Source organism: Terrapene carolina, unplaced genomic scaffold (genome assembly GCF_002925995.2).
Source record: "Terrapene carolina triunguis isolate 2854851 unplaced genomic scaffold, T_m_triunguis-2.0 Scaffold231, whole genome shotgun sequence".
Taxonomy (NCBI): Eukaryota; Metazoa; Chordata; order Testudines; family Emydidae; genus Terrapene; species Terrapene triunguis.
This window is the reverse complement of record NW_020664582.1, coordinates 10,948,914-11,093,092: the sequence shown is the minus strand read 5'-3', so window position 1 is coordinate 11,093,092 and position 144,179 is coordinate 10,948,914. Positions and strand designations below refer to the sequence as shown.

The window sequence follows — 144,179 nt, the reverse complement described above, 5'->3', positions numbered from 1 at the left end:
TCCATTCTGGCAAGGGTCTGGCACTGGGGAATCAGTTTGTTTTTCACTAGGGGCGGAAAGAAGGAATATAATGAAGTCTCTATCCCTAACCAGCACAATGAGAGAGGTACTTTTGGCAAAAGTGGTTCAGCATCCAAGCCAAATATCCTGCTGAATATGTCAGCCAGGTGCACATGTCAGCTGCACAACTTTCCATAACTTCTTTGTGAGGGAAGCCAGCACATGGCTTCTATGGCTTTGGGGGGCACTCTGAATTTTGAGTGTTTTTCACCATGGTTGATTACAAGAATATTAACCATTGATAGCAAGGTCTGTAGGAATACAGGACATGTCATTAGCAGCAGTATTATTAATGCAGTCGATAGAAGAAGTCTCTTGTGGTCTCTCCATCAATGCAGCTAAGCTCATTCAGGCAAATTTTGGGCGGAACGACACTGCAGCCTCGCTGCTGTCAGTGGGAGTAAATCAGTGTAGAATTTGGCCCATTATTTATACGATGAGTGCACAATTTGAGCGAAACAATATTCCGGTTTTGTAAAAGTCAATTCACAGCCCAATTTTGGAAGCAATCACTACCTAGCATAGCATTGACTGCTTTGAGCAATCCCTTTGGTTTCACAATAGTAAGCACTATGCTTGGTGGTGTTTGCAGAATCAAGCCTTTAGCTTGCTGTGTGATTAACATTAATGGGGGATTTCAATCACCCTTCAAAATTAGGAGTGCCAGGGCTTCTCAAGAAGAAGGAAGGTCTTATGGTTAAGGCACTGAATCGACATGTCAGATGTGAGTTTCTTTCTCAGTGCTGCCACAGACTTCCTTTGTGACTTAGAGATGTTGTGAGGATAAATGTGCCCTAGAAAAGCCTGTAAATTCATAATAAATACCCCCTCCACTATTCTGAGACACCCTAAAGCATTCACAGTTGATTTGTGCAGAAAGGTGAGTAGGAGCCAGATCCTTAAGCCCACTCAAGTCAATGGGAGTCTTTCCATTGAGTTCAGTGAGCTTTGGATCAGGTCCTAAGACAACATAATAAGGGCAAATTTAGTACCTGCCTGATGACAAAGATGTGCAAGGTAATGATGATAACCCCAGCTATGGGGTATACCCATTATGACTACCATACTAAATAACCTCCTATAATATTTGGAAGTACACACTTGTTTGAGCATGTACATATCTCCAGAGGTCAATCTTAAAGCACATGTTTAGTTTGTTTGTTCTTGTTGCACAGGCCCAGAATATTGCCCATGCTTAGCATTCCTGAGATTTGATCAATCATCAGTAGAACAAATTGCACCTGTGGATGTGTTCGACTCTGACGGTAATAATACCTTCCTTTAGGTGGGCAGGATGTGTTTTTTATCTGTAGGCACTTCAGCTCATCGGGGTGAAGTGGACCTGAAAACATTCTGGCTGTTTAAGACTCTAGCAAAATTGCAAATCCTATAATTGCATGTTCATGTCCTTGTTACCTGAAATCCTGCAAGAGGCATTTCTGAGCCAGAACAAGGCTAAATATTTATTAATGATATTCTTATGTCAGGTGACACTTTTGTCTAACTGTAACTGACAGTGGAATGCTAGTAGCTGTTCTGAAATAAATGCAATACACATAACAACAGCAGAACCCATCTACCATGCTGAGATAAATAATCCATCTGTAATCCTGATGAAAGTATCCTTCAAAATATTGTTACATTTGCTATCTTTACTGACAATTCACAATTAGAACTGTGCTATTCAATTTGTCAACAGGGTTGGGTTTTTTCTCTGGCTACAAAATGCCGTTAAGGAATCACTCACAACATGTGCAGTTAGATAACAAATTGGCGCTCGCTTTATCATTTTTGCCAGTTGCTTGTGCTTTGGCAGTTTCACTTTTCTCCCTGTATAGGGCAAATAGGCTCCAAATAAGTTTCATGAAACCAAGGATAGGTCTACACTTCAGCAACACAGCTTAGTGTAGACACTTCCTACATCAGCTAAAGGAGTTTTTCCATCAGTATAGTTAATCCACCTCTTCTTGCCCAGAAGAATTCTGCCATTGACCTAGCCTCGACTACACAGGGGGGTAAGTCAACCTGACTACATTGCACAGGGAGTGAAAATCTTCCACAGCTTGGAGCAATGTAGCTAGGTGGAGTTAATTTTTAAGTGTAGACAAGGCCTAAGACTCCACTTACAGCAATCAGAGTGAGGGAACTTTAATTATCCTCACAGATTAGGTTTGTCCAAGTCCAACAGTAAGCAACAGAGACCTGCAGAGAAGAATCAAGTGTTCATTATCTCCTCTTCCTCATCTCAGTACTCAAAGTGCCATCAATAAAGCAGTCCATATAAGCCTATGTAGGAGGAAAACACAAATTCATCAGCATATGATCTTTCACCCATTCTTAACTAGTCACATTACATGTGAATTCATGGTCTTGAGATGAATACATTAGTGCTTTCAGTAATCCACCCAGAACAATGCATTTGAATACACCACACTACCTTAAACTCTAAATAGGGAGTAATCCTAAACCACTCAATGGAATTGAGCCTTTCCAACTTTCCTGATGCTACGCTTTTCAGAACACGTCTCAAACATTATAAAGAGCTATGGCAAAACTGTAGCCTTCAGAAGACTGCAGTGCTATTACTGATTTCAGTGGGAGCCACACTTGTGTATCTCACAGTAGAACTTAGCGCTTTCGTGTGCTGGGGAAAGTATGAGTCCACTTTGGGCTGGTTTACACTGGGGGGGAGGAGGGGATTGATCTAAGATACGCAACTTCAGCTACGAGAATAGCATAGCTGAAGTCGACGTATCTTAGATCGATTTACCTCAGGTCCTCACGGCGCGGGATCGACGGCCGCGGCTCCCCCGTCGACTCCGCTTCCGCCTCTCGCTCTGGTGGAGTTCTGGAGTCGATGGGGAGCGCATTCAGGGATCGATTACTACCCGCCGATATTGTGTATCTACTACCCGATCCGGCGGGTAGTGAAGACGTACCCTTTGGGACACAACAACCTAGTAGTTCCCTACACTGCTCTATAGAAAGCAGCAGGTGGGATTCTCAGTCATTCGTTCCCCATCACAGTTGTGGAGGGAGGGAGTGGTGGGGAAGTGCTGCTCTCCTGGCAGAAGGGGCTCAGTACCCCTGCGCGTGAGCAGCAGAGGAAGTGCTTATAGATCAGCGCTCTACTTGCACTGCCTGAGATCACTCTCACCCTTATAGTTGGACGTAGGCTCTAAGAGAGCTGCATGCAACTGAAACGATTTAGCCTGAGAATCACTGTTTTAAGTGAAAACAAATGATGCACAAACAGCCTAATAAACCGAGTGCAGTACCAATATTTTACAGCTCTACGAGGCAGGCAATGACCCAGACAGTTTGATTAATAGGGTTCTTCCCTTTCTTAGAAGTTCTTTGCTGTATTCAACATTTGGCTGCACAGTTTGGTGAAAAATCAATAAAATAGACTCACTCTGTCGCTGTAACTCCAATGCTAACTTCTTCACTCAGGGCCCAATCTAAAACCTGCTGAAGCCGATGGAATGATTCCCATTGACTTCCATGAGCTTTGGATCAAGCCATCTCTCAAGGCACTTAATAGAATCTTCTAAGATTTTTTTTCAAAAGACAGACCTTATTAAAAAGAACAAGCTGTTTCAAACCAGTCTGCCTTCTCTTGCAGGATATAAACACTTGAAAACCCACAGCAAAATTCTGATCTCATTTGCATTGATGTAAAACTGGAATTGACATCAGTGGCGTTCATCTGGAGTTTTACTGGTGTAACTTACATCAGAACCTGGCCCCCTTGAGTACAAGAAGGCGGTAAAGGTATAAGTAAATGAGGGCATTATTTGTGTTTGGCAAGACCTACTATAGTTTAAATGGAACCTAACACATTTCTAGTCATACTATGATCTTTTAAGTAGAAAGATTATTCCTTTGATTCTTCCAGTGAAGGACACAACATGGTATCATCAAGCACTCATATACTGCACTTATCATTGTGGTGTGACAACCTGAATAGAATAGAAATCTGAAGTACTGTGTGAAACTCTTTAGATCTTGTCATATGAGGCCATACAAAGGTAAATGTCTCATTTAATGCCAATAGAACGTGCACTTATAAGAGACCAAGGTAAAAGTAGTTGTGGCCCTACTGAACAATTCTAGAACTGGCCCAAGAATGGCAGCATAGGGCATTTGAAAGATACCTTATAACTGTAACTTTGTCAATCATCTGAACTCTTTTGTTCCCCCTTCTGAATAGTAGATAAGACATTTCAGGGTCTTTGATATCCATCTTAGATCAGTTCTGGAGGAAAAAGAAAATTTAGGATTGTTAATTAACTTTGTTAAAACACCTGCAGTTACTCATCCCATCGGGACAGTTACGATGCCCTTTCAGGAGTACATTGTACTTTGTTGTTAACATGTACCTTACATAATAGCCAAAGTGCAATGCAATTAACTCCTTCCCCTGCTGAAATTTAAACCAGCAATTGTTTTTATAATTTACTTAGCAAAGCATCAGGCACCTTTGCTCAGAGAACTTTCCAGCTCTGTTCAAAATATGCCTGATTTAGCTTTATGGACAAGATAAAACAATATCAGTTGCTACATTTAATTGTTTAGTACTGAATGTTGTCTAGGGCCCAATTTTCATTTAGATTAGGCCCCTTTACAGTGCTACAGCAACATAAAGGGGCCTTAAAGGGGATGTAAGAGTAATTTACATCCATTTTAAGGCTCCTTTACGCTGCTGGAGCTTTACACTATCTTAGTGAAAAAGTGAATGAGGCTCCTAATTAGGCCTATTTTAAAATCTGTCGTGGGCCATATTCTCAGCGGGTGTAACTAGTGTAGACTCAATGATCTTGATGGAGCTGCTAGCTAAGGAACTGGCCCAGTATCTTCTGCTGACCTCAGAGTACAAAGCACCCAGCTGATCTGCAGCTCCTCGTTAACTCACTTCTAACTGAAACAGACTGATATCTCTGTATGTTCAGACTCGTACTGTTGGCAGTCACGTCAAGCCACTGACTTGAACTAGTGCAGCCAGGAAGAGTATCTGCATGGCACCATGTTTCCTCTTCTTTAGCATCCAAACTATTTTTCTTAAATCCCTAACTATCCCTCCAAAATGTATTCAAGTTTCAGAAAATGTGGAATTGTCTTCCACACACATGTGCAATCCTTATTTCCAAACAAAACCCTGAGTCTGAGTGTGACTATTGTGTATCTATAAAGCATGATAAAACACAAATGGAGGCAACACAAATTCATGTTCCCCTAAATTTTCCTTTTCCATAGGCATGCTGGTAGTTTATACGGACAGATAATCCAACAAAAGACTCCCATCGCTCACACTGAAAGAGTTAATTTCTGTGACCCAAATATGGAGACCCATTTTAAACTTGCTGGAAATTGCTTTTTAATCCTAGCTCTCGAGGATTTCCTTTGAAACCATCTGCTGTGCACCCTGGGTACTCTATTTCTGCATGCAGAATTACTACACTATAGACCTTCTTTTGTGTACCCAATACTTTTCGGCACATTCCTGAAATAAAAGCCATAGTTTTAGTATTTTAATTTTTGTTTTCTGACTTCAAGCACAGATTAAAGAACAATTGTAAAGGTCAGAAACCATTATAAATGTATATCAAGAGCAAATAGAACCACAATTCTTTTCCCTTTGCAGTATTTTGAAATAAATCTGAAAATATAGATATATACTCATACTCCAAGTCAGCAAAGCCTCCTTATTTATGAAAGCTTTTACTTCTCATTGGAAAGTGCTTCCTTCTCTCTGGAGTCAATGTGACACAAGCACATGCCTAATTTTAATTTTAATATTAATTTTAATAGGGATGGACTTAGTGCTTTTCTGAATCAGGGTCATAGTTTGGATGTTGGAAGGTAACACTAAAATGCATCAAAACTAGAGCTTGGTACATATAATAAAATAAAATGTTTGCAGCTACTCACTTGAATTTTTAAATGATTTATTTTCAGACCCAGTGTGAACTTTTTGCATTTGCTTCCCGGGAACATTTTTTCTGCTGAGTTTTACTGGTGCAAATATTGGCAGAGAGTGAATTTTAATGTCACACTTACAAATACATTCAGGGGAAACAGAATTCTAAACTGTCATGTGCAAGTGCTTGTTTCAGAAATGTTTAATCGCAGCAAACCAATACCATGGTTTTTATCTGACCAATCACAGCTAACCGAAAAAGTAGGAATAGCTAAGACTCACAGAGGACTGTTTTCAAGCAGTCAATTGGATCAATCCATAGAGTTCAACAAGAACAACAACAAAAATTGAATGCTTTCAGCAGTAAGTATGTTTGAGGAAATTGCAGTCTGTCTGCGAGCATTCTGAGAGCAGAGAAGGATGTGAATTATTTGCTTTGTTCTAATCATATAAGGTGCACTTAACTTCTATGAAGAGGACCAGCTTAAGGCCTATGCACCCCTTATGTCTCATGTGAGACTGAGGCCAGATCCTCAAAAGTATTTAGGCAGCTAAATCCCACTGATTTCAATGGGCATTGGGTGCCTAAATACCTCTGAGGATGTGGGCCCTCTGCATAGGAATGTATATCACCCACCATGTTCATTTTTGTAAACAATAATCACCTGGCAAGCAGTGTAGGTGGATAGGAATATAGAAACTTTAATCTCCAACCAAAATATTCAGTTGCCTAAATGAAGACAGAATTCCATATTCTTTGATGCATTATTCCAGCACATGAGCAATCAGTGTTGGAAATGATTAATATACAGGAGAGATCTACACATGCAGATGTTAGAAGAATGTGAGGGGGGGAAAAACCCAAGCAAATCATTTTATTTCAGCAATAACAGATGTTGGAGCATCATCCTGCAGCCATGTAACTTTTAATACAAAATGGCTTTCAGAGTGAGGGGGTGGGGAGTGGAATCAATGCCAAATTACCCATTTATTTCAGCATTTTCATTTTAATGAGATCGTGTATCGTTTTGTCTTTACAGTTGTCCTTCGCTAATAATCCTCTGAAATGAGGTTTGTCTTAAGCATCAGTGAAAGAGAATCAGCTGTTTTAAAATGTATTTTTCCCCCTCCTATGTCTGTCCCTAGTACGTTCTACAGCAGAGACAAATTCTGCTCTCACTTGCACCAGTGTAAATCCAGAGTAATGCCACCGAAACCTCTGGAGTTTTTCTGGATTTATACTGGCTTAGTTGAGCAGATTCCGGCCCTGTTACCTTTCCTTAAAGTTGTTGGCCGACGCGTACCCTACTACACTGAAGATCATTGCTCTGATACCAGGGCCTGGGTCAGCCTCTGAAAGTCCCCAGGATACAGGGATCACAGACATAGCTTAAAGCCACCTCTGCACCCTGCTCCATTCCTGTGCTCAGCTCAGGAATGGATTCACGGAGGTCTGTCTGCACTAGAAACTATTGCCAGCATAGTAATTTTGTTTGGCGGGGACGGGGATGATTTTGTTTTTTACCACACTTTAATACCAGCAAAACCCTAGTGTAGGCAAGGCAAGAGAGTGCTTTTGTTGGTATAACTTATTTCACGTGGGGAACCAGTATAAACGGCACCAGCAAAAACACCATCTGCACTAGGAGGGTTTTCCCAGTATAGCTATAATGACAAACCCTTTCTAGTGTAGGCCAGGCTTCAGAATCAGGGCCTATGTCTCTTCACTGAGATATGAACGATCTTACATGCCCTGATTTCAGCTCAACACAGTGGAAATTGCAGGGTCTCTTTGTGACGTTACGCCCCATCTTCTTCATAGAAATATGGTTATGGCCCAATAGAATATGGATCAGGCCCTGAGGTGGTATTAGCTAAACAAGTAAGAGGAATATTTAAAATTGGGATCATATCCTCAGCTGGTGTAAACATAGCTTCACTGATAATCTGGCCCATGGGCTTTATAGTCACAATAAGGATGGGAAGTTGACACTGAAGTCAACAGAATAACTCCAGATATAGCTGAGATAAGGCGCAGGGTTTCCAACCTGTCTGTTGGCTTTGCATTACCTGTACTCAGTCCTGGGCCTTGTGTATACTAGGGATTTGCCATGATTACATTAGGACAGCCACACTGATGCAAACCCCTAGCGTAGACATGTTATTCACACCGGCGCTGCTTACCCTGGTTTCAAGCAAGAGGAAGCTCCTCTGATACAAACAGTGGCTTTACCCATCTGCACTAGGGGTTTACCAGTGCAGCTACTGCAGTGTCTGGAATGGGCAAAGTGTAGACAAAGTCCTACTCAGGACTAGCCCTAGCCCTGTCTTTTCTATTCCATCTCTCTGGGGTCTCTGAGGTACATTGATGAGCTAACCAGGAGTGAAAGGGGATTTACTGAGGACCAGAAGCATGCATTTTAGTCATTATGGATGCCTTTTCGTCTATATCTTTTAGCCATAAAATGTTTAGAAATTTTGTATCAATGAACTACTGTATATCTTTATGAGCCGCTCTTTGATATATTTTAAAGTCCATTGAAGTATGGTTAGAAATCATTTTTCTCTTCTCCATTCATGAAGTGTCTGCAAAAACATGAGCTAAAAGCAATATCCAGCCCAGGGGAAAAGAGGTATTGTCTACCTTTCTGAAGTTCCCTCCATTATACAGATATAACTCTCTCTCTCTCTCTCTCTCTCTATATATATATATAACAATATATATATTTATAGTAACAGAGTTCACCCCTGGAAAGTGGGATGCTTGCTAGGGAAAAGTGGGACATTGAGCAGCTGTGAGAAACCACATCCACAGTCATTTGTTTTAGTCGGATGGAGGAGGGGAGCATTCACACACACTGTCTGCACACTGATGCTGCACAAATAAGTGCAGGAGAGTTGCACTAGCAGTAATTTTGCAATGATTCTGACTTATACTACATTGAATCCAATCAAAGTATACAGCAGAAGCTTTGTGTCATTGATTTCCCTCACCCCCCCCCCTGACCCCCACATTTGAGAAATAACCACTGCTAGAAGGTCAAAGAACCTGAACAGTTTCTTCTGACCCCTGTTTCTATCATCTGACCTAGTCTAGGTTCCTCATTAGCTCTTGAAGAATCCAATACGCCCTGCCTTACCCTGTCTCTCTACCCTTCTCCTTCTGTCTTTGTACATTCAGCTGCAGATCCCAGGAGCTCTTGGCAACATTTCTGTTGGCCTCCTGGGCGGAATCTACTTTGGTTTTCTCTCTGCACTGTGCGTCCTTGTGTACATTCTTTATGCACTTCACAGCACGAGAGATTTAAATTCAGTGGTGAGTGAGGCTGCAAGAGCAGCTTGGCATATCAATAGGGTCTGAAAATATATGGGACAAGGTTGTGAGAAGAGACTTGCTGTAAGGTAGGGCCAGAAGGGGCAACTTAGGAATTGCAGGTTAAGAAGGATACGTCGAAAGTGAAAAAACACTGCCATCTTGGTGAGTTGAGGGGGAAGGGGGAGAGAGATGGAAATGGCATTACAGAAGCTCAAATTAAGGTTTAGTTGGAGGGATGTATGAAGGTTCAAGCCATTATTTTCTTGTGATCTGGTTAATCTGACCCTGGTTCTAGATCTAGTCAATTTTTATCTGACTAATGGATACAATGGAGAGCATGTTTAGCCACTCTTGATAGCAAATATGCAGTGACATAGCCTGGTTGGTTTGTTGTTGACAATGCTACTATAATCTATAATACAAATATTACTATGTGGGGAGCTATCTATTTGCATGTATACGACTGAAGATTTAAATAACATTTATGGTATATACAAATAATCACCCAGTCCAATGCCTATTACAGTCAATGGGAGTCTGTTCTCTTCAGTGGGCATTGGATTGGAGCCCAGGTGAAGGGCTGGGCGTTCATAACTCTAACTGACTCACTCAAGATCAGGCCAACTATAGGTTGTCTTGAACAATTATATTGTGTTCTGGTATTTTTCCCTCCAACCTAAAATGTCTGAGACTATTTATTTTTAACTACTTAATTTTATTAGTACTGGCTCTTTAATGTTTCATTTCCCATTTTTATTAACTATTTAAAAGTATAAATTCTATGCTTAGTTAGTTCTTATGCCAATAAGCTCTCCTTAAACATTCATACTTAAAACTAATGCCCTATGGAAAAGTGTATGGAAGCCTAAGGGTTAATCTTCCTTTGCCAAGAGTGGAAAACTTTAGCCTGCAGTTTTCACCTTGAGAGACAGACAAGTTTTTCCTGTCTGAGGCTTTCATAAGGGCATTTGAGGTAAAGGATCAATGCATTAACAGGTGGGTGTGGAACATGACATTTTTCTTAAATGTGCTTTTCAACATTTGTCCTTTTGTAGAGCAGGCGCCTTAATGGGGACAAATGGAGTGGAGGAAAATCAGAAAAATGCAAATGAGGTGCTTATTTTAGTCTAATCAATCTCCGTAAGGCTCTCATATCTTACCAAGCATGTGTTTAGGAGGATAATTATTATAATTGATTAATGCAAAAAGCTTATTTCTACCCTGCATGCAGCATTTAGAGAGCTTTGCAGCCACTCCCTCTGAGCCACATGGTTCAAAGGTAGTAAAAGCGTTTCCAGACAAAATTTCAGATTATTTCATCCTAAACTGTATCCTTCAAAAAAATCTAAAAAACCTGCTTTCCACATAAACCTCACATTTGCAGGTACCACTCAGATAATTGCATGTATGGGCAAGTCCTTGGGGGAGCCTATATTTCATAGCACTTGCGTGCCAAGCTGTGGAATGTTAGCCTTTAATGTGTACTGCGCTCTGGAACTTCGCAAAAATTTCTAAAACTTAAGATGTGTTAATAATAAATGGTACTCTCATAGCTCCTTCAGACTGGTAGGGTCTACCTGAGGAGCCAGTGTGCAAACACTGAGTAGTTTGGGGCTCACTCTCTGTTATGCAGTTGGCGAATATTGTGCCCCAATTCTGCTCACACTAGATTAGATACACCGCTTAATCATACCATAAAAATTATCACTGGCACATTGAAGCCAACAAAACTGGTATGGTTACTGTCCTAGCCAACGTTCCTCCACCTAACATATAGCGTCAGAATGCAGCCAACAAACTGATCATCATGATAGAGCAAATGCCACTCTTGCCACTGTTCACTGATATATGGGATGCACCCTTCCATCAACTGCGTAGCAAAAATTCCATCTGGACAGTGCTGCAAACTTTCCAGCCAGCTGATAATATCTACAGCACAGGCAGACAGAATGGGAGAGAGCCTCTGCCACTACCAGGAACTCCTACATCATCATCAGGTTGGATGAATGGCTGCTTGGCTTTAGGCTCCCCAGCCACCTCTGGAGCCAGCTTAACAGGTTCACATGTGGTGTGGTTCGCTGCGCCAAGCCCGACCATGCCTGGGGCATCCAGGGCTGCCCACTGTGTATCTGTGGTGCTGTGGAAGATGCTCTACATGTGTTGGACGGTTGCTGTTTCCATGTTGGGCTTCCTGGAGAGCTTCTCAAGCTGAACACTGCTGACTCAGAGGCCATTGATTGGCTCATTTAGCTTTTATTTTACCTTGCCCCTTCTCTCTCTCTCTCTCTCTCTAATCTTCTATCAAAGGGTCTGAAAGCTCTTAATCACTAATGCAATAAGGCTCACAACAAGCCTATGAACTAGGTAAATATTGTTAACTAGATAAGTATTCCCCATTTTACATATGGGGAAACCAAGGCAGAGAGGTTCAGTAACTTGCCCATGGTCACAGAGTAGGTCTGTAGCAGAACTAGTAATAGAACTGATCTCCTTACCTCCAGTGCTTTAGTTACCAGATCTTGCTTCCCCTCCTTTACCGTGGAATATTTTAAAGTGATGCATACTCTCACCCAGGCTGCAGCACTGTGGAGAATGCATGCAAGTCCACCGATTCACCATTGCAGCCAAACCAAGATGATCCTTTCTCCCACCCTTCCATGCCTCATCCTAAATCTTTTAAGCTCTTGCCCCATGCTGCAACAGGTACAAAAGTTCCCTTCAATTGCAAAAATATCTGTGCAATCCAGCTGGTGGTAATGTACTTCTAATCAGGAACTTGCTCCATTGCACTAACACCCTTTGCTGTCTCTGAGGTAGGGTTAACATCAGGGAAGACATGACCAAGAGAGTTAATCCTGATCTGCTTAATAGGCTAGAATGACAATTTTCAGAACATCAACCTCTGAAGGAGATCATTTTGTGGATTGTTGAACTTTCCAAAACGTTGGGTTCCATAATAACTATTAAGTCCATGTGACTCGAGTGGCTCTGAAATGGAATTGAATAGGATTCCTGGTTCCTTTTCAAAACAAAGACCTTTTGACATCATTTTAGACTGTTCAGTGCCTGTCATGTTTCTTTTCGCTTTGGGGCAGATTTTCAGCAGTGGCTAAAGGATTTAGGAGCCTAAATCTAATGTTTAATTTTGACCCATCACCTCTGCAGGCTGTAACCACTACTCGGGCCACATCGACACACATGTCAGCAGCTCTTACCCCAGCCAGCTCAGGGCATGTGCACAAATAGTAGCCAGAACTGTATAATGTGCTTAGTTGACTTACATCTACACAAAGAAGTAGTTAGTTACATGATAGCGAAGCTCTTATACGGTAACTGGCTATTGCTTCCTCTTCATGCTGCTTTTCTCCCTTGTTTCTCCAGAAGACTAAATGGCTTCTCAAATATGATGGAATACGAAGCTACAGCTGCTGGCTGCTGAACTATATCTATCCAACAATGTTAGCCACAGTCTAACCTTTCTCTTTGCATGGCTCCCTCCTCGTTAGCTCCAGAGGCAGATTCTGAGATCACATCACAGCAATCTAGAGAGCCTTAAAATTCCACATTCCCTGCAGGGCAAGTTCCATGGACTAATATTAATCCTATGGGGGAAAAGACAAGACCCTCCCCTTCAGGATACACAACATGGGATTTTAAGGCAGCAGGACTCTATCTATATCTAAGGCATCTGGTACCATCATGGTGGCATCAGGCACTCAGACACTGCAGTGATGGGGGACATAAAAGCACTTAGATCTATGCATCAGCTAAGAGCCCAGCTGCTGTGAGTTCTGGGAGCTCTCTTGTTCCTCTGGATGACACATAGTTCCCTTTTGGCTTTAGTATTGTTAGAAATCTGCTTAGCTATAAGAATAAGATCCTTCATAAATTGTTTATGAGATCTGTGGGCAAAGACATTTAACATCCCAAAAGGGGCTGTTTGAAGCAAGCACCTGGTTCTGTATGTGTGTGTATAAATCTCCACATTTCCCATCTTTTAATATGCTGCCATGCATGCAGTTTCTTTCAAAAACAGAGTCCTTGGTGTTTACAGAAACATCATTCTTACAACTGACTGATCCTTCAATGCTGCAGAGATGAATGATGTATAAGTAATTGATGTGAATCTCCAGAAGGGAGTATCGCTGTTAGTTATCCTGATATGAGAAATTCAGGCCTAAAGGATAAATTATAACCACAAGATGAACTAGAGAAAAGCTTCTACTAGGTAGCTCATTTATCTAGCCAAGGTAGCTCTTAAAGGGACACTATCAAGCTAAGAATCACACTTCTTAAAATTTCCATACTGTGTTATCAGTACAACCTGAAATTTCTTTCTACCATTAATGCTGATTATTTATACAACGTACACAATAAATATACATAGGTCGGTACAGCTGGTTGAAAATTTGTTAACATTTCATGGAAGATTTCAAAATTGCAAGTTGTTTCCACTTTTTTCAAAAGTTTTCCCAACGTTTTTATAGATGTTGTTATAAAAAAATGTTATCAATGTTTATCAGCGTTTTTTGTTGAATGAAATGGGGATTTTCAGTAAATGAAAAATATGGATAATGTTCTGGATAAAGTTTCAATTAAAAATGTCATGGACATTTTCACAAAAAATGAAAATTTTTGAAAATGTCAATTATTTTTGTGGCATTTTTCTTTTTTTCCCTTCTTTTTCTTTTTTTTAAAAAGGCCATTTTATGATGAAAAAACTGCTTCAAGAATTTCATCCCTCTTGACAGGTCAGTTTCATTTTTGTTTCCAGCCAGTTTCACTTTCCAATTATTATTCAAGTGAATGCAAGAACAAAGATGATCTATGTATTTCCGGATCTGCAAAAGTTTTATTCACACGTTGGGCAGAGGTTCAGCTCTGTTCGTCTTTCAGATGTATTGGGCTTTCCTATTCCTATACACATTACTCTCAACTCCTTTAGCCAGGTAGGTATCTTCGCTGTATTATAGCCATTTTTTACTGCTTTATGAAGAATAGGGGCTCTGGGGAAATTGGGACAGCCAGGAAAGCGCCCCCCTTCCCCCCCAGAAGACTGTTGAATACAACTTCTAGATTTACACTGCAAAACATAATCTCTTTCTTTCACCCTTACAACAAGCCTTAGGGGGAGGGACGGTTGCTTTCATCCCATTTTCTGAATCATTTTAAAGTGTTAACGTACTGTAGCTAATACACTGGAGAGGGAATTGCATAATGGCTCTTTGAGCTCAATCATACTTCAAACCAACTTTTGACATCTTCTGTTTCAGGACCCAATTCAGCAAGATGCTTAACCTTACTGAATCAGGGCCTAATAGAGGGCCTTTCAGCAGAGCTGCAAGGGAGGGTAAGACTAATGCCTTCAAGAGAAATAGACTGATACTGCCAGTACCCGGCCCACAAATAATTCAAAACCTTGGGAAAGCACTTTTGTCTGAAGCATGCTGTGCTCCGATACCAAAAGGCATGACATAAATACCTAGATAGATGGCTGATTTATAGTAGAATGATCTGTCTACAACTTCTGCAGCCCCTGTATATGTGACTTAAATACCTTATTTTCCCTCGTAGACAGCATAACACAAGTTTATTTGCTAAAGGGAAACAAACAGCTGCCTTCAAATATAGAAATATTTAAAGTGATTTGTTTGTGAAGTACCATTTCATCTGGCCTTTTGTAATCCAAATGAATGCCCCTCAGATTTAGGAAACAAATCACGGGCATATGTTCTCTGAAAAGACAGCAGATGTTTTAACCAAAATAATGCACATGTACCTGCTCCTAGGTTCTCCTAGCAAGTCTAAACACTGACAGGGATTCTCCCGAGGCCATCAGGAAATCAAACACCCAGAGGTGGCTGCTTATTCAGGTGGAAAAATATCAGCAAGGGCTCTTAAACTAACAGAATTCTCCATGTACTCTGTAATGATTGATGTCTGTCTAACCACAGAAACAGATCTTCAAACCACTTGAACAAGTAATTCCCAGGTCACATGTAAATGATAACCATTTCCCAACTTCCATCCTCCCTTTATCTTTTCTGATCAAACAGACTTGGATTGAGGGAGCAAATGGATTAGATGACACAAAAGCTCAGCGGTGGAATTAAGTAAGTGACTATGCTCGTGTTCAGGATTAACCAAAATAAAATGGCAAGGTGCAAAGTGTCTGATTTAGTGTCATATACACTTGTCTCTAGTGATAAACCTCACAACCTTCAGCTGCATGCCTCACAATGCACCCAGCATGTGTGTATAAGAACATGGTAACAAAATAACTGTGCCATACAGTGTTAATTATACAATCCATTGCTAATGTACATATGTGAAAGAAAACAAGAGGATCAACAGCACCCATGAGTAAGTGACAGTTCAGTGAACTCTGATCCCAGTGTTTGATGGGTTGAGAGAACTAGACTCCTATAGCCTTTACTTATACAAGTATCAGTTGAGCTTGTTGCCTGAATGAGCTTGCAATATGAGGCCCTAAGAGAATATAATACCATTCTTGTCTACTTACAGGCAAGGGACACAAAACACTCGTGACCAGATCCTCATCTGGGATAAATCAGTATAGCTCTGCTGACTTCAAAGGAGGTATGCTGATTTATAACCTCCGAAAATCTGGCCCTGTGCTATTTTCAGCTAAAGTACTTTAGCTCACACAGGAGAGCATGGCCACAAAGAACTAGCGATATTTTTAAGTAATAAAACACAAGAGGAAGTACGACTGTTTGGAGTTATTCCATGCTTTAGGTGCACTGTGAGGTACAAAGCTGAAGGTCAAGTGAGTTGAACTTGCCTGAGAACAGCAACAAATTCCTAGAAACTGGGTGGAGAGATTTCTGTTGTTGAACTGATATTGCCATGAAAAAATAAAACAAAGAAGGAAAGGTTTTTTTAGCTGCACATTTAATATAGATTACTCACTTGGGATTGGGGACTCAACATTCCACTAGGGAATAGGAATCCCGTCACAGTCACTTAACAATCTCTAGCTGTTTCCCACCTGTAATATAGGGTTTATTGTGCTTTGAGATCTATAGATGAAAAGTGCTCTATAAATCCTACATATTATTAACTATGGTGTCGGTTCAAATTGCCTGTAATCTGAAACCACTCTCTCACATCCTGTAAATTCAGGAATCCAATGAAGCATTTGCACTGATAAACTCAAGAGGTGCAAGTACCGTCTCATGATTAGTAATTGCTGGCAATGGCAGTAGTAACTTAGTCAGTTTTTCCTGTGGCAAAGTATGTTGTTTTTCCAGGGTATCAGCACAGTAATTCAGTGCCTCTCTGAGTCTGCCCACGCATTCATTTGTATTTTGTATAGCGCTCCCTTGTAAGAGAAAAATCCCTGGTTCTAAAGTGAGCGGGATAAAGCCATATCATGCAGGACATTTTGGCTTGTGCTCAGGAGTTCAAGGCAGTTTTTATAATATGCTGCTATTGTTTGTGGCATGCAGGCGCTATATTCCCATGGCCTAGAGCAGGGGTAGGCAACCTATGGCATGCGTGCCAAAGGCGACACGCGAGCTGATTTTCAGTGGCGCTCACACTGCCCGGGTCCTGGCCACCAGTCCGGGGGGCTCTGCATTTTAATTTAATTTTAAATGAAGCTTCTTAAACATTTTAAAAACCTTATTTACTTTACATACAACAATAGTTTAGTTATATATTATAATCTTATAGACTTATAGAAAGAGATCTTCTAAAAACGTTAAAATGTATGACTGGCACGTGAAACCTTAAATCAGAGTGAATAAATGAAGAATCGGCACACCACTTCTGAAAGGTTGCCGACCCCTGGCCAAGAGGTACTTCCAAGAATACAGACTGCTGGGTCACCGTGGTGGTACAAGGTAGTGTTGGTTTTAGGAGGAATGTGCTTACAAGCATGGGCATTTACTGTGCATAGAGAGATTTCTGGCTTGTTTAATGATACATCTTGTCATTTCTGCCTAATGGGCCTTGTTATGTGTGCCTAATGGTTACATTAAAATGTGCAAACACAGCTCCTTACCAATATTATGTCAAGAATAATCTAATTACTACAAATGATGCATCTGGGTATGCATAAACGTAGTTGTTGATTTAAATGTTTTCCCCCACCTCTCCCTTGATATAACAAACTATATTTATGTGTTGAACCTGCCTGAAGGCCTTCCTCATTGTCAGTCAAACCTATTTCAAAATGAAGTTGACACAAGAAAACTTCAGAAGTGCTATTTTGGGTGCCATTCTGAGTTGGGCGTAACAGAAATACTTTCTCTTGTTATTCCTGTCTAACGCAGAAAAGCATAGGGCCTGATTCTGATCTCACTTATCCTGGCGTAAATCAAGAGCAGCGCCAATGAAATTAGTGATGTAATGCAAGTTAGATCAGATTATTTCTCTGTAGCAACAGGGGGGGGGGTGAAGTTCATGAACAGAGCAATAACAGGAAGTGAAAAAGTTGACACTTATTTTTAGGCCTGATTCCACAAACACTTATGCACATGTGTAACTTTATTCACATGATTAGTCCGACTGAGTTTAATAGGGCTACTCCTATAAGAAGAGTTACTCCTACATAAGTATCTGTAGGATCAGGCCCTAGTTTGCATTATATTTTATTTCTCTTTATTCAGTTCTCTTGTATTGCTTTGTCTGCTACTATTTTTTCTTAATTCTATTTGCAGTTCTCTTTTCTAGCAAATTGCTTAGTTTGGCTTTATGTGCAGGAAAAAAAGACTTCTCAGGAGGGGGTGAGGACATAATTCAAAAACTGTTAAAGGAAATGTTATTAGCAAGAAGATTAAGTCTGTATTTTAGGATAAAGGTTTTGAATTAATGAAGGAAACTGAAACTAAAAGGAAACTGAATAATCTATTTTCTTTTTCCAAGCCAAAATGTAATAAAGATAACATCATATTTAGTAAAAACTAAATTTCTTATGTAAAATGGTTCCAGTATAATGATCTAAGGTGTCAGTAACAGAGCTGAGAAAACTTCCTTTTATAAAAACATGGGTCCAGTTCTTCAGCTGATAAGTAGGCGTTGAGGACAATGAAGCTATACTGATTGACACTAGTTGAAGATCTGGCCTATGAGTTTTAATTTGACAGTGCCCCTTTATAATACACATTAGCAACCAGAGTCTGCTTTCAGTTACACTGGTGTAAATCCAGAGTAACTATGGAGTTACTGTACTTCATAGTTACATTAGTACAACTGAGCACAATTCCGCCTTAAGTATCTGACAAAGCTGCTATGGAAAGAACTTAATTGAGTTTATTAACCATCGTGTAGCTCATTCACACAGGCCCATCATAGTCTTTGGAGAGAATGTCAATTTTCTTGCTGCATCGGTGCCTTTGCTGGCATAGCTTCGGAGGGAGTTCATTTGCTGTCCCAACATGAAAATTGAGTGAGAGCATTTGCTAGGAGAAGGATGAAAGGAAACACTGGTGATGAAGAACAGTGGGGGGAGGTGGACGGGCATTTTTGGTGCAAAGAAATGTTGAACAGAGCAAATTGCAGAACTGTGTCACCTTATCCATAAATACCCCAGGGGAAGATGTGGTGGTTTGTAGTGAGAAGTGGAGAAAAGGGAGAAGGGAATCCAGGCAGAATGAGCACGGAGTAATCCTATCATCTGGATCAGACTCTCAATGAGTGTAGATCATCAGCATAGTTCCACTGACTTCAGTGAGATTATGCATGTGCTTAAGGTTATGCCCATTCTTAACTACCTTGTTGAACTGGGGCCTTAGTGACTCTACAACCTTCTACCGCCTCATAGTTAAAAGAGTTTTCTTTTAGCTCACATAGCAGAGGCCTGTGCTTTTGGTGCTGAAGGTCCTGGATTTGATCCTCCCTCACATGCATGATGATCATGTAATCCTGCAAGCTCATATACATGGGTGGATGGATCTCTGTGCCTACATGAAGCCTCACTGATTTACGCGTGTCTTCATTCTTGAAATGTGCCTTTATTACTAGCTCCAAAACAACATCACCACACAAACCTTCCTACTCAAGCTGTTTAGGGTATAGGGAAATACTCAATTTCCCCCCTCCCTCAATTTTATTAATAGAGGCACTGATTTGCTTCTAATTTTGTAGGGGAAAAAAAAGGTTTGAGATGAAGCCTCAACTAATTAATTCTTCATGAAAAAAGGCCTTTTAATATGAATGGAGATGCTTTAATTCTGTAGCCTTTTTGTATTTTCTCTGTGTATTAAATATATTTACTGTCTTCTGTATGTTAGGAACCATGCACCTAATTAGAGCAGGATGTTTATTTGAAAAAAAATCTGATTAGCATATATTAACATAACACTGCATTTATGACATCTTAATGGCATCAGTAGGATTTATGAATAAAATATAACCCGGGCATTTACATTTCTCAGTGTTCTGTTGCTGGCTGTAGAGTTGTGTATTGGGGTGTGTGTGGGCTTGTAAACACCCACATGGTAAATTATCAATAGTCCAGCTCAGACTCCCTTTGTACAGATTCTTCTGTTTGACTGATCCACAAGTATCCTATTATGCTTTGTTCCTTGAGAAATATTACATAATTTTTTGCATTAATGGGTCAAAAGAAGGGATATACACAAGGGCTAAAGGGTATTTATGCACATAACTGCTTTCAGCTATGAAGTCAAAAGAGAGGCTTTCTAATATTGAAATTTCTGTTCTCATTAGTCCCAGCAGTATATGAATATTACCGTATGCCCAGAACTGGCCCATGTATTATACACAATACAGGATAATGCCACCCATTGTATAGGGTTTTTAATGAAGGAAGGCAATTGTGAATAACATTTTGAAGACGCTCCAAGTGCTATCTGGGCCTGATATCCACACAGTCCTCCTAAATTTAACTTTGTGCAGAGTTAGGGCAAGATGCTGCCAAAAGGATTCCACCTGTGCAAAGTGAGTGGCAAATTTAAGGCAGTGGAGAATGAGGTCCATGGAACTCCGCATGTTGATCTGACATGCTACCTTTTCACAAAGGAACTGGGCTGTATTCTGTGCAACTAATGCGCAACTAACTTTGCCAGGCGCCATGAAGTTTTTAGAGGGTTTAGGCAAGTAGATCTCAAGTGCCAGTGTTCAGTGTTGGATACACAAACAGTATACTTGCTACCACTTTATAGCACCGTTAGTGTGAACAAAATAGCAACAGACAGATGCATGTCCCCATGAATAACTGGCTTCACCAGTAAAAGATTAGAATTGATCTGTCATGTGTCATCAACAACAGTCACCAATCAGATATCACCATGCATCACTGAGAACAACAGATTAGTTTCAGTCAATCCGGGCTTTGGCATGGTCTCATGCTGTCTCTACCTGCACCCTCCAAACTAATGAGGGTTAGATTCTGCAAACAGCTTTACTGACATCAGGAGGACTACTCATGAAATAAGGTGCTATTCAGCATGAGGAAAGTTGCACAGTCTGGCCCTGGATGGTTGGAACAGTGAAAAGAAAAGCTGTGAAGCACACACAATAGTATGTGACAGCTTGATTCTGCACCCTACACTAAGTAGGGCTTACTAACACATGCTGTAAGTGCTACTCATTGTGAATAAAGGGTAGCTGCATTAAGTTCAGAATGAGGAAACTAAGGGTATCTTAGAAGTGACGAGCATCTTGTTTATTTTTTCTGTACATCTTATATTCCCTTGAATGGTTCAGTAGAAAAGTTTTACGTATTTCACCGTCACTTGATCTCTGAATGTTTCTGCCCATTTTTTAAAAAAGAAACTGACTGTTTAAATGGTATCTTGCAAGGGCTGTCAAGCAATTTTTAAACAATAATTCATTCCTCTCATGTGCTCATGGTCTTTTTAAATATACAGCAGCAGACTCTCCTGGTGATAGTTCTTTTGGTTTATGCTACAACATACTTTGATTTTTTTTCTTTTTCTTGCAGCTTCCAGAGCAGGTGTGGCATTCTGCAAAAAAGACGATCAAGTGAAAGCATGAAGGGGAATCTTGTCCCCTTCTCTGAGTGTGTCTGGGATGTCAAAAAAGCACCAGGACTGGTTAAGGTTCGGCTGCACAGGAGAATACAATATGGGGAACCCAAAGAGGGGGTTTGCAGACCCTGCATGCCAGCCAGATATACTTGTTAAGGGGCTCCTTCCAAGCTGTCATCTGCCAGAACTGGATGTGGATACCTCAGATAAATGCATCCCTTCAAACACTATCTCTCATCAGCCCTCCACTTGATTGATGAGTAAAAACTGGCCCTCAATCTCATTTAAACAAACAGTAAGGGCATGTGAGACATACTATTCATAACAGTAATAGATAACACTTCAATGGTGCTTTTCGGTCATTAGATTCAAAGCACACAATGATCAGGTACCATTAAACATCTTTATCTCCATTCTACAGGTGGGGGCAGAGTGATTTGTAGTGTTTTGGCCAAGGTCACATAGCAAGTCAGTGGTGACAGAGCCAGAACTGGAACCCAGTTCTCCTACCTCCCGCACTTGTGTCCTGTTTACCGGAGCACACTCGCAATGCAGATGAATACACCTATAGTTTAAGCTTGTGTGTGCCCATGAGCAGACTTGGAATGCAGATGCATTGGAGGACAACAGCTTTTGCTATACACTACAGAGGGCTTTGCAAGATTAAGGTCATAATGGAAGGCACGATCCTTGGCTTTATAGTGTAGTAATGATTGCCATTAGTTATGATAATTAGTTTTCTTTTTTAAAAAAGGAACAATAATTTTTTTCAGATATTGACATACAGTACTGTCAATAGTACATTTTAGGCCAAGTATTTTATGTAAATAAAATAAAAAGTAACACAATTCACTAAGGACCAGATTCAGTGGAAAGTCTCCTATTAACTGGAATGGGCTTGGGATCACATATAAATACATATAAATGACAAACTACACTGTCAACATTTGCTATGTGATCTTGTACCACACACCACTGCTCCGTCACATTTATTAGTGTTCTTTTTGCTTTTGATGACCCATGTATTGTATTTCTAAATTTAATCAATAATGCAAAAGTGTTCATCTCAGGATGTTGTTTAGACCAGTGGTTCTCAACCTTTCCAGACTACTGTACCCCTTTCAGGAATGTTATTTGTCTTGCGTACCCCCAAGTTTCACCTAATTTAAAAACTACTTGCTTACAAAATCAGACATAAAAAATACAAAAGAGTCAGAGCACACTATTACTGAAAAATTGCTTATGTTCTCATTTTTGCCATATAATTAAAAAATAAATCAATTGGAATATAAATATTGTACTTGCATTTCAGTGTATAGTATATAGAGTCAGTACAATAAGTTACTGTCTGTATGAAATGTTAGTTTGTACTGACTTCGCTAATGCTTTTTATGTAGCCTGTTGTAAAACTAGGCCAATACCTACATGAGCTGATGTACCCACTGGAAGATCTGTGAGTAACCCTAGGGGTACACATACCCCTGATTGAGAACCACTGGGTTACACCACTCTAGAATGTGTGAGGTTAATCTTTTCTTGACAGATAGTAATTTTGTAATGAGCTTTAGATCAGTGTCTTGTTATACTATAATGTTGAGTCCAACAAAATCTTCCCTTGCTCTAGCTGGTGTTTCCGTAATTATTTCCAGTGCTGTTGCTTTGTAAGAACAACATATTGTCGCAGCTATTATGAAAAACAAATGCAATGTTTCACAGTAATTCCTAATTATATCTCATTTACTGATTTTTATAGTAAATCCAGAAAGCAATGATTCAGAATTCTGAAGTCAAACTCAGTTGGTAAGACAAGCTATAATATGTACATATGTGTGTACACACACACAATCTTAATACAATGTATTCATTAGTAACCAAATTATCCAGATGTGACCACTAATTCTGAAGCCTCATCTTGAGGTATGCTGGGTCTAATTTTCAGAAGTGCTTAGCGGTTGTAGTCAATGATAGCTACGAGTGCTCAGCACCTCTATAAATCCGGCCGTATTTATTTCAAATTGGACATCCATAATTAGTGGTCACGTCCCGTCCCCCCCCCAAAAAAATCCTGGCTTAGGTTTATATACATTAAACTGAGGCAAAGATATGTTAAAGCCCTGATTTTAAAGTTAAACAGGATTAGGGTTAGAGGTTAATAAACATTTTTCTGGTTGGACCATAACCCCTGCCATCCCCTGCAGGGGGCACTTGCTTAACATAGAGGTCCATATTCACCTCATGGTGCTTGTGCATTACCATTCCAGTCTTGCCAATGCTTCAGAACCTATGTAACTTTGTTCACATGATTTTGACAGGATTACTCACACGTGTAAAGTAACAAGTGCTTAGATGGTTTGCAGAATCAGGACTAAAGTAAGTAAAAATATGAGGTACAAACAAATGCAATGGAGAGTTTGTAAATCTGTTAGAATAATGAATAAATCATAATAAAATGTGGAACAAAAATTAAGATCTTTGAATGACAGATGCAATAGAAGTATTTTTATTAATTAGAAATACACTGCGGACGTGCAAGGATATTTCAGGACCACAGCTTACTTTACGAACCTCGCAAAGCAGACAAACACTGCTAGCTCTAGCAGACATAAACCGCTACTAACTACGCTTTCAAATCCCAGGAGCAGGTTTATTTTCAACACAGGTACAGAATACCACACCGAAGTGATCAACTGAAATGTAACAGACGGATGATTTGGCTACAGGTAGCACAAACAAAGAATGTATACAAACTAAGGCAAATCACCTCTTTGTCAGAGAATAGCTTGAAACAGGACTATTCCTAATACTTATCTAAAAGACCTTTTTGCTGTTTCTGTATACAAGGAGCAAAACACAGGTATTGTGCTCAAGATACTGGACACAAGTCACAAGTAATTTACAGTGGGAAACTGCAGTATCTAATTCATCCTGGGTCCCGGAGAAGATGCTGAAAGGAATGCAGCCCTAATATGCGACTGATGCCTCAAGAAAGTACACAAGATAATCTGTATGAATATCATATGGTGCTTCCCTGAGGTTATTTGGCAACCTGTGTGCTTCTGAGAAAGTGGTAACAGCTGCCTTGAGTAGCACTGATAGGAATGAGTGGAGCTGATTCAGATCTCTTCAGTAGCACAGTACCTGAAGGAGCCAGACTCTGCCAGTGGAAACAGCTTAACATCTTCACAGGCAACTTTCAAACACACTCTCAACTTTGAAAGCCAGAACTGTGCCAATCAACTGTGCCAATCAATAAGTACATTACAGGAGTTTCAGATTATGTTGGGACAATTTTTGCTGTTTCTAATCAGCAGCAAGCCAGTTTATGATTCACTTACAGATCAGGGGCAAGAGCAAGAAAAATGAGCTCTTGTTCTTTCTCTCCATCTTCTCCAGCATTTGTGATTTCCAATTTGTGAGGTTCGCAACATATTTAGTAAATACTCGGCTGCAAATTCATCCTTGCTGTAACTTCATTGATCCACTGTTCTGGGACATATGTGACCCATCTAATCTAACGGTGGCCCAGTTCTGAAAACATTTATGTAGGTGCATTGACTTCAATGGAACTACAAATGTACATTAAATTACACAAGTGTTTGTAGGGGTAGAGCCTGAATTTCCATACAGCAAGGTCTATCTTAGGCATCTGCAAAGCACTTGTGATTGTAGTATGTAGGTGCTTGCCTGTGAACAACCACCAAAATATCACATCTTATTTGCCGTTTGCTCTCAGTCAGAGAATTACACTAGGGAGGTTAGGTCCAAACTGGATTTTTCCCCTTTAAAAATATTTCTTCCATGCAATCTTCAAAAAGTGTTGTCATCATGGAGGGGCAAAGGGTATTTTAACAAGATCACGCTGCACCATTTTGGCGGGTTTTGTTTGTTCGTTTTTTGTTTTAATTCCTTGCAGGTAGTTTTTTCTCCGGGAGTGATCTATGTGTGCTAAACTCAAATTGGTGCACACACTGTTTGCCCTGTTGGTTGCTTCTATGCCTTAGATTCCTGCATTTCTCCAGAGGATGGTGTTTGCCTGCTTCCCTATTTAGCATCCCAGTGCAAGACACTTAGGGGTGAAGCTCTGTATTCTGAACCACATTCATGGCTCCCACTGACTTCAATGAGAGCTGTGAGCAGGCATCAAAAGACACAAAATGCAAACAAAACCTGATATTAAATCTTCTCTCTTTCGATGTACAATAATGAGGTTTGCTCATTAGTGGATCATGACACTAAGAAAAATTCCACCAAATGTTGGTGGATTGTTTGCAAAACCGGGCAATACTCTACATACAAATTTTCGCTGCCAATGTTTGTAAAATGTAATTGACATATCTAGTTTTACCAAAAATTCTTCATCTCTTCTACCAATATGTCAAACAAGATGCTAACAGTATTTAGAAGCCTATTCTTATCAGAATTTGGTTGATATAACTATTTTGAAGCTTTCAAGAAAGTACGTACTACTGAGTCTTCCTGGTACTGTGATGAGATTACACATGATGTGATCTTAGCTTCTTCTGTACTATTATAAAAACAGCACAATGATTTGGCTGTTGCCTTTTTAACAGAAGTTGGAATAATAAGAGATAGGGCTTGTATCCACAGGGAATTTGACCGGCAGTCTAATTATACCACTATAGTTCTGCCGGTCAATTTCCCTATGTAGATACGTTCCCAGTGTCATCTGGGGAGGAGTAAGAAGGGCTGTCAACTTGCTCACACTTGAGGGTGACACCTGCAAATTCACTCTGTCAGTCATTCTTCCTCTGACACTGAATTGCTACCCTGCCTGTCTAATTTAAATATATTTTAAAAAACTCTCTCTCACCATTTAGTAATTTTTTATGCATTTCCCATAACAATACTTTGGTTAGAGTCTAAGGACAATGAGTTGTAGAAAATTAAAGCTGCCTCCCAGATTTGAGCAGTATTTTCAAACTTACTCATGCATATATGGAATGTATCTTTACTTTGTGTCTGCCTCTTTTGGCTCATACACGTTGCATTTCCTAATACGATTTGGGAGAAACATTTTGAATTATTGGACTTCACTCCCTACAGGAATCACCACCTTAAAAATAAATTAATCAAGGATGTGATGTACAAAAATATACTTGCCTTATTAATTGTGAAGAGTGACATTTATTTTAACTTTGGATAGGACTGCTGAGTATGCTAGTAAATATTCAGTAGTAGATGTAATAATATAAGATTTCACTACAGTATCCGTTACTAAACCCGGGTCTACACTTCAGACATATATCAGTCTAGCTAAATTGCTCACGGGTGTGAAAAATCCACATCCCCTGAGCGACATAGTTATACCGAGGTAACCCTGTATAGACAGCACTGTGTGAATGGGAGAGCTTCTTCCATCAACACAGCTATTGCCTCAGGGGGAGGTGGATTAACTCTGTTGAGAAGGGAGAGAAGAATCCCGTTGTTTTGGAGGGAGGCGGAGGTCGCCGGTTTTAGAAGCAAGGTTCTTTATTGTCCATATCTGGCTCCGCTTCCGAGCAGGGTCATGACACCCAGGCCCAAGAGATCAGATCATCTCTGACGCTGCAGGGTCTCCCCCATCTCCCTTTGGTCCGAGTCAGTTTCACGTGCTGGTTTTCACACCCGAACAGATTATTGCCCCTCAAGCAGGGATCCATTTAAAACCAACCCCCACCTTTAAAAAAACAAACAAACCCACAAACGTATTTCTGTCAGTTGGGCTGGGCCAACGGTTCTTTTGTTGGCAGTTTACTTTGTTGGGGGGGGGGGAGGAAGCAGAGGGGGTTTAAGGCTCCCCTGGCCTAGATCCTTGATTCAACAGGCTCGGGCGGGGCAAGCCGGATGCTGCCCTGAGGCGATGCACTAACGCCAGCCACCCTGAGGCAAAGAGGGCCACGCCTGCAGGGGAACTGGCGGGCCAGCGTGAGGGGGACTGGGGGTAACACGGCGCCCTGCACCTACGCCTGGACCATGCCCCGAGGCCTGCCCGCGCCCCCAGGCCCAGCCCTCCCCCACGGAGCCTGGCAAGCAGTGGCTACCAGCCCCCGGTCATCTCAGGCTGACGGAAGTTCCTGCCCCTTTAGGCCCCTCCCGTGCCGCCCCAGCTACGAAATCGACCCCACTTGCCTCTCGTCTCTTGCCAGGCGCGTCCTTACCTCACCCCGCCCCCCCTCCGCTCGGATTGGCTGCTTCTCCTGCTCATCGCGTCCATCCCTGCCTCTGACTGGTCGTCTGGCCTCCGCGGAAGGTGGCACAAGCCGCTTCCTGATCCGTCACGGGAAACCTCCCCGTTACGATTTGAAGAACGACGGCTCCATCAGCACCCGTCACTCGTGAGAAGGGCTGTCCATCAACTTGAGTTCCCGCCTTCAAGCTCTATTGGCCCGGTGACCTTTTAGGGGGTGGGTTTTAGCTGCGGGGAGAGCCGGTTGGTCAGTTGGGAGAAACAGCGCTATGTGATTGGCCAGTAAGGTGAAGAAGGTGCGGCCATTCGAGGTGAGGGTTGTGTGAGGTGAGGGAATCTCGCGGGGTCTCGCCGGCACTTGGCGGGAAGGCGCGTGGTGATTGGATAGCAGGGCCAGGCAGGCGGGACTGAGTCTCGGAGTCTCTGCAGCGGCCGAAGCCTATGGGCTGGCTGAGCTCTGCTCTGCACGGTGATTGGCTAGGGGCGGCTCTCGCGGCGCCTGGTGGGCCGGGTCCGATTGGCTGCGGGCGGGTGTCGGGCACGCGCCCCGCATGGGTGGTGGGGAGGGGAGGCCGGGTGCGCGTGCCCGCCGCTCGCTCGCTGTGCGCTCCGCTCAGGGGCTCCGGGAGGAGGTGAGTCTCGGCAGCAGCGGCGGCGCCGGCGGGTCGGGCGGCCGAGGAGAAGGAGGCGGCGGCTGCCGGGGGGCGGAGCGGCGCCTTGCGGCGGGGGCCTGAGAACCCCCCTCCCTCCTCTCCTTCCCGCACACACTCTGCGGGAGACCCTCTCCCCTCCCCCCATCCCGGCTCCTGCTCCTTCCCCTCCCTGCCTGAGGGGGGGGGCTGCAGCCTCCGGGCTCCCCCCCACCCACGCCCCCCGCCCCGCACTGGGTCAGGCTGTCAGGGCCCCGGGGAGGCAGCCACAGAGGGGGCTGGGGCTCCTGCCGCCTCTCTGCCTCATCTCCCCCCGCTCGTTTTCTCCTCCCCCCTTTCTTCTCCTCTCATTGCCTTCCCCACTCCTTCATTTGTCACTTTTCCTCTCCCTTCTTCCATCCCTCCTCCGGTCTCACATCTTGATTTCAGCCCCCCCCCATTTATTTTATCCCCTTCTTTCCCTCCCCCTTCTGGTTCTCATCCCTTCTCTGGCTGCTCTGTGCGTGTGCACAGCGCGCTTCTCTGTCTTTCCAGGGAAAGTTGCAAGCCTCCAAGTTTTTAGTCTATTTCAGGGGGTGGGGGTATAAAAGAGGGAAGTGATGTAGGAGGCTTGGGGGGATCTCTGTGAAGGTTTTGACGTAGAGGATGTGGGAATGGAAGGGGTAGGCTTGTCAATACTCTCAAACTATTCCAGGGGGGTGACTTCAAATCCTTTCTCCGGGGGGGAGGGGGCGTGATCATTTTATTTCTAAAGACTGGCGCAAAAAGCCCCAACAACCCAAGGATGGAGTTTTAGTCGCCAACCACGGCAGAACTCTTGGGGGGGAAAGGGGGGTTTGGGGCGCACAGGCTCACGTGTACGTGAAAAGATTCGTCCGAGTATTTGGCTTGATGGAGATGTGAAGCTAGTTGAGCTCAATGCTTTTAAAGGTGGGCCGTGTATGATGAAACCTGACTTCTTTTAAAGTGTAGCAAATTTCATTTTTTATGGCCAAATGACAGCTTGACCCAGTTGTTATCCAGTCAAAGGGGCATTTTTTTGAATGTCTCTTTGTGGCACAACAGCCAACGCAAAAATGATGGCGGCTTACAATGGCGGTACGTCTGCAGCTGCAGCAAGTCACCACCACCACCATCATCACCACCTTCCTCACCTCCCCCCTCCTCACCTCCATCACCACCACCACCCTCAACATCACTTGCATCCAGGCTCTGCGGCTGCGGTACATCCCGTACAGCAGCATGCCTCTTCGGCAGCTGCGGCCGCCGCAGCTGCGGCCGCCGCTGCGGCCATGTTAAACCCAGGGCAGCAACAGCCATATTTCCCATCACCGGCACCGGGTCAGGCCCCTGGACCAGCTGCAGCGGCCCCTGCTCAGGTACAGGCTGCAGCAGCTGCTGCAGTTAAAGCGCACCATCATCAGCACTCACATCATCCACAACAGCAACTGGATATTGAGCCGGACAGACCTATTGGATATGGAGCCTTTGGTGTTGTCTGGTGAGTACAGAAAATAAACTCAGCTAATTTTTCCTTTTCATTATTTGCCGAATCATAACTCATTTTTGTCATTTGGGCCTGAATACAAGAAAGCTACTTACTTACAAATTGCTTTTAGTGATTCATATCTATTGTAGAAAGTTGGTTTCACTTGTTTTTGTGGGGCAACAATCTCGTACCATTAGGCCATGCCATAAGCCAAGTCAGTTTTTGGATGACACCATTATTTTGAGATAAATGCAACATATTTATACATACCTTAAAAACTTTATACTACGAGAATGAAATGGCATTTGTTTTCCTTAGAGGTGAACTCCACAGCTTTAAAACAAAATATAAATTTTAGATAACAATTGAGTAATAGAATATACTTTTAGACTTAAGAGTTTCAAATGGGAAATGTGAAAATTAATTTTTTCTTTAGACACCTGCTAAGATTTTAGTTGAGCATACTACATTTGCTCTACAGTAACACATTACAGACCACCTAAGACAGTGATCCCTGTACTTTGCACTTTCCTCATAAATGGGTATTTCTGTCTTACTGTAGCTCTGAATGTCCTGTCTTCTCCCCAGCCACTTATTTCAGTTGATCTTATTTTTGGAACTTAATCTCTTAAAATAGAATTTGTGACCAGTCCAACTTTAGCCTATTTAATTCCCCTTAGTCCTCCTTTCCAGGGTCACGGAAAGAAAACCAGCGTTTATTTTTCATTTTTATGATGTGTTGATTTTAAATCAACAAATTTACCACTGACTTGAAGATGCGTTAGAAACACGCAGTATGTCTGGGTTTTGTTTTTTGACAGAGCAGGCATATTGCAGCACACTTCCTGTATCACAGATATGAAGTCACAAGCATATAATTGTGGCGTAACTCCACAAAACTTCTCACTGTATTTGTTTAATATAACTTCTTGGTGTCATTTAAGGGACATCTGCCTTAGCAGCTTTCCTATAATTTCATTTTACTTAATTAAAAGTACTGCACCCTTTAAAGCTGTGATTGTCTTTGTATGCTGGTACATATTGCAGCTCCAGAGTGTTTTACAGTAGAAGTCTTTGAAAAACAAGACTTTATTCTTTTTTAAAGGTAGGTGATTGATAAACTATCCAGACAAATGTATTCATTACAAAATCATGTTTTTAAGAAGACAAAATTTGTGGCTTAAACTAGATAAGCCTTAAGGGGCTGAGTTAATATTTTAACCTGCATTTTTACTGTTTAAGAGAAAACTTTGAATTTTGAGATCTCCATACTGTAAATTAATGACATATTAATTTTTCAAAGTCAAGAGATGACACATGTTTATAAAGAGCCTGAATTACTGTATCCCTAGTGCAGGTGTTCTTGCCACTATTCAGTGTAACATGATTTAAATTTAAGATAACGAGAAAGAAGTCCACTGTAAAGATATATCCAAAGATTATTTCCACCTGTCCCTGTTTTTTATTACTCGAGATATATCTATGTCTATATTTGGGAATATACTTTCCTGTAGGCTTTGTTAATTTTGGCTACTATGTAAGATCACATCCTATTCTTTATCATTTGGTGCATACATACATTGCTACTGTATGGATTTCCTTAGATTTCTGTTTTGACTGTTCTGTTTGCAAACAAGCTGCAAAAAGAGACCTGCTTTTGTTATTTTAGTACTTTGTAAATATTTCATTTTGATGAAATAAAGATGCAGAGTAAATAGTAAAGTATTTCAGCATTAACAATGACAGCAAGAAAAAGGAAAATATGTTGTTGAAATAGCAGTTGACTGTGTGACTACAGTAGAATGATGGCCAAATGTTTCACTGGTATTAACTTAGCCCTGATCCATGCAGATGGAAGGGTCTCCCAGTGTGGCTTCAGTTGCAGAATTGTGATCTCATTATTTACCTCAAGATAAACTGTGAAATTTTTAATTAAAAATGGTTAAGATCACCATAGTGTGGCGCACAGGTATCATCCAGTATGGAACTTAGTATATTCCTATGCACTGAGCAATTAGTTATGTTTAAATTATATATTTGCAATTAGTTCCTGTTTTGCACATACAATTATCTCAGAATGTAGTATAAATATTTTGTTTCTGTGTGGTCTATTCTATGCATCTGATGAAGTGGGCTGTAGCCCACAAAAGCTTATGCTCAAATAAATGTGTTAGTCTCTAAGGTGCCACAAGTACTCCTGTTCTTTTTGAGATAATTCAGTGGTCCTTGCTCTGCTTTTGGCATTTGATGTTATCATCGCTTGCAGGTGAAATGCATCCAGAATTTAAGATTTAGCATGTAAGCAAATTGTGTTTTAAAATATAAGAATGCATTTATAATTTATGTTTATCTACATGAAATCACCTAAAATCATTAGATATGAAAAATGTAAGTTTGGTACCTGTGTAACCTGAGAGCTGTAATAAAACCTAAACTAATTTTATACAATGAATCTCTCTCTTCCTAAACACACAGTGGCACTAATTAATTGCTGAAAAAAGTAATGCATGTGATTTTGAAGGAAATTGGTATTACTTCTGCATGTAGATGAGATATTTGTAGAAGTAATCCTGCAATTTACCATTCAGATTTATCACTGAATAGTTAGTCAACTGGGACTTGATTTATCTTGGTGCTGAATGTAGCTAGTGAAATAAGTTATCAGTAGTGGACAGTTTTGTAAAGGTATTGAATTTCCTGTTAGCTGGCTGGTAAAGATTTTGTTTTGACAATTGAATTAATGTTTGTAATTAACAGTGCCTGTTAGGTTTTGTTTACATCCAAAGGTTTTAGTTTATTTGGCTGGTACTCTGATGTTTTGGTGCAGCCAGTGTGCTGTTGTACTTCACCACTCATGAGTTGTCAAAGCATCATGCTTCAGTGTTTTCCATACTATCTCATTCAGACTTGTACTGCTACTGTTGTCCATATACACAGATTATATCCTTGTTTATGTGGGCACCACTGCAGCATAATTTGAGTATCCTTGACAAATGTCATCTCCCTCAACTACAGGTAGATTCTGAAATAAGCTTAACTTAGCTGGTTTAGCCATAAGGAATCTCCAACAGACTGAATAGCCATAAATAAATCACTTTACTGTTCAGGGTCCAGTACATTTTAGTAAAGAATAAACAGGTACGTGCAGTAACTTAACCAAAGACTGGTACTTACGAAAAAAAAAGTTGTTAAAATCAGTGAAGGGTTTAAAAGTGCCTTAGCCAGGGACATCTGAAATTTGTTTAACTGAGGTCTCTGTTGTCAACTTGCCAATAGTCCAAGGACTATAATGTAACTTGCTTAAAACAGAGCAGTTTGCAGATGTCCTGGTCTTTAAAGGATCAGTGTAAACTCAAACTTACATTTGTTAAAAATTCTGCCTTATAAATCTTTATCCTTAGTGAAAGTTCTGTGTGTATTCCCTATTTGATCCTATATATGTTTTTTGGAAGACTCCTGCACATCCTTAGAATGTGCACATGCACAAGGAGCTGTCCTCCACGGGAGTGCTTCTGTGTTGCTAGGGAGACCTGCTGCCAGCTGGTGGGATTCCCCTACAAAGAAGGGGGCTGTGGCTCAGGGGCTTGGTATCAGAGAGGAAGAGAAAACGCTAGTGCCTGTAAAGCTTCCCCAGGATGGATGTAGAGAAGCTGAAGCAGCCACTGCAGAGCACCCCACTGCACCCTGGGCCAATGATGAGGGATGGATGCTGCCAGGGAGCCCCTTAGGAGAGCAAATGAGGAACTACTTGTGCTGCTCGTGGGAGTTGGATCTGTTTTTGCTGCCAGCGTGCTCCCACAATAGGAGGTGAAAGACATAAAGGGATTGGGAACACTTCATGGTGGTCAGGAGACACTATAGATGCTTATAGTTCCAGTAGTATCTGGAGCATCCCTCCCAGAAGGGTGAGGAACCAGTGCTGGAGAAGATCTTTTGGGAAACCTTCTTAAGTGATTTTGACAGTTTGCTTGCATATGTGGGGAGCCGGGGTTTGTGTGTGGGAGGGAGAACAGTGTTTTAGAAGGTGCTTACTACAGCTACTAATGTTAATACCTAGATCTTAAATAGTGCTTTTCATCTGTAGATCCCAAAGCACTTTTCAAAGGAAGGAGGTCAGTGTCATTATCCCCATTTTACAAATAAGGAAACTGAGGCATGGGGCTTTGAAGAGATTGGCCTAAAGTGACTGAGCAGGCCAGTAGTGGAGTTGGGTACTAAACTGAGGTCTCCTTAATTCCAGTCCAATGTCATATCCATGAGGATACAGCATCCTTACTTGTGGTCGATTTCCTAAGGTGTGTGGGAGAAATCCATTTAGTTTCTTAAAAGGTGATGGTAAGGGATTGCTTTTGGAGGGAAGTCCAAATTTAAAGTGGTGTCAATGTAATGCACAGAAAACGTACAAACTCTAAAAAGCTTAAAAACTTGATAGCTTAATTTACTAGCATTCACATTTTAAGTACATAGATTTGAACAGTGGCAACTACCACTTTGTATTTTTGTGTAGTTCATGGAAGAGGATGTATATGGCTTCCAGCTCATTGTATAATGTAATGTCCTCTCACTGGTGCATCTGAACTTCAGGCACTAGGATGTCAACATATATTTGTATACAAATTATGTGTATACAAATAAGCTATAAAACTGAAGACCAATCCAATTTTGAAGCGTCAAATTGAAATGAGTTTTAAAGTGTTCATTTTCTTCAAGTTGAAAAAAAAATCCTAAAGGTTAACACTGTCCCTTATGGCTTACCAAGTGGTCTGGTTCATATAAAGATGGGACTGTAGCTTGAAACTGTATTAAAGATAAGGACAGTCAGGAGATGCAGTTGCTCCCTGGCCCGTACTTAGATCTGAAATGGTTAAAGCAAATACTAAGTAGCTACTGAAAAAATGATTATTTGTAATTGATATTAAGTGGATAAAATGTGGGCCTGGAATTTGTTTCAAAGTGAGGTACATCATTGATATTAAATGCTCCAGCTATGAAGATGTTTCTTGAATCAACTGATAACCTTTTAATATTTTTGTGAAAGAGTTTTGTGTGCTGAGCAAGAGTACAGTACAGATTATTTGTTTTGGAAAAAATATGTTGGCGGGTATAGTAGAACAAACAATTGAGGCTGTACGTTCAGAATCCTATAAACAAGTGTAGGATAAACTCTCCTTTTGTGTCCAGGTGCTGATGGGAACCAGGATGCTGTTTTGCATTGGGTGTTAATGCAAATCCAAGCTATAAAAGCCTAGAGCGAGTTTAGTAAAGTATGGAAACTCAGCAGATAGTTGAATGATTAAAAAGCTTTCATTAAACAGCTTTCAAGAGGAGTTTTGTTATGTTTGCAGACATTAGCTTTTGTGGAGCCATTTTGTGTGAAGGTAATTTTCCAATGACACAAAGCTCACCTGTGAGAACCAGGAGACACATTTATAGTGGTGGTGTTTTTTTTTCCTGCTAGCAAACACTATGTTATCCATTCAGCAAATGAATCAGGAAGTGATTCTAACAATCAGAAAAATATTCCTGTGTTGACTGACATCTGGGAAGGCGGTTACTCACTTTGTTTTCAAATACTTCATCTGCAGCTTTGCAATAATCTAGAATGATTTTTCCAATATTGGCATAAAAGAAAACCTATCTGAAAGTTTTTCCTTGGAGTTTTAAATGCTAATGAGGCTGAGTAATACTTGAACCGCAAACAGGAAATGCTAGCTCAACTAGATATAGCCAGGTATCCGTAGGAGGCTATAGAAGTAGTAATCCATACTGATAACGTATTATCCATAGAGAAGGCCACTGCTGAAACTGTTGTAACAAAACAAAACACGCTAATTGAGCAAACCTGAGACAATTCCAAGGAGACTATTGAAAAAAGTACTAATATGACTAATGGTCTGGAGTTGGTCTTTGCCAAGTAAAGAATATAACTTAATTTTCTTCTTTTTTTCTGAAGAAAAATCCCCTATTCAAAATATGCCATAAAATATCAGTTTTGCCCAGTAAAACTCTCTCTCCTCATGATGGACTCTAGAACTCTGTTTAGGAGTGTATAAATAAAATGGAAAAAAGTGCGTGCGTGTGTAAATTAAAAAATGTTCCTGACCAAATGCTTGTTTACACCTGGAAAACTCAACTGCAGAAAAATGGGTATTACATTCAGCATTGCTGATAATTCTCTCTTCTAGATATCTATAAATGTCAGTTCATTCAACGAATTTATCTGGTTTGTCTAGAGCAATACCATAATCTGAAAATTTGATATACACGTTTCTGATAGAAAAGCATATTATCACAGTTACTGCTTCCATAGTTTGTCTTGCTGTGTGAAGATCTATTCAGAACACCCAGAAATATGAGATACTGAGGTTGGCGTTGACGTTGTAGTACAATTTCCTGACTTCTACTTTAATCTAATGTGTAGGTTTGAAATGTGACCACTAATTGTTCATCTAGGCAGAAACTCTGTATTAGTAGCAGGCTATCTTGAATGGATTGAAGACATTGGGTGGGACCACTTCAAACTTGAAAATTACATTAGAGATTTATCTGTGAAGCATTCCTGTACTTGTATCATGGTATAATAAATTCTTTTGTTGCCTGAGACATCTAATGCAGCTAATCATCATTTCTTAACTAAGATATTATGTCAGTTTCATATCATTGGTGCTTTGAGGAAACCATGACGAAGCCTGAGGCAAAGATGCAGTGCTGACAATGAGACCATGACAGAGCAGTGCATATATTGTACCGAACACTGACCACCACGCTTTAAGAATAAATGGGTATACATCCTTATATGGGTATGCTGGTATTGCTGAAAGGAGTGCTATATTTAAATAATTCAGGGTTGTGATTTTCAGAGTTGCTTGTTGGTTGTAAAGAAATACATCATGGTAGCATGATCTTATTCTTTAAATTTTATGTTGGGTAAATTGAGATGCTCCTTATGTATCAAAATTTCACTTCCCAACATTTGTGAAAAGAGAGAACCTATTGTAACATAGATATAATCTTTCCCTAGTGTTGCTGAATTAAATCAAATGTATGTACATGACATCTCTAAATATTTTTGTTTGTCATGAGGTGTTGTACAGGAAAAAATTTTCTTTCGGTATTGGCATAGTTCCTTATTATATCCACTTACTAGCTATGAAGAAACTATCTGGAAACTGGGTAACATATTAAGTAATAAAGTCTGAATTGTTGCCTTGCAAGATGGCATAAAAAACAAGGAATATGGACAATATATTTTTTTTCCTCTCAAAGGTGAGTGAGACTCTTTTCAGGGAAATCAGTTTGCAGTAAGTTATGCACAGGTCATTGTTTCATGACTAACTTCATATGCCATTTTGTTCTATTATACCATTTGCAAGTCTTTATATTGTTTGTATCCATATGTAAATGCATGTTGGCAATACAGCACATGATAGAATCCAATATTTGTTCTTTCAGCTCAGCTCTGCAAATGTTATAGCTGAACAGCTTGTAACTGGATTGGGAATCAAAATTAGGTTTTCACAAGATATTTATATTTCAGATGTGACTCCCCCCGTTCCCCGACTAATGCATTTTTTTTTTAGCTCTTAATTTGTTTTTACTTAGGAGTTTTAGGAGAGAATACACAAAAAACAGAATTTGAGTCAATTGTCCACTTTTAGAAGAAACAAAATGCATGAAGCATTTAGCAACAGACCAAGGCAGGGTGGTAAGAGTGAAGCAGAGTAACAAGCATTTGTGTGGCACATGCGTGTTGCCACCAGGCTATGTTGTGGGGTATGCTAGTTGCCTAATTTCTTTGGAGAACCATGGAACTGGGGGAGAGAAGAGAGTCAGAATTAATGCTCTCTGGAACCAGGGGCTGGGATGCGAGATGGGAGGAAGTTGTTGACATGTCTGATTCTGAGCTGGCTTGTGATTGTTATATCTGGGACTCATTTAGCCTTAATCCACTTGGGTAGGATTTTTAAAAACTTAATCCTATTTACCTGTGAGTCTGGGATATGAAATATGAGGTAGCATTTTGAGTTGTTTTCCATGAAAGACTGAATTTTTGTTGTTAAAATGAATATCTTAAATAAATAGAATTCTAAAATTGGAATATTTAGAAACCATTTCAGAAGGTGCTATGAGTCAAAATTAGCTTTAAATATATGTTAACTTTTTTTTGCGGGGGGTGGTGGAATCTTGAATGTTTGCTATGCTACGCAGAATGGTGTGTGTGTGGGAGGTGGTTGGGGGTGTGTGTTTGTGTGTTTTTGCAGGCTCATATATGGAAATATAGTCTCATCTGTTTTGAATTTCCAGGACTGCTTTTGAAGTTCTGCTTATCTGGCCTAGTATAAGATATTGAAAAGTAGCTTGCCCGTTAACTTTTTGGTTTTGAATTGGACAAGACATTGCTCCCAATTTTTGCGGTCGTGGTTTTGTTATCCAGGTGGTGTACATATTTGATCTTTCATTACTCAAAAGTTTAGAGTGTTGTCAACTGGCAAGCCCCTTTTGTAAAGAGAGCAACAAAGGTGGGTTTTTTTCCTGATTATTCCTGCTTGTCTTGGGGAGGGGAATGAACCCCTTTTCTGGGTTGGTATAGAGTATGTAGGACACCGTACAAACACTTTGCATGATCCAGATTCTTCAGTTTGTTTTTATGTAGGAAGATTAAAATGCTTTTATTAGTTTACCTGTGGAGTAGATCTATCTTCAGACAAACCAAGGTTCAGCGTTTCAGATTACATGGTTGCCATTACAACCCATTCCAATATTGTCAATCATCTCATAATCATTGTATTCCCTGTACAGTACTTAGTATAGGGAGTACTGAAGTAACTTTAATTATTTGCAAATTAGAGTTGTAAAGATTATGATGGAGACCCACTGCATGAGCTTAGGTGAAATGAACAAATTGTGCTTGTTTCAGTGTGTGACTCTGTATATGTATGAGAACATTCAGTGTACATTCGAATGTTGTGAAATTTAGTTTTCTAAATAAAAGTAGCTATTGCACATGAACCAAAGTAATAAGGTTGAGAATTTAAATGCAGAAATGTCAGAAAATCCAAAACTATATTATTCTTAGTTGTGGTAACATCAGTTTTGCATATACTAGACACAAGTTAACAACATATGCATTAGTAGCATGCTAAGTGACCCAGTTAAAGTAGTTGTGGGAACCTAATAATGCTGGATTTTATGACATGTGAACATTTAAATTATGAACTATAATGTTGAATAAACATGGGAATTTTAGTGACTGAATTTATAATAATCTAATTTGGGCTTTTGCAGTAATTAGGCCGCTATAATAGTGTTACGTGGATGTGCTTTATAGCTGCCATTTAAACAAAATGGTTCACTTTAACTTTTTTTGAGCGGTCTTGGTTTTGATATAAATGTAGTCTGCCAAAACAACAAACCTACCAAACCAAAACCTAGAGTGTCAAAAATGTTAAAACATGAAATCATGCTTTAAAGTACAGCTGGGCTGTAGGAATTACTGGTAGCAACTATGGAGCAAATAGTTATTGCAAAATTTGTTATTAAAAATACCAATAAAAACAAGGTGTAAGACTTGAGGTGAGATGGGAAAGAAAATACATGCAGGGAAAGGAATACAGGAGTTATACAATTATAGAACAGGGCTGTTATCTTAGTGGAAAGATTTTAATAATCAAGACAAAAATTCCATCAACTTTTTTTCTGTACTCTTTGCCACCATTAATATGTAGTGTGTGTTTGCTTGCAATGTTTAGATTTGATTTTTTTTGTAAATCCTAGGCCCTGTCTACATGTGCAGGGCGCAGCTGCATTGCGTCTGGTGAAGATGCTCTATGCCGATGGGAGAGAGCTCTCCCATTGGAATAATAAAACCACCTCCACAAGCAGCAGAAGCTATGTCTGCAGGAGAAGCTCTCCTGCCGACATAGTGCTGTCCACACCGGTGCTTGTGTCTGTGTAAATTGTCACTTGAGGGGGGAGGGGGGAAAAGTGTTATTCATTCCCTGAGCTACATAAGTTCTGCCAACATAAGCTATAGTGTAGATATCGCCCTAGTTTTTGTGCTTACAGATATGTCTATACTACAAAGACTATACTGGTATAGCTGCATTCCTATAGCTATGCTGGCATAACCCTGTAGTGTAGATGTAGCCTACACCAATGGAAGGTGCTTATGTCTGTGTGGATTTTTCACACCTCTGACCGATGTAGCTATGCTGACAAAATCCCCATTGTAGACACAGCTGTGTCACTGGAAGAGTGCTTCCGTTGCTGTAACTAATGTTCCTACACTAAGGGTATGTCTACACTGCACAGTTGTTGCCAAAACTTTTGTCTTTCGCGGGTACTTAAACACCCCTCACCCCCCCGCAAAAGACAAATGTTTTGCTGACGCAAGCGGCAGTGTGAACGCGGCTTTGTGGGCAGGAGCACTCTTTTTCTTTGCAAATCTGTGAAAGTACCTCACTACCTTTCTCCAGTGTTGAAGACATGAGAGGAAGTATTTGCTTAAGGATTAGCAACAGAAAAGAGAGGACTAAGGGGGGATCTGATAGAGGTCTATAAAATCATGACTGATGTGGAGAAAGTAAATAAGGAAGTGTTATTTACGCCTTCTGATAACACAAGAACTAGGGGTCACCAAATGAAATTAATAGGTAGCAGGTTTAAAACAAACAAAAGAAAGTATTTCTTCACACAACGCAGTCAACCTGTGGAACTTTTTGCTAGAGGCTGTTGTGAAGGTCAAGACTATAACAGGGTTCAAAAAAGAACTAGATAAATTCATGGAGGATAGGTCCATCAATGGCTATTAGCCAGGATGGGCAGGAATGGTGTCCCTAGCCTCTGTTTGCCAGAAGCTGGGAATGGGCGACGGGATGGATCACTTGATGATTACTTGTCCTGTTCATTCCCTCTGGGGCACCTGGTTTTTGGCCACTGTTGGAAGACAGGATACTGGGCTAGATGGACTTGTGGTCGACCCAGTATGGCCATTCTTATGAAATCTATCTGGTGAACTTTTGATTTTGTTTGTGAGCTTTTTAGAATATAGTACAGTATAGACAGCACACATTATGATTTAGTGTAACATCCCTTTAAGATTTTGTGTTTAAAAAAAAAAAAAGTCATTGTGATCTGATGCGATAGTAGCATCAGGTTCACTCTTCTGTGTTCCTCAGTACCAAATAATTCAGTTGTTAAACTCCTTTTCTGTAAATCAGCCATTGTTTCCCAAAGGGTAACTACTATTTGTACACATACGTGTGTGTGTGTGAGTATAATAAAACATTTACACGTGTGTATTGGAATACAATATTAAGTTTTGAATCCGCCTAAAATCTTTATAAGGACAGGGAACACTTAGTGAAAATTTCCTTAACTAAAATGTCATCCATTATTCAAAAAGTGTACACTTGACTGCAGAATTGATTTACAAGCACTAATTTAAGCCTTGTCTACCTCTAGAGGAAGTCATGCTATTTCTACCCTATCCCACAACGTGTCTACATAAAAAAGTGGTTCAGCTGATTGTTATGGTAACAACAATCATTGCAGTTTACCCCAGTATTGTGTTGGGAGTAAAGTCTCAATTGATTGAGGTTCAGTCAGTTAGAATGCCATTGTGGATGCGACACACTAGCACAGTTGGTGCACTGCCAACACTGAGAGCTGTCATCTTTGTCATCTCCCTTAGCTGTCAAATTTCCTTAGTGAGTGAAATTTTAGTGGCTTGGCTGAGAACCTGCCGAGATGAAGCTGATGGAATTAGTGGAGTGGGGGATCATGGTGAGGAAGCTGGGGAGGTAAGCTGGGAGGGGCTGAGAAACTGCAGAGTTGGAGAAAGGCATTTCTGGTCTGGTAATGGAGGTGGGGAGAAACATGGCTTGGGGGAATGTTTCTGGGGAGGGGGAAAGTGTGGGATGTGGCATGGGGACAGAGAAGGGAGGCTCGTTGGCTGAGGCAGCTGTCAGATCTTACAGTTGGCAAAGATGTCAGCTACCTCTCCTGAACCAGGGTAAGGCAACTCTACTTTGGATACAAGGACAAGCTTTACAGCACTTTAAGATGGCTAGTGTGGATGTGCTCAATTGTTTGTGTTTTAGTTAATTGTTCTGCAGACAACTGAGTGCTGAAGGTGTAGGTAAGACCTCATCTATGTAGTTCTAAAGTACATTGTTTAGTAGAGGCTGTAAGTCTTTTGCTTTACTGTGAGTCAAACTAGCTATTATACCCAATTTTGTAAAGTAGACCCCTGAGTGAGGCAATTGAAGTTTAAATGCAAGTGGCTTGTGACAAGCAGTGTAAATATGTATGTAAAGGATAGAAGTTTATGTGGTTAATGTTTTATTTATAGATAATAGTATTTTAACAATCACAGGCAGCCAGAAAGAAATCAGTGAAAGCAGTGGTGAAAAAGCATGGGTAATAGTTACAGGTGATGCATATCAAAGTAATTATGTGCAGTTCTAAATACAAGAGGATGGAAAAATTAATGTTTAGTAGAAAAGTGTATGATTGGTTCATTTAAAGTAACACTCCCAACAAATCTTAGGACATAGACGTATGTTGAAAAAGGGAAGAAAAAATAGCGGTCATTGCTTCTAAACATGTAGACAATCAAAGCTCTATGGCCAGGCCGTTCTGAGGGCAATGGGGAAGTGGGTGCACTCTTCTGCCTGCATAATAGCCACAGCTGCACTTCCAGGTGTCTGTTTCCCTTCTAGGAGATAAATCTTATCCAAAGCATGGTTTAAGACTACCTGTTTTTTTTTTAATGTCAAACTATTGCCTGCCAATCAGAGGCCCCCTCACTTATGCTTCATCACTTATGCTGTTAAATGTTTAGCCTGACTGTTCACTGTTCTTTGTGGGGAATTTTATTTGTAAATCTTTTCCCCTAAGGCAAGTCATGGTCCCTGCAAAAAGAAGCAGATCTCAGTAAGACTTCCCATATCTGTTCATGCTTGCCTACCTTTCTAAGCATCAATGAAGGATTTTTCCCATGTAGTCTATAATTTGCAAATATCTCTAATATTCACTACAAGAATTTATACTTTAGTCCTACAGTAGGATTCTCTGGTGTGGACTTTTACACCAGCAAGGAATTCTAATGAAGACTCTGGTTTGGAAGAGGTTAGCTAATGTGCTAGCTACCACATGTTAACAGTCTAGTATAGATAAAGCAGTGTGCTTTTAACACATGAAGAACTGATCAAGTTAAAACCTTTAACTTGACCAGTTAACATGTTTACAGCACACTGCCTTGTTAACTACCTAATACCTTTCAAATCTTAGACATGGGCTTGGAATTACCGTAATACCACGGTAGAAGTCTGTGCTGGCAGATCATGTGTTGGGTTGGGACCTTAATAGTTTTAAAGGGAAAAACAAACAAACTGACTAAAGGCAGGTCTGTATCTATAAAACTTCATTCTAGTCAACTGATTTTTTTGTTGTGATCTAAATATTTCTGAATTTGCTACTATTAAGTTAGACAACACATATTATTAAACAGAGAAACATTCACAAAACTGAACATTTTCCACTGAAACTTCTAACTTGTCTATGATCAAAAGTGCATTAATTTTGAAGTAGTTTCATGGGGGCGGGGGGAGGTCAAGTTAGTAATATCAGGATTTTTAAGGGGCTGGTACTTTTAATGAGTGGTGTAAATATTTTAGCTGTACATTGACCTCCATCTTAGTTTAGGCTGTCATCATATATCATTCTTCTTACTTGTGGGGGAATATACTTTTGCTATGATCTTTGGCTGGGAGTTATTGTTTTTATAAGAATTTTTTATTACAAATTCACTGTTTAATTTTATAACTACTTAATATGCATTTTTGTACTACTGTGTACATCTTAAATATGAAGTGAAACAGTAGACTGGAACAACTCTATCAGGGTAAATAAGCTATTTTACAAAAGATCAGAACAGCTGTGTTGGAGCTGGACAAACAAAGCTGGAGTTGGACAAACAAACTTTATTTCAGGTGGCTCAAGCTTCCATGAAAGAATTACGTTTTTGTACATGACTTGATAAGTTTGATTTTACAGGCTGTTAGAACAGCTTCAGCATTAAAGGAAGGCTAATGCTGTGTCTTTAGCAAATGCAATGTATGTGTATAATGGCTGAATTAAGGATAGACTTATGTCAGCCTTAACATTAAATGTCCTGCCTTTGGTCAGCTTGTGAACCCTCCACGTTACTGTATTAAGTTTTTTAAAGTGCTTAGTAAGAGGTCTGAAAACTAATGATAAAGGCAGTAAGCAGGATCACCAACATAAGAACATCCATACTGGGTCAGACCAAAGGTCCATCTAGCCTAGCATCCTGTCTTCCGACAGTAGCCAATGCCAGGTGCTCCAGAGGGAATGAACAGAACAGGTAATCATCAAGTGATCCATCCTCTGTCGCCCATTCCCAGCTTCTGGCAAACAGAGGCTAGGGATACCATCCCTGCCCATCCTGGCTAATAGCCATTGATGGACCTATCCTCCATTAATTTATCTAGTTCTTTTTTGACCCTGTTATAGTCTTGGCCTTCACAACATCCTCTAGCAAGGAGTTCCAAAGGTTGACTGTGCATTATGTGAAAAAATACTTTCTTTTGTTTGTTTTAAACCTGCTACCTATTAATTTCATTTGGTGACCCCTAGTTCTTGTGTTATCAGAAGGCATAAATAACACTTCCTTATTTATTCTCCACACCAGTCATGATTAGTACTCTCTTTTTGAAGCTGAAAAGTCCCAAGTCCTAGTAGTGGCTTTCTTTAAGGAGTAGACACCTAGAAGAAGTTTACAGAGTTGAAACATTGCATCTGAGACTTAAAGGTTTAATACTCTTTAAGCTGGTGTAGCTAACATTACACTGATCATAGCTTACTGAGTTTACAGAAGATACATGCTGATAAATAATTTTTTAGCATTTTACCATGTGGTATATTCTGATGGCATTAACAATGTAATTGAAAAGTATGTAATAAAAGTGTTCTTTTCTTATGAATTGTTGCAAATCCGTGTGGACATTACAACGTGTCATATAGGTTCAAATGGCATCTGGAATCTTTGGACATTAGAACATAGTTTTCCCATTCCCTTCCTTTCCTATATGTAAATAGGAAATATAAATATATGTAAAATTGAGCAAAGGATAAAAAGGGTTGGTCAGGGAAGGTGGTGTGTTCAGCCTCCTTGTCATTTTGGACTTGCATTATTTCTAGTTTTAATCCCTAACCTCTTCCATGTTACATCCTTGCTACATTACCCCGTACCACTAGGTAGTGAACTTAAAGTTCCCTTTCCCCTCCAAACAGTGTAGCCTGAGAATGGACTACATCTTTGATTTGGCAGCAGTAATGCTGAGGTTGCTCATGCAGTTGGCGAACAGTCAAGCAAGTGTTCTGGCTCTGATCTTAATTATTTGGTAGCATACTTCTTGAAAGCAGATAACATCTCCCACTTAGTTTGCGTAGTTTTTTTTTATTATTCCATGCCGTATAAATATTGGCAACTGTCTTTTAAAAAAGGCATCACTGGCTAATCCTAGTCTCTAGGAAGTAAAATGGCTATCATTTTATGGTTTTAAATGGATTCTCAGCTACTGACTAAAATTGTTAGGTGGCTCAATCTTTTCTATTTATTGTTGATAATCTCAGCATTTGTTTAGCGGAACCTATGTAATCCTGATTTTATTTTTAAAAGGAGATTATCTTCTGGAGATTCTCCTAAAAGTAGCAGCGGAGACACATGTGAAACAAGATCCAAATGTCAGACACCAGAAAGAGAGAGAGATGTGGAAGGATTTCTTTAACATAAAGTAAAGTTTTCTATAACGTTGGTTTCGTGATTAAATAATCTGTATAATAGAGACCAGCAGGTTTCAGTGGGATGCAGCTAAATTTGGTTCTAATAAAACAAGCTTTTATTTACTATATTTAAATTTGTGTCTTGGATTAGTGTATTCCTCATCCGGACTTCAGTGTAAAAGGTAGCTCTTATACTAAGGTAAATTTATTTGGAGCATTGTCTTCAGATAAGAAAGGAGCAAAGCACTGGACCTTTATCCTGCTTGCATCATTGGGGGGCAGAGATGGATCTATGAGAACTTCTCTGTCACCCCCCCAAGATGCTACTCCTGAATAATCTGTTACTTTTCTCTCCCTCTGCGGCTGCAGGCAGGAAGAACTTAGACTGCTGTAGAGCTTAGGTTCTTCTCTCCCCAAAACCAAAATGTTAATCTGGGACTAACGCTGTAATGGTAATTTAATATTCCCTTTCTTTGTTTGGAGCAACTCTCCCTTTGGTACCACCAGAGCTACCATTCCCCCTGTTTCTCCCCAACACAAACCCACCTTAGGTAGGGCTTAATATACTTCCAAAATTCTAAATATCTAGCTGGTTTAAATGGCATGTATTGGAACCATACAAAGCAAGGAATAGAGTTTTTCTATTAGTAGACATGGCTTGTTCCTTAAGGGCAATGGCCACATCCAGGGATGAGAGATCCTGCTTGTATGAAGAGATCTCTAAGGTAACATTTCCCATTTTCTCCCAATGAGACTTAAAAACCTCCTCAGATTTTCAGAAGGTTTGTAATTAATAAAATGAAGGATGGTTGCAGTTACAAGGTGAGCTGTCCCCTAGATCTCTTTTATCCCTCCTAAGTGCATCCCTGAGGTGATAGGACTGTCTTCCTGCACCTCTCTGAAAGGTTGAACCCCACTTTTCAACTACTGTGGGACTGGATCAGTAGGAGGCAGCACCCCCCATTTCCCAACCAAGTTAACATCATAGGTCCTTTTGGCAAGTGTAAGCCCTCTTCTTCTGGGAGCCCGTGACTGCAGCTGATTAAAGTGACTTTAAAAGAGCATCTTCAAAACAAAGCATTATTTATTCACCCAAAGATACATAGCATGCAGGGTTAAAACAAAAAAGACCTATACTCAAGGGATTTGTCTACACTGTAATGTTTAATTGCAAGTTTTTGTAAATTCCCCTTAGCGCAGTTACCTCCATCTCTGTGTTGGGAGAGACAGGCTACACTGACAACCTACCCAACCCCACTTCTTCTGTAGGCCAACATCTTTACGGTTTTATTATCCCCTTTGAGCCTAGAGTCAGGTCTGGGAAAAATAAACCTTACCAACTTAGCTGGAGCTAGGCTGGAGGTATTCCCCAAATAGTATCTTCCACATTGTTTCCTCAAAAACCCTTTGTCTTTTCTGTAGATTACCTTAACTTTGCTTTCCGGTTTGTTTTCCACCAACAGTCTCCTTTGATTTAACTCATTCCAGTCATGCAGGATAATATTAAACAGGTAACCTGTGGCACCTTGGATAGTCCTAAAAATAATACAGATCTCCTTCTTTCTCCACAAGGATATAAAGGTTAAAATGACTAGAATCCTTACCTGTGGAAGTTATTGCAACTGCCTTGAGGTATTGTGAGTGACCAATAGGTCTGTTTCTGCTGCCAGCACCGCAAACAAATACTATTTATTAATAGCGTCAGATACACGGACTTCTTAAAAATACTGACCATTTAGTTGCTTATTAGAAACTTAGTAGCCTGAACCAGACCCTCCATTCCATGTCCTATTCCCTTTTAGGGCAAGTCCTCCTGGGTGATTTTGAAGATTCTGTAGAGGTCAAAAAGTCAGTTGCACAAAAGCCACTTTCTAAAATGCATTTTATGTGAAGGGCTGCTATTTTCATGCTGCTGCAGAATAATATGCATTGTAAGTTACTTGAAGCTGGTTCTAGAAATGAATGGAGAACTGGGTATTTGGAGAAATATTCTTTATATTCTTAAGATGCTACAGTGAAGTAAAATACAGTAAATGCAAAAGGAAAAGCGATTTTCTGGTTATGAACATAGGAGTTTCAGATACCTATTTGTGTGATGTGCAAAATCAATGCAAGAATATATAGTAATTAGTATCTAAGGTAGCAGGTAGATAACAAACAGTTGTCTTGCATTTCTATTTTACTGGGTGATTTTTATGATTCAGAGTTTGAGAGAAGTAGACCTAGCAGACAGTGATTGTGAAGCCAGAAAGGATTTGTCTGTCTGAAAAGAAATAATTCCCGACAGCTTTTGTTAAGCAAATTCCAAAAAATGATATAGACAAATTTACTTTTGATACAAGGCTTGTAATATCTGAAAGATAAAATTAGGCTCACTTTTTTGCCTTGATGTTTTTTGTTTTGTTTTTTGTTTTTTTGTTCTGTGTCATGGGAGACATAGGGAAAGCAAATGGTAAGCATGGCAATACAAGAGGGGGAAAAACGTGAGTTGGAAGTGGAACTGGAAACTTTAGCAAAGAAAAGGCATTGCCATTTAAAGAACAATTTAATTGAATGAAATGGAGGAACAAAATTGATTGTTTATTGAAAAGCTGAAAAGTCTGAGCTAAAATTAGATTAAATAATTTTACATTGAAACTATCCCATGTGTGATAAATCTGAAGTAAAAAACACTCAGGTTCATGGTATTGGTAAAGCTTTTAACCAAAACTTACTGTTCTTGCAATCACTTAACTTGTTTTATCAAGTCATGACTACTGTTTTAATAGTGTGAATATATCCAGAATAGACAAGAAAATAAGTAAAAAGAGGTATCTTCGAAAATGATAGAACCTGCCGATGTTATTGTAACACAAGTTTCCTTCAGGTGATCATTCCAGGAACTTTAGTGTTAACAGCATTTAAGGGAAAACAAAAGTTAATTGTTTAAATTTTCTGTTGATTGGCTCCTGTTTCTGTGAATTCAGAGAACATATGAACTTCTTAAGATGTTCACGAACAAACATTAGCACAAGCAACTATAATGACCAAGCGTATTACATGTTTTTCTGTATTTAAATCTAAATACTGTATAAGCAAGCAGAAGAAGTTCTTCCAAAATAGATGTATGTATATTAGTCATACTATCACATCTTTGTAACTAGGCTCAAATTGCTGTAGAGAGAGATTCCAATGTAACATTCCCTGTAAATTTCATAAACCTTATGAACAGACGGAATTTATTTTGCCCCCACCTCTTAGTCACCATGACAAGTTAATCCAGGCTCTTCTGAGCTGCTGATGTGTTATCTTCTCTTGATCATTGTAAGGTTTGACACAATGAAACATATGTTGAAAGATTCAGTTTTAATTCTAGAAACTAAACATAAGTAGTTTCTTAACCTGCAAGATGCCAGTAATCAGTTGGGGGCGAGGGACGTATCCAAGTAGTGAGTTTGAATTATAGAACAAAATCAAAGGGGGAAGGGAAATGAATACCTACTGTAATATCCTCCATGAGGTTGTATTACATACAGTAGTTTGTAGGTACAATTATTCAAGTAGGTGAACTTTGTGAATTTATGACCATGCAAGGCAAGGAAGCATATTACTTTCTCCAAATGGATCCAGTCTACGTCTTGAACTAGTAGGTTTATAGAATATTTTATGCCACCAATCTTTGAGGCAGTATGAATAGCTCAAATTCCACATATTAGTAATGATTATGCATAACTAGTCTGATAGTGTGTGTGTATATATATAGTAAAGCAAATATTGTCTCTGCCATAGTTGGTATTGCTCAAAACAAGAAGTCAGTATATATTGTTACATACCTCAGTTTGTATTGAATCAGCCATGAAGTTCCATCTAAACATGAAACTGCTTTTTCTTTTAGAGATGAAGTGGACAGCAAAAATATTGTTGTGTTTTGCCTTCTTGATATATAAAAATGATCTTAAACGTACCCAAATATCTTTCTAATTGTTTTTTACATTTGAAAAGTCAGGAATAAGCAGGTCCTTGCATCCCACTCTTTGCTGGACCTTGACAGCTCTAGAGAGTCTAGAGGATCTGAATATTGAGTCACCCAAAACTGTAACCTGAATTGAAGCTCTCCTTCTGCCCTTACTGAAGGAGGAAGGGATTCTTATTCTCAGAATTGAAAACTTGGTCTGTGAATTTCTCAACTTCTTGAGGCAGCGTGATCTAATGGACAATACTAGACAGGGAGGCAGGAATTAAAGCTGTCCCGAAAACAATTTCCCCAAAAATGTTGAGGTTTTGAGATACATTTTTTGTTTGGCTTTGGAATGAAACTGGAACATTTAAAAAAAAAATTGAGCAGACAAAGAACACAACCACCTCAGAATAGCCAATAGTAAATTGTAACCTGTTGATTAGGGCACGAGCCTGGGATGTGGGAGACCAAGGTTCAAGTTCTGGTGTGTGTGTCTGTCCATCCATCCCAATCCTGGACCCAAGAAACTGTCTGGATGAAATCTGTGTTGAAACATGTACGTTTTCACAAAACATTTAGTTTTTGACCAAATGGATCTGAGACTGCAGACAGATTGTTCCAGTGCTTCTGCTGCTTTTCTCAGTTTTGCTAGGCAGTGGCAGCGTAAAATTGACCAGAGCCTTGTTAATTTCTCTGCTGCTACAAATCTTTGGCACTTACTAACCAGAGCCTGACACAAAGAATGAAAACTTCTAAACTGGTGTCTGGGGAGGCTATCCTGATAATGGTCTCAGCAGCTGGAGAGGAGCTGGGGGCTAGGCTTTTCAATAAAGCATTAGTCCTGATCCCCACTGGCAGGCTTCCTTCCTCTTCTTTTTTTGTAATTAAGCCGCTGAGTATTTTAGCTAATACATGCGTGAATTTTTCAAGCCCTGGTCAAATATAGTAAGCTAGAAATTGATACCTTTTTAACAAGAAATCAAAATAGAGAATGGTCCATTTCGGGGTAGTTGAAACTAAAGAAATAAGGACATTCTGAATGACGTTATCCTTTTCTGTGTATGTAAGTACTGGAAATACCTCTGGGCGGCACACTGTTTATTAGCGGAGAATAAACTGTACATCAACTTTTCAGTATTGCCTTCAGTATCTGCCCTTTTTATGCATGAAGTAACTGCTGTATATTTTAATCTCATGGGTTTTTGTATGGCTGGTGAGATCACCGTCTGATTCATCTGTTTCAGAAGTTGGTCATTTTAATTAATTTTTTGAGTTACTGAGTTCTACCTCAGTCTAAAAACTCTGTTGTTTAGGATAAATAACACCGCTTCTAAGAGTCTATAATTGGAACTTTCAACTTAGAATTTTAGTTTCCATTTCATGTTGCTGTTGACTGAGTTGTGTACACACATGGTTAGTTTCACTGATGCATTTTTGTGAGTATTAAAGTGTTTTGAATTTCAGTGAAATAAATTACACTTAAAATTCTATGTTCTGCAGTTAAATAGGCAATATGGTGTAAGAAATGCCTTTAAGTAAGAATGCTTATGTTTTAAAATATTGTACTAGCTTCAATAATTAAACAATGATGCTGTCTTCTTATAAAAGAAATGTAAACATTTGTGCCTACAGACAGGAGAAGTATATATATTTAATCATATCTTGTAAGTCCACAGTTAGGTATAAATCATAGGAAAATTAAGGTTTTTAAAAACCACTACGGAACTTGAAGTTTGAGGGAGAGGACAGCCATTAGCTGCTACTGTGCCTTGCGCCATGCAGTTCTTTAAAATATCATTCCATTAATCTAGTAAGAAGCACAAAAGTAAACAGCAATTTGACTCGACTCCCGTCAACAACATTCTATCATCACTTCCCTCTTGTTTTGTCTTCTCCGTCAAATTAACAGAATTGTTGATTTTTCTCCTCAAGGATGAAATATAGGAATTACGTATACATTTCTTACTAACCTGAATGCTATTTTCTTCCTTTTCCCATTTTCTTCCTCAGTTTCCCTTACTCCTTGTTTATTTTGTGTTCAATGTTAATCCTCTTCCTGTGTGTCTCTTATATACGTAACTTTTTTTTTTTACAAGAAAATAACTCTTCATTTGTGTTTTGTTCCCCCTCCCCTGCTGTGTTGTCTACTACCTTTACTTTTTCATAGTCTTTTCCTGCTACCTAACATCCTGAATTAGGAGCTTCAGTAGGCAGGATTCCTTCCTCTTTCCTTTCCACAAAGATAATAGATATTTTAGCTACTGAGAGGCAAGCTCCTGATCAAGCAGTCTAAAAAAGTTAAACTGGAGGAGAAGGAAGTCGGTATTCAAATCAACTTGATGCATAGTGTTGCTAGATTAAATTTCCATCAGTGGAATGTAAATGCTGTTAGATTTAACTATTGCACATTGTCCCAGAGATAGTCTTTTTAAAATCCAGACATTTAAAATGCTAAAATGTTTTGGAACTTCAGCTACTGATTACAGCAGCGTTGTAGAGAATACGAGAATTGATTGTGATAGATAAGCAATTCATTCCACCTGAAGATTGTACAGGAGATTTTTTTTTCAAAGCCCACAGTGTTTCAGTTACTGACTTCTGAATCAGTTGATCTGCAGTGTGTTATATTGTTAGAAGTGATGAAGAACTATATGTGTTACTTATCAGGCTGTCTGTCAGAGATAAAAATAGAGAGAATTGGAAAAATATTTGGTCCAAACTCTCTCTCAGCATATGTCATTCTATCCAGGATTTTATACATTACAACATCCTGCCTGTCTCTCTTAGGGTTTTTTGTAGTAACTGTCACCATAGTATCTATGCACTTCCTAAGCTACCTTCTGAATATAAAGAAGAATGCTCTTTTTGGAAGCTTTTTTGAAGCCTTTACAAAGAGATGAATAAGGAGCTAAATACTACTGAATGAAGACTAATACATCTGCTGAACAGCTGGTTTGTAGTTACTATATGCTTGTTCAACACTCACGTTTCGTTGTCTGTTTCTTGGCATTATGCAGGATGACTATACAGTTTTGGTCACCAACACAGCTTTATAAAACAATAAACCACTAAGGGATCTTGAATAGTGAATATTTCTAAAGCGAATATATGAAACCTCAAAATCGTAAGACAAAAGATAAGGAGACTGTCACCAAAGTGGTAATGACCCCAGCTGCTACAGCCAAAATAAAAAGCATCACTTGCAATTTAAATTATTCCTGGCTTGGAACAAATTTTAAATAACTGATTAATGTATGAGATGCAGAAAATGAATTTACTTTAGTAGAAGTGATAATTATTCAAACAACTATAAATAAAAACTTATCTGGTATGCTGTTTATTCCTCTTGGATGTGTCGGATTACTTCCCATTTTTTAGGTTATTTATTTAGTGACAATAAGTTTCCTGATGATACAGCATGCCATGAAAAAAATATTTTCTAGAGCTGGTGACAAGGGATCTGTGCAGATCATCCCTAGATGTATATTTTGTATAAAGAACAGCTTTTTGGAAATGAGAAGGCATTTTCCTTCACCTAAAAATAATTTTTTCTTTGCTTATGCTGAAATCAGTTTATAGTCCCAGAAATAAATGGAGAACGGGCTTGTTCATGAAGATATGATGGCTTTCTTAGATCTCTTCCCCCCCCCCCCCAAAAAAAAAAAGCGAGCGAGAGATTGCCAGGAGTGAACCAGAAGTGAAGTCCTCAGAATTTAATTTAAATTTTATAATTACTTCTTTAAGATGAAAATGACAAGCGGTTCCTGAAAAAAGAGTTTGTTTCCACTACTTACAACTCAAAATAATGTCCCGTCGCCCTTCCACGCTCTTTTTAGACTGTAGCTTCCAGATCCAGATAAATCTTTCAAAAAGGGCTGCCAAAAAGAAAAAAGTGAAAGTTGTGTATTTATTCTGAAATTACAAATTTGTATATAGTTTTTCATCTAAAATAGTTTTCAGTCTGTTTATATATGGCCCATGAGTAGATACCAAATTCATCATAATCTGTTTAAAATATCTACTGACTTTCTCTTTAAATTTAAAAGTGAACTACCAAGCTAAAATAGAAGTTGAGTTAGTTTCAGATTTTGGTGCTGAAAACTTCCACTGGGAAATCTCTTAGGTGGGACTTTGGTATTCAGCTAATAAACTTTATCAGACATTTATAGAATTCAAAATGACCTTGACACACTGGAGAACTGGTCTGAATTCATCAAGATGAAGTTCAATGAAATCAAGTGCAAAGTACTACATTTAGGAAGGCAATATCAAATGCACAACTGCTAGGAATAACTGCCTAGGTGGTAGTACTGCAGAAAAGGATCTGGGGGTTATAGCGGATCACAAATTGAAGATGAGTCAACAGTGTGATACAGCTGCGAAAAAGACTAATATCATTCTGGGCTGTATTAACAGGAGTGTTGCATGTGAGACACGGAAGGCAATTGTCCTGCTCTGCTTGGCATTGGTGAGGCCTCAGCTGGAATACTATGTCCAGTTCTGGGCACCACACTTCAGGAAAGATGTGGGCAAATTGGGGAGGGTCCAGAGGAGAGCAACAAAAACAATAAAAGGTTAAAAAACCTGACTTATGAAGAAAGGTTTAAAAAAAACTGGGCATGTTTAGTCTTGGGAAAAGAAGACTTAAGGGGAACCTGATAAGTCTTCAACTGTGTTGAGGGTTGTTTAAAATAGGAACAAACGAGTAGACTTTTAATACCTTTAATATACACAGATTGCATATTAGTGATGCTTCATAATTCACATCGTATAGAATTATGCCAATGATAGATTTTTTTTTTTCTTTTAATCAATTTGTCTTTTTTAAGGAATGGAGGGAAAAATGGGAACATAGACTTCCTAAATGGTGTAATAACTTGGTGTCACCAAGATTCATGCATGTAAATCAGGAGGTAAATGAAAATGCTGGAGCATAGCAGCTTGCCAGAAGAAGTTGCATAAATGGAGAAATATAAACTTGATTTGGAAATGGTTTCAGTTTTAAGCTTCCATGGAGTAAGGCAAATTAAACATTTTTAAAGGCATTAACCATGACAGTATCCCTTTAATTTCCTATCCTTTCTTGTAAGTTAGATACTCTGAATCAATTTTTGTTCAAGGAGACAGATTTCTTTCAGTAATCAGTTTTGCTTTTAGCTCTGATTTTTAAAGAATAAGTGATAATGGCACACATGCTTGAGGGGGTGATTAGAGTGCAACATTAAAAGGCTTTTTAGGACATCTACGGTTGAAAAAGGAGCTCTGGAGAGGTCTGCATTTGGCAGCTGAACAAGATGTGAATAAAGCTTACCTTTGAAGTATATCATGAAGAGCAAGTTGCTTAACCCCTTCGTGTGAAAAATGCCTTTTTGGTTTTAGAGAAGGCTAAACATGTGTGTTTTTAGATTCAGCTTAAAGTTAACCATTAAATGTATTAGCTTGCATTCAAACCTGTCTTCCCCAAACAGATCCTGTACCCTAAAATAGACTACCCATCAAGCAAACCTGTTAGAGAGACTTTTATATTTGGAACGAGTGAAACTTTGTCAGATGCTCATACGGTAGTATTCTATTAGGTATTTCCAAGCAATTTTATTGCCGTTTTTGAAAATAGAAATATTACATTTGCCATATAGTGGGCTGTCTGTCAGAAGAAACAGCCTTTGTTAAAGGAAATGGTTTTCTGTGCAGCCTTTTTAAACACATTGCTGGTGATCAAACAAAAATCCCAGGATACAAAATTCATTTTAGCTGCCTAAATTGCAGGAAAATATTTAGCTGGCAAAATACAGCTTTACAGGTCCCAGATGTCTAATTATAACTGTAAGACATTTTCTGCTTTTGTTTGCTAATACATTCATCCAGCTTTTATCAATTCACTTCTGTCTGCAAACAGGATATATAAAAAAAAAGGACACGACTTAAAAAAAAAAGGACAGACTATGATTCTGCAACTCTGTTTAATTTGTTGGGTGATCTGCAGTTGGATTGTGGACTCAAAATGAAGCAAGAAACTTCAAGTTGACCTTCAAAGTATAAGGACAAAAAGAGGGACATATTTTGTCACTAAAAGACAAAAGAACTTCTTGGGCTTAGATTATAAACAGTGCACATTTTACAGTTACGGTAAATGACAAAAGCTGAACCTTAATGGGCTGCTAAGGGAAAAATTTACATTTTTTAGCCAATAGAGTTGATAGAATATTTTAACTTAAAGCTGGGTACACTATAAAGTTCACATTATGTGTTTGTTTGATATCACTGTGCTTATTTTTTATTTTTTATTTCTGATTTTGAAAAGATAAATGTCTCATATAATGTGGTAGATACATCTATCAGTGCCACAACGAGAACAATTCTAGCTAGCACCAAGTGCAAAATTAGTGTATCTTCTATCTGTGACTTTTTTTATTAGGATAATTTTTTACAGAACCTCTCAAAACACACACACACTCTCTCTCTCTATCTCTCTCAAGTTACGTTCCTGTATCCATAGTTAGGCTTCTAAGTAAAAGACTAGATTTTTCAGAAGTACTGAACAGCCAGCAGTTGCCTCTGAGATAAATAGGCACATCTGCTTTAGAGAAGGCAGTGGGTCCCTGAAAATGGGTGAGAGTGTTGGAAGGTCAGAGCTGCACTTGGGGCAGAGAGATGGGTCCTGGACCTCGGGTAGGAGGGAGGAGCGGGACAAGAGGTTCCTAGCCACACTCCATACACAACTCGAATTCTCCTGTTAGCCCACCCGTTGGCACAGCACTAGGCTTCCCTCCGTTTCAAGTCTGTGGCACAGCCATGGTAGAATAGAGTTCTCTTTGGTTCTAGTCCATTGCCTTAACCACAGAACCACCCTTTCTCTTTGTGAAGGCCCCTGCTTCATTCACTGCAGTGATTCTATCCATGTGCAACTGTTTGATAGGCAAATTCAGTTGTGTCTTGCAGCACTTTGTTGAGATGGGGTTGAGGACCTACCAAGTTTTAGGCTGGTCCTACTTTTGAGATTGTAGAGAGGATATTTACAGAATATTGGCTTTAAACAGAAATTTAGCTACATCCTTAATATTCGGCTTCAGCTTCACCGTAATAGTCATTCTCCACCCTCACTTTCAAAATCTGATGCCCATTTATTTAGAAATCATGCTAAGTGTCTTCCTTTCAGTCCCTCAGGGAAACCCACAACTCTGTTCAGTCAAACAGAATTCTCTAAAATTTCCAATCTAATATATATTTTCTGGAAAGGCACCACATTTTAATTGTAATTGCATGCTCCTCTGATGGATGACAGGAACCAGGCTTCACATTTTTTTGGCACCTTTCTGCATTGTTCCTTTCAACTGTGACTTTCTCTGACTTGAAAAGAAATAAATAAGAATTTCTGCATTTCTTTTGAGAGGATTCACAAGAAGTTTATGGGCAACAACTTTTACAGAGGTTTGTAATAAGTTGAGGGTGAATTGTGTTTCAAGCCTGTCCGTTGAGAAATTCATAATGCAAATTTATTGTCACAAATTGAATCCAAGAGGTTGTAGTGAAGGTCTCCATTTCACATTGTTTTCTCCTAAAAAGTTTTAATGCTTAGCATGTCTTTTCTGAGTTTTTAAAGCAATGATGGTGGACTATCTGCTTTAGATAAAGGAGCCAGTGTTTTGGAGAAACAGCTATATGTTCCTTTTATTTTTGTCCCGTTTTGACGTTTCTGTAGTTATTGACACTCTCTGGGATTTTCCCAGTATTGTTGGAAGTGTTTTGAGAGCAAAATCAGTGAAGTGATAAGGTTTTCCCAGGAGACTTATGAAATGTGTGTACAAAGTTGTGTTGCCCTGTGACATGGCTGATAGGCAGTTGAATTTGCTTCCTTCTCCCTTATTGCATTTTATACTGTCTGCAAATACACAGTGAATACTGCAGACTTTTTATCACTTACTATTTAGTGATGTAATATTGTGTAAGTTATTTATAATGCACACTACAGTTTCCTTAGGAGAATTATCTTATAATAACTAGAATAACATTTGAAAGTTTAGATCAGAATTGAATTGCTTTGAGAAAAATATGACAAGTTATGAAATTTTAACTAATTGCATGTATGCCAGTTTATTAAAGCACCTACCAGGAAGTATTGAGAATGCTTTGTCTGGGTGTAATGATACTGTTGAATTATACCAATATCTTTAGATGTTATTGCTTGAAAAACAGGTTAATACCTGGCTAGAATATTTTGTCGAAAACTTAATTTTTCTTTAGACAAGTTTATTAAGTTATCCAAAGTTTAGTAATATATTCACCACAATCAGATTATAGTTCAGTCTTAAACATTCCAATATTTTATATTGAGAATACTCAAATACAGCAGTGCATTTTGTAAAGGTCTGTTTTGTCGTATTTAGTATTTCCGCACGGAACATGTTGCCTTGAAATCACTGCTTAAAATTCTTTGTTGCCGCTGTCCTGTAAATTGGAATTGCTAATGGGACTTGTTTCCATAGTCTGAGCAGGGTCTCCAGAGGATATAGCTTCCAAGGTTTTGTAAACACTGGAATTGTGCTTTCAGTCTGACAAGTTAATTCTCACTTTCTACACTCTAAGGATTTTTGATTAAAAACTTCGAGATGGGCTTTCTAAATAAACCAGCTAAACTTCATGAATATTTTGAGAACTTTATCAGAAATGTGTGCTGTGTTACAGAGTGATTTACTCTTACAGATTCTTTATTTCAGTATTTTAATTAAAATCTAGATTAGCTGGATGTTGAGTTGCTAACAAATAGATAAACACTCTTTCAGTGACCTTATAAGGAGTTTTAAAAATACTTTCACCTCTAGGTCATTATTCAGCATACATCCCAGGTTGATTGTGACTGAAAGTTTGTTTGTTTGTTTGTTTGTTTTTAACTAGTTGATGGCTGTTTGCAAAACATTGAATTAATTGCTGTTTCCAGACTAGTTCCTAGTAGACAGCTGTCTGTTTCAAAGTCCCCCATTACAATTGGCTGTTTTGGCAGTCTCGGTCCCACTATGTGGATCTGGATATTGTGGATATTGTTTTCAATAATTTGTCATACAGAGAAATGCAGAGGGCATCTGTTTAAAGATGGGATAGCTACGTTACTAAAAAGTGACATAGTATGGACAGCGAGGATGTAGCCCATAAATTAGTAGGTTCTTATGACATGCAGTCTAAGAAGCTAAGGACATGCTGTAATGAATTTGCCAAACCAATGGCAGTCATATTTGATAAATCATGAAGATCTGGGAAGATGCTAGAGAATTAGAAAAAGCAAAACAATGTAAGGCTTTGAGAGAGGATGAGTAGTTGTGGCAATGATCATCTGCAAATCTAAACTGTTATCCCTAGCAAAATAGGGATTGAGGAACTGTACTTGCAAAAGTTTGAAAACTGCATTACCAACCAAAGTTAACTCATTATTAAAGCATGCATCCGACGAAGTGGGTATTCCCCCACGAAAGACCATGCTCCAATACGTCTGTTAGTCTATAAGGTGCCACAGGACTCTCTGCTGCTTTTACAGATCCAGACTAACACGGCTACCCCTTTGATACTTGACATCATTATTAAAGAAATACTAGAGAAATCCCTGTTTGAGACTAGTGGTCTAAAAATGGTTATAGTTGAGCATTTTTGCTGTTTCAAACCCTTTTGCCAGTGAAGAGGAGTTATATTCAATTATTCAAGTGGCTTATTTATTCCAAACCCATCTGGATTCATTATGGAATTTTGCTAATTGCACACTTAAAACTGCAAAAATGCAAGTTTAGCTCTTAATAAAAGTTACTTGCATGCTTATATTTAAATTCCACAAACAAATTAGTTCACTAACTACTTGGCAGTCTTTAAAAACTGCACTTTTATGTACAATATAAAACTTTCCCAATCACTCAGACTAATAATTTTTTTGCAGGTCTAGTAAGCAAAAACAATTACATGAAAAATTGTACTTTCTGACTGATAACTTGTATGTTAATTTTCAGCTTGATTTTATTTTGCTTAAACCTTAAGGCTAAAGGTTCATGATGGAAATTATGATGTTCTGTAAAGTAGTTAAAAAGTTTTTTTGTTTTTTTTTATAACAAATCATTACCACCTAGCATGAGAACAGCTTTTATTACAGTAATTCTGAAGCTTGGGAAAATGCCGGATAGTGGCTAAAATTATTGGCCAGTTTGGTTAATAAATGTAGACTGCGAAGTATTGGCAGGGGTTCTGGCAAACAGATTGTAAACTGCCCTCTCTGGTATTATTCACCTTAAGCTAGTGGGCTTTAGTGAAAACAGGTTTTCTTTTATTGTGAGAGACTCGCTAAATATATAGTAAAATCCACTTATAATGAAATTGGATATAGTAAAACTGCATTTTGAGTGGAATAAAAATCCTGAATTGCTTTAGTACATTTCAGTTGGTTTTCACTCTGCTTTAGTTTTGTTCCACTATAAGGTCTTGGCTATCCTGGAAAAATGCATCATATTACGAGGTGTGTTCAGTTAAGTAACATGGTTTAACTAGCACAGAGTTACAGGATTTTGCCCTTGATGTGGACAAGGTTAATCATGACCAACCAGTTCTTTTAAACATCTTTCCACAGTAAGGACAGTATCATTAACCAACTTCAAATCATCCAGCTATGCACATAGCTGGCTCTGCTGCAAACACATTATTAGCTTTCCCTTATCCTCTCATCTCCATTGTTTTTTATTTTGTTATACCGACTTGTTGCATCTTGCCTTATATTTAACTCTCATTTTTCTGGGGCAGGCGTTATCTTGTACTCTATATTGTACAGCATCTAGCACAATGGAACTTCATTTCTGATTGGGGCTTTGAAGCATTACTGCAGTACAAGTAATAAATAGAATAAAAATCACCTGACAGCTATCAAATATGGCATTTCATTGTAGATATGCTTGTTCTGTGAAATTGTTTTTAAATCATACAATTAACCATATAAAGAATTCCAACAAATTGAAAGGCTAGAGTTATATACCATTATAAAAAATATGATGTGTAAAATTAAGACACACGCATAAATACATGCTGTGAGGAAGAGATGTGGTGGTTGCACTATTATTCAAATACCCTATACCTCCTAGATCTATTGGGCCCTTCCCTCAAATTGTCAGAGTGTTTTCTTGATCTTGTCTGGTTGCCTTTGCAGTTACTAATCTTGGATGTCTGTTTCATGCAGCTGAATTGAAGTCAAAGCCAGGTTTTACTTGATGGCCCTAGATGGATGGTGGGTAATGCCCCCTCCCTAGCTATCTCTTTCAATAATGCTCTTTTAACATATCTCCCAAAATAAAAGGATCTTTGTGTCATGCTGGCTTCTGATTTATCTTTTGACAGCCACCTCCTTGCTGTCTCCAGGATTTCATTTTATCTTCTTTGAAATATTGTCAGGTTGAGACCCTGGCTCAACAATAAAGACCTGGAAATCACTATACCTAATAACATATTATGTTTTCTTAAATGTATCTCCAAAGGGTACAACCTCTGTGGTGATACGTATCTTTTTAACACTGAAGCCTTTCACTTATTTTCTAGGCTAACATGCAAGAACTTCACTTACCTAGTACTACTTTTCCCTCAATGAATACTTCTAAGTCTTGTTATTAGAGCTGTGTGAATCTTTTGTTGTGAAACCACATGAAGTTCTGTAGTTTTGTGAGTTTTACATAAAATAGTGTAGCTCTGGTTTGTGAAAACTTTTGGGTCTGTGAACCTTTGTGATGCAGGGGAATGAGCATACTTCATAAAAGTTTTGAGTTCGTTAATTACGTGAGCTGAAACAGTTTTGTAAGTACCATCTTAGGGTCATCAACTAGCTGCCACCTCAGCATGGTCAGGCATGACAGCCATAATGCCATTTAAAAACATGTATTAAATGATTTTGTGCTTAACTGCGCTCTGGTTATATATTTTCCCAAAGCACAAAAAAGTAAGTGTCTTTATGTTTTACATTGAATTATGTCTGGGTGGGGAAAGAGTAGTAGTATTTTGCCTTTAGCAAAAAATCTCCAGCATGAGTTTCTTAACATCCGTAAAGTACATTGAGGTATTTTGATGAAAAGATGCTGTGTAACTGCAAAATATTAGATCTTGGTGAGGTAATCCTTGGGCCTACGTGCACAGTGCAAGCCCAGTAAAGTTTAGTACTTCAGTATAGGTACTATTTTTCATCTTATGTGTTCGTAAAGTAGTAGCATGGACAGAAACAATTATTACAACAAAGAGCTCATAACAGAGACAACCATCATGCAAAAACACCCAATATATCTCAGTCCTTGTTTACACCTGGAAATTGATCAGAATAGTGATTTCAGAATAACTGTTCTGAAGTGGCTGTTCTGGAATAGCTCCCCCTGTGGACACTCTATTTTGTAACAAAAGTGGCCTTATTCCAGAATAATTGTGCGATTCACAAAGCAGAGTAATTATTCTGGAATAAAATCACTTTTATTCTGAAATTTTGTGCCCACATGAGGGAGTTACTCCAGTATAGCTATGCCGGTCAGTTTCCCCTGTGTAGACTAGACCTTGGGAAAAGACTATCTCTGAGGGCCAAAAGCCAAATGCACAGAACAAAGTTTAGGGAGGTTGGGGCATCTTATTGTTTTCATAATTTTCCACCTTTTAGCCAGGCATTTCTGTCCTTGGTATTCCCAAAACTGAGAACTGCTAGATTTAAATTGAATTTATATTTAAAATCCCAATAATGTGTCCTCCACCTCAGTCAATGAAGTATCAGTGGTTAAGTGTACCTTCTCCTAGGCCAGTATCTCTGGCTATTGCATGAAGAGCCAGTCAAAGTTCCTTTAGTGCACCTCCCTGAACTCTACTTTAGGAGCCCTGTGTGTGGCATCAGCATTGGGCCCCGTTTTTCTCACTCATACAGGCCCCCACACTCATATATTGCATGATTTTGCAGCATCTACTTTTTCTTCATCAGCATCTATGCTATGGCTGCTTGAATCTGTTGATGTCAGCCTCTCACCACCCTGCTTGTGGTGACAGGCCTCCTTTTTAAGTTGGATATCTCCAAAGTGCTAGAGCTCTCCAGAAACGTCTGTTAGGGTAGTAAGACAGTTTCTAATGTAATGTGTAGATGACATTGTCTGACAACCAGGGTGAAGTGACCCCACACGAAAGACCATTCTCTGCAGTGGGATGAATTGGAGACCAGAATAAAGGCATTGCACCTGCTATCATATTCTCCTTCTCCTGTCATAGTTGTGGGTGGTATTTCCTTTTTTTTTTAAGACAATTAAAATAGTTATTTATGTCTGTATCCTTCAAAGTGCAATCTGCCAACTTCTAGAACTCTTAAACATCCAAACGTAGGGAGGAAAAACACTTTTAGAACTGTGCTATTATGTGAATGTGTGTGCTTCTGTGCCCAATCTGCAAAACCGGCAACAAAAATAAACCTACCTCACTCCTAAATACCACCCACAGCTGGCCACTTATAGATGGCCACCAGTCCTGTTTCTGATTGCAAATGAAGTGTAACTAGCACCATAGTTAGGGCATAGAGTTTAATCAAACTTGTCATTCCTAGTACTGTACCTCTGAATTCAGAGTGGCACTGGGGAGACAAGAAACTCAAGTGAAATTCAAGGGCTGTGAAGTTCAAAAACTGTGTAACCCAAAATCAACAAGGCTGATATATCTTTGATTTTTACCATAAAACTGACTTGTGTGTGCTCTGCATTTACCAACTGAACCGTCTACCTTCTGCTCAGAAAAGAAAAGCTGCAGCCCATTAAGACAAAGTATTTTATATGCATCTGTGAATGCGGGCAGTAATTGCCAGGAACCACTTGAGAAAGTGAATTCTTCAATTTGTGACTGTCAAATCAATAGAAATAGCTCCTCCAAGGATATGGTGAAGCAATCTACAACATTATATGTGCAATTCCTCACCCATGTCTCTTAATGTTGCTGGGACTGGTAAAATGACAGGATGCAATGTGTTCTTTTTTTTTTCTTTTTTTTACTAAATGTTCAGTTTATCAAATCAGAGCAGAACATAGTCCAATTTAATTTCCTAGTAACGTTTGAACAAAGAAATCGCTTGTAAAACTTTTGTATTTTTAGAATAACTTCTCAAGTGATATGTCACATCCTTCAGATATTCCCAGTGTTCAGTTAAATCTTATCAAACTGCTTGTAATAGTGGGTTAGTAAGCCTCATTATTCTTTAGTGTTCCTGCGGAAAGAGCAGCCCATATTGGGCCTAATGGCCTTTTCCTGTTTGTAAACTTTATGTACCTGATCATATCTTTTCCACTCTCTCCCTTCCTTACCCCCTTTCTATAGCCTCCTTCTGCCTTATCCCCCAGTCTAAGTGGTGATGGATTTTATTTGCATATTTCAAATAATCATGTTAGTAATTGAACTAAAAGCTTTTTATCCACCCTGAAAAAAGTGGTTTTGATGTATGCCAAACTGCGATCATCTCTTGTAACAAGATATACAATATGCAAAATGTCTTCATTGACCCTTGGCCAAAAAAAATGCTCAAGTCAGCAAAGAAGTTACTGAGCCACCCTGATAGTAAGAATCTTGTGTCACTGTCAAGAACATGCTGCAGTAATGTATTTATTTTGAAGTGATCCACACATTTCTTCCCCCCTCCTCCCCCCCAGTGTCTTGTTTGCTTGGAAATGGTACACCACATAGTTGTGGGTGAACAAGGGAAGCTCTTGGGTGCTTATTACATGCCTAAAACATTCAGGTTAAGTTGAGGCTTTCTGAAAGAGAGTTGCAATTGTTTAGAAAGTTTCTATTATCCGGTGTTTTGGACTAATCATCACTTTTACTTACCAAGTTTTTTGTAACGCTTCTTTCCATTCTGTATGTCTTAGGTAGGTGTTGCCTATAAAATATGTGTGAGAAGGTTACTTCCCTCTTAACTTTCACTTAACAGTTTTCCCACTCCACCCTGTGAGAACATTCTTTCACTATCTTGTTTCTGTATAATAATTGCAATTGAGTAGCCACAAACTTGTTTTTCTACCAGTTGAGACTCTAGAACAAAGTATACACATCGCTAAATGAGCTGGATTCAGAAAGGAGAAAGGGATTGCAGGCATAATCATTAGCCAAAGTGTTTGTCATAAACATGGTGGAAGGTCACTTGAGGCTTCAAAGGGTTAAATCCTTGAAAAGGATAGTTATCTGAACTAAGCCTTACCTCTGACAACATGACATACTTAAGGGTCTGGGTCATTAATCCTTTCTGCAGCTCCACAATTTATCTTAAAATTATATTTTCCAAAGCTTTTAGCCTATAAATCCTCCAGTCTGTAAACAAATATGTAAAATATTCCTGTTCCTCATAGACTGTATTTGTCAAGGCTTCATTTCATTCTGTGTTTGTAAACAACATGCGTAATAAACAAGGGAAGTTTTCATAGAGTAGGAAAGATAATTCAGTTGGTGGTACTCTGGAATGGGATTCAGGATACCTAAGTTTAGTTTCTGGCTCAGTCATAGACTTCCTATGGGATTTTAGGTAAATTATTGTAATCTGCCCTGTGCATCAGTTCCCCATCTGAACAGCTGTGATAATACTTCCCCACTTCACAAAGGTGTTGTGAGGATAAAAATTAATTGTGAAATGCTCAGATCCTGTGGTGATGAGGACTATATAAATATCTTCTAGATCGACTAGACTTTTTGTTTAGAAAAACATCCTGATTCTCCAATTTGCAACGTAAGTGACTGGTACTGTAGCAGAAGTGTCAGTTTCTAGCAGGACTTCCACTTTTTAAAATAAAATGACCTGTTTTTTACTATGGCTATTGGAATCTCTGATCGTATAGGAAAATCCTCATTTACCCTTAAGGTGAACATATTTTAAATTGGATCAAGGATGCTGCCATAAGTTTTCTGACACTCCTGGTAAATGTACTAGGATTTTCTAAAAGCAGTGTGCTTAAATAAACTTCATTACTTTTTTCATGCTAAATATAAAATGTTTGAGATTTGCAACATCAGTTTAAATTAAACCATGCACTTTTGGGAGAAGAAAATGAAAATAAGCCGTCATGTTTAGCAGTATGAATTAGGTTAAGGCAACGTCAAGCCAAGCTTGGGCTAATAACTTTTTGAAAAACAATCATTGAAGGAAAAGTGAGATAACTATAATATGAATGTCTAAAACATTGTTCCTAGTGTGTATTAGAATAAATGGCAGTTTTTTATGCTAGAAAAAAGCATACAGTATGTCTTTTGCCTATATTCTGTTTTAAATTAGTCAATCCCAGAAAGCCGCTTGAAGAAACCTTGTTACGGGACTATGATTTTTGGGTAATATACAATATTTTAAATGTACCAGTGAATAAATAAAGTAACTAAATGAACAAGAATGAAGACAAAATGGGTGGATTTTAAGAGAGGGCTTGAATTTCAGAAATAAGCATTTCTTTCATGGCAAGCAAATGGCTTGTTCCTCCAAGTTCAGATAAAGAATTGCAAAACTAATCTTTCTAAAAAGATGAACTTTCAACTCAGCTGAGGATGTCGAGCAAGCTCTTTCCCAGGCAGCTCATGGAACACTTTTTCCTCTAGCAACAAAGACACTGCCACTTGTAACACAAGATTCCCAATCTAAACTGTCCCTTAAACTCTCTAGCAGGTTCTCTTTAAACTCTACTTTTGTAAGTGTTAAGCTACCCAAAATCTCAATTTTAACTAATCTTTCATTACAAAAACTAGAGTATCAAACTATTGATCACCTGAGTAGATAACTGAACCTGATTCAGTTAAGTTTGGGTAGATGAATAGGTAACAGGATGCACTCTTTGAAATTTACCTTATGTTCTAGTTTTCATCAGGCTATTTGATTGACCATACTTAATGTCTGATAAATTGTATATTCCCCTTTGCACCATGTCATGTGTTATTCAGGGCCATTTCCAGAGCTAATATTGACTTTGGATTTCCTTATGGATGCAGTTTAGTTTAATATGTTGAGTCCAAGATGCATTGTGGTTGTAAAAAATTTTCATATGTAAAGTCTGTCAAGCTAAGTATTTAAAATTATAACAAGTCAAAATATTAATGTTTTAAATTGATCTGGCAATTTTTATCACAAAGTGCTATTGTTTCTCTCCTTAGAAATTTAGTTCTCTAAGTTTTTTGTGAACTTCAGTGCAAAGTTGAATCTGTAGCAACTTTCTTTATAGCTTTTGATTATTTGGCTTGGTCTAGCCTGCCAATATCTGAGAGATCTGCTGGATAACAAGACTTCTGTTAATACCCTGCAGTTTTCCACAATGGAATTTGCATACATTTTGGATCTGAAAAATTAATTGTCCTTCAAAGCTAACTTAGCTTAAGGAATGTGCTAGTACTGTATTCCGCTTGTGTTTGGTAGTATTCTGACTGCAGCATCTCAGGTCTTGTCCAAAAAGTTGTGTGGCCATAGTTACAGCTAGAGAGGCTTTCTTTTTATTTATTACAGCTCACTGTATGTGGGAGTCCTTATTGACTATTAAAATATAGAGGTACTGTACAGTTTAGTTTTAATCCAGGAGTTCTCAGGTCGAGTTGTGAGTTTTTACTGGCTCTTGGAAAATAAATGTACTTTACTGTTTAATCCAGGGACTCGTAAGTAGAGCTGTGTGGATAACTGATTTTTCGTTTCAGTTCCAAAAAATTGGGGGGGAAATTGTTTTGGGTCAACCAGTGGTCATTGGTTCTGAAGCTTCATCCACATGACTTCTTCCTAAATATGCTCATGAGTTGCTGTTGGTTATCATAATTTAAAAAAAATGTTTACCAATAAATTTGATCACTTGTTCAATTTTTGTCTTGTTGGTAAATACTGGGCACACTTTCTGTGGAAAGGAACTATGCTTTTCTTGTGTCAGAACATGAACGAAAGTCTTGGGTAGAGTTTCTAACTCTATTTTTCTCTCTGTGGACCGTTCCATTGAGTGCAGCTGGTCTTTGTCTCTTTCACCAGTGCTGCCTCAAAGTAAAGTCCTGCCATCTGCACTATAGACAGTAGCTATGCAATCCATGAAGACTTCGGCAACATTACCCCCACTATTCCCATCTGTTGAGTGCATGTCTGTTGAATGCATGTCAGACCTCTATCTGCTTCACGTGTGAATGCAAATCTTGATGAGGGCAGGTGGAAAAACAGTCCCCAAAAGAGTCATTCTGGAAATATTGTGCACATCTTGGAGGGGGTTACATTTTTTTAGTGCAGAAAAATAGATTTATATTGCACTGCCAATAGCTTTAAATTATGGGTTTAAAAACTTATTTTGTATTCCTCCTAGCATTTACAGAATTGACTTCTTTAATACACATTTGACACAAAGCTTATTTTGCTGAACTCTGACAATTTCTCATATAAAGTTTTTGCAAATGTTTGTATTCAGCATTTTTTCAGATTAAACATTCGATGGGACCTCTTTGAGATAGTCACTAAATATTTTAAAGAGAAATTGACTATATTTCAAGGTGACAATTTCCCCAAATGAGTTTAAAAGTGGTTTGCCTACTTTACCTGCACTTTAATAACTTTGCTTTTTTTTGGTGAGTTAGTAATCACTTTGCTATTCTTAAATATTTTCTCCCTTTGTTGATACGTGAAAGACCCTTTTTTCCTATACACCGCTCCATCTAACAGACAGACACAGATATGCACAATAAGTTGGCACTACCGAGAACAGTGAAATTGTTAAAATTAACAAACTGCTATCAAATGCATGATGTAAACAAACAATAGAGAAATAACTTTCTGTAACTTTTTGGGTATCTTAGGTGTTGCTTGTGACAATAGATGATGAAAAATAATTAGTTATTTTTAAGTTGGAGTCCCTTTGTAAATAGCTGAATCTGAACCAAATTAAGTTGGGGAGAAATTAACGCAGGTATTGTCACCAGGGAAGTTACTTTCATAAATTGATTACTTACTAGCAGCAAAGGTCAAGACACGCAACAGCCTTCTCAGCAAGGCTGGCAGGTTCTTCATGGGGAGTGGATGCTCCAGCCCTAAGGACCTCAGCCCTTGCCATCTCATGATAGCAGAGTACTATTGCACCTGTATGGAATTGATCAACACACACCAAACTTGTTGTCATGCAATTCAACAATTATCACAGGAGCACTCCGACTGACTCATCTTTCATGGCTTCCAGTTCTGCTCCTCCTTACATTAGAAGGGAGATTGCAGCTGGCAAGCTGCTTGAGAAGACATGTGCCAACCCAAGCTTGCCCTTGTTCAGAGACCGTTTTAGCCCACCAGCTACATGTCTTTCATCGCGACACTCACTGTGATCGAGGCTGCCACGCCAGCACGTGACAGTGGAGTCCCTGTGGTGGGAAGACGGGTGCTTAACATCAACCACCAATCAGTTCCTTGTCACAGATCCTATTGCTTGCCCGCCTGACTTTGACCTACCATGTCGTCAGTGGCTGTAGCCCACGAAAGCTTATGCTCTAATAAATTTGTTAGTCTCTAAGGTGCCACAAGTACTCCTGTTCTTCATGTCGTCAGTGGCCCTTCTTAACCAATTCCGGACTGGGCAATGCCTCTGTACAGCCAACCAGCACTGTTGGGGTCTTGGAGGCAATCCACACTGCAGCTGCAGCGAAGATCAAATGGTGATGCCCATTGTCAAGAAGTGCCCGCTAACCAAATTCAGCAGTGGGCTCCGAGAGCTCCACTTGGCTACTGAGAACACTCTTGTTTGGCTCGGCGAATACGCAAATGCAAAATAAATAAATAAGCGGGAATAATAAGGGGAGAGAATAGCTCAATAAACTTGTGTTGTCTTTCATAATAAATTCATTTTACAAAATATACAGCATTGTATGCTATTATTATTAGATACATAGAGGTTGAGAGTTTGTGGAAGGTAACTGAGTCACATTAACAAGCTGTGTACAAATGTTTTTACAATGGAGCAGATTATGAACCTCTCAGTGTCAATACTGAGTACTTACTCATACGACTAGTTCCAGTAAGATTAGCAGAATGACGTGAATAAAAATTGACTAGTGTAAGTAAGGAATTTACAATATGTCTGTAAATAGCTTGAGCCAAACATTTTGCCCTAAATGTGTAAACTATTGGTATTACAGATGTATTTTTCCTTTAATATGTACAATATAATATGAAATCCTAAAGATGGTGCAAGTAAGATGCATTGTTTTTAATTCTCATAGTAATATCTAGAATTAAATAGTTATTAAAGACCTGGTTACATATAAACTAGACCTTCATGAACTCACTGTGAGGCTGTATTTACCTATTTAATTTTTTTCCAATACTGACATCATTTTTCTTAGGTTATTTTTAGTTTAAATCCTCTTAGTCTCTTATCTGTCTCCAGCTACACTTGATGCTTAATAAGTGAGACCTTTGCAGACTTCTGTAGAGGCTTGAAAGAGCACCCCACTGACTCTGTGCTGAGTGATGGATAGATTCCCTGCCTGCTGTTCACTTTACTGCTAGATTCACCTAGGGTGCAATATCCTAACAAAGCAGAGCAGGGAATTGAAATGTGTTCTTCTGAGAACAGCAGTAAGTAAAGCTGCCTTTCTAGCTATTCTCTCAATTAGCTCCTGGGAGACTTTCATGCTTTAGCTAGTTTCTCTTGGGAATTTGTGACCTGATAACATATTGCTATAAATAATTATTTTGTCAGTATCAACGTATGTACTGTATACAAAAGGCAAGTGACACTTTTCGGCATCTCTATTAGATGCTGTAAATAGCAGTTGTTTTCAGGCAAGCTTTTTGGGGGGAGGGAGGGAATGCAGTCTTGTTACTTCCGATCTTCGGGACTCCAGTGGTTAGTTTCCCGCTGCTCCCTGAAGTGAAATTGACAATGAGTGGTGCAGAGGTGAGGGTGTAGAGAGCAGTGTGAAATTAACTTGCAGTTATTTTGGGGAGATCAGATTGATAGTTAGACATTCTGGTGATCATTGGTTGTATTGTGGCGTATGATTAGGAAAAACTGGCTCCTTTATACATATGCTGCAGTGATCCATTTCACTCATTTGATACCCCACACTCTGGAACAGGATAGTCAGGAAAAGGCTACTGGGTAAAACCTACTTTAGGAAAGAACAGGCCTTCAAAAAACAAGATGAGAGCAGAGGTCACTTTAGATCCTTCTTATTCAGCCACGATGGAGTTTAACAATTGTAACTGATCAGCGTATCTGGCCCACTGAGGATGGGGCCCGCACCTGAGAAATGTGCATAATCAGATTTAGAAACTTGTGATAACTCGGGTAATCAATGTAAGCTAGATCAGACCATTTTATGGCTTGATCACCGGCCTTGTCTTCACAAGCCCCTTTCCCAGGAAATCTTCCACTGTTACTATTGGGCAGTGACACCAGTGGTAACAATGTGTAAGTAAAAAGCATAAATAGCATTCACTGACATTTTTTTCACTGTCCTCTAAACACGTGCGAACCTTTTTCTTGCTGTTAAATAGGCATTACCACGATATAAGTGTTAAAGTATTGTGGTGGCATGGGTTACTATTCCATTGTTAAAATTGAGGGGTTTTTGTATGTAAAGTAAGGATTCTACTGTGTAGGAAAAATATGCATACTCTCCAAAATTACAGCACTGACTCATTGGATGCACCATGACATTTCTGAGGATTCACAATTATAGTTTTTTAATTTGAGGGGAACTGATGTGTTGGGGAATGTGGAAAAGATGACGGGGAACTTGGGGTGTGTGGGTAAGTCAAGAAGTATGGAAAACTGAACTCTTACACTCTGACTACTTTTTGCTGCTCCAAAGTGGTATAAAATAGTCAAAACATCTCAGTGAATCTGACCCTACATTTCAGTTTTTATTTATTTGTGTGTGTGTGTATTTTGTATAACATGAATTTTATAAAAAAAGATTGATAATGCATATCATCATCATTATTAGATATCACATTCTATTTGGGTTTCTTGTTCACTGTTCATGTATTAAATGCTTTTTTAATAAGTAAGTTGAGATGGATTTAAGGTTGAGTATGTATGAATAATTTAGGGTGAAAAAGATTACATGGCTGTTGTAACTATCCACAGAATAAGCAGCATAAAAACCCAAGAAATTCAGAGTTAAAGTTAAATGTCAAAGAAATAAAACGTTATGGCATGCAAATACACAGTTAAGCACCCGAACAACTTTAACTTTGCCCTGTAGTGACACTATATGAAGAGGGGGGGGGGGGAATCTTTCTTTAAAAATCATTTTAACTTAGTCTGGGACTACACACACTAGTATGCATTCATCATCAATGGTTATTGCATGATGTCATTGCAGGATCAGAGTTAAGATTGTTCGAATGCTCTAAGTATGCTTTTCCATGAATACTACCTCAGTTTCCCTAATGATATCATAGGGAAGCTTCACTCATAAAGATATTGAGATTTAATGATTGTTTGTAAACAGCTTCCAAGATGCCAAATAGGGGCAAGTATAAGATACTGCTCTAAGTAGTAGTTGCAAGTCTTTAGTTTTCCTTTAGTATGCTTATAGCCAACACTTTTGAGTGCATTTGAGTCTTATTTTATATTATCATACAAAATCTAATTTTTTGTAGTGAAATGTTAATTACCTTATTTAACAGCACTGAGAGCCTGACTGCATTTTTGACAGCTATGAGATATCTGTCAGAGATGGTTTAGGTTTACTTGGTCCTGCTCAGCCCAGGAGTATGGACTTTGATGACCTCTCAAGGTCCCTTCCAGCCCAACATTTCTATGATTCCATCTGTCTACGTTCAAATTAAATACATGGCCTCTACAGCCCTTATGGATAAAACTAGAATGAATGAGAAAGAAGGTGGAGAAATCTGTTCATTCTGTTTTCAGAAATTATAAAAGTCTTATGCTTTTTTCTTTCTCTTTTACTATCTTTTTTACATAATTCCTTCAATGTAAGCAAGAGTTTAAATAACTTTATGGCTAATAGGAGGGAACTGATTTAAGAATTTAGCTCTAGATATGATATTTGTAGCTTATTTTTAAAAACAACAACTGTGTTTTAATTTTGTGTTTAAAAGCAGGGAAAGCATTCCTGATTTTTAATTGTATTTTTGGAATAGGGAAGGGGAAATGGAGTGTGATTACATAATTAGAAAACTAAATATTTACTGCCCGTTAAAAAATTAATATATTGTCCAATTGTTTTATTATTGAGCATATAAATTTAATGTTGATTTATCAGAACTATCAATTATGTAACTATAAATTCTAACAGCTCTATGCCTTGCTGTGTAGCAGAAGCTGTTTATCTGCATAATCTATGAAAAATTTGTTTAAAGTCTTTTTTTTTCCAACTTGAAAATGCTTCCACAAATTGGCAGTCCTGAACTCTTGCAATGTGTTGCACAGAATCGGCATGTTTTTATGGCAGTATAGCTGAAGGAATGTAATGCTCCAAATCTGCTGCTAGAGAAATCCAACTGCATTAGCATGTTGTAAGTAGGCACTAAACATCTTTTTTCTCTCCACTGTGTCATGCTCTTGCAATTTCTTATGTTCCGTTTGCCTGTTGCCACACTACTTTAGTCAAATTTACATCTGGGCTTCAGCCTCATAGCTCTGACTACACTGTCTCCACAAAAACCTGTTGTCACATTCATTCCCTCACCACTTGTCTTTGAAGCTCTTCATGGGCAAGTGGACAAAAATGAGGTATGTGTAGGGCTGTTACTTCGATATGTTGATACTATTAGATTTATTCTGGTGGAATCAAGCCACTGAACACCAAAATGATATAAAGCTTTACCAAAAAATAATCCACATGTACAGCCATGGAGGCAGTATAGATGGATAACTCTAGTTGTAAGTAACTAAGTTCACAGTGTTGATCACTCTATGTTAAAATTTCCAAAATTTTGGACAGTTTGGATTGAGTATTCTTGTTGCGTTACATTAATCTCTCAAATTTAACATTTTGCTTGATATCTCTGGGATTAGTAATTTAAAACAATAGGTGTTTGCCATTGCGTTTTCATGTTTTATGAGAATCAGGAATGGCATTTCTTCAATCTACGAAATTATCTTTTAGTTCATTTAGTAATTTCCACCTGTGTCTAGTCGTACTCTTGTCTGAAGAGCAAGTGTGTGTGTGTGTGGGGGGGGGGGGTAGCTTTTAACCACTTATGATGGATTACTGGGCATTAGTGTACAGGCAAACACTACCATACTGACTTTGTGCTATGCTATTCTCATTTGCAAAACTTCTGCTGTTTCCAGGTTGTACGTTACTAATTGTAATAACATTTTTTTTGACAAATTTGACAAATGGGTACTAAACTGACGTTCTCTAATGTATTTACTTATGACATTAGCAAGATTTGAGCTTTGAGCTCCAGAAGCAAGTATATTAATACAGTAACCCCATTTACCATCTATGTCTGTCACTGATAGTCTTTGCATTCAGGTAAATCTAAAACTTTTACAGATTTTTATAGTTAAAGGGAGGCAGTGTTTTCTAGTGGATAGAGTACTGGATTGAGAGTCAGGTAGATCAAGGTTTTGTACTTGGCTCTCTTTGATCGACTGTGAGATCTTAGTCAAGTCACTTTGGCTCTCAGGGTATGTCTACACTACGGGATTAATCCGAATTTAGATAATTCGAATTTGGGAAACAGGTTGTATAAATTCGATTGTGCGCGGCCACACTAAGCACATTAATTCGGTTTTTAACCACATTAATTCGGTGGCGTGCGGCCACACTACCCCATTTATTTTAACCACATTAATTCGGTGGTGTGCGGCCACACTAACCCTAATTCGAATTAACAAAATCGATTTTGGCGCTACTCCGCTCGTCGAGGTGGAGTACAGAAATCGATTTAAAGCACCCTTTAATTCGAACTAAATGGCTCTGTAGTGTGGACGGGTGAAGGGTTAATTCGAATTAACGCTGCTAAATCCAAATTAATCCCGTAGTGTAGACCAGGCCTCAGTATCTGTTTCCCCATCCTCTTCTTAAAAAGAGCTTTGAAATGTATAGTTGAAAAGTACAGTGTAAGATTTAATTATTATTCTTAATGACTTGCACTTTAGTGTTTTTAAAAATATCAAATTTTCTAAGTAAATTGACTTAAGTTTATATAATATCTGTTGCTGTAATAATTAGGCCTATAAATTTACCCTAATTGCGAGCTCAAATGTAAGGAATATGTGAAAGTTTATAAAATGTCACAATTACCTATAATAAGTGTTGATGGAAAAAGGTGCAAAAGGGAAACAGACTGAATTAATCCAAACAAAAAGGCCTACTCTTGGTAGGTCTCACAGTGGCTAATAAGACCATGTGCCGTGTCTGAGTTTCTCCAGCAGTGAGACGGCAAATAGGAACCAGAGACTGAAGCTGCATTTTCTATCGTTGCTGTTCTTCTCTCCCCTCTTGTGTTTGTCTTTTAGTAAATGGGATTGGACCTCAGCAGCAACAATAGCTCCAGCCCCTTCCAACTAATTTCTTCTCTTTTCCCAAAAATGACAATTACCTCCATCATTAATACCATCGAAAATGCTGTGAAAATGAGGATGGAAGGGAGGGTTCTTTTTAAAAAGTTTCTCCAGCTAGAAGGAAAAGAAACAAGGAATGTTGTTAAAATGAAAGCTTTACTTTCAATTTCAAAGGCTTTACCTGATTTTCCTTTTCTATGTGTTTAATAAAAGGTTAAAATTTTTATCGGTGTGTTTGCCGTGGTACTAAGCAGGCCAGGATCTCTGTATACCAAATCTTGAACTTAGCTTGAAACTGTTTAATCTTGGGCAGTGACAGGGTCATCTTAACACCTTTGAGTATTTGGGCCTGTATAGTCCATCTAAATAAATGTAACACACCTTTACCAGTAAAATGAAGTTTCATTTATGGTTTTGTATAAAAATCAGGTATACATTGTGTCATTTAACACATTATATAAATCATAATCTAATGTCATTAAAGCACTTAATACTAAACAAAAAATTACGGTGTAAAGTTTAATGTAAAAAGTAACTGGTCACTAACACATCAGCTCTCTCTCATGAAGAGGGTCATTTTCACTAGAGATAACGGAAGCTGCCTTCAGAGCTGTTCATTATCTTTACAGCCTGAGATTCATTAGCTAATACAGATGGGATAACCAGTGTGTCTCAGCACCAGAAGACTCAGCACAGCAAGCCTTTCAGCAACAAAGAAAATAAAAGCATTCCTGTGTAACAGGCTTCAGCACTTATCTCTGTTCTCTGGTACTGTTTGTGCTGAACCAAAGCAGCTGCTCCTCCGAGTTAAGAGAGAACAAACTCAACATGGTGTGAAATTACTGCACTACCATTCACATTCATTAGAGTTATATTGTTACCAGCTACAAGCATGACTGGTCTTTGCATGAATAATAAAATGAAATGCTACTTTGTGAGTTTTACCTTAGAACACTGGCAAGCCACAACACTAACCTTGAAACCATATATAGTAGAACCTCAGAGTGACCAATGCCTCGGGAATGGAGGTTGTTCGTAACTCTGAAATGTTTGTAACTCTGAACCAAACCTTATGGTTGTTCTTTCAAAAGTTTACAACTGAATGTTTACTTAATACAGCTTTGAAACTTTACTGTGCAGAACAAAAATGCTGCTTTTAACCCTCTTAATTTAAATGAAACAAGCAAAGAAACAGTTTCCTTACCTTGTCAAATCTTTTTTTAAACTTTCCCTTTATTTCTTTAGTAGTTTGTTTAGCATAGTACTGTAGTGTCTTTGCATTTTTTTGTTTCTTCTGCTGTCTGATTGCGTACTTCTGGTTCCAAGTGAGGTGTTTGGTAGACCAGTCAGTTCATAACTGTGGTGTTCGTAACTCTGAGGTTCTACTGTATAGTATCACCACATCTGGGTTAATTTTACAGCAACTATCCTGTCCAATGTTGGAAGAGCATTCATAGCTATGAGACTTGAAAAATGCAGGTTTGAAGCATGCAGAAGAAAACATGGTAAATACATGTGGTTATTAAAAAGAGAAGTTTCTTGGTATGTGTTACTATCATTTTTTCTGCTGCCAAAATATGCAGCCCCAATAGACTTCAGATGGAGTCTTTTCATAGGGGAAGCAAATCTCACACAAATCCATGACACTAAAAAGGTTGTTCTCCTCTTGTTCAATTAGAAATGACCTAATGAGACACCAGAGACTCTCAGCTCTTATTTATTCCTCCTCTAGCAGAGATATGTTTAATTTCAGACACAACTTTTCAGTCTGTCTCCAGTTTGAGTATTTTGCTAGTGCTGCAGTTATGAGATTGCAAGAGACTTTTAAGAATGGCTGCAAATGCTCCACATGCATGGTTTTTCCAAGATGGCTTTTACCTTTGTGCAGTCCAATCACCACTAACCTGAAAGCCAATGGAACTTCAAAACTCTTTCCAGGAGGTGAATTAATAAAGCAACGCCTGGAGAGTGACAAGACATTTGTTAGCTTTCTGTTTAATTTTACAGTCCAGAGGGGCTTAGACAAGGCCAAACACGTAGTGCAATTCACTTTATGAAATTTCACAATCTTAAAACGATCTAAGGTGTCTAAGTGGATTCTGGCATGGTGCATAAATTATAGACTGACCTTTTTTTTTTTTTTTTTTACATCACCTGTTAACATAGAAGTGGAGGATCTTTCTACCATGACTTCTGTGCCTGTTTATTTCAATTGTGGTAGCACCCAGAGGCCCCAATCAAGTTCAAGGCCTGATTGTTCTAGGTGCTGTACACTCAAGAAGACATGGTCCCCTCTACAGAGAGTTCACAACCTAAAAAAATGGTGGAGAAGAGATGGGTACATAACACATGTTGTCTGCAAGCAGTCGCTTGGTAATCAGTGTACTCTTACTACTCTCTGTAAACCAGTGGTATCCAACCTTTTTACACCCAAGATAACCTTTTGAATCTAAGGGCAACCCAGGGTCTGCCCCGCCCCACTCACTCCATTTCTCCTCCCCCCCCCCCCCCGGTTGCTCGCTGTCACTCACTTTCACTGGGCTGGTGCAGGGGGTTTGGGTTCGGGGGGGGGGGTGCAGGCTCTGGGCTGGGGCTGAGGGCTTCGCAGTGTGGGAGGAGGCTCTGGGCTAAGTCTGGGGCAAGGGGTTGGGATGCAGGAGGGGGCAAGGGGTGCAAGCTCTAGGAGGGAGTTTGGGTGCAGGAGGGGGCTCCGGGCTGGGGCAGAGTGTTGGAGTGCAGGAGGGGGTACAGGGTGCTGGCTCCGGGAGGCGGGTCAGAGCTGGGGGTTGGGAAATTAGCCTCATTACATTTGCTTTTGGGCACCAGATCTCATATATATTGACATGGTTTTTATACTAACTAGTTCTTTTAGAAGTATGGTGCATCTTAATCCCATTTTCAAAGAATCAGATTAATGAAAAAGATTCATGAACAAACATGGCATTTCTCAGCATGTCTGTAGGTATTCCATCCTGTCTTCTCTGCAGAAAATACTGTGGCCAAGGAATAATAACAATATTAGAATTATATATTGTAGCAAATACTTTATTTTAAAGAGAGCCAATTTATAAAGTGATAATATTAACATAGCCAAGGTTGAGAATTGAGTGGCTAGAGATTGTGGTAGGCTTGTAGAAAAACTGAAATTTGTTTTGTTACAAGTACTTTCAGGTGATACAGCAGCCCCCAAGTTATCCTACCAATTTTTGTTGTTTTACAATCACATATTCCTGTTTTAAAAACATTTCTTCCCCATGTTGTTGGGACAATCGGGAAGTTTACCTTAAAGAGAAAAAGTGATACAGAGTGCATGGCTTGCTGTCCATTGCATGAAAAAACAAACTGAAAAACTAGAGAATTTTTTTCTATCATGATTGTTTTCCTGCGAAGTTGATATGTCCCTTTAGACATACAGATTCATGTTTGTGACTAAGTTACTAATATTGAATTATTTAAGGACATGACCTCAGCCTAGAAATAGGTGTGTGTATGGATCTGTTTATAGGTTATCTGTAAAAGTTTTTGATGGTTAATAGTAAGGAGCCTTTTTAGGTAAAAGGAAACGTACGGAAGCTGTGAAACTGCAGTTGTTTCCTTCAGGGAAATCTGACTACAGACAAATCATCTTTAGATTGCATCCTTGTTTTATGACACCCATCTGTGTCTTCCCTCCACTCCTCAGAATGGAGAAAAGTGACCCATGGCAATTTGTCTGTAGCCTATTTACAGATTAATCCCATTCTGATTACAGCACTAATTCAGTGCAGATCATATGACTGGAAACTGTAGAAACACGTGTTTGAGAGTGAGCTTACATGCTGTCTTGATGTAGATCAGTGATTATTGCTGCTGTTCCAGTTACTCTGTAAGAACCCTTTGAAACAACTTCAAGAAAGACCAGTATTTCCTTTCGTTTATCAAAGTGTTTGTATGGACAGATAATGAAGCTGAATTTTGTTTGCCTTTATTCACTATAATTTAAGGCTGATTATATTCATCTCTGATTAAATCCTTCTGGTAAAATAACTAAACTAGGACATATACTGTAATCATTCCATTCCCTCAATCAAAGAAGTTTGCAAACTGTTGCAGTATTTTGGGACCATAGTTGAACCAGATTCACATGATATTATAAATGATTTTTGTCCAATAGTTAGCCCTCCTAAGATTGGCTATTTGTATTTTATTTCTGGGAAAAACAATGTGGTGAAATATTGGGATGTTTTCATTTCATACTGAATAACTTTCACAATCAGAGTAACAGTTTACTGTACTGTAGTAGAAATACCCTCTGTTAAATATACCTTTCTTTTTATTAGAAGCAGAAAGTGGCCTTTTGGTTGAATATTCAGCTATTGTGAATTTTGCGTTCTGAGTGTCTTTTAGTGAGATTACTCAACATGTGCTAAAATAAATGAGCAGCCTGTTATCTTCAATAGAAGCTGAAGTCCACTTTTTTCCCTTGTGGAATTGTTTGTGCTAAAAGCCCATTATGTAGTACGTGACAGTGATATTTGGATGAAGGTAGGGATTTAAACCACTAGCATGCATGCATTTCATGTAATTGCTTTAATGATTCTAAGCATAGAATAAAAACCAACTGGATTTGGATACTAATCCTGGCGTAGTATTCCTCTTAAACCTTTCCCTATTTTATTAAACAATGGTTCAGCCTCCAGAGATGATACAACCTACCACTGTACACAGATTAGCAAATAAATAAGCCTTCCAAACACTCACTGCTTGAGCTGTTCTGTCATCATTTTCATCATAAGAGGAAGAATGAAGACCCTCTGTGAAATGTGGCATTTTGCTAATAGGGAGAGAGCATGAGTTACCTTCAATTGTTTTTCTGAATCTGTGCCTGAGCATTTGTCTGTAGAGTTTATTTCTTATGGTATTACTTTAGTGAGGTGGGGAGAGGAGATGGTTACCTAAAGTATTTATGAAGAACATTTTCAGGTATGTCAGGTAGAAATGTACAAGGTAGATGAATATGAATTGAAAATGTATAAGTGGTACCTAAATGAGTAATTTTTCTGTAAGTAGTCATTTTAACTCTATTTGCAAATAGTACAAGAATCTAATTTGTAAACGTCTCACATTTTGCCCATGGTAGTATTGTGTACAATGATTTTTTTTTTTAAAGCTGCTCAAATTTCAGTTATTAGTTGATTCTACTTAATGCAGATCATTGTGCCACTGTGAAAGTGGATTGCGTATATTTGAGCGAGAGAGATTAATCCCACTTAATTTAAGTTTTGTGTGTGTGTGTGTGTTTTTTTTAGTCAAACTGGGCTGCTTCCTTGAAAATAACTTGGTACTTAAACTGTAAGTTAAGATGCAGCTTGGTTTAATAGGATAATTTATTTAGAAACTTAACTACACTTACTGTATGTGCACTTCTATCTTTTCATTTTCTACCTTTTCCCCCCCTAAAATGTGTTGATGTCCCCATGAAATGTGAAGCCAAGCTGGTAACTGTATGTTTATCCATATGTACAACACGTGCCACAGTAGCTTGTATGCCATATTAGAATCAATAGGTGAACAGGTCCTTGTTCTGCAGTAGGTTGAGAAAAGCGGAATACTGATTCTGTCAGGGTGTACAGTTACTTATATATGTATCATCCACAGACATTGAAACTCCTGCATTTAAAATACTTTGAGACCTTAATGCTTAGATTACCAAAATCAATTCCAACTTCAGACCTAGCTGTAGCTATTTAGTGAACTGCTCATTGTGGATATCTTGGACATTGTGAGATTTGTAATTATGCATTTACTTGAAAATAATGAAATTAATTATGTCTAAAAATCATCAGTTACTCGACAATTTAAATATTAGTTAATTTAAATGCAACACTGAATGAAGTCTTTTGATTTGTGGAAGGTGCTCAGATGCAACAGAGACACTTGGATGTTGCTGTGATGGAGGCCACATAATATCTAGGCTATGCAAGCCATTCTTCCGGTTTTACGACAGATGGGCCTCTTTTTGGGTGGTTTGTCTCCTGTCTAGTGCTGAGACAAAACCAGACGTCGTTGTGTCTGCCATTTTGAAGAGTGTGCAGCTCCGTCCGCACTGGCATGACCTTGCATACGCAGTGTGTGCAAGGTCACTCCGGCCAGGGCTGGCTCATGCAACGTCTGGAAGTGATGGAATGTCCAGTATTCTGGGACTCTGTAGGTTGCCACTCTAAGCTAGACAGCAACTAGATCCTGCTGTTGGACTCCAACCACACTTCACACAGGTGCAGGTGTTCAGTGGGACTCTGTACAAACACAGAGTTCCACCTGTATACATCTCACTGTGGGATTGGTCATAAAGACCCAATCCTGCATCAGGCTACAGCAGCATGCTCTCTAGGACCTGGACAAAGCCCTGTTCACTTCAGTGGGACTGTGCATAAGTGCGGTGATTGGCACAAGGATCAGGACTCTAAAGAACAATTAGTGGCAGTTCAGTCACATGTAGAATTTAAAACCCAGGGGTTATTACATCTTTACGCTGTGGGTTAGAGTATATATATTTTTGCTCATACTACATATTACAATGCTTAAAATAGGGATAGCAAAATTTATTAGAGACTCCATGGTGGAATAGAAAATTGTTACAGGAGATGGTTCTTTTTTTGAAAAATGTTTGAGACTAAAACAACTTGTATCCTCTTAATGTTTGGTTTCTACAATTCCAATTAATAATGGATAAGGGAAGTCTTTTCCTTGGTGTAAATATTAAAGCTATAGGGCCAAATTGTGAACCCCTTAGTCACATTTAGTACCCTGTTTTGAAAATAGTTTCATTGAAGTCAGTGGGAATGTGTGGAGTGAAGTAAACATAAGAAGAGGTGTTGTAATCTCTGCAGTGATGAGCACTGATTTGTGCAGACAATGGACTTTCTTTGACTCTCTCTGTCTGAATGCCATATCATCCCTCCTTTTTTGCCAGTTTATCCTCAAGGAAGCGTTTTATTAGCTATTGATTGCCTGGTTGTAAGCAAATTTTACCCACTTAAAAACATGCTCTTTCTGTACTTCATACATAGACACACAGCAAAAAAAAAAAAAAAAATTTTTTTTTTTTTTTTTTTTTTTTTTTTCTTCTATGTCTGTTCTGAAGTGAGACCTGTGGGTTTGGTGTGTTAGGGGGGAAAAGGACAGAAAATGCAGATTACAAATATTGCTTTGCAGTCGTCTGTTTTGGGCTTTTACCCACAAAGCATCTTGAATCTAGTTTCTCTAACAGAAACCAATGGCACTGTCAATGGATACTTCTAAAGCCGACATTTTTCTCTAGAAGACGGGATTCTTGAATAATGTGTGGGCATAAAGTTGAATCCTTCTCAGGTAAAAGCCTAGTCAAATTTAACTGCCATGGGGCTTTCTCCTGCCTGTTGTGTTCTTCTTAAAGGATGCTCGGGGCATTTTACCTGAACTCTGAACCAGTGGAAACTGGTACAAAGGGACACTGCAGCCCTTCCCACCCAATGTCATTGGACTCTAACTTAAATTTTGTCAGACCTGATGCTTGGAGATGTGACAGGTGCTCCCCCACCCCCAAAAGCCATAATGCACTTCCTCTTTGGAGACAAGAAAAAGTCAGTCTAAAGTTTGCTCTTTGATAAATAGTGTGAGCCAGTGACTTTCCCAGTCCTCACTCAGTCTCTTTGCGAGTGAATTGTTCTGACTACTGCCGCCTCTTACTGACATCTTGCCTTTCACTTCATGTTCCATCTTCACCTCCTCAGTCTCATTTATTTTGATACTAGAAATTTAAACCAGGAGAATAATACTTTTTGTTTTACTATAAGAAAATTATTTCATGATCAAAACAGTTCATAAGGCAACATTTCTTAATTAGTACATTAATTTTGTCCACATAGTATAATATTGCCATGAGTAAACATGTTATTGTGTAGTTTTCTTTTCTTTTTTTGCTCTGTCTCTGTGTGTGTATGTGTGTGTGTTGGTATGAGGAAATCTCTCAAAGCGATCAGTAAAGAATTAAGATGACAGCATCATAAATGACTTCAGGGGAAAAAGGTCTTGTCAAACAAACTTGATATTGTTTTTTAATGAGATTTCTAGTTTGGTTGATGAAAGTAACTGGTATCATAATGTACTTGAACTTCTATAAGGCATTTGATTTAATGCCTCCCAGTATTATGATTAAAAATTAACATGATACAAAATCAGTGTAGCACATATTAAACTAATATAAAAACTGACTAACAATTAACTTTCTGAAATTGTAATGGGAATAGTCATCAAATGGCTATATAGTGGGGTTCTACAGGATCTGTTTTTGTCCTAATATTATTCAGTGTCTTTATCAGTGATTTGGAAGAAAATATAAAATCATTGCTGATAAAGTCTGCATATGATAACCTGCTTGGTGGAGTGGTAAATGACAAGTTGATTATACAAAGCGATCTGGCTTGCTTGGTAAGCTAGGCTCATTAAAAGAATGCGCCTTTTTACTATAGCCAAATGCAAGGTGTTGCATCTAGGAGCAAACAGCGTAGATCCCTTTTACCAGATGGGGTAATGTATCCTGTAAAGGAGTGACTCTGGAAAGCATTTAGGTGTTATGGTGGAAAGCGGATTGTGAACTCCTGGTGCAATGCTGTTTATCTGGTACTATGTCCAGTTTTGGTGTGAACACTTCAATAAGGATTTGGAAAAATTGCAGGGGCTTCAGAATGGAGCTACAAGAATGATTCGAGGTCTGAAAACCTGCCTTATAATGACAGATAATAAGAATCTTGATTGATATATTTAGCTTATCAAAGAGGAGGTTAAGAGAAATTCAGACTGGAAATAAGGCACAAATATTTAACAGTGAGAGAGTACTTAACTGTTGGATTGAGGAATTTTCCATCACTTTAAGACCTTAAATAGGGTCGAATGTCTTTCTAAAAGATATGCTCTGGCTCAGCCAGAAGTTATGGGACTGATGGAGGAATTAATGGGTAAAATTCTTTGACCTATGTTAGGCAGGTGGTCAAAATGTTGGTCCAGTGCTTAATTTGTAACAAAAGAGGTGCAAGGGCTCAAGCAATTTTTTTTACGTAACTTATGCTGCAAGACCAGAGGTGCCGGGTCTATGAACTGCCAAGCCTAGAGGTGCCCGGGCTCAGCCCTGGAAAGTCCTGGCACAAATTAAGCACTGTATTGGTCCCTTCTTGCTTTAAAATCTTACAACTGTGGAGTTGAGGCATCAGAGACCCATTTCTCTGACTTTAAAGTTCTCAGAGTTCTCTATTTTCAGAGGCCAGTAACTTTAGAATAAAATACTTAACACTTGCAGGGCTCCTTGTAACTTCTGTATATACATCCTCATAAAACCCTTATGAGAAAAGTAAACATCATACCCACATTACGGATCAGGAAACTCAGACACCAGTTGGAGTGATTTCTCCAAAGTGTTATGCTCAGAGTTAGAAACAAAATATAAATACTTGTCCTGAAAATTTGCAGTGAAAACTCTTTTCTTTCTTAGAATCCAGAATTCTAACATGCAACTAACCAATACGGGGGGGGAGAGAGAGACCGACATACCTAGCAGGTGCTACCTAAAGCAGAGAGGCGCAACTCAACGCACCTTGATGACTGGCTCTTTTGCAGGCTAACTGCTGAGGAACCAGATCACGTGTTTCTTTCAGAGCCCCCTAGTCCACAAGCGGGACCAGGAATCCCCTTAGAATTTAAAATGATAGCTTGTGATTTTAACACAGTTTTCAAAACACTACACAAAGATGCTTAGTCGCAGATCCAAGATCAGAACAGAGTTCCCAAGTCTGATTGACAGTGTGGTTTAGTGGATTTATCTTTTAAGTTGTATTCACCTCTATTATACCACCATGCAATAGTTAACTCTGTTCTTTTGTATAACTGAAAAATGTCTCATAATAATAGACTGTTTAGTGGGAGGCTGAAGGAAATGTTTGTGGTCTGACATGAGTTATGGTTCCAATTATTGATCTCTGACTTCAAATAGTAGTGTATGTTAGGGGTAAATTCACTAATGCATGACGTGCTCAGCCATTTAAATAACCAGGAGTAGTTGAATGTGGGTAGATATATAATCTAACCAAAGAATGATTGGAATTTACTTAATAAAGGACAGTAAATTTACGCTGTGTTCCCCTTGCTTACATGATTCCCCCCCACCCCATAAGTGTCTTGAACCACCTTCCTGTTTGAAAAGTATTGTAACCTTTAAACATTTTTTTTTTCTGTTCTAGAAAAGTTTACTTGAACTAGTTTTTAACCTTTCCGTTTTTGTATTCTCTAGGTCAGTAACAGATCCACGAGATGGAAAAAGAGTTGCACTCAAAAAGATGCCCAATGTCTTCCAAAATCTGGTCTCTTGCAAAAGGGTCTTCCGGGAATTGAAGATGTTGTGTTTTTTTAAGCATGACAATGTGAGTAAAGTTTGAGTTCTTGGTATACTAATAGAAGTTTTAAGAAAAGATTTAAAATCTGGATTCTTTAAATCAACTTTAAAAATCCATTTGCTTTAGGATTCTCTAAAAGTCCAGAGGTTGCACACAGTGAAAGGATTAAATTCTTGGCCTATGGGTGCTTGCACCCACTTATTCATCCTGATCTGAACTGACTGACACAGTGGAATCTCTGCCTAAACGTCCTTTATTTCACTACCTTGTCTTGTCTTCTCCCTCCTCTTTATATCCAGTTCATCTGAGGGTTTCAGATTCTAAAAATGATTTTCTTTTATGTGGTTAAATGCTGAATTCACATCAGTGGGGGCAGTACTGAATTGTTGGTGTACTTTTATTCTTGCATCTGCCTTAATAAATGGGAGTGAGGGGAAAGCAAAGCAGATTCATGGAAGTTTTAAGACTTTTTTTTTCTAGATATAAAAAGGCTTTTGAGGTATACGTGAATCTCTGTTTGGCCAGCAATCCCTACTCCACTCTGTTATCTGATTTAAATGAGTCTTATTTTTTCAGTCCTCTTGGGGAGGGATAGCTCAGTGGTTTGAGCATTGGCCTGCTAAACCCAGGGTTGTGAGTTCAGTTCTTGAGGGGGCCATTTAGGGAACTGGGGTAAAAATCTGTCTGGGGATTGGTCCTGCTTTGAGCAGGGGGTTGGACTAGATGATCTTCTGAGGTCCCTTCCAACCCTGATATTCTGTGATTCTAACCCAGTTTGGTCATGGATACCACTAAAGTACAACCCATTAACCTGTGATGATGATCTGATCAGCAAAAAAAAATCCTACCCATAAACTCACTCTGTGATTATTTCACCAGTCCAGATTCTGCTCAGAAATCTGTATATAAATTGTAGAGAAGCATAAACTCAGGAATCAGTTGGAGAAATGGCTAAAAAGTTGTTAGTGTGGCGGATAGAGGAGTTCTTCATACATTAAGCAACAGGAATGTGGACCCAGAGGTCGTGTCTCTTGTAATTCAAAGAGTTGACTGATTTGTATACTACTGGTAGCAGTTCAGGTTTTACTTGGTTTCTATTCTGGCAGATATATCTATTGTACTGTAAGTAGAACTTGCTAATTCTGCATTGATTTCTTTGCTTAAAGACTCTCTCTATAAAGACAGCCCTTACTTAAAGCAAAGAGCCAATCTAAGACTGAGGAGATTGAGGAAAAAACACAAACTGGACTCTAGAAATAAGCCAGATGGTAACTAACTAAAACACTATAACAAAGCTGCAGCTTCCAGGGGTGGCCTACAAATCATTACTCAAATTTCTACAAAACAGTGCTCCAAGGTAGAATAGGTACCGTGTAACAGACTTCTACACTAGCAAACATGTTTCTTTGTCTTTACACTGATTCATAGCCATTGGGTGGGTTCCCCCCCCCCACCCCTTTCCTGGTAATTGGATACTTTTCCAAAGTTCCCACAGGATGCACAGAGCCTTGGTGGAAATAAAGCTCATGACAGTAGGGGAAATTTTTTTTTTGTTTTTTTACTCTTTATAAAAATGCCGTGACACCTGAGTCTAAGAAAATCTTTGTTTTGTTTTTTTACTAAAGATTTTCTTGGGGTAATACATTAAATCATTTCTGTGCAGCAGCTTCATTACAGGTTAACTTTTGTTATGGAGTAAGAAGTAATAAACTGCATTGGCAGGTGATCTGAAGCGGAGTCTGATAACAACAGAAGCAGTTTGTGCAAATGCACTTAAATGCCATAGATTATATTCCCCACACCAAAGTAGTTTTCTAGTCTTGTGAGGATTTAAATTCTGTGCAATTGCTTTCTCAAACGTGTCACTCTAGGGACACAACTTAAGTGACTGTCTGGGCTGTTGGTTCAAAAAGTGAATAACTTTAATGTCTGTTGTAAATGCCTTTATGGAAATGGAGTGATATGTTGGGATGTTGTTAAAAAGATAAATTGCAAGACAAAATCAATCCCCTTTTTGTTTGTATACTTAGTATATTTTACATTTAAAAATGACTTCAAACTTCTTTCAGAGGTATTGTGGTCGTATTTTTACATTTGTGATACTAGGGCCAAGATATTTTAAAATGGGTGCCTTAAACTTATGCTTTTAAGCTAGTATACAGGCACCTGAAAAATAGCTTTATTTTTCAAAAAGCGCTGAACAGCTAGCACCTTGCATTGACTTAGATCTGCTGGGCGCTTAGTACTTTTGAAAATCAGACCACTTACTCAGGCGTCTAATTGTGGATTCAGGAGCTTGAGTTTAGGCATCCATTTTGAAAATCTTGCCCTCTGAACATCTTGTCCTAACTCTCCTTATTTTGCTTATTTTGTTGGGAGAAACAAAGACCCGGGCTAAATTCTACGCTCACCTGCATGCTGTGCAATCTTGCTGAAGTCAGTAGGGCTGGCTTTGTCATGCAAGTGCAAAATTTTTCTTGTGTCCTGTGTGTTGACAGAATACAGCCTATGTGACAGTGTTGCCATACAGTAGAACATGCAGTGATGTCAACTTTACAAATATTTGGAAGCCAGCTACTCTTTCGCCTTTTAAAGAGATGTTCTCCAAGTGTGAAGACCAGCCTAACCTTAGTTTGTGGGGCAGAATAAGGCTAAATCCTACTAGAAAAATGAGTCAGTTTACAGACAGAGATGTTGGTAGGTAGGATACAGAAAGTCTACCTAGGTGTTTGAAATTAATAAATAACAAGTAAATTATGCCAGCTGTAAAGTAGGACTAAGTCATCCGCCAGGCCAAGGTTAAACAGTCAAATCTTAATTCACCAGCCAGTTAAAAATTATGTTCTGTTTGTCAAATCTATTAGAAGGACATCTCAAATATTTTAAACAGTAGGGAAACAAAGTGTTAAAAATATAGCCTGACCTTGCCTTTGTAGTAAGTATTTGCTTTGATTTGACTAAGATTTCTATTTTCTTTCTGGTAAAATTGTCTTGCCTGTTGTTCCATAGGTGCTCTCCGCCCTTGACATACTCCAGCCTCCACACATTGACTACTTTGAAGAAATGTATCCTAAATATAAAATAATTTTAATTGAGGTAGGTGTGTGATCTGTGATCCCTATATAGGAAATTGGAAAGAACTTGGGCCCAATTTTCATAGCCTTTATGTGAATAGTTTTGTTGACATCAATGGGACTGCTCATGCAAGAGCAGTTTGTTCATGTTATTAGAGATGAACAGGTTCAGGATTGATCATGAAGCTTTGACTTCATGAGTGCCAACAGACAAGTGGGATATAGTGCTGCTTACCAGCAGGCAGCACTTGTAGTTACGATTCCCCCAAATACTGTATTGAAAATTACTTCCAAGAATTATTTCTTTGTTGGTCTGTGTTTATTAGGTAACACTCTAAACCAATTCCTAAAAATGCCCATCTTCTCACACTCACGCGTGAGTGGTGATGACACATACCAGGATATGGAATTTCTAGGGATATTCTTACGCAACTAATGATGTGTGGCATCTATTATTCAGACCTCATATAGAAGTAGAAAACAGATGCCACGTGAAATTATACATTGTTTACCATAGCATTTACACAAAAGAGCCCATGTGCTGTTGTGGATTATTTTTTTGGGAAACCATGATAGATTACCTAACATTAAGATATTTCTCAGATCACTGGAAGAGTGTTGATTCATTCCAAAAAACAATATTTGACAATTATGAAAAAATACAAAATACACAGTTCAGTTGGCTGGTTTTGTTTTTTTGAGAGGGATGAGGTTTAGAGGTTAAAAAGTGTACTGGGAACATATTTAATGATTGATTATCTGTGACCTGTTAGTTGCACATTCTTATATATTATAGAGAAATAGAAATAATTAGGCAATATTAAAGCAAGTGAGCTCTAACCGTAATAGAAAAATAATTCTAGAATATTTTTAGCCTTTTGTATAGCACCCATCACCACAATATACAAGTAGTGATTTGTACAAAAAGTACATAGGAATATTATGATTCTGGTTTCAGCATCAAGGGCTGTGATTAAAATAAGAATCATTTTGTTCCTCTTAGCAAGACTTTACCATCTTACAGATCTAGAGATTCCAATAAAAGTTTTATGCCTACCCTGATCTCACTAATCTATTACTATTTTTAGAGCTAATTTACACATTTAATACACAAAATGTTAATTTATGGGAAATGTTTAGGAAAGTTTTAAACAGCTCTTAATAGGGAAATAAACCAGATAATCAGTGTGCACTGGGATTATTTGGTTACAGACCTATTTCCAGTGGAAAGTAATTCATCAGACTCCTTTCCATGGCTGATATTAAAAGTAAACTGCAAAACTTTACAAACATTTTAAAATGTTTTAAGAACCCAAATAAGCAGCAGAATATGTTTTTGCAGAATTAAAAGGAAAAGGGTATTTTAAGGAGCAGATAATTTAGGTAATGTAAAAGTTATTTTTATTAAGATATTTGGTTAATATTTCATACTGAAGAATATATAGAAAGAGTATGTACTCAGTGGGCTTTTTAATGCAGGAGTGTTTGTCCTTTTCCCTTTTTATGAAGCTTAGGTTTTAGAGACTATCTAAATAATTTACTTAACTCACTTTCAATTTCTTATAGTATATCATCATAACAAACATCAACATAAGGCTTGTAAATAAAATAATAGAACTTTATTAAAAGGTGCAAATAAATTTGTCCTTAATGGATTGTCAAGATCCAAGTTCAGTTTTCCGTGTGTCCTGAAAACAGGTCCTGTTTTAGATCATTTTATTGTTTTCAGTTGTGGTAAGGGAATGAATTTGTCAAGTAAATGAACTGTTTAATAAATACATTTTTTTTAAAGTTATTCTCTATGTAACATACATTATGTATATATCGATTATAAATACCATACCTGTATTAGATAGGATTAAAGCATAATAGAATAGTTTGTAAAATTATAACATGCAAGCTATAGTAATGACGTCTTTAAGTTTAATCAAAAGTTTATCTGAACTGAGAGTTCAGAATGAATGTCTGCTCACCTATGTATCCTCTTATTAAAATATTTTAAATCTATAGAACCAAAAAGCAGGTCACAGCTATATTACCATAATTTTAATGGCTAGAAATGCTGATGTACTACGTGCCTGAAGAGAAATCTGAAACATTTCTGGGTTTTGTTCCCTTTTTAATTCTCTATTTTCTAGTGGAATCCTTTGGTCTTGTAATAATTAAATCTTAGCTGAAATGGTGCTAACTTTTAGATACAGTTAAAGTCCTTGTAGTTGTGGGAGAAACACCATTTTACTGTTTGGCTTTTTTTCAAGAACTGTAAACTTACAGGCTTACTAACTGAAGCTTGTTATATAAGAAACAAAGTTCATAGTGATGGAAGATAGAGGAATCCAAGGTCAACCCCAGAGCTGTTTTATTTTAAATTGAATAAGACAATTAACGTGGGCAAACTACATGAAACCAACTGTTAAAATTTTGGTCTTAAACCAATTAAGTGAAAGATTGAGAGTTGCTGAAAAGCCACTCAGGGTAAAAACACAGATTCTATTTAAAGTACATGCTAGTGGGGAATATCCTCAGATTTTTTTGTGTATGTGATATAACCCCTATCACATTTTCTGATAACAAATTAAAACTACGAGCGGCTAGTTTTGTGTGCCAAGTTTTTAAATATAGTTTTACAGAGGTTAGCTTTCTTCTTAGTTCCTAATATCCTCAGAAGTTTGAAAATAATATCAGGTTTGTCTGTTTGGCACACAGACTTCCTCACCCTCTCCTTGCTTTTCATAGTGCACAATCCAGTATGTCTCTAATTTTGATTATTCTGTTACTTTCTTATTTGCCAAAATCCTAATTGAAGAGGTCATCCATTTTTGGAATAAGCTTTATTTGTTAACTTTAGCTTCCTCCTCCTCCTCAGCAGAAAAATATTGCAGAGGCCTGCGTTAAGTGCTGTCTTTCAAATATTTCCCAGTGAACAGAAGATTTTATAGACCTATGGAGGAGGGGTGTGTGTGTGCACGCACATGTATATCTATGTTTGGGGTTTTGTGTGTATGTATTGTAAAATTAAGAATCTGGAGGATATTCTTTCTTGCATACAGGCCTCCATATTTTGATAGTAGGCCGTCAGCCTTCTTTGCTGCTTTTTGAGGCAGGGACAAACTTGCGGGCACTCGCTGAAGAGCCAGCCTATTTCTCTGTCTCTTGAGCGGCGGCGATTTCCTCTTCAGAGGACAGTCTTCAAAAATAAATAATTCTGTTTCACTTGAACTTGGGAATATATTGGATCAACTTAAAGTTCTTAAATTTTTCAAAAAAATAAAATTGGAAAAATAAAGATGAAATTTTTTTGTGAAAAATGTTCCCTGTTTTTGGACCAAATGTCTATCCGCTCAAAATTTTGAAATTCCCCATATTTTTCAACAAGCTCTAATACTGGCTGCTAAAAAATATTCTACATTAAAGTGAAGTTTACTGAAAATTTCAGTAGCTCTCCCATCTTGTAGGATCAGACTGTTTTGCTGAGGTGGAACAAATGGCAGGGGAATGCAAAGGGGGGGGGAAAGTGCCAGGTTGCTGCTGCTTGTTCTCCAAGTGCATTGAAGATGGAAGGAAAATGCTGCCTATTCTATGGCCAACAGATGGACTCCACCTCAGGGGGATAGCCTGTCATAGAAAGGTGCCTGTACAGCTCCCTGCACCCAACTGTGTGCCTGTCTCTCTCGCAAAGCAGGAGTCTGGTGCCAGACAGTCTTCAGTTAGGCCAAATGTAACATTAGTCAAAGCTCCCAACCCAACTGTAGGACTCATCTCAGCTTGTGCGTCCGATTGTTGGCTACCTGGGTTTGGCCCTTATATTGGAATAGAGTTCTTTTCTGCTAGAATAGATAACTCAGAAGGTGCATCTTAAATGCCAAATGGAATTTTTAGGCTGATTTTACAGATTATGTATCGTTTTGGTAGGAAAATATTTAGATAAATGTCTCCCTAAGGCAGCTGAAGAAGGAGAATCTCTGTACAGTTAGTATATGTGCCTGTAGGGCACATGTAGTTTTAGCCGAGGAAAAAGTCAGTCGGACGGAAATAATAACAAATTCCATGGAGACCATGGTGTCTTCTTGCTTTTGTGTTTTCACACCATTGAATCTAATTTGTCAACCCGTAGTGGCATAGTATTCGATAGTGTCTGTGAAAAAGCTTAATTTGCTTTTTTTCCTCATCATGCACTAACTATAGCTTTTAATTATTTAAGGGTTTGAGACTGGGTATTGTGTAAAGATATGACACCATGTTATGAACTGAAATACCGTATGCTTGCTTTATTAAAACTACATCTGTAGGTTCATTCAGCACCTGATTCGTGAAATAGCAAGTTCAGTGCATGTGGCAAAAGGCTGGTAGGAAGAAGAATCTGGATTCCATTCCTGCCTCTGTCACCATTTTGGAATGTGCTCTTAGGCAGGTTGGTTATGGTAATATGTTGTAAGGATTCCTCATATCCGTCACAGCAATTCTCATTTAATTGATATAAATTATAGACTTATAGCAGATACAAAATTATAGTCGTTATTCATTTCAAAATTATAGTAGGAGGAAATCTACGCAAAAATTGCAGCAGTTATTTTTCTGATTAATTTAAATATTTGCAAAAAATTACCAAAAGATGATTGTTCCTTAAATGTTGCAAGCCAAATAAGTTTATTTTCCCATCAGCATTGCTATAACATGCGACCAAACACCAAGCCATAACTTCATGTTATAGCATCTGTTAAGTTAGTTGTCAGTGTCCTTGTTCAGTCTGGTTTATTTTATCAGAGTTCTTTTAGTTTGACCGTTGCTTTGTTATGTTTCACTCTGATACTTGAGGCAGGGAGGGAGAAATGGAAAAAACAAGTCCTTTTTATTAGACTGGAAAAATCATTTGTAGTTAAAAACCTATGTTGTACACCCATCTTGCAAAACTACCATTGCAATGTAGATTTTTCTCCATGTCTGGAATTAGAGGTGAAGTCAATCTTGAAATTGGTGCTTAGAAATTGCTTACCCAAAATATTGAATGTTTCATTAGACTAGTCTGGATTGAGATGAGTTTTCTGTACACTTATTGTATGTTGATATGTTACTTCCCCAAACACCTTTCAGGGTTAAGAAAACTGCAAGCTAATTTGTAGCTTCACAATAAACTGCTGATTTTAAAAGCATTTGTGCAGTTGGGTCAGAATATTTAAAAAAAAAAAAAAAAAAAAAGGCTTTATAAGTAATGATTTGATAACACATACTTGTATAAAGCAAGGGATTGTTTATTTGGCTGAGTCAAGCATAAAAAACTTTACAGGATTTATTTGTGGGTTAAGAGTGCCCAATTCATCAAACAGGATTGACTATTTCCACAGGATTTTCCATATAATTACAACGTGGAATGCAGTACTTTTCCTCTGCGTAACTCTCAAGGTTGTGTAATTCATTAAATATTTCTCAGCTTGCGTAAGTGGCCAGATCCTACATCTCAAGGTGGCATAAAACTAAATGGTCACTCAGGCATTTCCGTCATGTTATCAAGAATACAAAGTGCTGCCTTCAGTTAGCTGGTGTGTTGTGGGCTGGAATAGGGCTCTGAAAACAGTCTTTTCATTTAGAGAATCTGAGTAGAATAGCAATTGTTAATTACAAAACAGAAACAGAAAAGGCGTTCAAGAATGAACTAATACATTCTAGTAAAAGTTAGATTTCTTAGTTTTTTCTTGTTTCTATTATCCTAACATTTTCAACTTGCAGAACCTTGAGAGTGGTGCTTATAGTACTGAAAATTGGTAAGGCTAATCCGATTCAAACTTGGTCATGCAAGGGAGAATGACCTATATTAAACTTGTAATGCCTATGGTGGTTTTACACCTTCGTCTTGTATACAAGATTTGGGGATAATTTTTAATTGAACTTTTTTTTGCAAAGAGTCTCCGAAATTTTTGATAGGGCAGTCAGGTGTGTGTGTGTGTGTGTGTGTGTGTGTGTGAGAGAGAGAGAGAAGATAAATATATTGCCTGAAGTAGTCAGATTTTTTTTTAAGGACTTTCTGTAGCATTTAAACTTTAAATAATTTTGGTTTATTTACAGCATGTATTTTATTTTATATTTATACAAAAATTAGAACTACCTTTGCAGCTTATTGGTAATACCATGACTACAGGGGTCATTTTGCAGTGTGTGTAACATGTCTAAATTGTGTTAACTCAGCTATTGTGCAGAAATCTTAAACTGAACAGTATAACCTCTTCTTCTCTCTCGTTTTAATGCCTTTCCTGGTTGAAATTGTGGAGTTGGTAATTTCATGCTGTGTCTTCAAAAAAAAAAAAAAAAGACTGTGTTGAGCTGGCCGGTGGTTCTCAAACTTTTTTGTACTGGTGACCCCTTTCACATAGCAAGCCTCTGAGTGCAACCCCCCATATAAATTAAAAACACTTTTAAATATATTTAACACCATTACAAATGCTGGAGGCAAAGTGGGGGTTGGGGTGGAGGCTGACAGCTCGCAATCCCCCCATGTAATAACCTCGTAACCCCCTCAGGGGTCCCGACTCCCCGTTTGAGAACCCCTGATAGGCTGAGCCCTTCTGAGCAGATAGGGTTGGATGATGCTCCAGTTGCCTGAGAGGTTGCTCAAGTGACCATCTTTCAGAAGGAGCCAAAAGCTTTTCCTTGGGTAGCATTTTCAGGCTGTTCTGGCCTGTGCTGCTAAGCATTTAACTTTCATCTTTTTATTATAAACAAAAGCAAATGTTCAAGATTTAAACCAAATGCAGAAGAGTTGAAAGGAAACTCCTGTGACCTGGCTTGTTCAAGCATTTCTTGCCATCATACTGCTGCCCTTTGTTAGCTTTCTGTTTCCAGTTTTTATTTATACCACTTTGTTGTGAATTATAAACTGAGTAGAGACCGAAATTACACCATCAAATCCTGCTGGGCAACTCGAGGGCAGTCCATGATATTGAAATAGCCATTGTAAACGTCCAGCAATATGATGGCTGCAAACCATTTCCAGAAGTTTTAAAAAGAAGGGTGTATGTGTAGATACAATCATTTCCCCAACAAAAGAATTTTATTCGTGTGCATATTTATGTGTATTTCCTATATTTTTATATAAAAAAACCCCTAAATTTCTACACAAAATAACATCCATGAGTATTCAGAACTAGGTGGACCGATATTTTTCTGCAATGTTATCCTGCCGACATGGTAGCGCTAAAGTTGAAATTGATTAATTCAATATCCCACACTTGCTCATTATACATTCTGCTTATCCTACAGGAAGCTTTATTGTATTTGGTTTCAACCTCCAACTGAGCTCTTTGGAATTTTGTGGAGTATTGCTAGGCTTTTGGAAGGCTGTTTTTTTTACTGGTTGATCAGGTTCTAGTTATTTTTCTACTTTTGACCAATTTAACGATTTTGTTGACCAGCTGAAAATTCAGTTTTTTATAGTTGGATAATCTTTGCTTGGGAAATAAACTATTTTGTTTTGTATAATACCCTATATTGATTGCTGCAGAAAAATATTAACACATTTCAAGGTCAATGATTCTAACCGAAGCGCATGCAGATTTTCTGTTTCATACCAAGTTACTGGTTGCAAAGATTGGATATACTTTACGGCTGGCTCTTTCATATGAACGATAGATAATACTCCCATCAGTGTGTATAGCTATTTCTTTCATGTGGACAGCAGTGTCTGAGACAAATAATCTTCATAAATTGGATTTCAGTTATCTACACTAGTTAAATGCCCTCATTTTATTACGCGTCATATGAGTTATAAATCAGATCTAGGTTAAGGATTGCTTCCTCTGTGGGACTGTACTATCAAAAATATTTAAATTGGGTAACCATAATCTTTTATATAGATGTTTTTGAACAATTCTATATGTAAAAGAACAGAGGCATTCATTTTTTCATAAATGGTAACTGATTTTAAGGATAGTGTATTTTGACAGTGTTTTATAAAACTCTACATAGGAGTTGTGATTTTAGTTTTTTGACGTTTGGATTGTATTGTTCATATGAAACTATTTTGTCTTGTGGTCTGATTGCTCCTTTTCAGGGAAATGATTGTCTAACAGAGGTGACAAGTGGCATACTTGGTTAAAATCTGTTACAATCAATGCACCAGTTCATATTTGCTTTTTAAAATCACACCTTTTTAATAGGTTTGTTTTAATTTTTAGATAGATTTAGTACACATAAAAGTAGTATTTTGAATTTTTTTATTCAAGTAGATTCTGTTAATTCATTATTTTTGGGTGCTTAGGAAGTTTATTATTTTAACCCGTTTGTTCTGGGAGTCAACTTCCTGACACAAACCATTGCAACAATTGAACACTGAGGACCCTCACCATAGAGGTATTGAAGTGAAATTAATGTATGAGAGCTTCATTGTATATGTTGATTGTTTTTTCCTTGTTTCTGTTTCTACTAATAAGTTGACTTGAAGTTGTCCATTTGAAGCTTTAACGGTTTATTTTTAAGAAAATAGCTCTAGAAGTTATTGTCGTTACTATTCATACAATGTCCAATTCAGGGAAACAGTAATTAAATTTTCATGGAACTTGAATTTTTTTAAGAAGTGTCTGACCTTGTGAAAAATTAACAAATAATGACAGGGACTGCCAACTCTTTTCCCTTAAATCACCACATATTTTCCAGATGGTGACTACTTTGCTTATTGCCAGTCCAACCTGAATTTGATACTCATAGATTTCGTTCAAGAGGTTGGTTGGTCATTAGTTTTAGTGACTTGTTATAGTGATTTTCCACTTAGGATTTCACGTTGGCAAGCCCATAGTAAACATCTGGAATGTCATTGAAAAATTCCATCTGCTGGTAAGGGGGAGCCATACCCAAGTATTTGGCTTTGCTAATAGACACAAGGGGAGAAAACTAACAGGTACCATATTTCCCTTGTTATGTATTGCATATAATGAAAGTGAGGGTAAAAATCTCTTCACAAAATGTAGATCCTGGTTCCTTGTCCTGTAGAACTTTTGAAGGTTCAACATCCCACCTTTGAAGATGTAAGACTTCACAATACACATGTTCCAATCCCCCCACCTCCCCAAAAGAAGTCTGCCAGCAAAACTAAGGAAGACCAGACTTGGCATTCTTTTTGATATGTCTAAAGTTTAAAAAAGGAAAAAAGCAGAATCATCATCCCCTCTACTTTAACATCCACCTTTAAACCTCTGTACATCTCTTGTAAAAGGAAACATTCCAATCTTTTTTTTTTTAAAGCTCTTTGTAGGTCAGTATAAGAGAATTCTAGTCCTAATAACCCATTTTTAGTTGCACTCTGTTTAATATGGAATGTTGTTTTAATGTCTGTATATGAATTTCCTTTGAGGTTTTGTAGAATTAATTGCTTCACTGTTGCCAAGTACAGTAACAGCACACATTGCAGATGTGTACCTGTGCTGCTGAACGTGAAGTTTAATGGGCAGATGCCATTGAATGTTATGCTAAATGCGTTCCATTTGCCAAGGAAACTTCTAAGATGCGGAACCTAGAAGCTTTTCTGGGAAAGGGAGATGTCGGTGAAAACAATCTGGATGAATCTTTTATTTCCTTGGTGAATAAGCAAAATCCCAAGCTCATCTGGTGAGTGAATTTAAGGCCTGAATACTTAAAGACTGGATTGCTCCTCTAAAGGAATGAATAGAAAGTCAGGCTGTGGGTTTGACTACAGAACTGTTGGCGGGGGGGGGGGGGGGGGGGGGAGGGGAAAAGAGCCTTACAATTCTGAAAACCAAAGATTTGTCTGGTCTACCCAGAACTAAGTATAACACAATAATGAAATGAATTATAATTCACGACTTCTGTTATTTTAGTGCATATTTGTGTGTTAATGCTTATTTCAGATTGAGTGTCCTATTTTGATATAGCTATTAAAAACTTGAGTGATATGTGTTGATTTAGCTATTTTGATTCCAATTAAACAAGTAGTGTCATAAGATTAGAAGTAGGAAGGCTGAGAGGAACCCTAGTTCAGGAGTGCGGTTAAGTACACACTAATTTTATGTAATTTGGACTTGATGTATATAGTTTAGTGTTTATTTTAGAAAGCTCTCATTCTTTCCTGTCTGATTCAAATCTTTTCTACTTTTATATGTAACCCATTTATTAACCATCTACCTCTAGCTTGTGGAGGATGCTTTATTTAATATAATAGTAATAAAATATTATGGATGAGAGTAGTCTAATGTGACTGCTTGTGAAGCATGTACTTCGTATCTAAAGAGGATTCTAGGGAGATGGCCCTTTGTCCCATGTAAATGTAAATCCTTAGACTAAAGGTAGTTTGGCAGCAATGAAAACTTCTCTTCTCTTAAGAGGTCTGCCAAATAGATGGGATAATCTTGATGTTCCTCTCTTATTACACAGAATCTAGTGAGGTTTAACTTTTATAAGTTATTTATAACACATAATTCTAATTTTTGTTTATTTTAAGTTACCTAAATTTGTAACAAGCAAGTTTTTGCATTTTAAAATCTGTGATGAACATTCAGTATATCTTACCTGTTTATTGATATAATTGTCCCAGTCTAACCTACGGAGGAGTCAGATATAAAGACATCATTAGGTAATGGTTGAAGCATTTGCCAGTCTCTATATTTTTATAGAGAAAATAGCACAGAAAATACCTTCCTAACATTACTCAGTTTATTTCCATGTTGTAGCATCTATACATGGATAGAAATTTGAACTGTGCTTTTGTTTTTGCTGCAAGTACCACTCAAGCTCTTACCTGTGAGAAATTGTACGTGGGCTTCTGCGGTAGGTTACATGTGTGCCTTGGACATGTCTCCAAGCTATTGACTGGGAAACTTAGCATTTTTGCCATGATCTGCAGGTGCTCTTTGCCGTCCTAAGCAGAAGCTTTTTACGGACTTCATCATATTGCTCTACTTTACACATACCTAACCTCCAACAGAACACTAAGGCTCATACGTAAGCAGTAACAATTTACTTTACACAGGTGTAGAAGCTATATTTGATCAACGTTAATCCATCTCTGAGCTGGAGTTGATGGCATATCCCCATAACCATAGGCATGGAAATGGCATACAAAAAACTGTTATGCAGAAATCCAACCACTGTTACCAAGCTTAGATATGCATTCTAGTGGTATGATATGCCTAAACTCATAGCCAGCTGTTAGGGTGACATAGATACCCATTTATAAAGTGTCCGTTTAAAATATGCATAGGTGCCAGTCAGTTACCTGGTTAAAGCAGTCTAATATGAACTTTTTTACAAGGATTCTTGACCATTAATTCTAGTGGATGTTATTGCATTGACGAATAACTTAATTTTGTTTCACTTTTTTATGTTTAAAAAACTTTACTGAAAGTGGCATAACATTTATAGAAATAAAATCAAAACAAGAATATATGTAAAGATAATATAAATAACAAACCTAGGAATCTAGCAATAAAATACTCAATCCCCATGGAAAATATGGAGCAAGAATCTGTCCCCTACAGTAAATACCAGATAATTGAGTGAAATATTTAGTCATAAGATACCAAATGTTGAACAATCCATCTTGACAACATGACAGCTCAAATTATAAGTCAAGAAGATGGAGATCTAATGTCTTAATAAGAAGTTGTATACCCTCCGTATTGTACTGAAGGATTATTGGAACATCTGAATTAATAGTACAGCACTTTGCTAGTATCAATCCAGAATATTGCTTTCTAATCTTTTGTAGTATTGAATTCTGCAACTGGAGAAAGACAGATGTTCTCCTTCTTGACCAATAATTATTGCAGGCTTCTCTAGTCACTCTTTCTCTGAAGATTTTCCCAATGGAAGCTTATGCCAGAAGCAGCTGAAGATTAACAATATTGTCACTTTTTGTCAATCACATGTGTCAACCTGAATTGATGCACTGCAGGAAGAGATGTGCAGCGGACTTCCCCATTCTGTCTTAAGAGCTCTCTGACAGAGTTTCATGAGACATGACCTGGACAAATGCATCATTTAAAAATTATTCAAGCTCCCAATGAAAAGGATGACTGGTCACACTATCAGAGTGCCTATTAGAGTACTCTGACCTCTCATTCTTTTGCAGGACCTTTTCAAAATGTTATACAGTAGTCTTTTACTCTTTGAATTTCTGTCTTCTCCTTCCCTCATTGTTACTCGTTCTTCTTTCTTCCCCTCTTTCTTAGACATTTTAAATCTGTTGCTTGTAGCATAATATGCCATGCTGCTTGCACCTGTTGAAAATGTGATATTTCCAAACCAATAAACTAAGGTCTGCCTTCCCCCACCCTCTGTATTTTCTGAGTAAGGTCTGCCTTTTTCCCCCCTTTGTATTTTTTGAAGGGCCTTTGCTATGGACTGAAAATCTGTTTTGTGCATCAGGAAAACTGAATACAATGAGAGTGTAGTTTTATTTAGTCAGTTGTTTCATCAAGTACTTATTTGACCATAAGCCCTCCCCCCCCCCACACACACACACAAGGTCCACTCTTATTGCATCATTTATCATTAATCACTTCTTTGACTTAAATTGTGACTACAAGGTTGTGACTGTTGTTGAGCAAATACAAATTGCATAATGAGGAAAGTCTTAAAATGTTAGCTTTGTGTAGAAATACTTGACAATATTTTGTCATTTTCTCAATATCATATGTTCTCTATTCCAAATGTCCGAAGGTTTTTATTTTTTTAAAAATCAGTAGTAACTTGTGTATCAGTCTGTCATCCGTAAAAATACTTTTCCCCTTAATTTGTACTGCTTCTTACATTGCTTCCTCTTTTATGCATGGCTGCATTTAATAGTTGTACTGAAGCCTTACATGCATACTGTGCTGTAAACTGCAACAAGTGCATAGTAATACGAGCACTTGAAGAATTTCCCATTCAAACATCAAATTAATTTAATCTTGAGTCCAAATAATTATATAATTGAGAGGATTTAGAAAATCTTAAAATAGGTGGTGTAATTTATCGCAATACCACAGGCCATGTTCTGTCATCTCTTTCTTTCCCATGCCTTCAGGGAATGAATCTTCACTCATTATACCACTAGTTAAATAGGTTTTCAAACTAGTGGTTTTTACTGAGCATCAGAGAGCCCTGAACATTTTACTCTTGCCAACCAGAAGAACAGAGCCCACAGCACCCCTTACGTAATAGATGGTGATTCCACTGCCAGTTAATAATTAACATGGGTTGAGAGGAAATGCCAGCATATTTTTAACTATAAATGAGGATCTATAGAAATAAGTTTCATGAGATTTTATTCCATTAATTCTTATACTATTCGTAACCAGACCAGCCTTTTCTTACTTTGATATTCATAGGAAACAAGCATATTACAGGAGAATTATAATGACTGGGTTATTGCATTTGGGAAGTGGCAAGAAGAAACAGATATGTCACCACAGATTGAGCTAGTATGATCCTAATGTGCTAAAGTGGCTGAATGAGAGAATTCCTGTCTCTGTGTCCAAGGGCATCCTGAAATGTAAAAATTATAAGAACTTCTCTGGTTAGAAAATAAACTGTTGAAACCTTTTCCCGTGGTAAGATAGCAGTTGAACACATCTTTCACCATTTACTTCCTCGGGACCTTGCTAATTCATATTCTGCTAATCCACATACCCCATATCTTGGCCCAAACATGGTGGTCTCATCCCCAACCTAAATGTGAGATTTCTGAGACTTCTTTCCTTGTTAATGTACTATAGGTAAGGCTGTGAGTTGGTCACGGGGGTCACAAGTCATGGATTCCGTGATTTTTCCATGACTTCTGGTGCGGCTGACCCGGGGGTTGCCTGAGCAACTTGGGCAGCCCCTGGGCCAGCCGCTGCTGGGGCAGTCTCAGGCCACTGCCTCCCCTTCCTTCCCCCCCAGCAGGAATTTGGGAGGGGGGCTCAGGGTAGGGGGTTGGGGCACGGGAGGAGGTGAGCACTCTGGGCGGTGCTTACCTCAGGGAGGCTCCCCGGAAGCAGTGACATCGCTCGTTTCTTAAGGGGAGGCACAGCCAGGGGGTTCTGAGTGCTGTCTTTGCCTGCAGGCACCGCCCCCACAGCTCCCATTGGGCGCAGTTCCCAGCAAATGGGAGTTGCGGAGCCAGTGCTCGCGGAGGAGGCAGGGTGCAGAGCCGTGTGGCTGTGCCTCCGCTTAGGAGCTGAGGGATGTTGCCGCTTCCAGGGAGGCGCGGAGCTGAGTAGGGAACCTGCCAGCCCTGCCAAACCCCCCACATCAGCACCACCGCAGGTCCCAGGCCGTGTGCCACTGTTCCCCCGCACCCGCGGTGCCTCCTGGGCTGCCCCCCCCCCCCCGAGCACCCGCAGCACCCCTGGGCCAGCACCCTCCCCAAGATTTAGTCAGGAGTATATAGTACAAGTCATGGACAGGTCACAGGCTGTGAATTTTTGTTTACTGCCTGTAACCTGTCCATGACTTTTACTAAAAATACCCGTGACTAAAACATAGCCTTCGCTATAGGACATGAGTTATGTTTATACATTATTGAAATTAAGTTAATACAGCCAAAGAACGAAGTCCACTTTCATGCAATATTCTTGTTTTTTGTTTGCTTACTTGTCAATTTGCAAAATTTACTAATTTCGGTGGGTCTCGGAGTCGGTGTGAATTAGTGAGGGTCTATTGTGCTCCGCATTTTCCTTTATAATTGTTCTGAAGCGAACTGGTACACTTTGTAGTTCTAATTTTATACAGCTACTTAACTAATTACAGCTGTCAGTAGCAATTTTCATCTGGTGGTAATGTTCAGTTTAGCTGTGTAATATAGCTCCAGTGACCTCCTACTGGCCAGCATATATTATAGATCAATTTAAATAGGAAAAATGCAAGTGTCAGTTAAAATATTTTATTGAAATCCCATAACTTTAGACACAGCCTGTTATTTTAGCTAAATATTAACAGGCCTAAGCAAAGACATTGACCTGGTTGGGCACCAGCTGTTTAAGAGGCTGCCACATTTGCAAAAGACAGATACACTGAGCAAGTCCTGCTTTCACTCTTGTTTAGAGATTCTCATTAAATTATCCAGACACAATAATCAGATAGCTGCTGTTCAAGTTAATGGCACCTCTGAGCCCCTGTCAAGAGAGCTTTATTTAATGCGCAACAGACTTGGAGTGGTGCAGGTGCCATTTCAGGCCCTCATTTAATTTAAGCGGCTTTAGTTGGCATGGCAACTAGTTGAGACATCTGGGAGACATTATGCTAGGGATTGAGATTTAGGAGGATTTGTGGTATAGCAAAACAGAAATCTTATAATAAAGTGCACAGTATTGCTTTTGGGTTTTTGAATATTTTATTGGAAAATGAAGAATTTCAGGATAAGTTGCAGCCAGCAGGTAAAATGAAATGTAAAAAGGCTGGCATAACTATTAAAAGGAGGCCTTTGCAAAGTGGAAATTGCTTTATTAAACTAAAAATTATTGTATTGCAATGTTGCTGAACTTCTCTTTGGGTGAAGAGAAGTTCTAGGGAAGTTTTTGTTAGAGAATTATGTGATGTCATTCATTTATTAAATATAACTTGGTGGGTTTTAGTACTGTACCAGTTAAAAAAATTTGAATGCATTTTTAGATGATGTCTAAAACCTGGTTAGATAGAGGACCTAAAAAAAAGATACTCGAAAGGAATGAATTGAATGGTAATTTATATGAAGCAACAGACAGGGTTGGTGGGGTAAGCAATTATTTGGCTGGGGAAGAAAGGAGGTTGCAGGATCTTACTGGGTCATCGTACATGAGGTTTAAACTGTGCTGATTCACTAACCAAGGAGTGGTAAGAAGAAGGGGTGGAAATTCCTGACAGGGCTCATCTGTTTATCAGTTTACTGGCTTAGATATCTTTCTGAACTCTATCTCACAGTTAGTTTGCTGTCATTTGCAGAGTTATTTAGCAGAGGATTTAGCCTAGCTATAAGTATTGAAGTAGTGGATGCATAGACGATCTAGTGGTTTTACAGGTTAAAGGTGGGATTTTTAAAAAGCACTCAACTCAGCATTGACTTAATGGTGTTCCCACTGAAATCATTGGTAAAACTCCTATCAACATCAGTGGCTGCAGAGTTAGGGTCAACACTTTTGAAAATCCCACTGAAAGGTGCAGAGTTTACAGAATTGTCATGGCTGGTGCACAGCAGATAGGAATGCTACTGGATTATGTCTCATTCATAAGGATTTTTGTTTCCAAAAGTCAAAGTGTCAAGTGTGAAAGAGAGAATTTTCTCTTCTGGATTAGTCCATACATTTTGTTATCCTGCTTCTGGCAGTGGCCTGATGCTTCAGAAGAAGGCAGGAAAAATATTATGCCCCTCACAAGTGTGCAGTGCTGTATTCTGGTGGGTGGAAGTTGAGCTGTTCCTGCCCCCTGCAGATCATCAGCTTATACCTCGAAACACAGGAGAGCCGATTGCAATTCTCTTAGCTTGAATTGCAAATGAGACAGTGTGACTCACTGAAGAAGACACTGGACTGGGACTTGAGAGACCCATGCTCTATTTCTGGCTCTGCAGCTGGCCTGATGTGTGGCCTTGGCAAGGCACTTCCTCTCTGTGCCTTTGTTTCCCCTCCTAACCTTTTTTGGCTACTTGGATTGTATATTCTTTGGGCCCAGGAGTATCTCTTAACTGTGTGTTTGTACTATGCCCACCACTACTATCTAACCACAGCTGGGGCTCTAGGCATTATTATAATATAAATAATAATAGTGTATTGAAAATAAGGCCACAATATTTGACTGACCATCTGCAACAGTGAGTACATTAAGTTACTTGTATATTAGTACAGCAAATCCCAGAATTTCCCTTTTCATTTTGAATGTGGCTGTCCCCTGAACAGCAGCTGGGTAAACATAGTATGTTTCTTTATTCTCCTATCAAACTTGCTCAGTTTGTACATCAAAATAAGATTTTTCTGAACCGTCAGCATTAGAAATTCAACCTGTTACTTGAAAATCAAGACATACTGGCTCTACTTCAGACTATCCATCATTGCAGACGCTCATCAACAATAAAGAATGCAAATCAGTACTTAGCTGGCAATTTTGTTGACGCAGGAGGCAGAATAAAATACAACTTGCTTTTCAGCAGCTATGTATGCTCTTTGCTGCTGACATGAGCAAAAATGTGTCAGTAAAGTAAGCAGATATGCCTGATGTGGTGAGCAGCTATCATCAGCACCCAAGGTACCCTTTTTGGGGGTTTTTTTGAGTTACTTTTTTGTCCATAACCTCTGCATTCAGGAAATTGACAACTTCATCAATTTCCGGACAATGTTGTTTCTGTGGTCCCTCTGCTGTATTTCTCCATTTGTGAAAGATAGTATTTTACGATTTCTGAGCAGACGTGCCCCTGTTCTTAATTTACATCGCTACATTGATGTCAGCAAGAATAACAACACTTGGAATATTCAGCGACTGTTGTAAATCACCAGCAGTCTCCTACACCTGTTGCTTTGTGTGTGTGACAGCACACCAATTGGTGGCTTTTGCCTTTTCTTCCACAGAGAGGTGCTATTTTTTTTAAATTAGAACTTGAAAGAGATTTACAACCAGTGATTTGTATGTGTGTGCATGGGAGGAGATTTGGAGCTTGTGGAAGTGAAATATTGATACTACAGGTAGAGCTGGCACAATGCACTGTACAAACTTCCTATAAGAGCAATGTACTACTGACCTACAATACCCCTGCTTGGGCTGTATTTTCCAACTGTATTGACCTCTATCAATTGGTCTGGTTATGTGATGTGGATAAATTTCCACTAAGGATTAAGATGATGCCACCAGAATCGCATGTAATTTATTATTTAATAAGAATTTTGAGCCCAAAATTACAGGCTTTAAAATACGGTTAAATTAATACTGGGCATCTTATCCTTCATGAACCATGTTTTGGCTTTCAGATAGTTTTGTAATGTATATACATAAGTATAAATGTGGCTTTGTTCAGTAATTAAGTTTTCTCTTGTAACTAAACTGTCAAGTAATTCTTGTGGAAGTCTGGAGATTTGACCTCTATTATATCAGTCAAGAAGCTTTATTCTTTTGTTATTCTATGGCTTTGAGCTATAAGATTTAAAATTCTTGTGAGCAAGAGTAACTGTTTCAAATGGATTATATGCTGCACTCTCTGTACTTTCCTTAACTAATAACTTGAAGATACGTTGTCACCGAATTGATGCAGAGTGACCTCCATAAGATTATCGTCTCTCCTCAACCACTCAGCTCGGATCATGTCAAAGTTTTTCTTTACCAGATTTTAAGAGGTAACTTTTGTTTAAAATTGATGAAACAATATTGAACTAAGTGGTGTATTCTTACTTGGTAATTTTCTCTTCGTAGTTTCTGAACTTTTACTCCCAAGACTTGCCTCACTAATGTGTAGAACAAGATATATTTAATAAATTGTTTTGTTACTGAATGTTGTCTTTGAAAGAATAGCAAATGTATACAAGAAGCTCTTGGCCTTGCTGCTTTTTTAGAGTACTGTATGTATAAAGGTGGCAATCCTTGTGCTTTAACCTGAATAACTTTTCTAATGGTTACTGAAAAGATGAAGCACAACACTGATTTTTTTAAACTATGGATCTTCTGAAGTAAAGTGGCCTTTTGAATTAGGCTGCAGAGAAGACACCTGAGGCCATCCTATCTGGTGAATACATTTTAGCCAGAACTAAATATGATACTATATTGTAAAACAACATAATTGAAATTGATGTAGAAATGGCCACTAAAATTGGCTCAGTACAAATAATCTTATGATACTGGTTATAAATTTAGATCTTTCAGTAGATTCGGAAATTACTGATTCAGGTTAATGAGTTGGACTTCTGACTTGTAATCAGTTCTAAACTGCCTCACTTTCCATGTGTTCTTTTTTGTTTTCCCCATCCACAATGAAAATCAGCTGAAAATAAACAGAAGCCATTTTTTCTTGATAAAAATAGTTATTGGGTTATATTCAGCAATGTCAGAACAAGGAGGTATAAAGTACATTCAAAGGCAGTACTGTCCCCCAGCCAAGCCTGTTGAACCAGAGGAAAAGTTTATCCCTCTGAAGGACAAATTGTGTTTGTGCCTCTGTCGTGAGTTGGCTTTAGAGTAAGTGGTAGTGCACATCAACTTTAATTTCCATCAAGATGACAATGTAATGCTGCCAGTTGGAGCCTCTTCAGAGAGCTCTGTGAATAATTTTTGATTCTATCTGCCCTGGTCACTTGACCTTTGACCTCAGCACTACCCATTTTGTCCCATATCCCTAAGTGAGGATCAGGTCACTTTTCTATTGACCAGATTTTGTCTGCTACATTTCCAATACTTAGTAAACTTCACACTGACCTCATTCCTTTCATGGACACTTACTCCATGATGAGCTTTAGTGAGGTGCTTCCTGAATTTTTTGTTTGTTAAAATGGACCAGAGTTGCAACCACGGAGACTATAAAAGCACAGGGGAAGCAGCTGTGAGGGGGATAACTCATGGGAATGGTTTGTCCTCTCCCCTCCCAGCCTGATGAAAGTTGAAAGGCCTTTAGTGGCAGTGACCAAATGCTCTGAGTTGCTTTGTTTTGTTTTGAAATTTTTTGTAGTAATAAAGTTAGCCCTGAATAAAGGGCCTTGGGCTAAACTGTAGTTTGGGACTTTATTTTAAATTCCATGGCTGGTGTGTCTGCCCACCAGTTTACAAGGTAATAAACAACAGAAAATCATCACAGCAACTGTGAGCTGTAAAATAATTACATTGAACCAAAACCTGTGTTGTATATTGTACTGCCTCATGCTACTTCCTCTTGAACACTCCTCTTAAAAACTTCTAGTTATACGTCAACTGAATGTTAGTGCTTCCGAAATTATGTAATTGAAATAGATATATTTATTTATAAGAACTGTTTATAATATAATTATAATTTTTATACAGTAATATGGTACTTTTATAGGAAAACAGGGGAAGAAAAATACGTTGAAAAGTTTGTCTGCTTAAATAATTTGCTCTCTATGACCTGGATTCTGCAAAGACTTATTTATATGTTTAACTTATTCTTGAGTAGTAAAGTAGTGAGTTAAAGTCAATGGGACTACTGGTAGTGTGTAAAGTTAAGCAGATGCATAAGTCTTTGCAGGTTCAGGATTTATGATGTCTTTCAGGAAAATATGTCCTCAGTCATAGATTATAGTAGAGAATATATTTATTTTGTTTAATATTTCAGGTCTGAAATATCTACATTCAGCTGGGATTTTACATCGAGACATTAAACCAGGGAACCTACTTGTGAACAGCAACTGTGTTCTTAAGGTGGTATCTAAATTTATTTAAAATTTGTACAGTTCATTATATATCAGGGGTCATGGTCAAAAAGATTTGTCGGTTAATAAAATCTTTCCCCAGTTAAGTGTTTTCATAAGTAAAAGCAGCCCCACATCTCCCCCCAAAAAACAAGAGTAAAGCTATATGGACAGAAATTTTTTTCCGTTGACTTCAGTGGGAACTGCTGTGTGCTTAGCCGTTTTGAAAAGCCTGTAATACGTTTAAGTGTTGCTACTGCACTGTTAGTAACACATTGCCACCATGAAGGTAGCAGTGAATGCTGGAGATTTCTCCTTTAATTTATTTTTATATTTTTAAGGGTAAGGAAATGTGCCCTACTGTACCTAAACCAGCTTTATTTGTTTTTAATTTAATTAGGTCCTTATTTTGAAAATCTTGGCTGGCAACTTTTTCCTTTACCCTAATAAAAAGAAACTTAAAAAAAAAATTAAGAACAGCCGCACTCTGTAGTGACAGGAAAGGTCAAATCTCACTGCTGACATCTTTAAGGAGCACCGTCAAAAAAGGAAATGTGTATTGGAATGAATCATTTTGAGCCCAGGAAGTTGTCAGTGATCTTTTAGGAGCAAAATGCTGGATTGGGATTTTAATATTAAACTTAACAGTGTAATGCCAGCTGAAAAATATATTGTCACTTCAAGAAAATCTAAATTATAGACATTTTAGGTATTTAAATATTTATGCAACTAAATAACATAATAGGCCCCCCAAAAAACAAACACTTTTAAAAAAATAAATAAATAAAAAAAGTAAAGCTTGCTTATGCAGTTATTGCAATATGCAGATTTTTAAAAACAATTAATGCTGGTTTGGGATTTTATACTTTGTTACTAAAGACATATCTGTGTGAAACGCACTAAGTATTTTGGTAATTTTTTTTATTTATTTACCATCTCAATTTAGATTTGTGATTTTGGATTGGCCAGGGTGGAAGAATTGGATGAATCTCGTCACATGACTCAGGAAGTTGTCACTCAGTATTATCGGGCTCCGGAAATCCTGATGGGCAGCCGTCACTACAGCAATGCTATTGATATTTGGTCTGTGGGCTGTATCTTTGCAGAACTACTTGGCCGAAGAATATTGTTTCAGGCCCAAAGTCCCATTCAGCAGGTATAACTAAACTTCACTGTAAAAGTCTTCACTATAGTGTACTGCAGAATTCCTTGAAATCATCACATTTGAACCTCAAACCTGCTTTTGTATCACCTGCTTTACACACAGGCAAAAAAATTTCCAATTTGGTTTATGTTGAAATAAGGTGAACGTGATCTAACTGAGACCAACAGATTTTAACATTTAGCAAAAAGAAAAAAAACTATTGGGTTTCAGTTGATATTTACATGCTGATACTGTGTACACAGTGCTGCATTTCAACTTAATTTAGAAAAAATAAATTTGGCAATTAGTATGATTAACGGTCAAATTGCTTCAGGATTGTTTTAACAGAGTTCAGAACACACGAATTTAAACAATATTTTGATCTGTTGTATAATTCATAATTGTAAAAAGAATGTAAACAGTAGCTCGGAATACTCCCCCAACACTGAAATCTTCAGATTGTCTAACATAAGATTTTTAAACAAAACAGACAAACAAAGCCTTGTATGCATATGCCCTTTTGGTGTTCCTCAGCCTTGTTCTGGAAGAAGCAATTCTCAAGATGAGGGTGATAGTCTCAGATGCAACACAGCAACAAGGCTTTCATCTGTAGTGGTGACTTCTGTGATGTGAACAGCTGTCCTGTAGGAGCTATGCTGAGACCATCAACTTTCTTAAAATCAGCCACTGAAACGTCAGTGAACCTATAGATGTTATAGGAATGCAACCCGGTGACTTAGGCCTGGTCCACACTAACCCCCCACTTCGAACTAAGGTACGCAAATTCAGCTACGTTAATAACGTAGCTGAATTCGAAGTACCTTAGTTCGAACTTACCGCGGGTCCAGACGCGGCAGGCAGGCTCCCCCGTCGATGCCGCGTACTCCTCTCGCCGAGCTGGAGTACCGGCGTCGACGGCGAGCACTTCTGGGATCAATCCGGGATTGATTTATCATGTCTAGACAAGACACGATAAATCGATCCCAGAAGATCGATTGCTTACCGCCGGACCTGGAGGTAAGTGTAGACCTACCCTTAAAGATGAAAGTCTGACAGTTGTGTGTCCCCTGAGCTGTTAAATATGGTTAAGGGGACAAAGTTATAGTTAAATGTTAATGATATGGGAAACTATAGACGTGGGCCAGATCCTCAGTTGATGTAAATTGGCATTGCTTCATTGAAGCCGATAGAGTTGCATCAGTTTACAACAGTTAAGGATCTGATCAGTTAATTCCACAGTGGTATTGCTGGCTTCATATTTACACTTATGTTTGGGTAATTTACAATATATACTTTCCCAATTTCAAAAAGAAGAAAACCCTAACGCATGAGCTATCTCATTTCCCCCATCTGGTTATGTTTATAGGTATTTGTTTTACTACTTCAGTACCTATACTTAAAAATCATTTGTTGGGGGAAGGGCTAGACATATACTCAACACCAAGCAAAAGTGTTAAGTGTGCAAAGTGGCACCTTCATAGATTGGGATCTCTGCTGGAGAGTAGGAAATGATCTCATATTTACAGGGGACTGGCAGCTTTAACAGCAACAAATGCTTTGGTGGTGTGTAAGCAATAATCACACTTCCCTATTTTGTACTGACAGTCAAAGTGGGTTGTCATCCATATTAGCCTGTACAATGATAATGGCTTTACTCTGCAGGGAAAGCTTTGCAATTGATCCATTAGCTCAAGTGCATAATGGTCATATAGGAACATTTGGAACTTGGGTGATAATCTGCCCACTGACTTTTTCTAAGAAGTTTGACCTGGCATTTGGCAATGTCTTTTTTTCACCATAAATATGCATGTACATGCACACGCTTGTGGGCAATAAGAGTAAAAAAAATCATACTATAGAGTATTTATTGCTTACACAAATAAAGAAATGTAAACAAAGCAAACTCAACAAGACAAACTCAAAACAAGGTATTATCTAAGGTGTATAGGGTAGTGAATATCTTTTTGTTCTGTTTTTGTTCAACGCCTGTCACAATAGGGTCCTGGTCCATGACTGGGGCTCCTTGACACTACAATAATACTAACAACTCCTCCCATACAGTTAACTTGCTTTCCCACTACCCAAACCAGACTACTCTTCCCTGGGTCCTGGGCAGGCCTTTTACTTTTACTTATTCTTGCCTCCCAAACAAACTCACCACTCATGTAATTTAACACCATTTCTTTACATCAGCAGTTCTACAAAGGAGATGAAAATCATTCTTTATCTAATGGATAATTTAAATTCAAGAACATCTAATTTTAAAAGGCTGCACTAAATTGAATACACATAGCCTAAATATCTACTGATGAACATTTAATCTAAAAAGAAAACTAAAGCAGGTTCTGTTAAAGACATTTTTCATGTTTTGATTCTTTGCTCTAAAGTAACATTAAACAGACTAAGCACTCTTGTTCACATAAGAATTTCTCACACTTGAAGGCACTGGAATTTGGCTTTATATAATACTTTGCATAGTAGTTCTGATCATAAGTTGTTTTATCACTGAAAAATATTTTGCCATCTACGTGCATTTGTATGTGGCTGTTTTTACCTATCTTTCATTGCTCAGTGCTTTGAGGTGTACTGTTGACATTCAAACAAGACTAGACATTCAGTTTGTAGTATGCATAACATATTTTAAATGGTATTTTCAAAAATTATAACAGAGTAAATCTAGTTTTTTTAAAATTACAATAAAACGTTTCCGTAAACCTACACTAAATACTCCCAAACATGGTAGTGAATGGTTTGTTTGCCTTTGCCATTAATCTAGTTTTATTTTAGTGTCTATTTAAAACTGATTGCACTTATGTAGTTTATTAAAAGTAAAAATTTAACTTTGGAAGCTTATTTCAGACTGAATCAGACTTTACAAATCCATTGTTCCAGCTTTGTGTGAATTTAAAGATAAGCATATCTCTGAAATTAATCTGTAATGTACGTATTCTGCACCTACAGTTGGATTTGATCACAGATCTATTGGGAACACCGTCACTGGAAGCAATGAGGACGGCTTGTGAAGGCGCCAAGGCGCACATACTCAGGGGTCCTCATAAACAGGTATGAGTTGCACTTCACACACGCACACACACACACACACACACACACGCACACACGCGCGCACACACACACACACACACACACACACACACACACTGAATGAATTCATTGGTGCGTGTGCGCACGCGCACAATCTACTGAGCCTGCTCTTGCCCTCTTCAAAATTGTCATTCAGTCGGAGTTTATAAATGTAGTGTTTCCTCTGTGTGGGATTTTCCCCCCTCAAACTTTCCATCTTGGTAACTAACAGGCCAACAAAAAAGCCAGACACAGTACAATACAGTAAAAGATGGATCTATTATTTTGTAAACATCCTGTACAATAAAAGTATTCGCTTCATCTCTGTGAAATTCCCTGTTTTATTAAGATAAACCAGTCTAAGTTCATGGGGAAAACCAAAAATAATTAACGTAACTTTTATGCAAGAAGTTATCAGAAGTTTAAAAAACACCACCTGCCATTCTTCCCTGTGGTTCCTATTTGTCACCTGTACTTCTATAAATAATGTATGTAAGCATCTCACCCATCTGTATTCATTAACATGATCTGTTAAAATGTTGCCTCTGCCTGTTAGCCAATCCTGAATTTACCCAAGATGGCTCTTGGATTAGCACTGATCAAAATTGCAGCTAGTCAAAATGCTGTTGAGACAAAGCAGTTTTTCATTTGTAAATTGCACTTGCGGCTGCAACCTCACAAATATTTCTCTGAGTGGCATGGGCAAAAATCTTCCAATTTTAGGACAGGCTGCGTCATCACAGTCACTTTAAAGGAGGATGTAAGGAGAGGCATAGATTAAAATCAATAGTATAGTTCAGAAAGCTGCTGAGACACTTCTGTATTGATAGGAGGTTGGCTCAGTAGGTCTTTTCCTCCTGTAATATCGGGTTCTGTGGAAACCGAACACTCCATCAGTTGACTGACAAATGGTAAAAATGAACAAAAAACATGACATGTATACTTTATATCACTGAAAAATTTGATATATGTATGTTTGTCTTTGTTCTTTCTTTGTCTTAATGTGAAGAGCCTAGTTCATGCCACAATAACAATAATACTAAAGAAATTAGTGTTTTGTGGATACACTGCTACATAATTGTAACTCAGGAGTTCCTATCTCCTAACCATGTTCAATCCAAGTTGCCTCTACACCATTGTGGGATATTTTTTATATTTACTGTAGAAATGCTCTCAGGGTCTTCTCCATCAGTTTTAAAATAAGCCATTTTGGTTTGCAAACACTTCAGGAGAATGTCCATTAGTCTTCTAAAATATACAGTACTGTGTGTGTGTGTGTGTATATATATATATATATATATTTTTTTTTTAATGAACACTAAACTACTTATTTTGCAGTGTCTGAAACAGGAGTGTTTATTTTCTATGTTTTGCTTACAGGTGCACCGGGTCACAAGAAGTTATGAGCAAACCTATACCCAGCATTCTAAATGCATACCTTTTAAAAATAGAATAGTTTTAAGTTGTAAGCCTTTATATCCCTTTGTGTCACAGTTTCCAAGTGCTGTACAAGCACTAGTCAGGCTTCATATGAGCACTGGGATCAGAACTCAGGAGTTCTTGCATGCAAATCATGTACAATCCACGACACCAAGATGCTTCACCAGTGTGTTGTGTTATGTAGATAAATATCTCCTGAGTTCTAACTCCAGTGCTGATACTGGTCTTGGACAAGCCACTTAATCTGTCTCTTTATACCATCTGTATGATGGGGTAGTAACAGGAGGGGTAAGAGGCTTGACTAGTTCTTGTACAGCACTTTGAGATTATAAAGTGATGTTAATGCTAGAACATTTCTAGTGCTTAGTCTGGATTTGTACATACATTGAATCTCAGGAAGGTATCTGTAAGCAAAATACTGAAAATAAACTACGTTTCAGACACTGTCTAGTATCCATTTTTTTAAAAATGTACAGGACTGTACACTTTAAAAGATCAAGGACATTCCTCAAATGCTTTAAAACCAAAATTACCAATTTTGAAACTGATAGAAAAAATGAGAGTATTTCTGGGGTTTAAAAAAAAAAGGAGGGGATGGGAGGTGTGGGGGGGGGGGCGTTATGAATAATTCAAGAGAAAGTTTATGGGCTCTTCAATTCTTATTGAACCCCTGGTATGGCTTGCACATGAGTAAAGTTAAGCACGTGTGCTTAATTCTTTGTCGTATCAGGCTCATAGTTTGTTTAAGGAATTCCATGAATCCATATCTAATTTCTAAGGAATGAGGAAGATAAGTTCCTCATGAATACGTGTTTGTCATTTCTCCAAACTTTTATAGTAACAATTGCCATCCTTCATTGGTATGTACTTAACTACAAAACATAATTTGAGAGCAGTGGTACATAGAAAGTTAGATACAGCAAAACCTGTTCTTAGAATGAGTTTTATGGTGTGGGAGAGGTTCTGTATCGGTGAACTTTTCTTTTCAGGGGATAATGTTGGACACAGAGTGACAGGAGCTAAATAAAATTTAACAGCCTCTGTAGGAACTGAACTTATATTTACATGTTTAACTACAAGCCAGTACGACTTCTGTCTAGTTGAAGGTAGCTAATACTGAGAATAGTAAATGCCAAACATAGCAATGCCACCCCACCCTCTAGAGAAAAGTTTCTGCACCTCAGCAGAATCTGCCTGTCTGATATATTACATCAAAAGAACTGCATAATAGCAACAGAAGAGGGAGATTTATTGATGTGTTGCCTGCATGTTCAATGTGATGTAGTAAGTTAAATATTATAGGTATGTGTAATGTACTGTACTAGCTGTTGTCCTTGTGACATTGATGCAGAATGGATACAGACACTAATGCTGGTAACTAAGACGTGGATATGGGGGACTTGATAGCCGTCAGATCCTATGCTGTGACACGAATGTGTGCAGTATAAATACCTAAATAGACACATCACCATCTGCTGTCTGTAGAGTGTAAATGATAGCTTTTCTGATATTCTGGTTTGAATGCCTTAGGAGCTGCCTTTATATTATTTTGTAGCGGCAAATTCCATGCGTACTAAAAATACTTGTGCACTTCTGTAGCACCTTCCATTTCAGGGGGCTTAAATCAAATGGAGTTAGTTTTGCCCTAATTTTCACCAGTTTCTTAAATACATGGTTGCACAGTGCCACAGATGGGTTTTGTAAAGTAGTCTACTCACCCCTGTTGTATTAACTCATATTGTAAAAGAGGCCATGAAGTTCCCTGACACTATATTGAAAATAAACACTGCAAGTACACTTAACAACACCAATATGTTGTGGAAATAATACCTTTGCATAAATTAGCAAGCAGTATAAATTTTAAATAGTTCTAATTAAATATTTGAGTGAGGCTCACTTGGTAGCAGCAAAGAATTGCCCCCAAAACAACCCATGTGAATCCTTTCAGGAATTCAATTTAAAAAAAATGCTGTATAAACAAGTGTTCAAAACACAAGATATCACCAAACTTGTGAAGGAATTTGGAATTGTTTTTTTCTAAACCAGTCTAGACACTATAGAACCAGATGAGTTTTAGTCCTCAAAATGTGTTTGAATATCTTTAATGATATTAGATGCAGCTTTTTTAAATCTCAGATTTTTCTGCCCCCCCCATGTCCCTCCCATGCACTCCCCCCCAAAAAGTCCTTTGAGGGGAAAAAGGCAATTAAGTGTCAGACAGGAAAAACACCATCTAGTTTTCATGAAAAACTACACAGATTTTCAAAACTCACTCCTCTGGTGCTGGTGTGAGCTTTTGCTGTGTGAAAACCGGAGGGATTATATTGTGTCTGATAAGGTTCTGATAAGATTATTCTTCTAGCTATATTTAGAACTTCAAGTACGTTTCAGGTTTAAGTTTAAATTTGTAAAATTTGGTTTTAGAAAAAGGGGATTACGCTAATTTTAAATGGTTAAATTGTACCAGTTTCTTAATTAGTCTTACAAGATAGCAAAACTAAGAAACAAATTCTGTTGGAAATTAGCAATTACTTTGTAACATACACTGCTTTTAATCAGCGTACATGATAAATAGGAAAAGACTTAACTGCTTTATGTAATAAAACATCCAGGGGCCATCTTCTGGATTAAATATAAATTTATATAATTCCTTCCGTATGGAAGAAAGTCACACATTTATAGTCCCTTTTTCTTTTTAACAATGTTAAAAGTGAATTTACTGCTAACCGAAGGTGATTGACCAACCGCACAGGAATAGAAGTCCTCTCTTCATACACAGAACATAGTCAGTGGCAGTATAACCCTACTTACAATGCTCACTGTCAGTAATGTGCATTAGCTTTGACCCTCTTACTTCTAGAAGTAAGGGTCCAGGAGTTCGTTCTCTATGCCCAGTTCACCCTTGAGCTTTCTTTTAGCAAGAAAAAGGTTTCAATGATGGTTACAACCTGTTTCTTTACTGAAGGGGCCTGGATTTTGACCCCCTGGTGACCAACACCAAAGAAGTTCAGTTCCTACCAAATTCTTCCTGCCACAGCATCTCTGTTTAGGACTCTTCCTGGTCTCTGACCATTGTGCTCATTACATATCACTACGTGATTTGTTAAGGCACCAGCTGTGGGAGACAGCCAGACTCTCTTGGTGGTGGTGGTGGTGGTGGAGGGGGGAAAGAGAAATTGCTACTACAATCTGCCTGGAGTGGGGGAGAGAGTAGGGTGGTGGGGGAAGAGAGCACACTCTTCACTTGTGTGTTACGCAGTCTTTTCTGGAGTGAAGGAGTGTAGTTTTAGTTTATTTTCTGCCCTAAATGAATGGGTCAAACTAGTTATGCTTGATGCCTCTGGTGATATTGTTTTTTGTGTAATGACTTGCAAATTAATTGAGAACACCAAATACTATGGAATGGTAACAACATCATCACTGTTTGTACAGCACCTAGCACAATGAGGACCTGTCTATGACTAGGTCCCTGAGGGGCTACGGTCATACAAAACTTAATTGTAGCATAGGCTCCATTTGAACAAGTTACTTTTATATCTGAGAAGTACCGAAATCTATGTCTAGTGACCCTGGTGGGTAGGTTTAGAACAATTCACTTGTGCATTTAATATGACGCTAACAACATTTCCATATATAAAAAGATAGTGTCACAAAATCTGACCTGTGTGCATACATCTATTTGTGTTTGCAAAAGAGGAAAAAGCAACCTATGACAGACTCATGCAAAGCATCAGAATTGCATTAGTATATCAATTAAACATTGGTGCAGTTCTATTACAATCCTGTAAATCCTTCTAACTCATTCACACCTACTATGGAGTCTAACCCTTTCAGTTAATATTGTCCCATAAATACAGTAGCTGGCTTTCAATTGCTTGGTTATATTCCTGGCAGAGTATTTTAGTCCTCTCTGTCAGCAGAATAGTATATTCCTCCCACATCTCAATAGCAATTAATCATACACATTAATGGAGCATTCTTTATAACCCTTCCTGTCCTAATGGCTCTTCCCAACACCTGCACTCACTAGGTCTCCTGCAATAAGAGTGCTTTTTGAATTTGCATGGGAAGTAAACAGATGTACAGGTACTATTTAAAAAGGAGGAAAATGATAGTGTATGAAGCTTTGAGAGTAACTTCAAAGCAGGAATTTTATTCTATGCAGTTTTCTAAAGAAAATACAGCTTTTTAGATTTGCATAAAGGGGTCAGTTCTATTTTTATCTGTGAAAATTACTTTAATTAAGAAGCTGCTTTTCTCTCTACCTTCATCATCCTAATTTAAAATTCGCTACACATTAGAGGAGTTACTCTTTACCCATTTCACAAGAATTTCATTAATTTCTACTGGTGAGGGGGGAAAAATGGGTCTTGAATAACTGATTCCAAGTGCAAGCTTTCCTCCACTTTCAAACAGAGAGGGAACACTTTCTTAACTGAATTATTGATACCTTTTCAGGAAGACTATGGCATAAGAGAATTGAAACTGACCTTCTATGAATCAAATTTAATGTGCATTAAGAAAAAGGAAATGAATGTGGTCCAAAAATCTATTTCCCATGCATAGATCTGATGATAGGAATAATGTGTTTTAAGATACAGAAGTTTGGTACTTGATCTGGTAGACTGATATGGCTGTGTAATTAAAGAAAGAGAGAGAGAGAGAAAATAGTTAGTTGGCAGCCCAATTCAATGTATCTAGTAAGTGGCTAACCGTTTAAAATTGACATTATACAGAATCATAATATTTTGTTTTTAAAAACATAAGGGCAGTATTTCTGCCAGGATTTTAGAAAAAGGGAAGAAGAGATAAGCTATCTGTCTGTGGGGAGGGAACTACTAAATATTTGAAAACATAAGTAATTGCAGTTAAATCTTGTTGGCGTTACCAGAGACTACGTTTAAAAGTTAAGGGAGGCTTATGGGGCAGGGAATGTCTGAGGGTAAAACGTTGTTCTCAAATGGCACCCATCAGGATGTTTAAGTAAATCTTGCTAAATTGGTATCTAGATATCAGTGTGGCAGAGACTAGGTATAATGCAAAGATTGAAGAAAAGGTTGACCGTGTACTTCAATTTGTGTAATCAGTTTGCTTAAAGCACTTATCACTAAGGAGGTTTTTACTTTCCTTCAGATCCCTGATGTAGGGAAGGTTACTTGCTGTCCAGTAAATGAACACACGAGAAGTGCCAAAACCCCATAGGATTAAAGTAAAAAAAAAAAAAAAAAAAAACCAAAACTGCTAATATGAAAACAGAGAAGTGAATTACACAGCTATGAGCTAATATGTTTGATGGAAGGCGAAACTGGCTTCTGTTGTGTTAAACTACTAAATATACAGAGGAAACAATGAATTTAAAAAAATCTGGATGATGGCAATGTGAGACAGGATACAGATAAGGCTGCATCTGAACTGGGAGTCAGAAGATCTTTCATTGTTTGTTGTAAAGCTTTCCGAATGCACATTGAGGAAGAAAAGTGTCCTGAAGCTACGTGACTTGAAGATTTCCGGTGGATTGACCTAAGAATCTGGAGTTGGCAAACTATCCCTTATTTTATCACTGCCACGGTATAATCATGTTTGGGGGTTTTATATTTTTTGAAAGAATTCTGTCAAATATTGCCTGTTTCAAATACCCACATGGTTAGAGCCTTTGGATTCTTGAAACATTTTAAATTCCTTTTCCTGTTGTTGTTTTTTTTAAACAAAAATATTTAAGCCTTTCTTAGAAGGATTGTAGTTGAATTAGCTAGTTTTTAAAATACAGTTTGTTCTAATTTTAGATTTTCCCCCTCCCCATGTATTTGTACAAGATGAGGAAGCATGTGGGAGTGTCTGCAGAGCTGTCTCTTCCTACAATTTAAAGAAATTATGAGCCTGACAGTTCTCTCCATTTAGTAACTGGAATGAGTACCACCTTCTAGCACCACTAGTATTTGAGTGTATTCTTTTGGAGTGCAGATCAGCTCCTGAGTTATTGTAACTACCTTTGATATGCGACTCCAGGCTCAGGTACCTCACTACAGCACAAGGTGGCACTTGCTGAAAAAATATAATTCAGAGTTCCTTAAACTGTGATTCTTGGCCTGCTTATTTCTAACTACTGTAAAACCACTGTATGCCTGGAGATTTGATTGTGTTGGGCCGGATGTGGATTTAGAAGGGAAAAAAGAAAAACACTGGGATTAGAACAGTGTAGGAAATGATGCAGTTTACTAAACTTCAGCTGTAGGAGCAGGTTTGAACTTGCACAAATGTTCATAAAATAAATTAATCAAGAAGCCTTTAGAAAAATACTCTCAAAGTCTGTAGACAAATGTACCGGGTAGGTTTGGTTGCCACTGGTATTGAGATTAATGACATCAAGAATTTCTACAAAGGAGCATTAAATAGTAAATGAAAGCTGTAGTTCCTTTGGGAAGCTCCAGTGTTATAAACTAGAGAGAAAAGCTCAAACAGTTTATAGACTGTAGCAGAGCTATGAAAGTAAATTATATTAATGGATTCAGTCCATAGAACTTCTTGGATACTCTGTAGGAGGGAATTTTTTGATAGTCTTGGGACATGATCTTTTTGCTTTCTATCCTGGCACAGAACACCATGGTATCTAACTGACTTAACCATAAAAGAACAGTTAGTATTTATTTTTACAGTGCTCCAAAGTGTGCTCATTGTTAGGGTACAAACAAAAAGATGTCATCCCTGTCTGAAATGCTTAAGTGCCAGCATAAGATTTGGGAGCTTTTGGAAAAACAACAAATAACTGAGAGAGACGAATAATACATAGAGTATTATGATGAGTAAAAAGTCACAAAACAAGTTGACAACATTAATATTTATAATTTGAAAAAAGCAAACTTTATGAAATAGAACATCATTAAACAAACGCGGACCACATCAGCAAGGTAACTTAGAACAACCAGACTTAATGGTTAGGGCCCCTGCTTTATTCAGTGCACAGGATGGACCTGCTCTGGGGATGAAACAGGGTGTGTAGTAAAGGAGGCTGTAGTCTGTAGGGCCCCAGCAGAAATGGAAGGTGTGTGGTAAATGAGGCAGGGATTGCAGGAGGAGACAGGAGGGTCTCAGTTTAGGCAGTTGAACTCTACCCCCAAGAATTGAATTCTATCCTTGCTTTTGCCACAGAGTTCCTTTGTGATGCTAATGCAAGTCACTTAAACCAAACTTTTTTCTCAGGTAGTCACTAATTGTGTGTTCCTCATTTTCCACCCAACTTGAGACCCTGCAGTTTGATTTGCAGAAATTCTGAGCACTCTCAGCTGCAGCTGAAGCCAGTGGGAGCTGTGCTTAAATATATAAAGTTCTTTATAATTCTAACTACTCATAAAAGTCAGATTCTAGACATCTCAAATTGGGCACCCAAAATTAATGAATACTGGAAGCTGCAGGGACCCCACTACCTAGTGGCTGTGAGGGGTCCCTCTGCCACCCTGTGGGGCTAGAGTTGGGGAGGGTACCTGCACTGCTCTGGGGGGCTGGGAGCTGCGGGGCACCTCCTGCCAGCACTGAGCCACTCCGGGGTCCCTCTGCTGCCGTAAGCTGGGAGCTACAGGGGGCTCCCCCTGCCCGCTACCACTGAGCAGCTCCAGGGTCCCTCAGCCGCCGCCAGCGGCTGGGAGCTGCGGGGGCGGGGGGGGAGGAGCTGCTTGCAGTGGTTGAACAGCTGCAGGGAGGGGGGCCTGCTAGCAGCAGTGGCTGGGGAGCTCCGGGGTCCCCCCCAGCCCACTGAGCAGCTCCGGGGTCCCTCTGCTGCCACCAGTGGTGAATGGGAGCTGCGCTGGGGAGGAGAGGGGAAGGCGGCTGCTCGCGCCGCTGCATGAGGGACCCCTGCCAGCAGCGCTGGCTGAGCAGCCCAGGGGTCGCCACCGATGGCAGTGGCCAGTCAGTTGCAGGGGCTCCCCTCACCCGCAGCTCCTGGGCAGCTGTGGGAGGGTCCCCTGCCACCTGCGGAGCTTGGGCTGCTGCAGGGTCCCCCACTGCTGGCAGCGGCTGGTCATCTGCGGGGCCCCCAATGTCACAGAGGTCATTGGAAGTCACAGATTCCATGACTTCCACGACCTCCATGACCTAATCTTAGCCTCAGCGATCACGTCATTAAAGACTGTATTATAACGCATATGCACAAGGGGGCTGAATTAGTGTTGCACAGGCAACCGTAACTCTGTCATTCCCTAACTTTTGATGGTAAACAATGCCAGCCTTAACAGCTAATAAACAACAAAAAGTTTTCGGTCTCTTTCAAATGGTTAATATCTGACTAAGAGAAGATTAACATGCCATATCCTCAAACCTTTGAACTTTGTGTCAAACCATGGGTAAGAGGATAAAAGGCTGGGGACATACTTCTTAGAAAAATGAATGGGAGTTTGTGACGTGAATATTTTAAATATCGACATGTATGTAACGTCTGTCAGAAACTCTTGTTTCTTGTTTCCTCATACTTGACATGCAAGTTACTGTCTTTAGTAAATGCAGACCTAAAAGTATGTAGCTCACGTACACTTCTCAGAGGACAAGGTTATCACAAAAGCATGCAGTGTATTATCTTGTCCTGTAGAACGCATCTAGCCTTAGATACATTAGTAGACAAATGCCATCTATGGAGAAAATTAAAAAAAAAGGGGGGGGGGGGGGGGGGATTAATGCATCAAAACTGTTGTGCCATTTGAAAGGAAATTTTCGTAAATAGCTAAAATCGGCTCTCTGAGTGCCTGTTGGTCCATGCTGTGCAGTTTCTTTCCTTGTGCTCTAAACTGAGGGCATAAGGGGTGGAGTGGACCGCCTGCCTCTCCAGTTCTTTCTGACCTGTGCATGGTCTGTGACAGAACACTCCAGTGTCCTTGAAGCTCTTTCTTCTGTATCTTTAGTTATTAAAAATAGTTGTAGATAATTTTAGCTGTTTTAGTACAGTTAGGGACTGGGAGTCCTTTTTTCTGTTTGGGGGTCCCCTCTGCTTTCTTTCCAGCATGGACAGGGAGAATCACTAAGGCAGCAAGGCATGATTGTCATGCAGAATAAAGTGAATATTCATCTCCTGAGAAGTTTGTTGTCTTAAATATTGCAAACATACAACATTGCTTCTTAATTTCCAAATAAGTGTATTAAGTAATTTTATTGTAGTAGCGGGTAAAAGTTTTTGATACAGTCAAATGGGACTGGTTGCATTAAGCTGTTTCTGATCTTACAAAGACATCTAACTTTCAAGGTTTTAAAGTCAGTGTTTTGTGTAGGTACTGACAGTCTGAAAATATTTGGCTAATGGGAGTAAAAAGTTGTCATGAATGTAATATTCAGGTGTAGAGTGAACCATAAATCCAAACCTCTGCCCCTTGGACTGTGTATGTGTGTACACACTCCACAGTATTCTCCTGTTTATCCAAACACTGTATTATCGGAATCCCTTTCTTATCCTCCGTGTATCTCAGGAGTGGCTAAGCAGGGTTGTCTCACTGGAGCTGTAGAAGGCTCCCTTTGCTGCCACAGGACCTGTGACACCCAATCCCTGCAAATGCAGGCTGTGGTCCTGGCTGGGCAGAGCAGAGATCTCTTCTCTGCCCTGAACCTTGCATCCTGAAGGAATCAGGTGTCACCAGCCCTACCTCAGCACAGGGAGCACTCTGTTTTGGGAGTGAGTGAGTGGGACAGAGGAGGACAAGCCCCTGGCTGCAAGGAAGTTCACCCGGCTGCTGAATGGCTCCAGCCCTCTCGCTTTTCCAAACCTCTGATTATCCAAATAAAATCCATGCACCCCCATGCTATTTGGATAATCTGGAGTATACTATATTTGTCAGATGACCCATTTTAAAAAAATAGAGCATCACAACGTTCTGTAGTAGTAGTAGTGCTGCAATAGGCCATTAGGAACAACTCAAAATCTTTCAGCCACAGGTGTCGTGGTTGTCCATCAAAAATCTACATGTACTCATAGATGCTACACAGTGGTATCTTAGGTACCCCAGATAGCAGTATTGCCCTATAGTTCATCTTCTAGTTGATTCTGTGTGGTAGCTGGTGATAAAAAAGTTGACTGTTGAATGGCCACCACTATATAAATTTACTTGTGGGGAAAATTGAAATAAAATTGCAACTCAGTCTAAAGCCTTTATTAAGGAAAAATCATTGATTCCCTTTCATTCAGATTTGCTGAGTTGAGCCGTAGCAATGATCTTCATGTTTGAGATTCATCGATTCCAGAAGGGACCATTGTCATTATCTAGTCTGATCTGTATAGCACATGTGGTAGAATTTCCCCAAATAATTCCTTTTGAACTAGACATAGCCAATCTTGATTTAAAAACGGCCAGTGATGGAGACTCTACCATGATTCTTCCTAAAGTGTTCCAATGATTAATTACCCTCATTGTTAAAAATTTGCTCCTTATTTTCAGATTGAATTTGTCTAGCTTCAGCTTCCAGCCATTGGATCTTGTTAGATACCATTGTCTGCTAGATTGAAGAGCCTATTATCAAATATTTGTTCCCCATTGTAGGTGGCAGAAAAGGTGTATTTCCCTTTCAGCAAAATGTATATCTTGGTAATTGATGTAATAAGCACTTTTTTTACACTGTTATATTATACGGGATTGATATGGCATGACTTGAATGAATACTTTTTCCTCCCTCTTACAGCCATCCCTTCCTGTCCTATATACACTTTCCAGCCAAGCTACACATGAAGCAGTTCATCTCCTTTGCAGGATGTTGGTCTTTGATCCAGTAAGTGGGTTTTGTTTTTTTTTATATACAACTCTATTTAAATGACACACCTTGTTATATTTTGCGTAGAGCATTGTGGATAAAGGATTGTTTTTCCTTGGGTTTCTTCTATACCACCATTTTTGTGCCTTCTGTTCTGCAAAGTCCATATAAGTGGTCCTGTGGGCATGGAGTACACTGAACAATCTGGAGTTCGCCTACAAATAATAGGCTCCCTTTTAAAGAAAGAAGGCATGGAAATGTGGCATCTGAGGGTGTTTGTGAATCATGCCATTTTTCTCCCTGGTTTGGTTAGGTGTAGGTAGCAGAGCGTTAGATACTTGGATTCAATTCTAATCATTGATGCGTGGGCATGCATAGTCGTGTAACATGAACATTTCCTTCTGTATTATACACACCATCACATAGGGGATTTTTCGGCATGCACCTGTCTTTCTAATTGGAATCAAGCCCTTGCTGCTGTGGGCTTCAGCTCTTGGGCTTACTCTCCAACTTTGTCATTTAAAAATTTGATATCTAAATTTGTAGTCATTTCTGCACTTGCACCTTGAGAGGAAAATCCGTAAAATTGCAATTGAATAAGATAAGACAAGCCAATGATGACTGTGCTGACTAGCAGGAAGCTAGCAGCTGATCATCAGAGTGTTCAGGCGGTATCTTTGCTTGTAACTGAAAATACTGTAAAAGCTTTTGGCAAACAAACAACAGGAACATTTAAAACAAACAAATTAAATGTTGCATAGTAACTTACTTACATGTGGCCTGATTCTCAGAAGCACTGACACCCAAACGTCACATTGAAGTCAATGGAAGCTGCGGGAGCTTAGCTACTTTGAAAACCAAGCCTACAGTCTTAAGAACAGGTGCTGTATACTCTGATATTTCAAGAGGGGAGACAGTGTAGTCTAGTGGCTAAAACAGGTAGCCAGGATGCTTGAGTTCTATTTCTAGCTTTGCCACTGACTTGCTCAGTAATTTTGGGCAAGTCACTTAACCTTTCTGCTGTTTTTTACTCATCTGTGAGGTGAGAATTTAATTATGCTTTGCATTTGCAATAGCAGCTTCCATCAAAAGAGATCTCAAAGCATTTGACAGAAGTGGGAATTATTCCTTATTTTACAGATGTGGGGAATCAGAGGCATGGAAAGATTAGATGGCTTGCTTTGTCACATAAGAGCCGGTTTCAACAAGTTGGAAATAAAATGTAGATTGTATAATCAAAGTCCACTGCTCTAACCTCTGCGTCATCCTAGCTACTTTACTGTCCCTCCTTCAACAAGGGTACTGTGAAACTTAATGGATAAGTGCTCCTAATGATCTCAGATGCACATGCTTAAGTCGATTGACTTTAAGGGGTTGTAAGCATGTACTTAACTTTTCGCATGTGCTTAAATGCTTTGCTCAATAAGGGCTTAAACTTAAGCATGTGTTGAAATGATTTGCTGAATAGATGCCTGTACTAGCACAAAGGATTCTTTGCTACTGTTAAAAGTATTATTTTGGTTATTGTAGCACTTACTATAATAAATTTAAATGTAAAAAGTAATTATTGTGAAACGCATTTCGGAAACGTTTTTATAGCATAATCTTCTGATACTGGATGCTGCATAGAAAGGTTATATATATGTATGTATACACGCACACAAACGCACTATATATATATAAAAAATTCTGCTTGTTTTTTAGTAAGATGCTCCCCCTAGTGGTGTAACTGTCAAGTATATTTAATGTGGGATTTAGAAAATGTTAGAGGTGAATCTGTGGGAAAACATGCTGTGTACAAAACAAGGCACTGAAAATATTTACTTTTTATTACAAATACACTAACTGTTTTTAATTTAATATTTCAGTCCAAAAGAATATCCGCTAAGGATGCCTTAGCTCATCCGTATCTTGATGAAGGGCGATTGCGGTATCACACTTGTATGTGTAAATGTTGTTTTTCCACCTCTACCGGAAGAGTTTATACCAGTGACTTTGAACCCATCACTAATCCCAAATTTGATGACACTTTTGAAAAGAACCTCAGTTCTGTTCGTCAGGTGAAAGGTGAGTATCGTGCACTCTTCATGTTTAGGTTTGTATCTCCCTGCTCTATCCTGGTCAGTACATAGTTGGAATCTGGAATCTCCACTGTATGTAGTGAGCCAGCCACTCTGACCCATTAGGTGTTTGCCTGTGGTAGGCAGTGGAGTTGCAGTTTCTCTACCAAATAACTTTATTTTCTTACTGTTTTGATAGAGAGAATGCCATAAAATAGTTGGCATATTGATTTCTGTCCCTACTGGTATTTTCTCCTGAGTTGACAATCCATATTGGAGAATGGTGTGTGGGAAAGATGGTGTTTTAGCAGGGAATTGTATTAAAAAAAAAAAAACCACCACAACCAATGTAAGGAAAAGAGTGTGGATGAGTGATGACTGTGCTCCATAGAAGAGTCAGCCTTCATCAAGTAGTTTGCAGAAGCTGGGTAGTTTCATAGTACTCCCACTTAATTCTATCACTTTCTGTTCACATTGATATTGCCATGTCAAATGCCTTAAAAGCAGCTGCCATCTTAAGCTCTTTTGCTGGTGCCATTCCATGAATCTGGCAGTGGTACAAGGGGCACGCTCTGAGTCTTGACATGCCATGATGAGGGAAATTAATTTGGATGCTTGAAAGAAGGAACTACTGGTGTGGAAGGTTACTAAACACTAGACATCGTTCTGTGCCATTAGGGACTTTGAAGTCCAATCCCAACATAACAAACCACAATATAAATGTTGGGTTTTTTAAACATGACCCAGCAGTATATCATTGCCTTGGGAGAACGAATGGGGACAGAGGAGGAACATAGCATGAATAGGGATTTTGTTTTACAAGAGAGATCCTCAATACATTTCTTTCAGACAAAATATAGATGGAATAACATATGCATTTCTGAGGGGTTTTTTTTCATGATTCATAAGTAACACATGATTCAAGAATAATCATTTAGGAGAAGTTCATTTCTCTGTCTCACTCAAAAAATGAAAAATAAAAAAAATACCCACAATATTGCCATGACACCTTGAGTTATCTGCCCTGTTGGGTACCATGTTTCTGAAACGTTCAAAGTTTTTGCTTCTGTGAATTTATAGAACTTTCTTTGATCCAATCACTCTGCCCCTTCTGTTACCTCACTGTCCAGCCCTTTTCAGTGACGTGCATCCTTCTGCTGTGCTTTACGTAATCTCGTGCACAGTCAAAAATCAAGCTAGAAAGAACTGTTCTCACTCGTCTTAATTTAATTACTATGATGCTAACAAAAAAAATAGATATATGGGTATAAGGCTTGTTAGACTGGGAATTTGAAATACTAAAATGAGAACATTTCAATTAAAATGTTGATTTTAAAAATTCCTACTATGTGCCATAAGCACAATGTGTCTAATTTTAATTTCATTTAAATTTCCATTTTAATACCTCAATAGAGAGGTATATGCTAATGTACTACTTTATATGTGTATAGAGAGAGAGAGAGGTTTCCAAAACTGATTTTTATTAAGGATTTTTGTGAACATTAATATCTTTTTTATTAACTAGGGAACAAATGAATGTACTACTTTGTGCCTAGTTTGGTGCTAAGATGCAAGCAATGTCAGCTGTACGTCTCACAAAGCAAGGCCATTGTGTACTATTCCTAATGAAATAATGCCAATCTATTCAAGGATTTAAAAAAATGCCACAAACCTCCAGGGCCCATGCAAAAATGGCAATTGGAGTAGGCATTCTTTTTCCTAACTTGTATATCTATTGTGGCATGCAGCTGCAGATCCTATCTTGTACACCGGTACCAACGTGGATCTTACTTTTACCCATCTTTAATTTTACTGTGCTCTCAAAAGCCCTGCAGTTCACTCACATATAAAATGGATCTGCACTCACAAGGGAGAAAGAAATATCTACTCCATTATAGGCCACGTAACTTCCAACCTCCTCCTCCCAATGAAGTTGTGCATGTAAATTTGGGAGGAGTATAGCATGTGCCTGAAGAGATCCTTCATAGGTGAGAAGGGCAGATTCCTCCCACATGTGATGAAGCAATAGCCAGTTAGCAGCATCGTAACTCCTGGCAAATACCTTGCGTTATTTAAAAAAAAAAAAAAAAAAAATCTCCTATAGCGAAAACATTTTATCTATATAAAAACCTTACCCCTTTTCCCTCTGCTGCATGATATGTGTGCACAGGACTTCCTGTGGCAGGGCCACATTTGTAATGTCAAAGATCCTGCTGCTTAAAGCTGTCAGGCCAATGATATGGGAGAGCCCCATCACATTGCCAGCGTCAATGGCCCTGTCATACGTCCTGTATGTTTGCCGTGTGATGGCCAGGTTGGTCCCAGGATATTAGAAAGACAAGATGGGTGAGGTAATATATTTTATTGGGACAACTTCTGTTGGTGAAAGAGACAAGCTTTCGAGCTTACAGCTTCTCTTTCACTAACAGAAATTGGTCCAGTAAAAGGTATTATTTCACCACCTTGTTTCACTGATCTAGTAATCAGGATCTCCTGCAAGCATTCACATCAAAGACAAAAAAAGCGAGGAGTCCTTGTGGCACCTTAGAGACTAACAAATTTATTTGGGCATAAGCTTTCGTGGGCTAGAACCTACTTCATCAGATGTATGAGGTAAAAAATACAGGAGCAGGTATAAATAGGGAGAAATTAGTATTGGAGAAATTAAGTTTAGGTTTTGTAATGACCCAACCACTCCCAGTCTTTATTCAGGCCTAATCTGATGGTATCTAGTTTGCAAATTAACTCCGGTTCTGCAGCTTCATGTTGGGGTCTTTCTTCACTTCACCAGGTGGGTATTGCAGTTTTAAGAATGCTTGATAGAGATTCTGTAGGTGTTTTCCTCTGTCTGAGGGATCGGAGCAAATGCACTTGCATTTGCCAGATTAACAGAGCCAGAAGGGTACCAAGAAGTCACCTATTACAAGACAGGCCCAACAAAGAAAGTAACAGAATGCCACTAGCCATCACCTACAGCCCCCAACTAAAACCTCTCCAGCGTATCATCAAGGATCTACAACCTATCCTGAAGGACAATCCCTCACTCTCACAGATCTTGGGAGACAGGCCAGTCCTCGCTTACAGACAGCCCCCCTACCTGAAGCAAATACTCACCAGCAGCTACTCGCCACACAACAAAAACACCAACCCAGGAACCAAACCCTGCTACAAACCCCGGTGCCAACTCTGTCCACATATCTATTCAAGGGACACCATCATAGGACCTAATCACATCGGCCACACCATCTGGGACTCGTTCACCTGTACATCTACCAATGTGATATATGCCATCATGTGCCAGCAATGTCCCTCTGCCATGTACATTGGCCAAACCGGACAGTCTCTACGGAAAAGAATAAATGGACACAAATCTGACATCAGGAATCATAACATTCAAAAACCAGTAGGAGAACACTTCAGTCTCTCTGGTCACTCAATAACAGACCTCAAAGTGGCAATTCTTCAACAAAATAACTTCAAAAACAGACTCCAACGTGAAGCTGCAGAACTGGAATTAATTTGCAAACTGGATACCATCAGATTAGGCCTGAATAAAGACTGGGAGTGGTTGGGTCATTACCAAACCTAAACTTAATTTCCCCAATACTAATTTCTCCCTATTGTTACTCACACCTTCTTGTCAACTGTCTGTAATGGGCCACTCTTACCGCTTCAGAAGTTATTTTTCCTCCCTTGGTATCCTGCTGTTAATTGATTTATCTCGTTAGACTGACCTAACATTTGGTAAAACACCCCCATCCTTTCATGTATTTATACCTGCTCCTGCATTTTTTACTTCATACATCTGATGAAGTGGGTTCTAGCCCACGAAAGCTTATGCCCAAATAAATTAGTTAGTCTCTAAGGTGCCACAAGGACTCCTCAGGTTTTTTTTGTTTGTTTGTTTTTGGGTTTTTTTTTTTGCTGATACAGACTTACATGACTACCACTGAAACCTGACATCAAAGACAGAATACCACTATTGTTACCAACTAGTGGTATTGCTGTCCCCCATTCAGGTACAGCCTGAAACACGGTGTTGGCAGTGGTCAGTGGATTGTTCTGAGAGCTCCCATCAGGGATTGCTGACAGCAGTGCAAACTCTTGCATGCCGCCCTCTACTTAAATTCCATACCAGAGTCCTCTCCTAGAAGATAGCATTCCTGCCCTGTTTCCATCTCTGCCAGCTGCCATGTTTTCTCCTGCATAAGGAGATGCACAGGCAGGTAATATATGCAGAGTTCCCCTTGCTCTGTGAGGATTGATTTGTTTTCACCTCGCCAAGTAGTACTTTAGGCTTGCTTCATGAATTTAATAGCTGCAATTGCTGTGTATTTAAGTACCAGACTGGACTGATCAGCGAATCTGGATGCAGAAGTTTCTAGTTTAAGCTCTTTATATACTAATAACATATAGTAGATGTTAGGGTTGTGTTCTCCATTCTTGCAACTTCAGTTAACGCTATTGATAGTTTTATGCACTTCAAGAAATTGCCCTTAGATTTTCATATTCAATCCATAATCTGTCATCACTTAATGTTTTAGTAGGGGCTGGGTATTTATTTTACTTACTTTATTTCAATGTATATATGAAAGTACCATGGGCATTTGTGGTATTTAGTAGGATACATCACATTGGTGATGGGAAAACTGGGTGGCTTATTTTCCACTCTTGTCCCCATTAATCTTATTGTATGTACTCTCACCAAAGAAAACCATATTTTTCTTCTACTCCACATTGCATCTAATCAAAGCAAAAAGTGCTAACCTAATGGTGTCAATTGTTTCTTGTACAGAAATAATCCATCAGTTCATTTTGGAACAGCAGAAAGGAAACCGAGTACCTCTCTGCATCAACCCTCAGTCTGCTGCTTTTAAGAGCTTTATTAGGTAACTGTATGTAATCACATCTGATACTAATTCACATTTCTTAGTTGTACAGCATTTATGATACATTTGAAATGTTTTTAAATTTTGAATTAAGGGGAGTGGGGAAACGTTCCATATAACTGCCTTCTGCTAAGAATAGTATAAACATTTATGATTAAACTTTTATTTAGGTGATGCTGAACTTCAGTAAAACATGTAGCAAGTTCAAGTAATAGATCATCTGTCTGTGAACAGATTTTTTGTGTGACAGCATGTAAAGTTTAACATTGAGAGATTTGTGTACTCAGGAGAGATTCTAATTTTAAAATTGCACTGCAAAAAATTACAATTAAATAAAACGATGAATGGAGAACCGTTACAAAAATGAGCAATTAAGGATAATGACAAAAATGTATGCTTTAATATTTTAATATAAAAGGTTATTGATCTGAGTTTTAGAGGTAAATGTTGGTTTTACCAATCAAACCTTACGTTTCTTGTGCTGCTTGTCTGTTACCCATTGTTAATGAACACTGATTTTCTGTTCTTGTTATATTCTAGTTCCACTGTTGCTCAGCCATCTGAGATGCCGCCATCTCCACTGGTTTGGGAATAAAAGTAGAAGATGATATACTACTGAAGATGTAATGTAGCTTTCCACTGGAGTCTGGGATTTGCAATTCTGGAGGTTAATCTTGCTTGTACTGTAATTTTACTAATGAAGTTTTAAATTAACAACCACTACTTGTATGATACGAATAATATTTAGAGATGTACTAGACTTTTAATCTTGTAAAGTGGTTGTGCTTTTAGAAGAAAATATTTTACCCCGAGTTGCACATGTTTTATGAATTCTGGCGCCGCTGTGATGGCTCAGCTCGGAACAAACAGAGAATTGAACCAAATTTGGGGAGGTTGTTTTTTGTTTTGATTTTTTTAATTGAAGTGAGATTGTAAAAAGGATAGACATACGTTTTGATATTGAGCCATTCCTGAAGATCTGGGGTTTTCTAAAATTAAGGAATACAGAGAACTTGATTGCGACCAATCATGAAGTCACATCAGATGACAGTGACCAGACTATGAATGGACATGTCACCTGATGATCAAATCCTATAAATAGCTTCTCACTAGAGCTGTGATGGTAATGTGTGCTGTTCTAAAATCAAATGTTGTGAGTAGAGAGAATGAGTTTGTGACTAGGAGAGAATAAACTTCTGTTTCCTTACCCGGTATAAATATATATATATATATTTAATCTATTTTTATTAGAAGTTTTTCTGCTCTTTCTTACATAAAACCCCCAAGCATGCATCTTCTATGTGTGTAAATAATTCCATTTATGGGCTAATTTCAAAGAATCCTGACATCATTGCTGTATAGAGAGAAACTAGCTTGCACATTTTAGGTCTGTGAAATTTTGTGAGAATTTTTTCCTGCACTGGACAGTTGAGAAAAAAAAAAAAAGAAAGAAAGAAAAGGAAAAAAAAAAAACAGCACATAGGGAATTATGTTAATTGTGTTTGTGTCTTTAGGCAAAGCTGTGGAAGTCTTGAAATGTCACAGTAGTAAAGAACTTTTATTTCTTTTTGGCTAATTCTTTTTTTTTCTGTTGGAACACTGAATTATTCTGTGCATATGTATATATGAACACAAATTGAAGGCCTCTACCTCCTGGAGTATACAACTTGGTTTGTTTACCTCCACATGATTATTATTTTTTTTTTAAGTTCAGTGTGGAGACTTGAAACTTGAATGTCCCTTCCAACTTTTATATTTAAAACAAGACAAGAAAATTGAAGACTGTTTTTCACCTGTACAAAGAAATACTAATGGATGGTCTTAAATTTTGAGCATTGGTCTGGGGAAAAACCTTGGTGTTTGTTATGGACAATTAACTGTTAAAGTTATTGTAAGTTATCTGTATTTAGCAGAGTATTTTCAACAAGAGTGATCTGAGCTGAAATTGGAGACTATTAGTAAGTTATGTTTGGAAGTTTTAACTTCAATGAAGTAATTATTTGCTGTGAAAGAAACAAACATTGAATTACTAAACAAAGATGGTGCAATATCTTTGTTTTTTATGAGGCTCTTGAGAATAAAACCAACTGAAACATTTCAATTCACTTGAATGAGAAACGTGTTTAATTAAAAGAGCCCAAGAAGACACTGGTATGAAAGGTAAAATCTCAGAGGTTGGACAGTTAATGTGGCACACTTGCTGGTCACTTTGTAAAATGTAGATTTGAAGTACAGTGGTGAAAACATTAAATGTGACATTTGAAAAAGAAGTGGTGTTATCTTTTCATTTCCTGACTCATTCCGCCTCCCCCAAAAAGTTTGCTAGCTTTTCAGTTATTCTAAACTTGATTTAATGCTGTCGGAAATAGTTTAAAGTGAGAAGACTTCAAAGCATCTTGATTTGGTGGGGGCGGTTTAGTTGATATATTTACTTTTTATGAAGCATCCAGTTACTCTAATTATTTTCTGAACCTTATTGCAACATTAGCTCATGGATGAAGCTGAGAACTACAGGTTAACCGAAGATAAATAAGAAATTGGTTTACACTTAGATGGGCGGGATTAAAGATATGCACTCAAGGATGGTTGGTCCTACTTTCTTTTTTCTTTGTTTGCAAAATCCACTTAATTCTTTCTTTCAAAGCAAAAGCTTTAATGGATTTTCTAAACAACTAATGTAAGTAGCTCAGTATTCAGCAGTGCTGCATTAGAAACCAGAATGGAACGCATTTCACACATTTCATGGTTATGAACCTTTCAAAGAATCAAGCAAGTAACTCACATAGTTTCAGCTGCTGGAACCCATAAGAAATAGAATAGTCTTATAGATGGGGAAGGATGGTGTCATGGCTTGAATGTAAGACTGGGAGTCAGAACGTCTGGGTTCTGTTCCCAGCTCTGACATGGGTTACCTCAGTGACTTCAGGCAATTCATGTAACCTCTCTGCCTCAATTTCTTCATATGATGATGATGATGATGAGCCAAATTTCAACATCAAGTTGGTGGTGGTGTCACATTCCTGTTTCATGTATGGAGATCACTAAACTGGCGTCAGTTAATTTATTTGGTACTACTTTTGTTTAGCCAGCGCTACTCACTCAATTTTGCTTCCGTTTTTCCTGAGTCTGGTTATTTTAAATGCAGATGTGAAATGGATTGCTGCTAGAACTGCTCTCTCCTTAAATACATAGTATTGTAAAGGGTTTACTTCATAATGTTATGAATAGTAATGTCCACATTGTGCATCGGTACAAAGCCTGTTGGAGCTAACTGCCAGAACTTTCTCTGTAGGTCTCCTTAATAAACACACAAGGAACAAAATTGTGTTGATACCTATATCATCTGTCTGTCTATATCTGCATTGGCCCAAATGTGGGACGGGCCCCCTGAGGAATGAGTATGCACACACAGGGGCAAGCGTTTTAAAATGTGTGATGACTTTAACATTTTCTGTAGCCTCAGTTTCTTGGTTCTGTACATAAATTACAATTAAATGAGAGCTGCATCAGGTGCTGTCTGTGGGACAAAGATAGTAATTCTAGGACTAAAATGAGGAGCATTAATATATAATTAGCTATTCTGCATAGATCTTACTCTGACTACTAATTAAAAATGGGAAGTCCTATTGAAATACCTCTTTGCACCCTCTTTCAATAAGGCTAAAATTTAGCTTATCCGTTGACCAGTTTTGAATTTTCTGGGCTGCATTTTAAGCAGTATACATTCCTTTTGTACAAGGGGTTAAATAATGTTGTCACTACTGATCTATAAGCTCTTGGACTTTAGCTCATGCTTCCCCTTTATTAGATTTGCACTGATAATAGGTGCAGAATTGGCAAGTGTGGAAAAATAATTTTAAAATAACTGGCTTTCAGCTACCACAAAGATGCTACTTGACAAATACACCTCTACTCCGATATAACGCGACCCGATATAATGTGGTTTCACCTATAACGCGGTAAGATTTTTTTTTGGCTCCCGAGGACAGCGTTGTATTGGGGTAGAGGTATATACCGCATGGGGTGGTTTCTTGGGGGCGAGAAGGGAGAAGACAAGGGCAGGAAAAGATGCAAAAATGGATGTAAATATTGCAAGCACTATGCTCACAATACACATACAACCAGCAGGTACTTTGGTTGAAGGCAAGTCTGTGGCAGAGAATAGCATTGAAGACACAAGATCAACTGCGTAGGAGTCAATTTCTTCACACAATGCACAATCAACCTGTGGAACTTGTTGCCAGGGGATGTTATGAAAGCCAAAACTAACTAGTTTCAAAAAAGAATTGGGTAAGTTCATGGAGGATAGGTCTATCAATGGCTATTAGCCAAGATGATGATGGATGCAACCCCATGCTCTGGGTGTCCTAAGCCTCTAATTGTCAGAAGCTGGGAGTGGATGACAGGATGGATCACTCAATAATTACCCTGTTCTGTTTATTCCCTCTGAAGCAGGGGTCCCTAATGCGGTGCCCACGGGCGCCATGGCGCCCACCGGGGCGTATAAGTGTGCCCGCGTACTGGCCGTCGGATGAGCATCCGCCAAAATGCCCCCGAGAAGCAGCGTCATCCAGAGGCGCCGCCGCCAAAATGCCGCCGAATTCTCGGCGGCATTTCGGCGGCGACGCCTATTGACGTTGCCATTTGTCGGCGGCATTTCGGCGGATGCTCGTCCACCGCCATGGTCCTCCATGGCTCATCGTCTGGCGCCCGCCAGACGAAAAAGGTTGGGGACCACTGCTCTGAAGCACCTGGCATTGGCCACTGTTGGAAGACAGGATACTGGGCTAGATGGACCATTAGTCTGACCCAGTATGGCTGTTCTTATGTAATGAATGCGCTTTCTTTATTTGCATCAACAACTCGGCTTAATTTGAATGTTTTGAGTTTGACTGCATTTAAATCTCCACTGCCATTAAAGAATTTAGTCTTCTGAGATGGAGATGGGCTGGGATCTTCCCAAACTGAAACAGCAGCTGGAAGACACAAGCAGAGGCTAAAATTGACATATAATGCTTATTGCTTGGTTTTCAGTGCCCCCGACAAGGTTTGAACCTCTCTCTCCACACACAGGAGGATACAGTCCCTTACATTAAAGAATGTCGTGTGTGGGAGACTATACAGGATACTTGGTATTAAGTTACAATTAAGTTAGTATTGATTATAAATCAGACAGCACTAGAATGAAATCTTGGTCCTACTGACCTCACTGGAGCCAGTATTTCACCCATATGAGCTGATCCTTAGTTGGTGTAAATCAGTGTAGTTCCATGAAGACAGACCAGCAGAAGACGATGTGGTCCAATGTAGCATTTGAACAGGGAGAAAAGGTTTAAAACTTAGACTCCCTAAAAGTTAAGGGCTTTCCAATAGAAATGTTGGCACAACTTCAGGTAGACAACACCTCCAGAGCGTAAGGCCAGTGTATCCAAATCTAGTATCCCCTTTGAACTGCTAACAGGATTTGAATTTTCAATAAATATTAAAATCATATGTTCAATCCATTGTGTAGCGACTTTCCCGGTCTTATTCCCTTACACTTTATATTTCTTGTAGTACTAGACTATCTTGAGATCTTTGAAATGCACCTATTATTCAATTACCTATTTTTATAAGATAGATCTTTGCTGTCAGCTGTGCCTGGCACTGGTGTCAATCAGGTAGTATTTCTATTCTTGAAAGCTTTGTTTACTATCTGTATTAAGGAAAGATGTGTACAGCCACTGCACAGTAATAACCTGATACATAAACTGGATCTTTAACCATAGTCAACTTCCAGTTCAGGAAGGGAATAAGACTGGCTCAGTGATTTGAAGTAAACCTTATTAATAGTTTTTAAAGAAAGCTACTTATGTTTGAGACAGGAACACAACCTGCTACTGGGAAGTGCATTGGTACTAATGCAGAAATTCCTGCTTCATTAAGTATCAGGGGTAGCCATGTTAGTCTGTATCCACAAAAACAACGAGGAGTCCAGCGGCACCTTAAAGACTAACATTTATTTCGGCATAAGCTTTCGTGGGTAAAAAACCCACTTCTTCAGATGCATGGAGTGAAAGTTACAGATGCAGGCATTGTATAATGACATATGAAGAGAAGGGAGTTACCTCACAAGTGGAGTACTCTTAGGACATTTAGACACATTTCCCCCTCTTACTCCTGGGATCTTGCCAAAACCCTTCAGCCTGCTGAAAATTCGTATCCAGGAGGAAGTTAACTAGTGGGACAACCAGAAAGCGTAAGGTTTGTTAGTGATTGGACTCAGCCCGGGGTCTGGTAAAAGTAAAAAAATGAACGTGAGCAGGAGTATATATGAGCATCTTCTCAAAACAACTTGTGATTCTTCTGCTAACCAGAAATTCTTACCTATTGGGTACTTTTGAAAAGCTCACCCCTAAGCTACTTAACGGCACAGGTCCCGTTGAAAGTCAATGGCACTTATTCTCCTGAGTCCCTTAGATTCCTTTGGGAATCCATAATAGTGTGCATGTGCGCACCGAGGATTTCTGACTTTCTACCGGCTTCAAAGGCAACCTGCTAAATCCTGTGCTGCGTTGCTGGCTTAATTTGTTGAGCTGAGTACTAAAGATCGAGCCAATACTTTTTTTTTTCCTAACCAAGCTATGAAAATGTTTTGAAGTCTTTAAAATAGATTGTAGCACAAATATAGTACGTTCTCCTGTTCAGTTGTATGGAATCTTCCTTAAGGGAAGGCACTGCACATGGGTTGACTTCAGCAAAACGAGTAGCCCTTTAAATTGTGAGTTGTCCCAGCAGGAAACCCAGCCTACTGAGAGTGCAGCCAATGGGAGCAAGAGAAAGATGGCATGTTGCTGTCTGTTGCTTACAAGCTGACTTCCTGCTGCCTCTGCAGTGCACCAGGGAAGGTATGGCTGCTGTTACAGGCTTACTGGAGTGGGTTTTTGCCCTGTACTTCCTCACTCATATTCCCATCACTTTAATCATAGACCTGCAACCACTTGTGCATGGAGCTGGCATCTACCCTCAGAGTGTAAGTAGCTGCCAGGAGTCTCTTGGTGACATTGTGATTTGTGTGTGTTTGCAGCTCTGTGCAAAATCTGTAGGGCCTGTCCGATAGAAGGGTTTGAATAGCAATGACTTCGTGCCCAGCCTTTAGCTTGAAAAAACTTGATCTTGCTGCATCTTTGAGAAAAGTCTCAGCTCTCGTTCTGCAGTGTTAATAATGAGTCATTGTTCACTAGATGGCTATTAATTTACAGTCCTAAAATGAGTCCGTTTGTTACAATACCACTTAGCTTTTATGTAGTATTAAGTATAAATATAGATAATATATCTTGTGCCAAGGTCATTAGTTTGGAGTCACTAGGATAAATTTCACTTTGATTAGTTCACGAGGGCACAAATCAACTGGCTTCCAAAATGGTTCAAAGAATCAAATGAAATCTGTGCAAGCTTCCTCTGCCAATTAAATCTAAACAAGTCAGAGCAAGAAACCTCCTTGCTAAAATCTCTCCTACTTTTATCTTCCTAGCATGCTAAGCTATTGCAGAAGTCTAACCTAACCAGCCTAGAAATACCCTAATATCTGGTTGACAGTAGATTTCTTCTGCATATGGAAAGCACTAGATGTTACTTCTTGTCTTTAAAAAGTTAGTCCAGTCTGAGAGAGAGACTGGAAGAGTTCAGAGCAAAGTACTGTTGTTCATTGAGTGACGTCTGTAACACTGGCCTCATGATTCAGTACATTTTATTTTCTGTGCAAAACCCCACCATGAATGTGAAAGAGGCAGAGAGAACTGGTTCCCAAAATATGACCAATCAAGGTACAATACGAGTTATTTATAAAAATTAATTTTTTTTTGCCACCAGGGTTTGATCAGTATGATAGAAAACTATAAATATAATCTATATCCAACAACTTTAGACCGGGACATGAGGTCGTTAAGCTCAAGCGGTTTAACTTTTGATTGTTACCTGAATGAGATCAGGAGTGGCTTATACAGCAGCTTACTTAGTGAATTTGATTTCTGCCTTCTCTTGGTCAATCAGGAGGCTTCTTCTATTTTAGAAGCCATATTTAAATTAAAAATTAACTTGCAAATCTCAATGGACTTTCAACCAAAGGCCTCCTAACAAAACCACATTTAAATTGATTTTTCTGTCATTCAGACTCATTTAACATTTAGCTCATTGCACTGTGAGCTGGGACAAAAACCTCTTTATAGGACTGTTTAAACCCCATGGGCCAGCTGTATAAAGGTATTTAGATGTCTAAAGATGCAGATAGGGGCCTAGTGGGAATTCGAAAAGCACCTACGTGAATTAGGCGTTGAACTCCTGTTTATGTATTATCATCGTGCCTAGGAACCCAGCGGTGGACTAGGACACTGAGCTAGGCGCTGTACAAACATATTCACTTTTGTGAATTCCCCTAGGCACCTGTCTGCCTCTTGAAGTGCCTAAATACCTTTGTAAATCTGGCCCCACCTGTCCGTCCAGTGGCAGGGCCAAGAAGAGTGGAATTCAAGGATATTTCCTCTCTCCACGAAACCTGGCTTGCGCCCTAAGTGGAAAAAGGGATCAGGGTGGTCTGTGGCCATTCACGTCTGAAGCAGCAGGTTCTGTGTAACCCTGAGAATGTGGGGAACAAAACGCTGCAGAATGGAATGTATGCTTACGGAGCGCTTTCACCACTTTGAGAGGCTTTCGCAGCGTAATTCCCATTAACTCTAATAGTTGCACAGCTGAAGCCTTGCGTACCAAGATGAGACTGTATCTTTTAAAAGGTTTCTCTCGCTGTAATGATGGCTCCATCTAATGGGTCATGTAAAATGCCTTGTTGTTTCTCATTGCAGCTAACGTTAAGTGTGTTAATCTGTTGTTTTTTTTCTTAAGCTGGTGGAGTTGTTAAAATGGTATGCGGAGACCTTCAAAGATCCCATGATGCTGGAGCCCCCTCCATGGTTTAAGTCGTTTATATGTTGTGAAGCCGCCTTACAACTGCCTTTCTTTCCCTTTGCAGCCTATGCATTCTTAAAAGGTTGGTACAGAAGGAATGAAAGAACAATATTGTGCATGCGGCCTTCTTGCAGATATTCATTTTAGGTGGTACAGAAAGCTTGTTCTGTACACTTAAGCCATTACAAATACATCAAGTTGGGGGGGGGGTCCTGTTTTTTCACTAGGAATTTGGCCTCAGTAAGGAGTGTAGAATAGAGCCTGTAGGAAAATAATTAAAATAAAAACAGGAAAAATTATTCTTTCGCTGATGCTTGTCAAGCCTGGCACAATACACTTCATTCCCACAACAGAGACCTTTATCTTAAACCAAAAATCCTAGGTTTCTAGGTAATAGGGCCCAGTGGGGAGAGAACAGCCCTGTTAGGACATGGGGCGTTTATTCCAGGTTCTGCTACAGACTTCTTATATGACCTTGGACCAATCACTTAACCCCTGTAAAATGGGTATAATGATACTCTGCATCTACACAATACCTGGTGGTCGACCTAAGAATATAATTCTTGAATTAAATGTGTGTGTCTATTTTTTTTGAGGATGAAAATATTTGATCAGCTTGCTTTGAAGAGAGGTCCCAGGAATCCTATTTGCATCCTGTCTTTCTAAGCTTCCAGTTGGCACGCCTTGTGTTGCCACTCTTCCACCTAATAAAAACAGATTCGTTTTCCTGCTCCCATATACTCCTTGCAATTGAGGCTCGTGCAGTCCTGGGTTAATTTTCTGCTAATACCTAACTCTCTTATAGCAGTTTAGATCTCACCATGCCTTCACCCTCTTTAATGTATTTATCCTAAGGCTATTGAATGCTGCCCTCTTATTTCAAACAAATGTTTTACTTTTCTGCCTTGAATACAGGTGGCTGCAAATGGATACGGACTCCAGCAATTATCTACTCCAGTCACGTAGCTACAACTGTATTTCCTATCCTTGCACACATCCTGTTTCACGATTTCTCAGCGTCCAAGCAACAGGGTCCCGAAACGCAGCAGGAACGACTTACTCTGTTGTTCTTCTATGCGCCGTATTTGCTGATTCCCATTCTGCTCCTGTTTACCATGTTGTACAGCCCCCAATACAACCAGGTGGAGAAAAGGAAAAAGAAATAATGGTGAATGGAAACAGCCTAAATATCTACCCCATCTGTTCTCTGAATCTACTCCGTCCAGATCCTGGGGGATAAGTGTCCGTCTAGCGCAGTCTGCTGCCCCAATTCACACTAGTATGAGTCCCAAATGGAAGACTTGAATTGGCTGGAAGTCACTGCTCTTCCCAGAACAAGTAGCAATTCCCCCTGCTGTACCTGCTGCTGTGGCTAGAGGGACCTAACTTCTCTGGTGCTGGCAAACTGGTGTTTTTCATCAGTGCGAACAAAACAAACATGTAAAGCCTTTGACGTACAATACTGAAAATAGAGCATTGCACTTACGTTCTGCCTCCCTTTCAGCTGCTCTCCTTCCAAAAAGACCATGGTAAATATACCTGTGTGAGAAACCGTGGATCCCCCGTCTGTTTAAAAATAAGACATGCTGGAGGCTGCATAATTGCACAGTGTTATGACTTAATTAACTACAAGCAGCTGGGGAGTAGAGAGGCGCTGTGAGGGAGGAAGTGTTATTCTGTATCATTTTTATTAGAAGTAAAAACAGGGTCTGGTTCTGGCCCCAGATACATATGCACAATCCTTTGGCTTAGGGATTGCTGGGGGCAGAACCTGGCCTATTAAAGTTAAGAGTCTTACTGAATATTTGCTAATACAGCCAAGTCACATAGTTGTGTAAGTCTTAAGATTTCATAACTCTGAACTTGTGGGCCAAAACTCTAGCCATTTAATTATATATTTTTGATCTTGTGCCTGGACACGCCTGCCAGGCTGCATCCAAGCCCCTGCATCCACCCCCTTATATACCATTGCCTAACCATCTGGAAGTACAGTATGATCCTTTTTTAAAGATTCTGCTTGTCCCAGCTCCATTTTTGATTATGAAGTGGAATCAGGGGCTAGACTATATTTCAAGACCTGCCTCTGAAGTGGATTTCTGAATGCTAAAATGTAACCTACTTTGATATGTCTGCTTTTTGTATAGCACCTTTCTTCCCAACGGGTCCTAAAGTCTTTTCCTAATTGTGTATGAGCAGGGATCTTTTCACCCATTTCTGACCTGCAGCATACCTCCCAGCAGTCCTGGGTTTCGTGGGGCTATCCTACTTTGACACTAAGCCCATCTCAGTTGAAGTGACCATTTCCCACATTCAGGACTGCCTCAGGAGAGGGAGTTTGCCCTGGGTCCCCTGTTTGAGAGGGCCCCCAAACCTAGTGGTGGTGTGACCTGGTGCATGGCATTGCAGCACAACTTAGGTTTGCCTGCCCACCCCTTCATTTCCAGCTACACAGGGGCAGATGGGCCAAACCTGAGTGGCGCTACGTCCTCCTTCTAGCCACTTGAAATGTTGAGAGAAGCTGCAGCCGCACCTGGGATGAAATGTACAAATGCATTCCAGTTAGACCTAGAATGGCAAGCGGTCTGGTCTTCTGTTCCAAATCTCTTCTAAAAGGTTGAGCATTAACCTCTAAATTGCAGTAACATCCGTTGTTTATGATGTCAAGGACTATTCTGTCATTGAAAGTATGTTGGAATCCTTATCCGTGTGCCGTGAGCTAAATTACAAAGGCCAACAGTTTCATGCTGCCTACAGTTAGGTGTACAACTCCACATATAAGCACTTTATAAGCAGCCTGACTTCTATTTCAGGTGCTGACCACCTGCAATTTCTGTTAATCTTAATGGGATTTGTGGGTGCTCAGCTCTTCTGGAAATCAGGCCATTCATACTCAGATATCTAAATGTGGATTCTGGAACCTAACTTTAAACATTCATTGTTTAAATCCGTTTACAGTTAACATCTGCTCATGCCACAAAGACTTCAGGATGGTCTGTCTTATTAATTGGCAGCTTGGGTCACTGTTAAAAATTCCCAAGAAACTGCTGAGAGTCTGTGAGCCTCAGGCATAATCTGTCTTGAATTCTGCTGTATGTTTTCCAATTTTGGATTGTCATTTGTGGGTTCTGTTAGTCACAAACTTGTGTATTTTTTAACTGCGTGGCAATTCTCTTCTGATCAGTCCAAATAAAAACAGGCTGTTGGTGCTTCTTAATAATGTTGTGTTTTGTGTCTGTGTAGACATGAAAAGCTGTATTCGGTAAACTATTAAAGTGACAATCCAGTGAACTAGTTAAATCTAAGGAAAATAGTCTCTTAATTATATAAACAA

At 38.7% G+C, this 144,179-nt stretch overlaps 2 protein-coding genes across 2 annotated transcripts; both read left to right on the top strand.

Annotated features, from left to right (window-relative positions):
- The first annotated feature begins 28,291 nt into the window (after positions 1 to 28,291).
- On the top strand, positions 28,292 to 134,175 carry NLK (nemo like kinase). The gene is made up of 11 exons (XM_026656572.2): positions 28,292 to 29,615; positions 85,126 to 85,255; positions 88,238 to 88,293; positions 106,453 to 106,559; positions 108,500 to 108,585; positions 109,522 to 109,731; positions 112,681 to 112,782; positions 124,891 to 124,977; positions 126,828 to 127,026; positions 131,815 to 131,908; positions 132,449 to 134,175. Exons 1-11 carry the CDS (start codon positions 29,158 to 29,160, stop codon positions 132,501 to 132,503), a joined length of 1,584 nt encoding a protein of 527 aa, XP_026512357.1. The 5' UTR covers positions 28,292 to 29,157; the 3' UTR covers positions 132,504 to 134,175.
- Positions 134,176 to 138,782: 4,607 nt separating this feature from the next.
- On the top strand, positions 138,783 to 144,166 carry TMEM97 (transmembrane protein 97). The gene is made up of 3 exons (XM_024195438.3): positions 138,783 to 138,920; positions 140,786 to 140,930; positions 141,764 to 144,166. The coding sequence occupies exons 1-3, from the start codon at positions 138,798 to 138,800 to the stop codon at positions 142,012 to 142,014; spliced, it is 519 nt and encodes a 172-aa protein (XP_024051206.2). The 5' UTR covers positions 138,783 to 138,797; the 3' UTR covers positions 142,015 to 144,166.
- Positions 144,167 to 144,179: the final 13 nt, after the last annotated feature.

Bases quoted from the DNA above. Each gene is read 5' to 3' on its own strand.
- NLK (XM_026656572.2), top strand. From the start codon at position 29,158: ATGTCTCTTTGTGGCACAACAGCCAACGCAAAAATGATGGCGGCTTAC. The intron at 106,560-108,499 runs GTAACTTTTGTT...TTAATATTTCAG, and splicing joins TCTTTACCAGATTTTAAGAG to GTCTGAAATATCTACATTCA. The intron at 112,783-124,890 runs GTATGAGTTGCA...TCCCTCTTACAG, and splicing joins TCAGGGGTCCTCATAAACAG to CCATCCCTTCCTGTCCTATA.
- TMEM97 (XM_024195438.3), top strand. From the start codon at position 138,798: ATGGCTGCTGTTACAGGCTTACTGGAGTGGGTTTTTGCCCTGTACTTC. The intron at 138,921-140,785 runs GTAAGTAGCTGC...TTTTTTCTTAAG, and splicing joins CTGGCATCTACCCTCAGAGT to CTGGTGGAGTTGTTAAAATG. The intron at 140,931-141,763 runs GTTGGTACAGAA...CCTTGAATACAG, and splicing joins AGCCTATGCATTCTTAAAAG to GTGGCTGCAAATGGATACGG.